The sequence below is a fragment of the Salvelinus sp. IW2-2015 genome, linkage group LG11 (assembly GCF_002910315.2).
Source record: "Salvelinus sp. IW2-2015 linkage group LG11, ASM291031v2, whole genome shotgun sequence".
NCBI classification, from domain to species: domain Eukaryota; kingdom Metazoa; phylum Chordata; class Actinopteri; order Salmoniformes; family Salmonidae; genus Salvelinus; species Salvelinus sp. IW2-2015.
The window spans coordinates 39,711,041-39,833,524 of NC_036851.1; the positions used below are offsets into that span (position 1 = coordinate 39,711,041).

At 43.2% G+C, this 122,484-nt stretch overlaps 8 protein-coding genes across 16 annotated transcripts in view; 6 read left to right on the forward strand and 2 right to left on the reverse strand.

The window, feature by feature from the left end:
* Positions 1-19,769, forward strand: part of LOC111970368 (peroxisome proliferator-activated receptor delta) — a 53,921-nt gene extending 34,152 nt beyond the window's left edge. Inside the window, exons 3-8 of the mRNA XM_023997061.2 lie at positions 4,793-4,944; positions 5,132-5,270; positions 5,406-5,626; positions 13,395-13,601; positions 16,208-16,451; positions 16,678-19,769. Of these exons, the coding sequence (XP_023852829.1) occupies positions 4,793-4,944; positions 5,132-5,270; positions 5,406-5,626; positions 13,395-13,601; positions 16,208-16,451; positions 16,678-16,925 (1,211 nt within the window). The 3' untranslated portion in view covers positions 16,926-19,769. The remainder of the gene's footprint in view (positions 1-4,792; positions 4,945-5,131; positions 5,271-5,405; positions 5,627-13,394; positions 13,602-16,207; positions 16,452-16,677) is intronic.
* Positions 19,770-20,851: 1,082 nt separating this feature from the next.
* LOC111970369 (large ribosomal subunit protein uL1) lies at positions 20,852-23,935 on the forward strand. Its single transcript, XM_023997062.2, has 6 exons — positions 20,852-20,941; positions 21,446-21,517; positions 21,662-21,742; positions 22,822-22,970; positions 23,128-23,300; positions 23,617-23,935. Exons 1-6 carry the CDS (start codon positions 20,937-20,939, stop codon positions 23,785-23,787), a joined length of 651 nt encoding a protein of 216 aa, XP_023852830.1. The 5' UTR covers positions 20,852-20,936; the 3' UTR covers positions 23,788-23,935.
* A 6,385-nt stretch (positions 23,936-30,320) lies between these two features.
* Positions 30,321-34,035, forward strand: LOC111970656 (inositol 1,4,5-triphosphate receptor associated 2-like). Its single transcript, XM_023997455.2, has 10 exons — positions 30,321-30,404; positions 30,531-30,671; positions 30,853-30,975; positions 31,119-31,260; positions 31,520-31,566; positions 31,707-31,757; positions 31,907-32,004; positions 32,370-32,474; positions 32,721-32,906; positions 33,193-34,035. Exons 1-10 carry the CDS (start codon positions 30,384-30,386, stop codon positions 33,341-33,343), a joined length of 1,065 nt encoding a protein of 354 aa, XP_023853223.1. The 5' UTR covers positions 30,321-30,383; the 3' UTR covers positions 33,344-34,035.
* Positions 34,036-45,200: 11,165 nt separating this feature from the next.
* Positions 45,201-64,252, forward strand: LOC111970651 (calcium/calmodulin-dependent protein kinase type 1D-like). 2 transcript variants are annotated; one of them, XM_023997450.2, is made up of 13 exons: positions 45,201-45,289; positions 46,559-46,664; positions 51,101-51,226; positions 51,321-51,395; positions 51,651-51,789; positions 52,189-52,312; positions 52,617-52,692; positions 52,929-53,041; positions 60,821-60,899; positions 61,068-61,155; positions 61,280-61,599; positions 61,716-61,827; positions 61,983-64,252. In XM_023997450.2, the coding sequence occupies exons 2-12, from the start codon at positions 46,579-46,581 to the stop codon at positions 61,786-61,788; spliced, it is 1,299 nt and encodes a 432-aa protein (XP_023853218.1). In that variant the 5' UTR covers positions 45,201-45,289; positions 46,559-46,578; the 3' UTR covers positions 61,789-61,827; positions 61,983-64,252. The 2 variants fall into 2 exon arrangements, with proteins under 2 accessions (XP_023853218.1, XP_070301829.1); XM_070445728.1 differs by lacking the exon at positions 45,201-45,289 and adding an exon at positions 46,157-46,456.
* Positions 64,253-64,459: 207 nt separating this feature from the next.
* Positions 64,460-82,139, reverse strand: lamb3 (laminin subunit beta 3). 2 transcript variants are annotated; one of them, XM_023997064.2, is made up of 22 exons: positions 82,110-82,139; positions 81,765-81,813; positions 81,399-81,553; positions 71,139-71,253; positions 70,960-71,033; positions 70,652-70,843; positions 70,471-70,534; positions 70,068-70,249; positions 69,861-69,981; positions 69,478-69,666; positions 69,148-69,303; positions 68,726-69,016; positions 68,177-68,549; positions 67,831-67,991; positions 67,420-67,631; positions 67,071-67,274; positions 66,774-66,918; positions 66,349-66,556; positions 65,658-65,799; positions 65,335-65,511; positions 65,065-65,227; positions 64,460-64,719 (listed from the first exon to the last, which is right to left on the reverse strand). In XM_023997064.2, exons 2-22 carry the CDS (start codon positions 81,787-81,789, stop codon positions 64,580-64,582), a joined length of 3,489 nt encoding a protein of 1,162 aa, XP_023852832.1. In that variant the 5' UTR covers positions 81,790-81,813; positions 82,110-82,139; the 3' UTR covers positions 64,460-64,579. The 2 variants fall into 2 exon arrangements, with proteins under 2 accessions (XP_023852832.1, XP_023852831.1); XM_023997063.1 differs by lacking the exon at positions 82,110-82,139 and adding an exon at positions 81,999-82,103.
* Positions 82,140-87,032: 4,893 nt separating this feature from the next.
* LOC111970652 (G0/G1 switch protein 2) lies at positions 87,033-88,227 on the forward strand. Its single transcript, XM_023997452.2, has 2 exons — positions 87,033-87,142; positions 87,282-88,227. The coding sequence occupies exon 2, from the start codon at positions 87,311-87,313 to the stop codon at positions 87,659-87,661; it is 351 nt and encodes a 116-aa protein (XP_023853220.1). The 5' UTR covers positions 87,033-87,142; positions 87,282-87,310; the 3' UTR covers positions 87,662-88,227.
* Positions 88,228-90,422: 2,195 nt separating this feature from the next.
* On the reverse strand, positions 90,423-101,693 carry LOC111970373 (low-density lipoprotein receptor class A domain-containing protein 2-like). Of its 4 annotated transcripts, XM_070445730.1 has the most exons (7): positions 101,349-101,693; positions 101,121-101,233; positions 96,376-96,518; positions 95,761-96,091; positions 95,436-95,594; positions 94,902-95,042; positions 90,423-93,639 (listed from the first exon to the last, which is right to left on the reverse strand). In XM_070445730.1, the coding sequence occupies exons 2-7, from the start codon at positions 101,137-101,139 to the stop codon at positions 93,359-93,361; spliced, it is 1,074 nt and encodes a 357-aa protein (XP_070301831.1). In that variant the 5' UTR covers positions 101,140-101,233; positions 101,349-101,693; the 3' UTR covers positions 90,423-93,358. The 4 variants fall into 4 exon arrangements, with proteins under 4 accessions (XP_070301831.1, XP_023852840.1, XP_023852838.1 ...); XM_023997072.3 differs by lacking the exon at positions 101,121-101,233; XM_023997070.2 differs by lacking the exons at positions 101,121-101,233; positions 101,349-101,693 and adding an exon at positions 98,031-98,580 and having other exon boundaries at positions 94,902-95,039.
* A 32-nt stretch (positions 101,694-101,725) lies between these two features.
* On the forward strand, positions 101,726-121,549 carry LOC111970372 (ubiquitin carboxyl-terminal hydrolase 48). Of its 4 annotated transcripts, none has more exons than XM_023997066.2 (27): positions 101,726-101,787; positions 102,370-102,504; positions 102,928-103,048; positions 103,274-103,415; positions 106,315-106,442; positions 106,609-106,733; positions 107,396-107,504; positions 108,816-108,949; positions 109,134-109,216; positions 109,415-109,594; positions 109,929-110,066; positions 110,428-110,577; positions 112,411-112,611; positions 112,694-112,808; positions 112,995-113,155; positions 113,352-113,551; positions 113,701-113,823; positions 117,643-117,704; positions 117,810-117,920; positions 119,095-119,225; positions 119,344-119,450; positions 119,569-119,676; positions 119,869-120,051; positions 120,183-120,308; positions 120,479-120,527; positions 120,651-120,677; positions 120,805-121,549. In XM_023997066.2, the coding sequence occupies exons 1-27, from the start codon at positions 101,774-101,776 to the stop codon at positions 120,825-120,827; spliced, it is 3,186 nt and encodes a 1,061-aa protein (XP_023852834.1). In that variant the 5' UTR covers positions 101,726-101,773; the 3' UTR covers positions 120,828-121,549. The 4 variants fall into 4 exon arrangements, with proteins under 4 accessions (XP_023852834.1, XP_023852833.1, XP_023852836.1 ...); XM_023997065.2 differs by having other exon boundaries at positions 101,727-101,787; positions 109,412-109,594; XM_023997068.2 differs by having other exon boundaries at positions 101,728-101,787; positions 109,412-109,594; positions 112,995-113,137.
* Positions 121,550-122,484: the final 935 nt, after the last annotated feature.

Sequence of the window (122,484 nt, forward strand, 5' to 3'; positions counted from 1 at the left end):
GTGTTGCTTGCCTCGAAGCGAGCATAAAAGGCATTTAGCTCGTCTGGTAGGCTCGCGTCACTGGGCAGGCAGATGCCAGGAAAACGATACCCGCCCCAGTACATAGTGCCAACTAAAAGTTTGTTGGAGGATGAATAATGGCCTGGGGCTGTTTTTCATTGTTCGGGCTAGGCCCCTTAGTTACAGTGAAGGGAAACCTTAACACCTTAACAGCATACAACAACATTCTAGATGATTCTGTACTTCCGACTTTGGGGCAACAGTTTGAGGAAGGCCCTTTCCTATTTCAGCATGACAATGCCCTCGTTCAAAGCGAGGTCCATACAGAAATGGTTTGTTGAGATCAGTGTGGAAGACCTTGACTGTCCTGCTCAGAGCCCTGACCCGCAGCAATGTTCCAACATCTAGTAGAAAGCCTTCCCGCAAGAGTGGAGGCTGTTATAGCAGCAAAGCGGGGACCAACTCCATATTAATAACCGTGATTTTGGAATTAGATGTTCTATGAGCAGGTGTCCACATACAATCGATTGGTCGAACGAACAGAGGACTTTCGGTCGACCAAGATTTCTTTAGTCAGTGACAGCCCTAGTACCTTGTAAACAAATGGTCGGCAATTAGCCTTAACTTAATTTTGCAGGCCTAGATCTCATCCACAAATGGCTTTAGAGAATGGTTAGCCCTGTGTCCTTGAGAGGCCCATTGACTTCTCCTCCAGATACAGACACCCTTTGATATGGAGCACTGCCTCTCTGTTTGTTTGTTCTCACGTCACCCCGCTCCTCCGCTCTCTCCACTGGCTTCCAGTTGAAGCTCGCATCCGCTACAAGACCATGGTGCTTGCCTACGGAGCTGTGAGGGGAACGGCACCTCCGTACCTTCAGGCTCTGATCAGGCCCTACACCCAAACAAGGGCACTGCGTTCATCCACCTCTGGCCTGCTCGCCTCCCTACCTCTGAGGAAGTACAGTTCCCGCTCAGCCCAGTCAAAACTGTTCGCTGCTCTGGCACCCCAATGGTGGAACAAACTCCCTCACGACGCCAGGTCAGCGGAGTCAATCACCACCTTCCGGAGACACCTGAAACCCCACCTCTTTAAGGAATACCTAGGATAGGATAAAGTAATCCTCCTAACCCCCCCCCTCCCCCTTAAAAGAGTTAGATGCACTATTGTAAAGTGGTTGTTCCACTGGATATCATAAGGTGAATGCACCAATTTGTAAGTCGCTCTGGATAAGAGCGTCTGCTAAATGACTTAAATGTAATGTAAATGTTTGTGTTTTACGGACGAGAGATCGTTATCTCCAGTCCACTTAAACACACACATAGTTACACCGCCATTCATGCGTGCATACTCACACACGCATGCACACCCTCACCAACTTACACACACCCTCAGTACATGGAGCAGTTCAATGTGTCTCGGTAAAGCGTTTACACCAACCAGTCAGACCAAACAGCTACTGTACCAAGAGGACACTGCTCTCACGGTTTCCTCCACCAGTGGCTCCTGAGACATCCTCCACCAGTGGCTCCTGAGACATCCTCCATGGTGTTCTATTAAAATCAATAGGAGACATTTTATGAGGTAGTGCAACAGAACTAGGTGGAGGTCTGGGAGTAATGGAATGAGAAACCTTGTTCTCTACAGGGCCATGTAGACATTCTCTCCTTTATTCTCCCGTATAGGACTCTTCTCTATTTCCTACAATCTGGTCGTATTTGGCCTCCTCTCCAAGCTCTGCCAACCTAAATGTTCCAGTCTGGTCAGTCGAGCTGTGTGTGTTTGTCTTGGCAGGTGGGAGATGGCACCTTCTCAAAGGAACTAATGTTGTTAGGATGCGGTCTGTACGACGGTCAGGTCAGTTGAGGTCTCTGAAGTTTTTTTCTTTTTCGTAAAAACATTGAGAATGAGTCAGACTACACTACACTCTATTAGGGTTTCAAGTAAACAGTATCGCTGCAGACAAGCAACATCTAGTGTTTCCCTCGAAACGACTACACTCTTGTCACGCAACTTTGCCACTGAAACGTATTAATAACACCACTCTTCTCAGGCGCTGGACAACAGGCAGTTTAAGTACTGAAGGTAAAAATACTGGAGATGGWAAACATCTCTATCTACTCAGTGTTTGATAGTTTACCCCAAGGAGGCACATTAAGGTGGCAATGAGGTGCTTCATGTTTAAGCAGAGTTTACGTTATACCAATAGAAAAGCAAGTTCACTGAATTCCTCGTCATTAAAACCTAGTGTTGGACTGATACGCGTGCTTCTACACCTGCATTGCTTGCTGTTTGGGGTTTTAGGCTGGGTTTCTGTACAGCACTTTGTGACATCAGCTGAGAAGGGCTTTATAAATAGATTTGATTGATTGATGCACACTATGGCACTTTCTCAATGAATCTTTGCTAACATCTCCTCGCCTCCTTCTCAGCCATATAGGAGAAGACTCAAGGTCTCTCCCCACTGACCCTATTCTCCAATGTTTTTTGAGAAGGAGGCAAGGAAATAAGATGCAAGGAATGGAGGAAAGATTAATTGGGAAATAGTCTCTTAGAGAGAGGAAAGTGGTCATGGATGAGGCATTGAGAACCCCCTCGGTTCTCTGTCAGTCTGTTCTCATTCTGGGGGAGTTACTTCTCCTCAGGCGCCTCGGCTTCCTCCCACACAGCGGAGCTCAGACCCTCTTCCTTCTCGCTCTCTGTGTGGCTCTCCGCTGCCCGGCCTGCCCCTGCTCTGCTGGGTTTCCCATGTTTTCATCCTGGCCTAGCCTAGCAATGTAGCCCTGCCGTCAGGTTAAACCTAGAATTAAATGGATAGATTAGAACACCCGTAACGTGGTCCTAAATTTTCAAGTGGAACATTGCATTGAAGTGGATTGTTCCTTCTACTCCATTCTGTTTCTATGGTGTGTAGCAGAGTGGATAGAACAGAAGGCTCTTGGTTACAAATTCTGAAATGGAATGTTGCCTTATAACGTAATGTCCCTCCTTGCTATTCTAGTTTTAAACAGGGTGTTGGAGAAATCCCCCTAGCAACAGAACGGATAGAACAGAACACATGGTTGGAACATAATGTGTGGAGTGGAACACACATGGTTCTAAGTTCTGGAATGGAATGTCACTTTAATCCGATTGTCCCTCTTAGCCGGTGTTATTCTATGGTGTCTCCTACCCCTGGCATTTCTAGCATAGCTCATGGGCTCCACTGGGAGAACCCTTTGGCAGGCAGTGGCAGAGATTACACCTCAGGAAGGGAGCAGGCTGGAACTCACCAGCACTGGGCAGATCCTTGACACATACACATTTACACAGTGGTGGAAAAAGTACTCAATTGTCATACTTGAGTAAAAGTTAAAATACATTTTCTATTAAGGTGAGTCACCCAGTAAAATACCAGAGTAAAAGTCTAAGTATTTTGTTTTAAATATACTTAAGTATCAAAAGTAGCCAGGGCCACACCAACACTGACATTATTTACAAGCAAAGCATTTGTTTAGTTAGTCCGCCAGATCAGAGGAAGTAGGAATGACCAGGTTTGTTCTCTTGATAAGTGTGTGTGAATTTGACCATTGTGGGTGTCAAGGAAAATGTTTGGAGTAAAAAGTACATTATTTTCTTTAGGAATGTCATGAAATAAAAGTAGTCAAATATAAATGGTAAAGTACTAATACCTCCAAAAACGATTTAAGTAGTACTTTAAAGTAGTTTTACTTAAGCACTTTACACCACTGCATTTACACATATAGAAACATGCACATAAACATGCGTGCAAGTGCACTCACGCCAAACTCCCATTGCACATAACAGTGGTGGGAAAAGTACCCAATTGTCATACTTGAGTAAAAGTAAAGATACCTTAATAGAAAATGACTCTAGTAAAAGTGACTGTCACCCAGTAAAATACTACTTGAGTAAAAGCATAAAAGTATTTGGTTTTAAATACAGTTACGTATCAAAAGTAAATGTAATTGCTGAAATATACTTAACAATCAAAAGTAAAAGTATATAATATTTTTAAATTCATTATATAAAGCTAACAAGACGGCACCATTTTCTTGTTTTTTATTTATTTTTATTTACGGATAGCCAGAGGCATGCGCCAACACTCAGACATAATTTACAAACTAATCATTTGTGTTTAGTGAGTCTGCCAGATCAGAGGCAGTAGGGATGACCAGGGATGTTCTCTTGATAAGTGTGTAAATTAGAAAAAAAATCTGTCCTGCTAAGCATCCAAAATGTAACGAGTACTTTTGGGTGTCAGGGAAAATGTATGGAGTAAAAAGTACATTATTTTAGTGAAGTAAAAATATCAATAGTTAGTACAGATACCCCAAAAAACGACTGAAATAGTACTTTAAGGTATTTTTACTTAAGTACTTTAATCACTGCACATATACATAACATTGTTCAGGTAGTGTTGGTAAATGTACATATAGCCCAGTGATACACGCAAAGCCATAAATATACTGTCCAGACTGGTGCCACCAACATTAACTTTAACATTTTTAGTCTGACTCGTGTCATCCTTATCTCACTTCCATCTCTTTACAGTCACTCCAGTATTACAGAGAAATGCTTTCATATTACACACATTTCCATGTGGATTGCTAACTATATGAGTAATTGAACTGTTCAGTAATCCCAAATATAATACAAGTACATTTATATGACGAGGAGATGTTCCTTGTCTGGTAATGTGATCAGGAGAAACTCCTGTCCCTAGTTAAAGTCAGTCAGGGATTCAGAGCCCTAGAATAACAGAACCTTCCCTTATCTATCTTTCTCTAGATCTGTCCCAGACGTCGTCTCCATCGCTGTCGGACCAACTCCTCCTGGGTCGAGAGGATGGGACGGGGGCCGGGATCAATGTGGAATGTCGTATCTGTGGAGACAAGGCCTCAGGGTTCCACTATGGAGTACACGCCTGTGAGGGTTGCAAGGTGAGGAAGCAGTGATTGAAGGGATGGGAAGATCCCAGGAGGCTCCCAGAATGTGTTACGTAAAATCTATTGGAGCAGCTCTTTGCATAATTTATAAACTGTAAAGTCTACTGCTCTATATATCTAATAAAACCTTTCTCACTGTTTTTGCTTTCTTCCCCCCCTCTACTGACTCGGTTTCTCTCAGGGGTTTTTCCGGCGGACCATCCGTATGAAGCTGGACTATGAGCGCTGTGAGCGCAGCTGTAAGATCCAGAAGAAGAGCAGAAACAAGTGCCAGTACTGCCGCTTCCAGAAGTGCCTGCTGCTGGGCATGTCCCATGACGGTGAGACACAACCACCTTCCTCCTATTCTCACATGTTTACTGGAGAAAGTTGGGGATGTACCCCATCAGTGAGTACTTGTGAGTATCCCCAATTTATGGATGCAGACTAAAATGAGTTTTCCTGCTTGTTCCCAGCGATCCGGTATGGCCGCATGCCGGAGGCAGAGAAGAGGAAGCTGGTGGCGGGCCTCCTGGCGGGAGAGAAAGTCCCGACCACCAACCCTAATGGCTCAGATCTCAAATCCCTGGCCAAGCGAGTCAACAACGCCTATCTGAAGAACCTCAACATGACCAAGAAGAAGGCTCGCAGCATCCTCACCGGAAAGACCAGCTCCAGCCCAGTAGCGTATCCATATGTAAATGAAATATACTGAACAAAAATATAAACGCAACATGCAACAATTTGTAACAGTTTGAATGAGTTACAGTTCATGGAAATCAGTCAATTGAAGTCAATTCATTAGGCCCTAATCTATGGGTTTCACATGAGTGGGCCTGGGAGGGCATAGGCCCAACCACTGGGGAGCCAGGCCCAGCCAATCAGAATAGGTTTTTCCCCACAAAAGGGCAGATACTTTTCAGTTTCATCAGCTGTCTGGGTGGCTGATMCCAGACGAAGAAGCCAGATGTGGAGGTCCTGGGCCATGTGGTAACACATGGTCTGCGGTTGTGAGGCTGGTTGGTCGTACTGCCAAATTCTCTAAAATGACGTTGGAGGTGGCTTATGGTAGTAGAGAAATAAAAATGTAATTATCTGGCAACAGTCCAGGTGGACATTCMTGCAGTCAGCATTGCCGATTGCACTCTCCCTCAAAACTGGAGACATTTGTGGTATTGTGTTGTGTGACAAAACTGCACATTTTAGAGTTGCCTTTTATTGTCCCCAGCACAAGGTGCACAGGTGTAATGATCATTCCATTTAATCAGCTTCTTGATATGCCACATGTGTCAGGTGGCTGGATTATCTTGGAAAAGGAGAAATGCTCATTATTAACAGGGATGTAAACAAATTTGGGCACAAAATTTGAGAGAAATAGGCTTTTAAAATTTTATTTCAGCTCATGAAACATGGGACCAACACTTGCGTCTATATTTTTGTTCACTATACATATAATACTTTAACACCAGCTCCATACTCTTTCCATATGTAAATATTATACATTTGATATTTTAACTTCAGTTCCAGCGTCATACAGTACAGACACATAATACTTTAACACCATCTGTAGCCCAGTACTGTGTATACATAGTCTGCATACTGACTATAAAACATATGTTACCCTTAGACCAGCTCCAATTTTCATCTCTATTGACCTCCAAAGTCAATGTCAGTATGCTGGAATCTAATTAGCATAATTGTAAAAATCACCATCAAAATCTGTCAATTTAAACTAGAGATACATCCAAGATGGCGTAGCAGTCAGACGTCTTTGTCCTGTTGTGTCCCTTGTATATATATTTTTCTTCGCATATCTTTTAAAAATATTTTCCTAAACCTCAACTTCTAAATACTTTCCTGCAACCCGCCTCACCCAATGTGGCGTGGATCTGCTTTTTTCTGAAGTATTTCTATTTACTTCGGATCTGGAATCCCTCAACTGAAGCTAGCCAGCTAACTACCTACCAGCTATCAGTTAGCAAACCATTGCTAGTGGTCATCAGCTAACCTTTAGCTCGGAAAGCTCTCGCCAGTTCGAACAACGGGACTCAAACTAGAGCATAACGGACCTATTTCTCTCCATATCCCCGGATTCCTACCGCAAACTCTGAACATTTTCATCTGGATCTTCGCAACTAGCTAACCGCAATCCCGGGTGACCACTCCTGGCTAGCGTTTCCATCCCGGAGCAAGCACCAATTAGCCTGAAGCTAGCCCGGCCAGGGCTCCTGTGCTACCACCGAAGCCCACTCCTGGGCTACAATATCCGGAACCCTTCTACTGCCGGTACGGGGCACGGAACCCCGCCGATCCTCTACGACTGGAATACCGACATAATCTGCCCTTGGATTCCAACAGGCCCCTCAGGCGCGAAGTCTGCTGAAGGCCCATTCTGCTAACCTGCTAGGCCTGCTAGCTACCTAGAGCTACTTGGAACCCTACTAATTCCATGACTGGTCTATCGACGTCACCGCAAGAAGAGGCAAAAACAGACTTACCCCCATCGCGGCGTCCCCCAAAGGCTAACTTGCTAGCCCCGGTCTGCTAACTGCTAGCTTGCCTGCCCYGGTCTGCTAACTGCTAGCTTGCCTGCCCCGGTCTGCTAACTGCTAGCCCCTGCTAACTGCTTGCTTGCTAACCCGGTCTGCTAACTGCAAGCTTGTCAGCCCCGGTCTGCTAACTGCTAGCTTGTTTAGCCCCGGCCTACTAACTGTTAGCGTGTTAGCATCGGCCTGCTAACTGTCTGAATCGCCATGTCCCCAGTCAGCCCAACCACTCACTGGACCCATATGTTCACTTAGCTACGCATGCCTCTCTCTAATATCAATATGCCTCGTCCATTACTGTCCTGGTTAGTGATTACTGTCTTATTTCACTGTAGATCCTCTAGCCCTGCTCAATATGCCTTAACCAACCATGTTGTTCCACCTCCTACATATGCAATGACATCACCTGGTTTAAACGTTTCTAGAGACTATATCTCTAGTCTCTCTCATCATTACTCAATGCCTAGGTTTACCTCCAATGTACTCAAATCCTACCTTACCTTTGTCTGTACACTATGCCTTGAATCTATGCTATCGTGCCCAGAAACCTGCTCCTTTTACTCTGTTCCGAACGTGCTAGACGGCCAGTTCGTATAGCATTTAGCCGTACCCTTATCCTACTTCTCCTCTGTTCCTCTGGTGATGTAGAGGTTAATCCAGGTCCTGCAGTGCCTAGCTCCACTCCCACTCCCTCTCATTTGTTGACTTCTGTAACCGTAAAAGCCTTGGTTTCATGCATGTTAACATTAGAAGCCTACTCCTTAAGTTTGTTTTACTCACTGCTTTAGCACACTCTGCCAACCCGGATGTCTTAGCCGTGTCTGAATCCTGGCTTAGGAAGACCACCAAAAACCCTGAAATCTCCATCGCTAACTATAACATTTTCTGCCTAGATAGAATTGCCAAAGGGGGCGGTGTTGCAATCTACTGCAAAGATTGCCTGCAGAGTTCTGTATTACTATCCAAGTCTGTACCCAAACAATTCGAGCTTCTACTTCTAAAAATTCACCTTTCCAGAAACAAGTCTCTCACTGTTGCCGCTTGCTATAGACCTCCCTCTGCCCGCAGCTGTGCCCTAGATACCATATGTGAATTGATTGCCCCCCATCTATCTTCTGAGCTCGTGCTACTAGGTGACCTAAACTGGGACATGCTTAACACCCCGGCCATCCTACAATCCAAGCTTGATGCCCTCAATCTCACACAAATGATCAATGAATCTACCAGGTACAACTCCAAATCCGTAAACACGGGCACCCTCATAGATGTCATCCTAACTTACTCGCCCTCCAAATACACCTCTGCTGTTTTCAATCAAGATCTCAGCGATCACTGCCTCATTGCCTGCATCCATAATGGGTCTGCGACCAAACGACCACCCCTCATCACTGTCAAACGCTCCCTAAAAAACTTCTGCGAGCAGGCCTTTCTAATAGACCTGGCCGGGATATCCTGGAATGACATTGACCTCATCCCGTCAGTAGATGATGCCTGGCTATTCTTTAAAAGTGCCTTCCTCACCATCTTAAATAAGCATGCCTCATTCAAAAAATGTAGAACTAGGAATAGATATAGTCCTTGGTTCACTCCAGACCTGTCTGCCCTTGACCAGCACAAAAACATCCTGTGGCGTTCTGCATTAGCATCGAATAGCCCCCGTGATATGCAACTTTTMAGGGAAGTTAGGAAAGCTACAGCTAGCTTTTTCAAACAGAAATGTGCATCCTGTAGTACTAACTCAAAAAAGTTCTGGGAAACTGTAAAGTCCATGGAGAATAAGAGCACCTCCTCCCAGCTGCCCACTGCACTGAGGCTAGGAAACACTGTCACCACCGATAAATCCACTATAACTGAGAATTTCAAAAAGCATTTCTCTACGGCTGGCCATGCTTTCCATCTGGCTACCCCTACCCCGGTCAACTGCCCGGGACCCTCCACAGCAACCCGCCAAAGCCCCCACCATTTCTCCTTCACCCAAATCCAGATAGCTGATGTTCTGAAAGAGCTGCAAAATCTGGACCCCTACAAATCAGCCGGGCTAGACAATCTGGACCCACACTTTCTAAAATTGTTGCAACCCCTATTACTAGCCTGTTCAACCTCTCTTTCGAATCGTCTGAGATTCCCAAAGATTGGAAAGCAGCTGCAGTCATCCCCCTCTTCAAAGGGGGGGGGGACACTTGACCCAAACTGCTACAGACCTATATCTACCCTGCCTTTCTAAGGTCTTCGAAAGCCAAGTCAATAAACAGATTACCGACCATTTCGAATCCCACAGTACCTTCTCCGCTATGCAATCTGGTTTCAGAGCTCGTCATGGGTGCACCTCAGCCACGCTCAAGGTCCTAAATGACATCATAACCGCCATCGATAAGACACATTACTGTGCAGCCGTATTCATCGACCTGGCCAAGGCTTTCGACTCTGTCAATCACCACATTCTTATTGGCAGACTCGACAGCCTTGGTTTACCAACTACTTCTCAGATAGAGTTCAGTGTGTCAAATCTGAGGGCCTGTTGTCCGGACCTCTGGCAGTCTCTATGGGGGTGCCACAGGGTTCAATCCTCGGGCCGACTCTCTTCTCTGTATACATCAATGATGTTGCTCTTGCTGCTGGTGATTCTCTGATACACCTCTATGCAGACGACACCATTCTGTATACTTCTGGCCCCTCTTTGGACACTGTGTTAACTAACCTCCAGACGAGCTTCAATGCCATACAACTCTCCTTCCGTGGCCGCCAACTGCTCTTAAACGCAAGTAAAACTAAATGCATGCTATTCAACCGATCAATGCAGAAGAAGGCTCTGACTTAGAATACGTGGACAACTACAAATACCTAGGTGTCTGGTTAGACTGTAAACTCTCCTTCCAGACTCACATTAAGCATCTCCAATCTGCTGCCAATGACTGGAACGAACTGCAAAACTCTCCAACTCTGAAGCTGGAGACTCATATCTCCCTGACTAGCTTTAAGCACCAGCTGTCAGAGCAGCTCACAGATCACTGCACCTGTACATAGCCCATCTGTAAACAGCCCATCTACCTACCTCATCCCCATACTGTATTTATTTATTTATCTTGCTCCTTTGCACCCCAGTATCTCTACTTGCACATTCATCTTCTGCACATCTACCATTCCAGTGTTTAATTGCTTTATTGTAATTACTTCGCCACCATGGCCTATTTATTGCCTTAACTCCCTTATCTTACCTCATTTGCACTCACTGTATATAGACTTTTTGGTTTCTTTTGTTCTACTGTGTTATTGACTGTATGTTTTGTTTATTCCATGTGTAACTCTGTGTTGTTGTATGTGTCAAATTGAGATGCTTTATCTTGGCCAGGTCGCAGTTGCTAATGAGAACTTGTTCTCAACTAGCCTACCTGGTTAAATAAAGGTGAAATAAAAAAATACAAGATAACTGTTTTTGCATGGGCTGCGTCTCAACCCACTGCATCCGCCTATGTTGCCTTCCGCATCTATGGTGAAAGGTATCAAAGCTAGAGCTGTGTTTGTCAGATCATGAGACTTCCCAAAAATCTGTGTTCTCACAAAAACGTCTGTAGCGTCTGAACGCTCCCATGAACACGATGGTGTTCTCCATTTTGCTTTACGGCCCCCATATGCCTCGCAGGATTGATCTGAAGTTGGTACATCCGATCTGCCAACTTCTGTCTGAATCGTTTGGGCTACACACTAATATGACCCCTCTGTGGAAAGGCAAGTCTCTCCTGAACATGTTGGTTGTTTTGCTCTTGGATGCCTCACAAGACTAGTCTGAATGGAAAGATTCATGGAAGTACAGTGCATTCAGAAAGTATTCAGACCCCTTGGCTTTTTCCACATTTTGTTACGTTACAGCCTTATTCTAAAACGGATTAAGTTGTTTTTTTACCTCATCAATCCACACACAATATCCCATAATGGCAATGCAAAAACAGGTTTTTATAGATTTTTGCAAATKTATATAAAATAAAAAACTGAAATCACATTTACATAAGTATTCAGACCCTTTACTCAGTACTTTGTTGAAGCCCCTTTGACAGTGATTACAGCGTCTTGGGTATGACGCTAAAAGCTTGGCACACCTGTATTTGGGGAGTTTCTCCCATTCTTCTCTGTAGATCCTCTCTTCTCCGTCATGTTGGATGGGGAGCGTCGCTTTTTTCAGGTCTTTTCAGAGATGTTCGATCGGGTTCAAGTTCGGGCTCTGACTGTGCCACTCAAGAACATTCAGAGACTTGTCCTGAAGCCACTCGTATGTTGTCTTGGCTGTGTGCTTAGGGTCGTTGTCCTGTTGGAAGGTGAACCTTTGCCACAGTCTGAGGTCCTGAGTGCTCTGGAGCAGGTTTTCATCAAGAATCTCTGTACTTTGCTAGGTTCATCTTTCCCTCGATTCTGACTAGTCTCTCAGTCACTGCCGCTGAAAAACATCCCCTCCTGGCATTCAGGCCAAAGAGTTCAATCTTGGTTTCATCAGACCAGAGAATCTTGTTTCTCATGGTCTGAGAGTCCTTTAGGTGCTTTTTGGCAAATTCCAAGCGGGCTGTCATGTGCCTATTACTGAGGAGTGGCTTCCGTCTGGCCACTCTACCATAAAGGCCTGATTGGTGGAGTGCTGCAGAGATTGGGTGAACCTTCCAGAAAAACAACATCTCCACAGAGGAACTTTGGAGCTCTGTCAGAGTGACCATTGGGTTCTTGGTCACTTCCCTGACCAAGGCCCTTCTCCCCCGATTGCTCAGTTTGGCCAGCCAGCTCTAGGAAAAGATTTGGTGGTTCCAAACTTCTTCCATTTAAGAATGATGGAAGCCATTGTGTTCTTGTGGACTTTTTAATGCTGCAGATCTGTGCTTCAACACAATCTTGTCTCGGAGCTCTACAGACAATTCCTTCGACCTCATGGCTTGGTTTTTGCTCTGACATGCACTGTCAACTGTGGGACCTTATATAGACAGGTGTGTTCCTTTCCAAATCATGTCCAATCAATTGAATTTACCACAGGTGGACTCCAATCAAGTTGTGGAAACATCTCAAGGATGATCAATGGAAACAGGATGCACCTGAGTCTCATAGCAAAGGGTCTGAATACTTAAGTAAATAAGGTATTTCTAGTATAAATTTGAAATTGTTTTTTGTTTTGTCATTATGGAGTATTATGTGTAGATAGGGGGGGGGGGGRGGGGTGTTAATACATTTTAGAATAAGGCTGTAACGTAACAAAATGTGGAATAAGTCAAAGGGTCTGAATACTTTCTGAATGCACTGTATATATGGAGATAGTTTAGTGCCTAAAATAAGGAGTTATAAAAAAGATCAAGAATATATATTTTTTTATCATATTTTTTGAAGGGACTCTGTTTATTCATAAATTAACCTGTTATTCAATGCATTTCTATGGGCTGATAGCAGTAAGGCCAAATTCACTGTTTCATCAAACAATACTTTTTTCAAAAATTATACCTCAAGTTATTTCCATGCACTTCAATTGTGTCCATGGCCTTTTTGATTCTAATTTCAATCAACACTAATTGAAGCAACAGGGCATGTAGCTTATAMTCTAGAATGGCAGTCTAAGGCACAGGAGCACCAAGGTGCACAGCTGCACTAAAACTTCACTTCTGTTCACACTGCCTAGCTCTCCAGTAGTGTTGGTTGTCTAGCAGCTGTGTATAAGCTTGTGGTAAAAATCCTGGTTGTCTCAAGGCCTTATCACTGTTGTGTCTGAGACGGGAAGGAGAGGGGAACAGGCCAAAATGTCAGTGTCACCGTTGTATGCAAACACTTTCTTCCTATTAGTGTATCTTCCTAAACCAGGCACAGGCAGAATGCAATTTCCAGTGAAAAGTCTGTTACTGTTATTTTACTTCTATTTCTTAACTAAATAACTTATTTTCTCTCCCTCCTCTGCAGCCCTTTGTGATTCACGACATGGACTCCTTGTGCCAGGCTGAGAACGGGCTGGTGTGGAAACAGCTGATCAACGGCACGACCCCCAACAAGGAGATAGGGGTACACGTGTTCTACCGCTGCCAGTGCACCACGGTGGAGACGGTCAGGGAGCTCACTGAGTTCGCCAAGAGTATCCCCGGCTTCGTAGACCTCTTCCTCAACGACCAGGTATATACAGCAACACTACATTCAATCAAATCGTTAATCAATAGTTTTGTTATCCAAGTTGGAAAGTTATTGTACAGCCAGGAATTGTGTATATATAGCAAGCTATGATATATTTCACCAATAAGGCCAGAGGTGGTGTGGTATGTTGGCCATTATAAACTGGGTCATTTGGTTCCTGGAGGCTGATTGGCTGAAACAGCATTTCAGCTGTGTGTCTATGTAAGACAATCAGGGTTTCTGTTAGGAAAATGTGGCGCCGGAGAACGTGAACAAAAATATTTTAATTTACCGGCCATTTAAGAAATATAACGGAACAATATGCCTTGGGTGCATAACCCATTAGGGCGTCCATGGTGCTCAGAATGACAGTCACATTTAGATTATGGTAATGCATCTTAATAGAACATGCAACTTATGTAATGATGCAGCCAATAAAACATTATTTTTAAAGATTTGTTAAAATGCAATTCGGGGGAAAACACCATTCTAAACAGTGCTCCTGATAGTGGTTGCATATGTGACAGACAAATATCTCTGTTAGAAACTTCGGGGGAATCTAAAGATACAACAACTGGTATGGTTTGCTAATATGACTAGGATTGTGACTTTGGCTTCTGGAACTGTCCACATGTTCTTTTCGTCAGCCAACAAGATGAGTAACGAACAGCAAMAGCACTACCTATGTCAATTTATCTATTTGTCAGCTTCTTCTTCTGTGCAATAAATATTCCAAACATACTCTGGGACAGTTGTGGGATGATAGAGCCCAAATTAATACAACCACTGTACATCATTTTTTWAAATGTTTTAAAGCAATGCGGCTAATGCAACAGATCAGAACGTTTAGCTTAAAATGTTGACCAAGTATTAGGCAATTTCTTCACATTATAAACACAGAAATGCGCACACAGCAGTAGGCTATAAGCCCAAGTGTTCCAAAAAGCAATTAGCGGGAAAACACCGTTCTCCAAAGTGCACCGCGAATGTGAGCAGTTTCATATGACAGAGATGAAAATAGCCTTTAGAAATTTAGAGGCAAGATCTAAAGATGCAACAACTAGCATGGGTTGTTCTATGACTAGGATTGCGTCTTTGGCTGCTGGAAAAATAAAGTTGAACATGAGAGAGATATTGGTTTCAATGGCAAATAAGGAAGTGCTTATAAAATAATTGCCTTAACATTCCTGTGGTTGGAACACGGTAAGACATGCCTCATAAAATTACAAAAAAACATCCAGGTTTTAAATAATTATGGTTAAATAGTTTCAGTGTTGACAATCTKCTCAGATTGTAAGGCGGGTGATGTTGCTGTGCACAACAGGCCTTTCTCTGCTATCTGAACGAACAGTGCCTTGAGTATGACAGAATCAAGCCTTTAGACGATAATATTAATTATCTTACATTATATTTGTCAAACATGACTGGCATTTAGCCTATATCTATGTAATTAAAAGACGAATTAAAGTTTGACTACATTTTCAGGCGCCTCCCTCCTGTCAGCATCGGTCTGGACATGACAGGCTATAGTCTATCACCTACACTTTGACATGTAGGCTTATTATGTATGTATTGGGCTCCCAAGTGGCCCAGTGGTCTAAGGCACTGCATCTCAGTGCAGTTCCTGGTTCGAATCCAGGCTGCATCACATCTGGCCGTGATTGGGAGTTCCATAGGGCTGCGCACAATTGGTCGGGTTTGGCCGGGGTAGGCCGTCATTGTAAATAGGAATTTGTTCTTCAAATTTTATTGGTCACATGGTAAGCAGATGTTAATGCGAGTCTAGCGAAATGCTTGTTCCTAAGGATTCGGAAGCGAGGCGACAATCTATGCCGGCGCCACCTTGCTCTTAACTGACTTGCCAAGTTAAATAAAGGTTAAATAAAAAAATATTAACATTAACATACACTTATGTTTTTCTTAACAGAATAGCTAGTGTTTTTTGGTTTTCAGATCAATTTAATTGGCTATTTTGGTTAATGGCCTATGTGCCCTGGCAGACCTTGGCCTTGCCCCAAATGGCCTTGCCACTAAAATCACTTAATTTGATATAAATATATATAATATGTATCTCACACACACACACAGCTAGAATGCTGTTTCAACCAATCAGTGTTCAAGACCCAAACTACTATAATATAACATATAGAACGTGTATACAGTGCATTCCCAAAGTATTGACTTTTTCCACATTCTGTTACCTTACAGCCTTAATCTAAAATGCTTTTCCTCCCATCAATCTTCACCCAATACTGCATGATGACAAAGCAAAAACAGGTTTTCAGATATTTGTTTTGATAATGTATAAAAAAAATAAAAACTATCACAATTACATAAGTATTCAGATCCTTTGTTATGAGACTCGAAAATGTATACATGTTCTATGTTCTAAAACCTGTTTTTCGCTTTGTCATTATGGGGTATTGTGTGTAGATCGATGAGAAATGTTTTATTAAATCCATTTTAGAATAAGGCTCTAATGTAACAGAATGTGGAAAAAGTCAAGGGGTCTAAATACTTTCCAAATGCAGTGTACATACTTGACATAAGCAAAGAGTTGAGATATCAGGTGATGATAATCAGGCTGCTGTTCTCCCTCCCCCCACCAGGTGACGCTGCTGAAGTACGGCGTCCACGAGGCCATCTTCGCCATGCTGCCCTCGCTCATGAACAAGGACGGGTTGCTGGTGGCCAATGGGAAGGGCTTTGTGACCCGAGAGTTCCTGCGCAGCCTGCGGCGCCCCTTCAGCGAGATCATGGAGCCCAAGTTTGAGTTTGCGGTCAAGTTCAACGCCCTGGAGCTGGATGACAGTGACCTGGCCCTGTTCGTGGCCGCCATCATCCTCTGTGGAGGTATGTGCTGATTCTATACTGGTGCTACCGGGAAAACTCATTACTGTATTACCACAATACACTGTCCTAATAACCCTAACCCCTTTACTATCATCACAAGCTGAGGTTAGTGCTAAAATATACGTTTGTTTTCTACCAGTTGACAGATACTTACCTCCCTCTCCCCATTCCTTTTCTCGCCCCTCCTCTCCTCTTCCCATCCTTTCCCTCTCTCTCCTCCTGTCAGACCGTCCGGGGCTGATAAACATCAAGCAGGTGGAGGAGATTCAGGACAACATCCTGCAGGCCCTGGACCAGCACCTGCTGGCCAACCACACTGACTCAAAGTACCTTTTCCCCAAGCTGCTCAACAAGATGGCTGACCTGCGCCAGCTGGTAACTGAGAACGCCATGCTGGTCCAGAAGATCAAGAAGACAGAGTCCGAGACCTCGCTGCACCCGCTGCTGCAGGAGATCTACAAGGACATGTACTGACTGAACTGATTTAGCTTCCGAGTACAGCGGCAGTGTTCACTCACTCCTGGTTTCTGGGATTGGGAGTCACAGGGAGTGCATGTTTTTGTTTCAGCCCATCATTAACACACTATTCACCTCATCAGCCAATCAACCACGACCTTGATCAGTTGAATCATGTGTGTCAGCGTTTATTCTGACGTCTCAATAAAATAATGAGGAAACCGCTGGCTGGTGGGAGTTATAACTACGTATATGTAGCTGCACACTTGTTCAGATGCAATTGATTTATTATAAATCACCGTAGTTTGGGCAGCAAGTTGCCTTCATCAGGGTCTCTTGACTGTACGAATGACATGTACTGACCTGGAATGGAGCAAGAGACTGATGGGAGACATACAGAGTAACATACACCCTACCACATATTAAACGTGTGTGAGTGTTTGGGTGCCCGAAATAGAAGGTGATTTGTGCTGTTTCAAGTGGATGCTGTTGTATAGCAGGCCTTTAACTGTGGTTGGACAGGACTGATGCAGTTGAAGGGCTTGTAGTGTCCTGCTCTGAACGTGGTGAAGGTGCAGTGTAGAGGTATTCATTTCCAGGAGAATACCAAACGGCTCATCAACCAACGCCACAACAAAACCAAGACTCCTCTTTTCCCCCTAAATGTTACAAGGATGATCAGCGTTGCTCTTTTTATACAACAGATTTTTGTAGTCTCCCGATGCGCAGTGTTTTTTACAACGGTCAACACATTCTTAACCCTGCGGTTCAGGGTCATTACCAGACTTTGTTCTGCCATTGTTTGTGTTACAAACTTCCTGAGAAGCCATGATGCTGATATTCAGAAAAATGATGGTTCTGCTTGCCTGTACAAATGAGGGTTGTCAGCAACCATAGGTGTCCCCTGACCGTCCGTCCCTACCATCCCATCCTAAGGCCATAACACTGGGATAAGCTATCACCAAACCCCCCTTAGTTCTCCTTTCCACATATGTATAAATTCACACCCCTCAACCTCCCACTGATCTAATCATAGAACGGTTTGGATTTGTTTGATAACTCACAGTCCCGGGTTCGAAGAACCTCCCTTCTGTGCTAGTGAACAAAATCCATCGTCACACCCCCAGAGAATGTGTGATAGTAGGAGCTGTGATTTTGTGTATGCCTTTTATATATGAATCTCCTCCATTTGAGGTCCACCCCCAGCCCTTCTCCTCCTGTTAGACCAGGAAGCACACCCAGTCCAGTCAGTCTCACTTTTCAATGGACACGTACATTTATAGATTCTTACAACATCCTAACCTCAATACCTTTTATGTTTTCTTTTGTGTACAACTGATGGGTCTAAAACCATGGGATGATGCTGTGTTGTCATACTGTGAAGGAGAACCTGATCACAGTGTCTGTATAAGACGTTTTGAATGCCTGATTTTACTTAAGTTTACTTAATTATGTATAATTGAAGTATGGTATGTATATATATTTTTTCAGCCAGGTGGTGTTCTGTTAACTGCGCACAGTCGACAAGCCAAACTCTAACAGTACTTTTCTCATATTATGAGCTTCCCGCTTTCTTTCTTTTCCTCTCTTCTTATTCTTCCGCTAAGTATGGTGCTATGGATTTGGCCAGCTATCGCTCCCTCGCGCAGTCTAACTTCTGGCAGGGAATGACCCGTTCATAATACTTAAAGAAAAATGGATCCGTCTCCCTTGGTTCCTTCCTATCGCTTTCACTTCTTCACTGATCTCAAAAGGCCTGGTCAAATGAAAGCAATACAGAAAACGCTTCTGTAGTGCTTCCACCATATAGATTGTACCCATCTAGATCATGATCAATTGAAGGGAGTGAGTGAGCATTTGAAGAGTTGAAATACATGGCAACGGTCAAGAAATTACTTCTAGAAAATTACTTCTAGACAAGCCATCAGAATTCAGAGATGCATGGCAGCAGGGGGACCAATCTAAATTGCCATGAGAGGAAAAAGTTTTATCCTCATTCTTTTAGGTCAGCCAATTATGGTAACTGATGAAATACTGCACTTCCTACTGTACATAGCAATTATGTAAATGATATGCAAAACAATGTATGTTTCTGTTTTTATTATTTTCTATATTGTGACATTAAAATTGCAAAAATACGTTTTTATTCTAGCACGAGTAAGAGGAGAACATGATATATGTGAATCCTTGCCTATACAGTAGAGAGGTTACAGATATCTCTTGAATAAGCGCTTTATTTCTGCTCACAGGGAGTTGATAAAGCACAAATGAGTGATCTGATGCTCACCTAACTGCAGAAACCGTTGAGACAATGATAATAATAAAGTGGCAGTGGTGAACCACCTGTTCTGGTTAGAGTGCTGTATCCACTTGGAGTCAGTGTACCCTGGGGCGGATGGGGGGGGTCCTGTCTCTCCCTGTACTCATCTTTCTTTAATTCTCTTACATTCTTCCTTTCTCTCAGTATGAATTTTCCTGCTTTTTTTCTGGTGCCCCTAGAAATGTCATTGTCACGGACCGCCTGTGGTTAGTTATAATTACACATTTGATGTTACTGACTAGAACAAGTTACAATGAAATGTCAGCAAAGTAGTACTACTGCATGAGAAAAAAGCTAAATTGTGTACATTTTTCTTTGAAAATCAATTGTTTTGTCTAATGGTTTTATTTCTGCATACAAATGTATGASCACAACAGCACAGGTCTGAAATATTCTACGGTCTATCACAGCAATACTGTGCATTTCCCCCTATTTAACATCTGTATAAACACCTGGTGTTAACCGTCTGAGGGAAAGTATAGGATTTCTACCTTTGGTATAGAACTTCCTATAAATGATTGATTAAAAAACATTGGTTAATACTTTTGATGTCTTCTGCTTTCTTCTTACTTGTTCGACTACATGTGATGTTCTCATTTTCAATTATTGGATAAAATCTCATATGTTAAATGTTTGACACCTGTTTATATCGTAATGTCAAGGAACATCAACCCAAAAAAGTGTCTCTGGTCAAAAGTAGTGCACTTTATAAGTTTAGTGCATGTGTGAGAGCAAGGTAAATATAACCAATCCTCTACAACGGGATGGGTCAGGTCTGTGTGTATCGACTGTCATGTGTTGGACAGCCTGGCGGGCCCCTGGCTTCCTTCCTGAGACAGCGTTTCCTTTGAGGTGTGTGTGAACCCAGTGAGCGAGGCCATGCGTCTCAACAATCACACCCCAGAGACCTTGCTGACCCTCCAGCCGTTGTTTTTCACGGACAGGCTTGGCTCAGGCTGCGGTATCCAGCCTACATACAGATCAGTTCAATCAAACTTGAACTTGAATGGAGCCCACCGAGGGGGGGTCTGGGTGGACCACTACATACAGTGTCACTCTTCCTGTGAACCCTAACCTGACATCAGACTGTTATAGCCCCCCACTGCATTTGAATGGGAATAGGAATGTGAGACTGTAAAAGTTAGTGCATAAGCACTTAGTTTACAGGCATTGTGACAATTGTGGGGTGTTATGATTGATGATAGACATGGCTTATGTGTTAACACAAGTCTCTCATCAATTCGCTTGTCGCTGTAGCCTAAGGGCATCAGTCTTACCAGTGTAGCGTCCCCTGTTCTCTACTTTGTCTTATAAATGGACATTGGATTTTATAAAATATCACATGGGCAAGGCAAGTCACAGTTCAGTAATAAATATCTCACTGTGCCTCCAATGCCACATTATGACTAAATACTTTATTTGTTATTTTATGTCTTTGAAAGTCTAAGATACTGAACGAAAAAATACTATTTATAGGGCTTATGTATAGTATTTTCACATGCTTTAGCTAGCATATTGTTATTGCAAGTGATATACATGTCTAAATCCATATATTGATTTCATAAAATAGGCTAGACGAGAGAAACTACAAAAATGGCCGTCCCTGGAATCGCAAAATTTACGTCACGGAAATACGTCTATAACTTGCGACGGACTGCCCCTGCTTCCTTCTTTTCAATGCTTTGTCGCGTGAGAGCAGTACCGTCAATATGAGGTGAGAGGAAATCACAAGTAAAAAAAAAAACAAGAAGTCAGACATGTTATATTGTTGTCAGTCATCAGTTTAAGACTTACTAACTCCGCAGTATAACCGTGTTCACTTTGAACCTCATGAGCAGTGTGTGGAGTGTAGTTACAGTAGTTAACTTCTGCCATAGTGCAACTAGCTTGAATGCTAACACTACGGTCAAATCCACATCCATCTGACATGAAATCGTAATCGTTTATGTTCCGAACTGAATTAAGTAGTGTCGTACATAACTGGATTATTGTTAATGTTGTAATAGTTGTGATTTGTACATTTTACTGGCTTTTATAAGTACTCGATTGTCTACCGGTTTGTCGACTACTATCGGGAACCTGCTATGGCGTCAAGTCAGTTCAGTGGAATGGGGGGGCGCAAATATTAATTAATTAGTCATTTGCCAAAACATTTATGTATAATTATGTACACTGACATCGGCTTTCTGACTCAATGACATTTTGTGTTTAATTACAGCAAGGTATCCAGGGATATGCTTTATGAGGTGGTCAAGGAGGTCCAGGCGGGATCTCTTGCCAAGCCACGCAAGTAAGACCCTTTCTCTAGTGTACCATTAGCAACTTTTGCACGTTGGTTTGGCCATTTTAATAAAATAATGCATGTTATGTCACAATCCCTAATTTAGGTAAATCTCAGTGATGATCTTGATTGGTGTGCTTTGTCTTCCTAAAGGTTCACAGAGTCTGTAGAGCTCCAGATCAGCTTGAAGAACTACGATCCCCAGAAGGACAAGCGTTTCTCTGGCACAGTCAGGTTTGGCCTCTTTCCTGTATCACCCATCCTTCTGCCTGTCTGCCCCGTTTAGTCCTGAATGTGAACGGGCCTGGTTCGGCCCCTTGATCTGGACATTAAAATCTCACTGGCTCAAACCCAGTCCTCTTTATGCACACTCAAGATCCACACTTATCTAGTAATGTACAATCTCTGACACACTCACTCATACAGAAACTAAATTCCAATAGCAGGGCTGTTGTGGGACGGATGGTGCAGAAGTGTTCTGGGTAGTCTGACTGAACCTCGCCTTGTGGGAGGGAACCAGCGGACGGACCCCTACCCTGGGTCTTAAAACATGAGGGGAGGCAAGGGGGGGGGTCTTTGTGCCCACACTCGAGCCGACCATTTTAGGTAATGGTGTTGCTGGTGCAGTCCAGAAGAGAAGCTGGTCTGTGGTTCTGGTAAGACTACAGAGTACTCTTCTCTGGTACAAGTCGTCCCTCTGGGTTTGGATCTCATCCATTTTGGGGAGTCAATGGATGGCAATGTTGAAGGGTGGAAGTGACTATTGTCTAGTCAGGAAGTATATAAGCTAGTGGTGTAACGTTAAGGATTTAGGTTTGGGGAAGGATTGGGTAACGTTAGATTTAGCCTTTTATTGCAGTCGACTAAATCAGGGTCAAAGTGATTTTTGGTAGTCTTAAACAAATTACATTAAAAAATGGACATAAAAGTATACACCTCACATATGTTTTATGGGCATAAAAAAACATGTACCATGTAAGATATATTTAATCTATTCAATTTTGATTTTGCATCCCAATATTACACTTTATATACATCACAGAAGACTGAAATATAATAACTGTTTGATGTAGAAACACTGGATTCTTGTCTTTAATGTCTTTATTAATGTTAAAATTAGGAAAAATATTAACATTCCAGCCATGAGGCCAGAGGGCAGTTTTGGTCATTGACTGCAGGAAAGGGCTACGGGTTAGAATCTCTTTAGTTGCGTGTCCATTCTAGCATGGCCATATGGTGAAGCCCCTGCGTTATGTGGTTGAGCTTTACTGGTGTGCCATATGGTTGTCAACTGTACTGAATTGCCCCTATAGACTGAAGACCACCCCCAGGCCCAAGTTCTCTGTGTGCATCCTGGGAGACCAGCAGCATTGTGACGAGGCCAAGGCTGCAGAGCTGCCCCACATGGACATTGAGGCCCTCAAGAAACTCAACAAGAACAAGAAAATGGTCAAGAAACTGGGTGAGTGGTGCTTCAAGTCATTTCCAGATAGTCCATCTTATGATCTGTCTAGGTCTTACTACTGTTTATCCGCATTTAAATGAGTCTTACATTTCCCCTGTCCTGAAGGTCTGGGTCTTGATAGTTCTGTTCTTGACTCTAATCTCTGCCCGAACAGCCAAGAAGTATGATGCCTTCCTGGCCTCGGAATCGCTGATCAAACAGATCCCTCGTATCCTGGGGCCTGGGCTCAACAAGGCTGGCAAATTCCCCTCCCTGCTCACCCACAACGAGAACCTCAACGTCAAGGTTGATGAGGTCAAATCCACCATCAAGTTCCAGATGAAGAAGGTATGAATCGGTCTGGTGCCAGATATGTAGTTTTATTGCAGATGTTACATGATGGATACATGCAGTCTGTAGGATCAATGCATTTATGTATCCGCCTGTTCATTTACATTTTAGCATTTAGCAGACACTCTTAACCTTAATTTCTCCTGTAAGTCACTCTGGATAAGTGCCTTGCTGAAGGGCACATCGACAGATTATTTACCTATTCGTCTCGCGGATTCAAAACAGCGACCTTTCGGTTACTGACCCAATGCTCTTAACCGCTAGGCTACCTGCCAGTGTAACATGACCCAATCTCCTCGCCACTCTATTTAAGGTGCTGTGTCTGGCAGTGGCTGTGGGTCACGTGAAGATGTCCGAGGAGGAGCTGGTCTACAACATCCACTTGGCAGTTAACTTCCTGGTGTCTCTGCTGAAGAAGAACTGGCAGAATGTCCGTGCCCTCTACGTCAAAAGCACCATGGGAAAGCCTCAGCGCCTCTACTAGATGACCAAACTACTTTTACTACCAATAAAAGGACATAAAAAAACATCTCCTCGCTTTGTGGGTATTCTTGTTGTCCCAGACTACGTTGTGTAGTGCTGGTCATCCTCTGAGGGATCAGAGACGTCTGATATTAAAAACAAAATATTTACCAGCCTGTTTTTGGAAGTAGCACAATGTCTACAGATTGCATGCACTTATATTAAATGTCAGACAGATTACRTTTCTAAAGGGGGCAAATTGGCTCAATCGAGACTCAAGGTACAGATTCACAGAAAATCTGCCCCAGTCTCTACGGAAGCTAGTAAGTGAAATTGATGGGAGTGGCCAACATGACAAGCGGTTGGAGGGGGATAGCAATTTTTTGGTCATATGGTCAAATCTAATGCAGACCTAAATTAATTTTCCCTAAAAGTGATATTTGGTTTGAAGTCTGCATGGCTGACAATTTCAATTTGTCAGTTCTTGGTTGCCATTCTGCTTCAGATGGGCTTAGTGGGCCCTMAAAATTAACAGGTGTTGAGGCTGAGCAGGGTAAGGGTCATGAAGAAATGGTCCTTAAAACAGGGTCCATGTAGTCAGAGCAAAAATGTGTACCACTATTAAAATGCATGCACAATCACTTCTAATGTAAGCAAACAGTCCCCTGATGTTCCTGCCTGTTTGCCTCAATAGCAGAGCACAGGAGGTTGCTGTGACAATACGATTATCTTGTCTTCTCTACTCGGTGATACTGGAGAGCATAGAGCTGAGTCACAGGGTAAGAACTGTCCTTCAATGCATACAGTGCATTTGGAAAGTATTTAGACCCCTTCCCTTTATCCACATTTTGTTACATTACAGCCTCACTCTAAAATTGACAAAATAAAAATTGTCCTCAATCTACACACAATACCCCATAATGATGAAGCAAAAACTTTTTAGATTTGTTTTCAAACGTATTCAAAATAAACACCTTAACAAGTATTCAGACCCTTTACTCTAAGACTCAAAATTGAGCTCAGGTGCATCCTGTTTCCATTGATCAGCCTTGATGTTTCTACAATTTGATTGGAGTCCACCTGGGGTAAATTCAATTGATTGAACATGATTTGGAAAGGCACACCTGTCTATATAAGGTCCCACAGTTGACAGTGCATGCCAGAGCAAAAACCAAGCCATGAGGTCGAAGGAATTGTCCGTAGAGCTCCGAGACAGGATTGTGTTGAGGCACAGACCTGGGGATGGGTACCAAACAAATTCTGCAGCATTGAATATCCTCAAGAACACAGTGATCTCCATCATTCTTAAATGGAAGAAGTTTGAACCACCAAGACTCTTACTAGAGCTGGCCGCCCGGCCAAACTGAGCAATCGGGGGAGAAGGGCCTTGGTCAGGGAGGTGACCAAGAACCCGATGGTCACTCTGACAGCGTTCCAGAGTTCCTCTGTGGAGAAGGGAGAATGTTCCAGAAGGATAACCATCATTGCAGCACTTCACCAATTAGGACTTTATGGCAGAGTGGCCAGATGGAAGCCACTCCTCAGTAAAAGGCACATGACAGCCCGCTTGGAGTTTGCCAGAAGGCATCTAAAGGACTCTCAGACCATGAGAAACAAGTTTCTCTGGTCTGATGAAACCAGGATTGAACTCTTTGGCCTGAATGCCAAGCTTTAATTCTGGAGGAAACCAGGCATTGCTTATCACCTGGCCAATACCATCCCTACGGTGAAGCATCATGGTGGCAGCATCATGCTGAGGGGATGTTTTTCAGCGTCAGGGACTGGGAGACTAGTCAGGGCCGAGCGAAAGATGAATGGAGCAATGTACAGAGGGATCCTTGATGAAAACCTGCTCCAGAGGGCTCAGGACCTCAGACTGGGGTGAAGATTCATCTTCCAACAGGACAACGACCCTAAGCACACAGCCAAGACAATGCAGGAGTGGCTTCGGGACAAGTCTCTGAACGTCGCTGAGGGGACCAGCCAGAGCCTGGACTTGAACCCGATCAAAGATCTCTGGAGAGAGCTGAAAATAACTGTGCCTCGACGTTCCCCATCCAACCTGACAGAGCTTGAGAGGATCTGCAGAGAAGAATGGGAGAAACTCCCCAAATACAGGTGTGCCAAGCTTGTAGCGTCATACCCAAGAAGACTCAAGGCTGTAATCGCTGCCAAAGGTGCTTCAACAAAGTACTGAGTAAAGGGACTGAATACATAAATGTGATATTTCAGTTGTTTTATTTTTATACATTTGCCAACATTTCTAAACCTGTTTTTGCTTTGTCATTGATGGGGGGGGGGACTATTAAACAATTTTAGAATAAGGCTGTAACGTAACAACATTTGGAAAAACAATAATGGGCTCTGAATACTTTCTGTATGCACTTTATATTATCATCCTTCTGCCTCTGACTGCTGTCCAATAGCATAACCCCCCTAGGCACTTCATTGAGATCTAAACGGATGTATTAGTTATGTATGGTTAAAGACCAACCAGTATCTCTGAATGGCTTGGTGCAATTTGCCATAATGTTTACACCAATCTAATCCTTTCAGCTCCACTCAAGTAGCTATAGGCATTCAAGTTGATTTGGAGTTGGATGTGTGAAGGGGAGAATGAGTGAGCTCTGACATCGCAACCATGAGCATATTCATTACGCTGATTCTGTTAAACTGAAGCAAACGGAACAAAACGGGAAGGGACCTACCTGAATTTGTCAAATAAAAACTATTGTTTTAACTGGTAAGCAAAGGAGGAAGACTGTTTGGAAGTTTGTTTAGTCTAGCATTCTAGCTTCAGGTGAAGTTCACTCTTGTATGRGTGAGCAAGAGTTCACTCAAACAAGTGTGCATGTGTTTTGGGGTTGAGGGTGTTCCCTAATCTGTCTTTATCACCAGCTCTTGGATGCATACCCTCTAGAAAACCATGACTCCCCCATTGGTGTGAGGGAACAAAGCTGGTGGGAATTCAAACAGCTGTCAGGGGAGCTTTAAAAAGCCAATATAGGGAAAAGTGAATGAGGAGGGAGAGAAGGAGAACAGGGAAGAAGAGCGAGGAAGGAGTGTGGGCTGCATCACTAGACCGGAATGTCACTGTGCTCAGTAGCTCCTGAAAAACAAGACATCCTTGGACACCACGGGCCTCACTACACCGGTAAGATAATAATGGTGTCCCATCATATTCAAAATGGCCGTGCAACTGTTTTTGGCAGTTTAGTAGATTGTATTAAGATATCTAACACTGTTTCAAATTGAACTAGTTGGTTTTTTGAGACTCAAAGTTATTAGTTCTATGTTGGATTATTTTGTGACCACTTTGGTCTGTGTCTTCTGTGTCTAAATAATGGAATGTCTATAGGCCTATACATATTTGGCTGAATCTCTGTCATTTCACAACTACCACAGCCCTCAATAACTAAATATGGATGTTTCCCTTTTGTTTAGACATAAAATGTAGCTCCAAAGTAAATAGAGGGAGAATAAAAGTTGACTTCAGTGTGTAACTATGCTGCTTTTTGGAATTGTTTTAAACTTAGAGAAGAGAACAGTTAAAGAAGAGCATCACCTTCTTAGTGAAACAGTGACTGGTCTATTGAATAAATGTTTTAAAAGGATAAACAATAGTACCAGTCAAAGGTATGGACACACCTACTCATTCAAGGGTTTTTCTTTATTTTTACAATTTTCTACATTGTAGAATAATAGTGAAGCCATCAAAACTATGAAATAACACATATGGAATCATGTAGTAATAAAAAAAGTGTTAAACAAATTCAAATATATTTTAGATTCTTCAAAGTAGCCACCCTTTGCCTAGATGACAGCTTTGCACACTGTTGGCATTCTCTCAACCAGCTTCATAAGGAATGCTTTTCCAACAGTCTTGAAGGAGTTCCCACATATGCTGAGCATTTGTAGGCTGATTTTCCTTCACTCTGCAGTCCAACTCATCCCAAACCCTCTCAATTGGTTTGAGGTCGGGTGATTGTGGAGGCCAGGTCATCTGATGCAGCACTCCATCATTGTACTTCTTGGTCAAATAGCCCTTACACAGCCTGGAGGTGTGTTGGGTCATTGTCCTGTTAAAAAATAAATGATAGTCCCACTAAGCACAAACCAGATGGGGTGGTGTATCGCTGCAGAATCCTGTGGTAGCTATGCTGGTTAAGTGTGCCTTGAATTCTAAATAAATCACTGACAGTGTCACCAGCAAAGCACCCCCACACCATCACACCTCCTCCTCCATGCTTCACGGTGGGAACCACACAGATCATCCGTTCACCTACTCTGCATCTCACAAAGACACGGCGGTTGGAACCAAAAATCAAAAATTTGGACTCATCAGACCAAAGGACATATTTCCACCGGTCTAATGTCCATTGCTCATGTTTCTTGGCCCAAGCAAGTCTCTTCTTATTATTGGGGTCCTTTAGTAGTGGTTTCTTTGCAGCAATTCGACCATGAAGGCCTGATTCATACAGACTCCTCTGAACAGTTGATGTTGAGATGTGTCTTCTTCTTGAACTCTGAAGCATTTATTTGGGCTGCAATTTCTGAGGCTGGTAACTCTAATGAACTTATCCTCTGCAGCAGAGGTAACTCTGGGTCTTCCTTTCCTGTGGCGGTCCTCATGAGAGTCAGTGTCATCATAGAGGTTGATGGTTTTTTGAAGAAACTTTCAAAGTTCTTGAAATGTTCCGTATTGACTGACCTTCATGTCTTAAAGTAATGATGGACTGTCGTTTCTCTTTGCTTATTTGAGCTGTTCTTGCCATAATATGGACTTGGTCTTTTACCAAATAGGGCGGTCTTCTGTATACTACCCTTACCTTATCACAACACAAATGATTGGCTCAAATGCATTAAGAATAAATAAATTCCACAAATTAACTTTTGACAAGGCACACCTGTTAATTGAAATGCATTCCAGGTGACTACCTCATGAAGCTGGTTGAGAGAATAGTTTTGATGTCTTCACTATAATTCTACAATGTAGAAAATAGTTTTAAAAAGTAAGAAAAACCCTTGAATTAGTAGGTGTGTCTAAAGTTTTGACTGTTACTGTATGTCAGAGACATCTTAAGACAGCGTGTTAACCTCAGGTCTTACAGTATGTAACTGCTGTTCTTTCATGTTATGACGTGAATATTGTGACTGTCCACTGTCAAAAGTATGGACTATTAACGCTACTTTAGAATAATAGAAAATAAGTGTTTATAGTGACACTTGTACATGCTTCTGTCTGGAGTTTTTTGGTTATATTGTTAGTATTAGATGTGTGGGTGTTTCCTAAAGCAAGCCAGCTGTTTATCCTCAGGTTAAACTCATGTAGTTAATGATTGTCCTTTTCCTCTCCTCCTTTGTGTTCCGATAGTCCCTACCCCCACTTCTATTTGTTTATAGCTACTGCATATCTTTCTCTCTCTGTTCTCCAGCATGCTGCTCTGTGTCCATGTTTCCCCCGTGGTACTGTGCTCAGACACAGCCTCTATTGAAACTGAGAGCTGCCTGTTAGCTTTCTCTACTCATTCTTAAAGGATGTCACATTATGAATTGAGCGTTAAACTTGTGACCTGGGGGCAGGGTCAGTATCAGTATTCCTGTGAGCGTGTGAATGAAATTGTGGGCCATCTTTCCCTGTTTTCCCTTCCTTTAACAGGGTGTGTGTGTGTGCCATCTTTCAATATACTTGTAGAATGGAAGTGTGAATCTTATTTGTGTGTTCTTTCTTTCTCTCTCTCTCTCAGCAGTGAGGTATTCTTTCTGTAGGGTTGGTAAAAAGTATCAGGGGTGTGGAGAAAGATATAAACAACACTGTACTCACACTCTGTACCACTCTGCCTAACACTGGGACCATGAATGCACAGGTAAAGCAGGAACATTTCTTTCTTAATGAAAACATTCTTAAACCAGGCAAGTCTATTGAGAACTTGTACTCATTTACAATAACAGCCTTGCCACGAGGTTGCTAACTGATTTGTGTGTCGTCCCTCTCCCAACACCCTGCTAAGAAGGCCACTCCCTGTGAGTATGCTGGCATACTGGGGGACAGCTCGGACTCTGACGAAGGTAAGGAATCCGTTTTGCTGCTTGAGCTGCATCGTTGCCAGCAACAGGACGTGGCTGTACTTCCATTTCCTGTCCTCTCTGTTGTTGTATGCTAGCGAAGCTATGAACACTCTGTCCTCTCTTCTCCTCTCCTCTCCTCTGCTCCTCTCCTCAGAGCCCAGTCCAGAGGATCAGCTGGCTATCTCCTGGGAGCACCTTCCTATACTGGAGAGATTGGGCCTCAGCAGGTCAGTTTATACCGGAGAGATTGGGCCTCTGCAAGTCAGTTTATACCAGAGAGATTGGGCCTCTGGAGGTCAGTTTCTACTGGAGAGATTGGGCCTCAGCAGGTCAGTTTATACTAGAGAGATTGGGCCTCAGCAGGTCAGTTTATACTAGAGAGATTGGGCCTCAGCAGGTCAGTTTATACTCGGACACACTTACTTTAACACTAACTTTTTCGATAGTCACAACCTCACTCTTCTCTTACCTCTCCCTCCCCTTTCTTCCCCTTTCCCCTGTCCTGGCTCTCTACCTCACCGTTTCTTTCCTGCCCTCAGTGGTACAGAGATGACTGAAAAGGAGGTTGAGGTGAGAATTTTTTGCGATTAGTACACTTGGACAAAGAGACTAGAGACTACATGCACCCACATGCAGACGCACGCACGCATACACATACACTGCACACTCATCCACACACTGTTCTGTCCCCTATAGAATGCGTTTACCCAGCTTGCACTGGCGTTCCGTTGTGACCAGTACACCCTGACCCAGAGACTGCAGGCTGAGGAACACGACAGAACAGTGGCCCAGGAGAACCTCATCCTTGAACTGGAGCAAACCAGAAACACACTGCAGGTAGGGGTGTGTACATGTGTGTTTGACCTGGCTGCTTCACAGTTAATGGTCTGATAAATGTATGTTTAAAGTTTAAACCGTACCTCTCTCTTCCTCCACACTTCCTTTCTCTTTTTACTATATCTATCCTCCAATCTTCTATTCCCCTCCTCTCTCCCCCCCCCCCCCTCTTCTCACCCAGTATCTGAGAGGTAGATGTGTAGACGCTGAGATGCTGAGTCGTATTGAGGCCAGTCTGGACACAGTGCTGGACGGCGTGAGTGACATCATCGCTGCTGCTGAGATGCTGGGGACCGTGCACCAGGTGAGACTGTCGTGTAATCCTAGGCTTGCTCTTTTGAGGTATAAGTCCATGTTTTGGTTAGTGCTTTGTGAAAAATATATTTGTTTAAAACTGTTATACATGTAGTTTGAATGAAACTTTGATGAATGTTTCTGCTGGGTCAGGAGGCGCGCGTGTGTCATTCTGTGGAGATGATGGGTATCCACGTGGAGTATCTGAAGCGGCGTCACGCTGTGGAGAGATCCGAGCTGCTGGAGACCAGGAAGTTTTTCCACCGCAGCCGGGGCAGGAGACACAGCGATTCAGGTCTGAGTGCTGCCCCTCAATGGATTTTTTGTGGACAAGTGAAAGGAAAATTAATCACAAAGCAGTCTTTTCTGAATATTTTGATTCTTAAAGTACATTTATTCTTAAAAKAATAATTAATTGTAAGTAGGCCTGATGCACTATAGATAAGTGACTGATTTTCATAATAGGAGCACAGTATCCTCTGACTGTACAGTGTAACAAAATTCTCCACATATGGAAAAGCTGTGTTCTGACTGTTGGCTTTTTATCATTACAGAGGATGGAGACGTTAGGCACCTGTTTGCCAGGCGAGACTCCCAACAGGTAACAGACAGTTCACTTCATTGCTTTTCATATCCTTCCTTCAAATATCTCAGTTAAATAAATAGAAAATATCAGTGAGGGCAGCCCAGTGGCTTGAATTATATATATTTTTWAATATTTCACTTCCCCGACTTTCTCAGACCCTCCTTCGGCGAAGAGTCAGCGTCACACTAATCCCAACGGGATCCCAGGTTAGAAACAATAACACTAAGACCTACTCCCATTGTGGTCATGTGATCATGGTATGCATAACTCTAATTCTATGCTGACCTCTCTTTTCTCCCCCCTCTTCAATCGCCTCTTTTCCATCCTCTTTCCCCCCTCTCATTTTCCCTCTCAGCTCAGCGACCTGGAGACCAAGTTCCAGGAGGGTTGCAGGGCCAGTGCTGACACTGACAGCCAGGGGCCAGAAGGGGGCAGTGTGAACCAAGCCAGCAGGTACAGGAAAATCTGCCCTGTCATTAGTGCAGTTAGCGCACTGAGAGTCATCTGCATGGTCAGTTGTCACTAGTCGCTAGATGGCCATGCTAGTCACTAGTCAATGTGGAGGCTTTCATACGCATATGCACCACAGGCTTAGACGCAAGTGCACGGACTACAGTATAAACCTATGATGGATTTAACTGCTGTAGAGAACACATTGTGTGTGCATGGTGTCTGTTGATCTTATGGCTTATCAATGTGCTGTGCCTTGTGTTCATACCATCAGAACTATACAGACCTCTGTAACAGCAGCATTGTTTGTTGTTATAGTATTACCTTGTTTAGTTGGAAGTGTAAATTTAACTGTTTCCTTTTTAAAGGCCCTCTGAGATGTCCCCCCACCACACCCCCCTCCTGTTCAGACAGAGCTCCACACAGAGCTCCCAGAGCCTGGAGGAAGAGAACGAGGTAGCCCCTCACACCAGGTAGGTAGTGCCTCACACCAGGTGGGTAGCCCCTCACACCAGGTAGGTAGCCCCTCACACCAGGTGGGTAGCCCCTCACAACAGGTAGGTAGCCCCTCACATCAGGTGGGTAGCCCCTAACTCATCAACAGGTTCCCCATTTATGACTCATTGACATTTAAATAATGACCAAAGGGTCAGGTGTGACTGATGCAGGGCTTTCCCTTCCTCTAATACTGTGTGTGTGCCCGTGTCTGTGTGTTTCAGTTCCCGGCAGATGACGCTACATCACAGGCGGAGGTCTGCAATAGTGGCGCGTGAGGCTAGTTCAGAGGAGGCCGAAGCCAAGGAGTCAAGAGCGGGGTCTGGAGTAGGAGCGGGGTCTGGAGCAGGCACATCCGAGACCTGTGAGCTCAGTACCTGTATTGCTGAATCAGTCTGCACCACAGAACCGTGAGTGTTAAGATGACTTAACATTATTAAGCTGCTATTAAGTGATATTAAAATGTATTAAGATAACACCATATTATTCAACTGATATAGCAGACAGTTGTCATTATCTGGCCAGGCTAGAAAGTATGTACATTGAAGGCAATAGTGACACACAGCCTGGGATTCCCTGTAAACAAACATGCAACTTTTGGATAATGATGATGTAGACATAAATCTGGCCATAGCATGAATACTGGACATTTGCTGAGATCATGATTTTAATCTGTATACCTCCGTTTCCCTCCAGGCTAGTGGTGCTGTCAGAGCAGCGCCCCCTAGCTACGTGGCTGTCTTACTGGATGTGGATGGTGCTGCTCCTCCCTGCTCTCTACTTCTTCCTGCTGCTGGGGTTCCTCCTCTGGGGTCTGAAAGTTCCACACCACAGCTCTAGCTTCTGACATCTCAGCTCTACACCACAGAGTTCTGGGATCCACGTTCTGAGATATGACTTAATATTATTTATGCAATTTAGCTGACGCTTTTATCCAAAGCAACTTACAGTCATGCATGCCGTGCATATTTTTACTTCTGTACCACTGAGGTCTAAGAACTGAATTCTGAGCTATGCACCACCACCAACTGAGGTAAACTGGGCCTGGCTCTGTGAACGCAAGAGTTCCCATAGTGTGGTCTGCAGTTGGGCTCTGCTCAACTACCGGAGTCTCTCGCTGTGTAGTGAGTTTAAGAGGGGTGAGAGTAACGGAGTTAAGAATGTGCAGTAAACTCATTCCACAGCTAGCTTGAAATGTCACCAATGGATAGCAAACTGGATCCTTTTCTATAGCTCAATTGGTTGGTACAGTACGTTGTTGTCACGCCTACTCCCTCCCTCAGGCGCTCGATGTTGCCGGTCTACTAACCACTGGTCCTTGCAACCCACATTGCGTGCACCTGGCAACCATCATTACGCACAGCTGCTCCCCATCATTAAGCACACCTGGACTTCATCACCACCCTGATTACTCTCCCTTCATATAGCTCTCACCAACCTCAGTCATCAGGCAGTATTGGTTCTGTTTTCATGTCTAGACGCTGCGCTTGTTTTGTAACACGCTATATTCATTATTATTAAACTCACCATCTGCAACTGCGTCCGTACTCCCTGCGTCGTCGTTGTCAAGGAGGGCGGTCACGTGTGTTTGCGATCAGAGGATCACTGGTTTGAGCCCGTTATGGGGACAGGGACCGTGGAAGAAGCTATATTGTTAGCAGCACACTGAAATCTGTTTTACTGGTGCTGTGACCCAGATCTGCAGTTGGGCTCAGCTCAACGACTGGAGTCTCTCGCTGTGTAGTGAGTTTTAAGAGGGGTGAGTGTAACAAAGTTAAGAGCGTGCCGTAAGCTCACTCCACAGCTAGCTTGAAATGTCACCAATGGCAGCACACTAACATAGGTTTCATATATAACCATCTTTTATCATAATAAACAGATTGGTCAGTGAAGAGAAGATGGGAAACTAGGAAGAATATTATTTATTTAAAAATATATATATTTCACCTTTATTTAACCAGGTAGGCAAGTTGAGAACAAGTTCTCATTTACAATTGCAACCTGGCCAAGATAAAGCAAAGCAGTTCGACACATACAACAACACAGAGTTACACATGGAGTAAAACAAACATACAGTAGAAAAAAATAAGTATATACAATGTGAGCAAATGAGGTGAGAAGGGAGGTAAAGGAAAAAAAAGGCCATGGTGGCGAAGTAAATACAATATAGCAAGTAAAACACTGGAATGGTAGATTTGCAGTGGAAGAATGTGCAAAGTAAAGATAGAAATAATGGGGTGCAAAGGAGCAAAATAAATAAATACAGTAGGGGGAGCGGTAGTTGTTTGGGCAAAATTATAGATGGGCTATGTACAGGTGCAGTGATCTGTGAGCTGCTCTGACAGCTGGTGCTTAAAGCTAGTGAGGGAGATAAGTGTTTCCAGTTTCAGAGATTTTTGTAGTTCATTCCAGTCATTGGCAGCAGAGAACTGGAAGGAAAGATGACCAAAGGAAGAATTGGTTTTGGGGGTGACCAGAGAGATATACCTGCCTGGAGTTGGCGTGCTACAGGGTGGGTGGCTGCTATGGTGAACCAGCGAGCTGGATAAGGGGGGACTTTACCTAGCAGGGTCTGTAGATGACCTGGAGCCAGTGGGTTTTTGGCGACGAGTTAATGACAGCGAGGGCCAGCCAACGAGAGCGTATAGGTCGCGTGGTGGGTAGTATATGGGGTTGGTGACAAAAAGGATGGCACTGGTGATAGACTCTGCTCCAATTTATTGAGTAGGGTATTGGAGGCTATTTTGTAAATGACATCGCGCGAAGTCGAGGAATCGTAGGCATGGTCAGTTTTACAAGGGTATGTTTTGCAGCATAAAGGGAAGGATGCTTTGTTGCAAAATAGGAGAGCCAATTCTAGATGTAACTTATTGGGATTGGAGATGTTTGATGTGAGTCTCTTGGAAGGAGAGGTTTTCAGGCAAGTCTGAATATCCCAGACTAACTAGGTATTTTGTTAGTTGTCCCCCACAATATTCTATCAGTCAGAAGCCCGTTCCCAGAGTAGGTGATTGTGGACGGGTCCGGGCAGGTTGCAGGCAGCTATGAGTCGGCGTGGCGTTTATGAAGAGCATGCAGATTTGGTTTTTTACTTGTATTTTTAACGAGAATTGGAGCTCACACGGGCAAGGAGAATGTGTATTGGCCATGAAGCTCGTCTGGACGGGTTTGTTGACTTCGCGTTAACGGGTTTGCATCTGCTCACCAGCGTGTCGGGATCGATTATGAGCACAGGCAGCAGTGGAGAAGTGAGTCCTCTAGGAGCCAAACTTAACACTAACAAGATTTCTCAGTTAAGTATTAATAATTCCGTCAAACAGTGACCAGTGTCTCTTATAAAATGTTATAAACGGTAGTTCTGTTAATTACTATCGACGTGTCCGATTTCAACATATGCCTTTTCAAGCCGCGAGCCTCCTAACAAACGATTATGTTGAGTCACCACCGCAAACCACCCATATAAGCCACCGCCAACAAGATAGAATTTCAACAAAGACAGAAATAGTAGATGATCGCTAATATGTATCCACGAAAACACGTTCGTTATCTTTGGTTTGGGCAATAGTACTCACTCACATAGACGTATGCTCGGCACAATACTGTATTGCATGTTTGATACTTCATAGTTTTTATAATATGTAATATTATAGACAAAAGTCTGGTTTACATTGCGTGTTACATTCAGTAGTTCCAAAAACAATCAAGTGATTTTTGCATAGCCACATCGTTTCAAACAGAAATACTCATCATAAATGTAGAGTGATAAATCAAGTTATGCAACATGGAATTATAGACTATACCTCTCTCCTTAATGCAACCGGTTGTCAGATTTCAAAATATTTACGGGAAAAGGCAATATCATAGTCAATAATCTGAGACGGAGCCCAGAACAATAGCCAAATTAGCCGCCATGTTGGGTGTAACAGAAAACCAGAAAAATATGATACATGTTTCCTTACCTTTGATGAGACTTAATGACAGAAGCGAGCTCCTAAGGACAACTTCGTTAACGTCCTCCCACGTTGTCCACGCTGTCCTGTACACCTAGCCCAGCACTCGCCTCACTTACTTCCGAGTTTATTTTCCACTTCTGTTACTCATCTTTCGGACTCCCTTCTATTTTCATTGTCTGTTATATTATGTGTCCAATATAGCTATCTTTGGTTTGCGTCCAAGGTCGCCCGCGCATTCGGTACCTCACTCTTTTCCTAATCCTTCACCTCCGTCTCCACTGGCTACAATAAATTCTCCTAACCTCGGATGACCCTACCATTTCCTTCTTCGACCACAGCGGAGGTTAACCCGTAGAAGAAAGAATTGAAACCTTTTAATTTTTTTTCTTCTTTCTTCTATTATTTTATTCCAGGGGTTTAGGTAACAAAATATCTAGCGGGTAGGCATCCACTATAAGACGCTATGGACCAATGTCCCAAAAAGTTTTCCATTAAGGGTTGTGGCGTAGAAGACATGTCACAGAGCTGGAGACGGTTATGATGACTTGAATGTCAATCTTTAGAATGTTTGTTTGAACGGGGCACTCATCATCTTACTCTTGGAATAACATGTCCAATTCGGGTTCAGGCGAATTGAGAAATTGAAGAACTCGCTAGTACAGAGTTAGCGGCAGGGGAGTTACGGGATGGTCTCCTTGACCCTCATTTGTGATACGTTGCGCAACGTTAGTTTTCCAAATGTAAGGGCGTAAAGAGTCCACCATCATGGCAGTGATTACTAATTTCCTGTCTCCTTCGGCCCCCCTTCACATTAGAGTCATCAAAGTTCTATTGACTGTTGACATCTAGTGGAAGCCGTAGGAAGTGAAAACTCATCAATATCTCGCTGTAATTTCAATGAGAGCTTGGTTGAAAATCTGCCACCTCAGAAACAATTCAAACAGGAAAGTGGAACTTCTCAGCTGTTTTGCCTGCCCATAGTTTTTTAGGTTCTGTTATTCTACAACATAATTCAACACAGTTTTAAACTTCAGAGATTTTATATCCAATACGAATAATAATATGCATATATTAGCAACTAGGACTGAGGAGCGGCAGTGTTTACTATGGGCACCTCTGTGCACCTTTTCTCCAAGCTACTCAATACTACCCCTGCAGCCATAAGAAATTAAACACATTGTTCCAAGAAGGGCCAGAAGTATACCGAATGGTGTCGTCTGCGTAGAGGTGGATCAGAGACTCACCAAGCAGCAGAGCGACATCATTGATGTATACAGAGAAGAGAGTCGGTCCAAAGAAATTGAACCCTGTGGCACCCCCATAGAGACTTGCCAGAGGCCCGACAACAGCCCTCCGATTTGACACACTGAACTCTATCAGAGAAGTAGTTGTTGAACCAGGCGATGGCAATAATTTGAGAAACCAAGGCTATCGAGTCTGCCGATGAGGGATGTGGTGATTGACAGAGTCGAAAGCCTTGGCCAGGTCAATGAATACGGCTGCACAGTATTGTTTTCTTATTGAGTGCGGTTAGGATATCGTTTAGGACTTGAGCGTGGCTGAGGTGCACCCATGACCAGCTCTGAAACAGATTGCATAGCGGAGAAGGTACGGTGGGATTCGAAATGGTCGGTAAATCTGTTTATTTGACTGGCTTTCGAAGACCTTAAGAAAGGCAGGTAGGATAGATATAGGTCTGTAGCAGTTTTGGTCAAGAGTGTCCCCCCCCCCTTTGAAGAGGGGAGTATGACTGCAGCTGCTTTTCCAATCTTTGGGATCTTCAGCACGACCACGAGAGGTTGAACAGGCTAGTAATAGGGGTTGCAACAATTTCGGCAGATAATTTTAGAAAGGGTCCAGATTGTCTAGCCCGGCTGATTTGTAGGGGTCCAGATTTTGCAGCTCTTTCAGAACATCAGCTGACTGGATTTGGGAGAAGGAGAAATGGGGATGGCTTGGGGGAGTTGCTATGGGGGGTGCAGTGCTGTTGACTGGGGTAGGAGTAGCCAGGTGGAAAGCTTGGCCAGCCGTAGAAAAATGCTTATTGAATTTTTCAATTATAGTGGATTTATCGGTGGTGACAGTGTTTCCTGTCCTCAGTGCAGTGGGCAGCTGGGAGGAGGTGTTCTTATTCTCCATGGACTTTACAGTGTCCCAGAACCTTTTTGAGTTTGTGTTGCAGGAAGCAAATTTCTGCTTGAAAAAGCTAGCCTTGGCTTTTCTAACTGCCTGTGTATATTGGTTTCTAGCTTCCCTGAAAAGTTGCATATCACGGGGGCTGTTCGATGCTAATGCAGAACGCCATAGGATGTTTTTGTGTTGTTTAAGGGCAGTCAGGTCTGTAGAGAACCAAGGGCTATATATGTTCCTGGTTCTAAATTTCTTGAATGGGGCATGCTTTTTTAAGATGGTGAGGAAGGCATTTAAAAAAAATAACCAGGCATCCTCTACTGACGGGATGAGATCAATATCCTTCCAGGATACCCCGGCCAGGTCGATTAGAAAGGCCTGCTCGCTGAAGTGTTTCAGGGAGCGTTTGACAGTGATGAGTGGAGGTCGTTTGAACGCTGACCCATTACGGATGCAGGCAATGAGGCAGGCAAACAGCAGAGGTGTATTTAGAGGGCAAGTTGGTTAGGATGATATCTATGAGGGTGCCCGTGTTTACGGCTTTGGGGTGGTACCTGGTAGGTTCATTGATAATTTGTGTGAGATTGAGGGCATCAAKCTTAGATTGTAGGATGCTGGGGTGTTAAGCATGTTCCAGTTTAGGTCGCCTAGCAGCACGAGCTCTGAAGATAGATGGGGGGCAATCAGTTCACATATGGTGTCCAGAGCACAGCTGGGTGCAGAGGGTGGTCTATAGCAGGCGGCAACGGTGAGAGACTTGTTTTTAGAGAGGTGGATTTTTAAAAGTAGAAGTTCAAATTGCTTGGGTACAGACCTGGATAGTAGGACAGAACTCTGCAGGCTATCTTTGCAGTAGATTGCAACACCGCCCCCTTTGGCCATTCTATCTTGTCTGAAAATGTTGTAGTTAGGAAAGGAGATYTCAGAATTTTTGGTGGTCTTCCTAAGCCAGGATTCAGACACGGCTAGAACATCCGGGTTGGCAGTGTGTGCTAAAGCAGTGAATAAAACAAACTTAGGGAGGAGGCTTCTAATGTTAACATGCATGAAACCAAGGCTATTACGGTTACAGAAGTTATCAAAAGAGAGCGCCTGGGGAATAGGAGTGGAGCTAGGCACTGCAGGGCCTGGATTCACCTCTACATCACCAGAGGAACAGAGGAGGAGTGGGATAAGGGTACGGCTAAAAGCTATGAGAATTGATCGTCTAGAACGTCCGGAACAGAAAGTAAAAGGAGGTTTCTGGGGGCGATAAAATAGCTTCAAGGTATAATGTACAGACAAAGGTATGGTAGGATGTGAATACAGTGGAGGTAAACCTGGGTATTGAGTGATGATGAGAGAGATATTGTCTCTAGAAACATAATTGAAACCAGGTGATGTCATCACATGTGTGGGTGGTGGAACTGAAAGATTGGATAAGGTATAATGAGCAGGGCTAGAGGCTCTACAGTGAAATAAGCCAATAAACACTAACAGCAATGGACAAGGCATATTGACATTAAGGAGAGGCATGCTTAGTCGAGTGATCATAAGGGTCCAGTGAGTAGTGAGGTTGGTTGGGGTAACGGCGATTCAGACAGCTAGCTGAGCCATTGGTAGCAAGCTAGCATAGGATGGAAGTCTGATTTTAGCCACCTCGTGCGTTTCCGACGGTAGATTAGTGGGGTTCCGTGTGGTAGAGGGGATCAATCCAATTGGCAAAATAGATATAGTTATAGTGACCCAAGAAAATTTGTCCGATAGATAGACCTATTCAGATAGAAGCCGATAAGACAGCTAACAATTAGCGGGCCGCAGATGGGCGTTCAGGTAACATCGCGAAGGAGGGGCCAGTTGGATAACTCCCTCGGGCAGATAACGTCGGTAGTCCAGTCGTGAAGGCCCGGTGGGGCTCCGCATCGGCAGTAAAACGGGTACGGATWGGTGATTGTAGCCCAGGAGTGGCTGATGGAACTCTTCAGCTGGCTAGCTCTGGAATAATTGATGTTTGCTCCGGGATCGACGTAAGCCAATAGTCACACGGATAGCAGCTAGCTAGCTGCGAGATCCAGGTGTAAATGTCCAGAGCTTGCAGTTGAAATCCGGGGATATGGAGAGACAAATAGGTCCGGTATGTTCTGGTCTGAGTCGCGTTGTACAAAASTGSYKATAGMTTTTCRAGCWAAAGGATAGCTGATGACCACAAACCGTGGTTAGCTGAATACTAACGTTAGCCAGTAAACTGGCTAGCTTCTGGCTAGCTTCTATTGTGGATTTCAGATTTGAGGTAAATAATACTTTTTTTAAATATTTGGTGAGGCGGGTTGCAGGAGAGTTTTGAAGTTGAGTTTTTGGAAAAGAAAATATATAAAAGGTATGCGAAGAAAGATGTAAATATATACAGTATATACACGGGACACGACAAGACGAGGGCAAAGGACGTCTGACTGCTATGCCATCTAGAATGCGAGTCAGAAGTACAGTGGGCTGGCTTAGAACTGACTGACTGGTATATGTGTGCTGGGGTCAACAGCACCAACCACTAGACCACACAGGCCACAAGATGACACTTCTTGTCACCACACAAACCAAACCTCTTTGTCTTCATCTAGGCACCCAACCACCACTGCTGCTGCAATGAGGCTAAATTAAGTCAGAGGGCACCTAAGACTAACCACTGCCGCCTTTCTGAAAGAGCAGGGACATTCTGAGGCTGCTGAAATTAACAGTATACTTTGCTGGCTTCTAACTTTACATTGACCCTTCGTGCCTAACTGTATCCTCTCTTGCCCTAAAAAGTCTGGGTTGGGATGACGTTGATAGCTTCAGTGCCTAATGGTAGTGCACACATTGGCAATGTTCCCTCATTTTTTTCGGCACAGCAAATTTCAAGTCTGCTGAGCTCAAACTTGAATGTTGTGAAAATTCTGTGCAACTTCCAGCGAGCGTTTACTGTTAACACTGAGGCTGTACCCTCAGTTTTAACAGTGGCCAAGTACGCTATTTGATAATGTAGGCCTACCAGAGTGACCTACCATCAAAAACAATGGAGAAAATGCTTCCCATAACATTTTAACATGGAATTAGCTGTTCTATCATTCAGCCAATGTGTGGTGTTCAGTGTACCTACATTCCAGGAGACATTTGGGGGAAAAAACATGCAGGGCTTGACATTAAAAACCTCTTAAGGATCGGACCCTTTTTTTCAATTCTAACTGCCTGTAGCTCACGACCAGAATGCAAGGATGCATATTCTTGATATCGTTTGAAAGGAAACACTTTGAAGTTTGTGGAAATGTGAAATTAATGTAGGAGAATATGTAGCATAGTTTTGTGGGATCAGAAACAGCAGGGGTTCAAACTTTAGTACCCAGTCCCTACATTTTGAATCTAAAAATAGATTTTATCAAACAAAACTGTTACATTTTTATCTCTAGGACCCTCCGGATGACAAATCAGAGCAAGATTACTGAATGTATCAAACCAAGTGCTGTGATAAAAGTTTTTTGTTGTGCACTCTCAAACAATAGCATGATATATTTGTACTGTAATAGCTACTGTAAATTGGACAGTGCAGTTAGATTAACAAGAATTTAAGCTTTCTACACATATAAGACATGTCTATGTCCTGGAAAGTTGGATGTTACTTACGTCATTCTAGTCACATTAGCGGCAGTTAGCAACAACCGTCCCGGTATAGGGACACTGATCTCGTAGAGGTTGACATTAACCTTGTCCTTCAGACAAGGAGGTGACTGAAAATGTTGTTGTGGTGTTTGATGCAAGAAACCACTTTACAAAATAATATGCATTATTATTCCCATACCATTATTACAGAGAATCAGACAAATTATTCTACCCTCTGCATGTTGGCTACTTAGCTTATTCAAGCCTGTCTCAAAATACATCACTGCCCCTTTTAAGGTAAAACAAAATATGTATTTACCTGAATCCCTTTTCAAAGATGTCTAGAAATGTACACATTTTGTGCTCTTGAAGGAAACAATCACTCCCCTATTGCTGACTACAAATTATAAGTGGGCTAAAAGCTCACTAACTAGCAAAGGTTATGAATAAAATGTGCACACATGGCTACATGCAGCTCTTGCTTTGATCTCAAAACACTCACAACCACAGCTGAAAACACAGCCCAGTTCTAAGTAAATGGCACAGATCCATATATGGCAATGGTCTATTTATATACTGTATAGGCCTACTGCAGCTCTGATTGGTTATGCTGCACCGGCCTAGGTAGCATATGGGCTGAGTCATGTGCAATAGAATCCTACTCTGATGGTATTTTGGTATTTTAAACGCAAGTGGGAGTGCCCAGCAGGCCAGCCATTTCCATATTTGAACCCTGAACCTAGTGTAGATTTATGTGATATTGACTCCCCATTTTAGGGAATACAGCAGACTGTATGCAGTTTTAGTCACATGTTCAGCTCACCAGTTCATGTTTTGGTTCTTCAAGAATATGCTTTTCAAGAACTCCTAACCTGATAGTCCTAGGGCTTGATCTGACCCCTCAGTCCAGAGGGACACTGCAGCCATAACTGACCAACTGTATGTAGGTACAAAACTACAACAGCAGTGGATGATGAGGTAATAGAGAAAGCGCTAGCACCCTCTTAATCTGTTACAGGGCTTCTCTACTCCCTAAAATCTTCTTTATCCAGCTTTAGTTTAGGGTGTCCAGTGTTGTGCCTTATAAAACGTGTTCTATGGCAGAGCGAGGGGACTATCAAAATCATAGAATCAGACATGATGAATGTTGTCATGCATTTATATTTTAATAGGTGGCCAGAGTGAGGCCATAGGTCTCCAAACACTGTCACGCACACACACACACACACACACTATTGTCAATGCTACGGCAGAGAGAATGCTTGCAGCTTGGTGTGAACCAGGACAGCTTTCATATCAGAGGGAGGAGACAGGTTGGGACTTACACATTATGATATTCAGCAGGCGCCTAATTGTGTGTGGTATTGGGGTGATGGCGTCATATTTAGGCTGTAGATTATATACCCAGCCAAACAATGTGCACCTGCAGTTGGGTACGCTGAAATATAATGAAACAGTTTGATGATTGTGTAAGATAGTATTATTATTTTGTTAAACTAAACTCAGTTATTTTCCATGGATTTCTGAAATGTGTGGAATAGAGAGCAATGGTAATGTCATTTTTGTAGGCACCAAATCCACCATGGTTCATAGAACATAGCCTATGGGAAAATGTATGTATTTTTTGGAAGGTGTTTGGATACACGCCAGGCAATCTTATAGGTTTTGTTCTATGAGATAATCTTCATCAGCTAAAGTCACTTTTTGTGAATTTTGAAGCATTTCTGTAATAAACCCCCCCACATAATACACATAAAGAATTCATAATGTCACGCCCTGACCGTAGAGAGCTTTTTATGTCTCTATTTTGGTTTGGTCAGGGTGTGATTTGGGTGGGCATTCTATGTTCCTTTTTCTATGATTTGTATTTCTGTGTGTTTGGCCGGGTGTGGTTCTCAGAGGCAGCTGTCTATCTTTGTCTCTGATTGAGAACCAGACTTAGGTAGCCTTATCCCACCTGTATTTGTGGGTAGTTGTCTATGTGTAGTTGCATGTCAGCACTCGGTTTAAATAGCTTCACGTTCGTTTTGTTTGTTAAGTGTTCTTTGTTTAATAAAGAAGAATGTATTCAAATCACGCTGCGCCTTGGTCTCATCGTTATGACGAACGTGACACATAATTCATAAAGGTCATGTTAACTGACTGATATAAATCTCAAATAACAAAACGTATAAAAGCTCATAAGCCTGTGTTAACCGCAGACCTTATTTTTGGCGTTTATTCGAAAACCCTATTCTTTCCCCAATAAGTTTAACCATAGGAATGGCTGAACGAACGAGAGGTAAATCATACTGAGGTATGCTCAAATCTAGCGAGATTTATTTGTGATTTACCCAGTAACTAATCATATGTTTTCTGATTGGCCAAGGCATGAATGAAGTTGTAATAGCTTTATTGAGGCTGGAAGGGACAGTTTTGAATTGTGGTTGATGGTGTTCAATGTGGTTTAACGGTTGAAGCTATTAAATAGTTATTATAGTTATTCGTCTCCGTACCATCCAGTCCTTGCTCCTACAGAAAGTAATCCATCCACCTGTACTCGGACCCTCAATGTACACATGGAAAGATACGAAAAGCCTACAGGGCAGGTATAATGCATTACAATACGTGGCAAGAATTGGCATAAGCACTTATTACACCCATATAACAATGTAAGATGTTACATAAAGATAGATATTATCAACAACTTACTCATAATTTATAATACTGCAAATGCAAATGCGTGATACTATGACATAATACAATATTGAAAGCACTCGTATAGTTATTTAAAGTAATGTATGCACCCCCGGAATGCAATTACGTAGTTGAATAGTCTTGCCATAGGTTCACAATGAGGCCATCTAAAGCAAAATATGCCAATCTGGCAGGTTACGGGTTGTTTTCCTATACAGTAAACTAGGACGTTATCCACTGACACTATACTGCATTGTCGCCAATAAACCGCGCAGGATGTGTTGGCGGACTGCAGAGCAAGTGATGAGGAGGGCAAAACACGCCCCCTAGACGCTCGGCTGAAGTGTCCGTGTCTGCAGGGAAGAGGCAGGTAGGTCTATCGAGATACCTCAAAAAGTGTCCGCTCGCTCCTCTCTGTAGCTAAGGTAAGAACAAATGGCCATTTGACTTTTCCATTCAATTATTTAGATCTAAAGACTTTGTTGTTGTGTCATTGTTTTCTGTCTTTAGGCTACATTATTAGAGAAAATAAAGTTGTTTGTAAAAAAAAATATAAAAAAATAGAGCATGTTATATAATTGAAATGAAGTGCTATCTCTGGCTTCAAGTAATGAGCCATTTACTGTAGTTTCATATGGGCATAGTTTTCGACATCCACCGGATTTATCCATGTGTAAAAGGAATATGAACATTTTATGCACTGTTCTGAGGATCTATTGGATGGATGCTATCAGATGATCACCCGGATTCTTCCCACAGCGCTACTGGATATTATGAATGATCTGGAAAATACGTTGTTTTTTGGATTCATTTTAAACTGGACAAAGCTTACAAAAAGAAATCTGCATGGAATGGACACACGGCAAACTCCATTTATGGATTCTCCCAAAATGGAATTCTACCATGGTCTACCTACACTTTCTATGTTGCCTGATATATCTACTGATGGTAGCCTATGTTTTTCAGATAGTAGGACTTTTCATCATCGTTATATTCTATGGCATTTAGAGAACTCAAGGGGGCTTAGGATACTTTTTCATTCAGATGCTGATTTAAAAATAAACAACCCGCTTGGTGAGAGTTTGAGGCACAACAACTGCCTCATGTGAAGGTCAGGATAATAAGTTGACCAAGTTTTGGGGGTTTGTCAGGGAATCAGCAGTAATCTGTTTCCTGAATTGGCAGAGAAAGGAGGGGGAGGTTAGAAAAGTAACCATTACTAGGCATTACAGCTCTAATCCTGCACCCCTTTGGGCCTTCTGTAAGTAATAGGTACAAACAAGCTTAGCCCAATCATGACTGACCTCATACTGAACATGCAAGCTTTATGTAAGGAAAACAGGGTTGTATACAAAATGAAGGTACCTAACAGAGATATCCACCAAAGCCATGGTCCCCAAACATTTTTTGTTTTGTGATCTACTTGAAGCCTTTCAAACTTTCTTGTGCCCAAACGATGTGTCTTGCCATATTAGTCCTAAGACGTGACCCAAGAGGAACTGGCTGTGACCTACCAGTTGGTCGGTCCCCAGTACCCACCCGCCATTTGTGAAACACTGGCCCAAAGTGTTTGGTCATGTTCTTTATGTGTGGTGAGGGTTGTCGTTACAAAAATTGATGTATATACATCTAAGACAGCCCAGTCTTAACGAGACAGAAGAGTAAACCTGCCTGTCTGTATGTTGTTGTTCCAGGAGCCTGCAGTGACGACAACATGGGTCGCAAAGAAATAACTTGCAGTTGGAAGAAAGTCACCAACAACATCAGAGATGTGTTCGAATTCAAACAAGTGCTGGGATCGTAAGTACTTTGTCTGATATGATTAGAGCCTGGAGGGTTTTCCTAGCCAGGTCAGTGTTTAAAACCACCACTTAATCATTCTAAGGGGACACTGTAGGCAAACCTTGGTGTCTAGGTTTTAATATACATTTTAACTCTGTCTGTGCCTCAAGCCATTTAATGTGTTTTACGTTTTTAACTCAAAGCACTTTTACTTCTGGGCAGGGCCCTCACGCACCCCAAAAATCTGAGGGGGCATAAAGTATGGCTGGGCGGTGGTCTGGAGGGGGCTAGGACCCCGTTGGGAAGTTGGAGAATTTAGCACTTTTCATACACCTGAAGCAGCTTTTTCCTACAATCTAGAGCCATAATCATTATGATGAATTCTATTCTATTTTCTTTATATCTAAGCATACCTCTTGAGCTGTCTGTATCCTCCTGACTGGTGTTTTCTTTTTAAATAAACTAAATAGGCTTCTCTGCATCTCTGCTAAAATCTGGGTAAAAGTTTAAAAGGAATGTGAATCTTATTCAGTACATTTAATAATTGCTTGCCAGCAAGCATGACAGCTAAAATAGTTAGACAAGCTAGCTATTCTAACTTGATTGATAGCCTGAAATGGCTTCTTGGTACTGTAGCTAGTTAGGTTCCCGATATCCCAACATCATATCTGGCCAACAACAAAAACATTTAATTAATAAATAAATACACAGTACCAGTCAAAAGTTTGGACACACCTACTCATTCCAGGGTTTTTCTTTATTTTTACTATTTTCTACATTGTATAATAATAGTGGAGACATCAAAACTATGAAATGACACAAATGGAATCATGTAGTAACCAAAAAAGTATTAAACAAATCTTCAAAGTAGCCACCCTTTGCCTTGAAGACAGCTTTGCATACTCTTGGCATTCTCTCAACCAGCTTCATAAGGTAGTCACCTGGAATGCATTTCAATTAACATGTGTGCCTTGTTAATTTGTGGAATTTCTTTCCTTCTTAATGCGTTTGAGCCAATCAGTTGTTGTGACCAGGTATGGTCACAGAAGAAAGCCCTATTTGGTAAAAGACCAAGTCCATATTATGGAAAGAACAGCTCAAATAAGCAAAGAAAATGACAGTCCATCATTCCTTTAAGACATGAAGGTCTGTCAATCAGGAATATTTCAATAACTTTGAAAGTTTCTTCAAGTGAAGTCGCAAAAACCATCAAGCACTGTGATGAAACTGGCTCTCATGAGGACCGCCACAGGAAAGAAAGACCCAGAGTTACTTCTGTTGCAGAGGATACGTTCATTAGAGTTACCAGCCTCAGAAATTGCAGCACAAAAAAAATGCTTTACAGACACATCTCAACATCAACTGTTCAGAGATTGCGTGAATCAGGCCTTCATGGTCGAATTGCTGCAAAGAAAACACTACTAAAGGACCCCAATAAGAAGAGACTTGCTTGGGCCAAACAACACGAGCAATGGACATTAGACTGGTGGAAGTCTGTCCTTTAGTGTGATGAGTTAAACATGTTGATTTTTGTTTCCAACCCCCGTGTCTTTGTGAGATGCAGAGTAAGTGAACGAAGATCTCCGCATGTGTGGTTCCCACCGTGAAGCATGGAGGAGGAGGTGTGGGGGTGCTCTGCTTGTGACACTGTCTGTGATTTATTTAGAATTTAAGGCAAACGTAACCAACATGGCTACCACAACATTCTGCAGCGATACMCCATCCCATCTGGTTTGTACTTAGTTGGACTATCATTTGTTTTTCAACAGGACAATAACCCAACACACCTCCAGGCTGTGTAAGGGCTATTTGACCAAGAAGTAGAGTGATGAAGTGCTGCATCAGATGACCTGGCCTCCACAATCACCCGCCCTCAACCCAATTGAGAGGGTTCGGAATGAGTTGACCACAGAGTGAAGGAAAAGCAGCCAACAAGTGCTCAACATATGTGGGAACTCCTTCAAGACTGTTGGAAAAGCATTCCAGGTGAAGCTGGTTGAGAGAATGCCAACAGTGTGCAAAGCTGTCATCAAGGCAATGAGTGGCTACTTTGAAAAATCTAAAATATATTTTGATTTGTTTAACACTTTTTTGGATACTACATGATTCCATGTGTTATTTCATAATTTTGATGTCTTCACTATTGTTTTGCTTTTGGGATAATTTACATCATTTAATATGTAGAACCTACCTGGGTGACGCACGGCAGACATTTTTTGCTTGGTCGTTTTCAGTGGACCTTTGTTGCTGGGTAGCGACTCTTGTCAGCTTCTTAACTCAGACAAAAGGGCCATTATTACATGATTTAGGGGATCTCCAGGAGACCTACTTTACCGGTTTCCAGAGAAGGATCCTAGTTTGGCACTATAATCCTGGACGGGCCTGAACATTCCACCCAGATTATCAGATTATCATGACCCAGGTCAGGGCAGGTCTTCTTTATCAACTGAAGTGGAATACTTGGCGCTCACACAATACAGCCTCTCTCTCTTTAGATACGGTTCAACTAGGACCCAAGTACAGACAATTCTTTAGAGATTTTKGAGATGAGATTGCAAAAGTAACCAAAAGAGGACAGTACATTGCAAAATGTTGTAAAAATTGTTAACCAATATCTGCCCAGTGTGTGAGCGTACATGTTTAGTTGTGTGTTTGTGCCTGAGTGTGTGCTTGTCTGTGTGTGTGTGCGGCCGTGTGTTCATGTAAGCTTGTGGGCGTGTGCATGTGTTGGTATTTGTTTTTGCAATGTTTCCCCTAGGATTTTTTTCAGCATATAGGGAAAACACTGGTGTGTTTATACATTAAGCCCATGTGTTTGAATGTACAGTATGTGTGGGGTATAAGAGGACTTTATGACTGTTTCAGAGTTTGTTGTGCTTTGCGAAATCAAATAGAAGAAACGGCGTTGTCCACACAATGCTGATATCTGCAGAGTGAGAGTGGTATGTCTGCTGGCCCCTGTTTATCTGAGCCTCCTGCTCAAGCAGCTTATACTCCAGAACATCCCTGGCTGTGAATGAGAGGCTGACGTTGAGAGAGAGGTGTGAGCCAGGCAGGTGAGCAATGACGTCCTTACAGCTCAGGAACATCCTAACTCTGTTATAGGATTAGGGGCCTGGGATTGTGTGTCTGTGTGTTTACTGTGTGAGGGAATGTGTGTGCCTGCATGTCTGCGTGTGTGAGTTTGACTGTGAATTTAAGTATCTGTATGTGTGTGTTCATCAGACCTGGGTTCAATTAGTATAATTTTCTTTCAAATACGTTAAGCGTCTGATGGAGCCTTTTAGGAGTATCAGATTAGAGGAATTTGCACTTTTGGAACTAGTATATTGGTCCCATTTTGCCAGGAAGTGAAGTGGCAAGCTCAATCAAAGTGTTTGAAATAAACAAATAGTGCAGTATTTGAACCCAGGCCTAGTTGTGTCTGTCTGTATGTCTGTCTCTCCSAGACAGTGATGTCTTTGGGCACAAACACACTCATTGCATCAGTATCACAGGTGTCGGAATGTGACGGTCAGGCCCAGAGTGTCTGCTAAACAGAGGATTACCCTCACCTTGGTCTCCTTCAAACAGGGAAATCAGCAGATGGAGGGTAGATCCATTTTGAGTCTTAGGATCCTTTTGGCTCCCTCCCAGGCATTAACACTAACTTCTCTCCTGATGTCATGTTATGGCTGGGGTGTTTGTTTGGTCTGACGAAGAAACAACCCACCCACAGCCTGCTCAGGGTTCATCCAGGGTTGACTGTGCTAGGTCAGACAGAGACAAATGGACACAATGAACAAATTAAGACCACAATGGAAATAAGTCTCCAGGCTTTATTGTGTTTTTAACGGCATTCATTTTTTATGTATGTTATGTTGTCTCCCGCTTGAGCAGACTACTACTTTTAATGATCTAATCAGTTCAATCAATCAATCAGTTCAGGGGTCCCTGTCCTGAGCTTCAGGCTGGGTTATGTAAAGTGCTTGAGCACTAGTCCTGCCCTGCTGCTATTCACAGGCCTCAGGAGCAGAGGCCTCAGGAGCAGAGGCCTCAGGAGCAGAGGCCTCAGGAGCAGAGGCCTCAGGAGCAGAGGCCTCAGGAGCAGAGGCCTCAGGAGCAGAGGCCTCAGGAGCAGAGGCCTCAGGAGCACAGGCCTCAGGTGCACTGGCCATACCTGAGCCTCTATCTGGGACACCCTCGTCTCGTTCCTAGCTGTGTGTCAGCTATGAGCCTGGCTAGTGAGGCTGGGTGGTGGTGACTCCACCTACAGTACATGGCGTTAGGTAGCCTAGCTGTTAGAGTGTTGGGCCAGTAACCGAAAGGTCGCTGGTTCGAGAACCAGAGCCGATAACTTGAAAAATCTATCGATGTACCCTTGAGCAAGGGACTTAACCCTAATTTTCTCCAGGGCGCCTTACTACTACTACTACTACTAACCTTTTTCTCTGTCTGTCTGTGTGGGAATGTAGGGGTTCGTTCTCCGAGGTGTATTTGGTGCGAGAGAAGAAGACAGGAAACCTGTACGCCCTGAAGTGTCTGAAGAAAAAACACCTCAGCTGTAGCAACCTGGAGAACGAGATCACTGTGCTGAAGAAGTGAGTACACGCACGCACACACACACGCTCATACTCTTACACACTCTCACAGCTGAACAAGTTAACATCACATATCTCTCAATCTTCCTCTCAGGATAAGGCATGACAATGTGATTGGACTGGAAGATTTCTATGAGACTCAGACACACTATTACCTCGTCATGCAGCTGTGAGTGCAAACCATTATCACTACATAAGCTAAATACATGTATAAATGTTACTATTTTAGAGAACTCGCTGTATTAGTCAGGTGTTTAATAAGGGTTGTAAATGCTGGTGATGAGAATGGTGATGATGATTATGCTGATGATGGTGATGCCGATGATGATGATGTTTATGGTGATGACGAGGATGTTTAAGGTGATGATGCGAATGATGATGGTGAATATGGTGGGGAGATTCTGATGTGTGTGTTCTTTCCTAGGGTGTCTGGTGGAGAGCTGTTTGACCGTATCATAGATCGGGGGGTGTACACAGAGAAGGACGCCAGCCAGCTGGTCCGCCAAGTACTGCAAGCTGTCAACTACCTTCACGAGAACAGCATAGTGCACAGGGACCTCAAGGTATGTTACACACACACAGTCAACATACCTGGTAGAGTGAGGGTCAAAGTACATTTTAATGTAGGTAAAAAGTAAATAAATAATATACAATTTGCCACTCCAAACATATCTCATACACGTTACTATATCATCAGTGGTGTATTGGAGGGTAAACACACATATAAGCCCCAGTCAAACATATCTCATACACGTTACTATATCATCAGTGGTGTATTGGAGGGTAAACACACATATAAGCGTTTACCCACTTTTTACTAGAAAATGCATTGAAAGTATAGGGAGCGTTACTTTACTCACAGCGAACCTCGAACCCATCTATTTTTTGTATACCATGTTGAGAGAACAGTTCCTCTGCTGCTTGTTGACCCTCCCCCTCTCTCTCCCTGTGTGTGAGAGCAGCCAGAGAACCTGCTATACTTCGACTCAGACGAGAACTCCAAGATCATGATCAGTGACTTCGGCCTGTCCAAGATGTCCGACCATGGAGTGATGTCCACAGCCTGCGGCACGCCAGGATATGTTGGTGAGAGTGTGTGTGTGTCAAATCAAATCAAATTTGTCACATGCGCCAAACAGGTGTAGACTTTACTGTGAGATGCTTGCTTACGAGCCTTTCCCAATGATTCAGAGGGCTCGTAAGCAAGCATTTCATGGTAAAGTCTACACTGTTGTATTCAACGCACGTGACAAATGCGATTTGATTTAATGCAGATGTGCAGCAAGTGTGTGTTAGATGGTTGGTCATTAAAATAGAGAGTAAAGCTTCATTGCACAGCTAGAGAGTATTAGCATGGTATCTAACCCTGTTTATATTTGATCCTCTACAGCCCCTGAAGTTCTGGCTCAGAAACCCTACAGCAAGGCAGTGGACTGCTGGTCCATAGGAGTCATCACATACATCCTGTGAGTGCCTATCTAGGACTTCTAGATCTATATTTGCCAGCACCTCTTCTCAACCATTTCATAGTATCAGGATGACTGCATTGTGAGATGGTATTTCTATATCACTTTTGGGAAAAGTTATTGTAATTCTATGATGAATTCTGTGTTAACTCTTTAAAAACTACTGGATGTTCCCTCTCTCTCTGTGTTAACTCTGTAAAATGACTGTATGTTCCCTCTCTTTCTCTGTGTGACAGGCTGTGTGGCTACCCTCCGTTCTTCGAGGACAACGAGACACGTCTGTTCGCTAAGATCATGAGGGCCGACTATGCTTTCCACTCGCCCTTTTGGGATGATATCTCTGAGTCAGGTAAGACAAAACCACCACATCAACAACAACAACAACAACAAGGGTATTTCAAGTGGAACTGACAGCATTTTAGCAACATGAAATCTTATTAAAATCTGTTCATATACACCTCACAGAAGAATATGACACCTTTTTTTTACATTTTCAGACAAGCGAGCACTTAGATATGGTCGTTTTCATAAATTCATAGAATGTTTGGAAATGACGTTGTAATGAGTACGATGGGAGACAGAGTGCTGGTTTCAAGTGTAGGGCGCAGCAGGTGTTTATTAGTAAAGGACCACAGGAGGAGGCAGGTAGCTGGGTCCAGGGGCAGGCAGAAGGTCATACACAGGGACTCCAAAAAGGTAACAGTACAGGCAGGGAAAAAGCTAGTAACGTGGTCCGGGAGATCAGGCAAGAGGGAGATGTCAGGAAATCTGATAGGCAAAAGTACAGGCAGGGAGGTGTCGTTAGTGAGGATGGCCAAAAACTACGATACACGGGAGGACTAATACGGAACTAAACAGAGCTTCGAATAGAATGTGTACCAAAACAAACAATACCTAACAATGATGGGGTGCAAAGAACTGAACTAAATAGTGTGTGTAAATGACATACAGGTGTGTGAACAGGTGATTAGAATTCAGGTGATTGGGATCTGGAGAGTGAGCTGCGTTCAGGGGGTTTATGTGTTTGAGAGAGTGGGCTGGAAAGTGAGCTGCGTTCAGGGGATCTACGTGTTTGAGAGTGTGAGCTGGAAAGTGGGCTGGAAAGTGAGCTGTGTTCAGGGGATCTACGTGTTTGAGAGTGTGAGCTGGAAAGTGAGCTGCATTCAGGGGATCTACGTGTTTGAGAGTGTGAGCTGGAAAGTGAGCTGCATTCAGGGGATCTATGTGTTTGAGAGTGTGAGCTGGAAAGTGGGCTGGAAAGTGAGCTGTGTTTAGGGGATCTACGTGTTTGAGAGTGTGAGTTGGAAGCAGACATTACAGACGTAGAGTAAGGCATTTGTGAAAATTCTAAAGCAATATAGAGTGTGAAAGCGTCCGTGCGTTTGGACACTAATAGACACTGCAGGATATAAAACTGAATAAAAACATCTGTCCTGTCCAGAGTCTACGCAGACCGGATTCTACGCAGACGGGTGTGCCATAGCCAATCAGAGCTACAGTAGGCCTATATGCAAAAAAGCCATTTGCCACACGGGTCTGCCATCATTCACTTTGAGCTGGATTGTGTGTTTACAGGCAATAGCAACAGTGTGACTTTAGATCATTAGAACCCACAAAATACACCCGAATGGATTTCTGCAAATATGTAAATACCACGGGAGTCCTACATTTGAGAACTTCACAATACTAGTGATCAAACAACCATGAAAAGGTAGTCTATCTCTCCCTCAGTTCCCTATGTTTATTTATTTCACCTTTATTTAACCAGGTAGGCTAGTTGAGAACAAGTTCTCATTTACAACTGCGACCTGGCCAAGATAAAGCAAAGCAGTTCGACACATATAACAACACAGAGTTACACATGGAGTAAAACAAACATACAGTAGAAAAATAAGTCTATATACAATGTGAGCAAATGAGGTGAGATAAGGGAGGTAAAGGCAATAAATAGGCCATGGTGGCGAAGTAAATACAATATATAATACAATACAATACAATATAGCAATTAAAACACTGGAATGGTAGATTTGACAGTAGATGAGTGTGCAAAGTAGAAATACTGGGGTGCAAAGGAGCTAAATAAATACAGTAGGGGAAGACGTAGTTGTTTGGGCTATTTATAGATGGGCTATGTACAGGTGCAGTGATCTGTGAGCTGCTCTGACAGCTGGTGCTTAAAGCTAGTGAGGTAGATAAGTGTTTCCAGTTTCAGAGATTTTTGTAGTTCATTCCAGTCAATGGCAGCAGAGAACTGGAAGGAGAGGCGGCCAAAGGAGGAATTGGCTTTGGGGGTGACAAGTGAGATATACCTGCTGGAACGCGTGCTACGGGTGGGTGCTGCTATGGTGACCAGCGAGCTGAGATAAGGGGGGACTTTACCTAGCAGGGTCTTGTAGATGACCTGGAGCCAGTGGGTTTGGCGACGAGTATGAAGCGAGGGCCAGCCAACGAGAGCGTACAGGTCGCAGTGGTGGGTAGTATATGGGGCTTTGGTGACAAAACGGATGGCACTGTGATAGACTGCATCCAATTTGTTGAGTAGGGTGTTGGAGGATATTTTGTAAATGACATCGCCGATGTTGAGGATCGGTAAGATGGTCAGTTTTACGAGGGCATGTTTGGCAGCATGGGTGAAGGATGCTTTGTTGCAAAATAGGAAGCCAATTCTAGATTTAACTTTGGATTGGAGATGTTTKATGTGAGTCTGGAAGGAGAGTTTACAGTCTAACCAGACACCTAGGTATTTGTAGTTGTCCACATATTCTAAGTCAGAWCCGTCCAGAGTAGTGATGCTGGACGGGCGGGGAGGTGCAGGCAGCGATCGGTTGAAGAGCATGCATTTASTTTTACTTGTATTTAAGAGCAGTTGGAGGCCACGGAAGGAGAGTTGTATGGCATTGAAGCTCGTCTGGAGGGTTGTTAACACAATGTCCAAAGAAGGGCCAGAAGTATACAGAATGGTGTCGTCTGCGTAGAGGTGGATCAGAGACTTACCAGCAGCAAGAGCGACATCATTGATGTATACAGAGAAGAGAGTCGGCCCAAGAATTGAACCCTGTGGCACCCCCATAGAGACAACAGGCCCTCAGATTTGACTATGTACATCAACAAGATCAGCAATTAATGCTAGCTAGGGCAAGATGAGCTAAAATCTATTGAGGGAACATTAGATAAACCCTCTCAAACATTTTCAGCTAGTTGTCTGTCAAAATTGCACTGATAAATGATGGGGAATAGTAGCCTGCTCGTCCTTCTGCAACTTGCCTGCCAATGCATGCTTGTCCAAACCCACTTTTTGACAACTGAATGAGAACTTGCCTGCCTGCCCATTTGATCGATGCCAAATACATTTGATTGACAACTAAGAGGTATGCTAGTCGTTCAAGTTCAGCATACTGTAGCTAGCTAGCTAGCAAAGCGATTCACATTTATCGCTAGTTAACCAAATGACACCTGCAGCAGCTCTAGCTGTAGCCAACAAAAAACGATATGAGGGGGAAAAGTCGGCACTCACCCACTCCTCCAATGACATGACATCCTCCCAGCAGCTAGCTAGCTAGCTAACGTTAGACTCCGTGTTTTTATATTGCTAAATAAATAGCTTGCTACATAAAAAGATAGCCCAGGGGTGTCAAACTCAATCAGCGCACAGACCATATAAAAAACAGCAACTTTGCAGGCTAGACATTTACAAAAAAAAATCCAACCGCAACCCAAACTGCCCATTGTTTAATTAGAAAAAAGATGTCCCTTTTATAATATCTACTTATGTACATAGTAGGGCTACCTGACTAAAAAACATCTTGTTAGACCGAAAGTCATCTGTTCTTTCGACCAATCGATTACACAAACGTGTATTTTTCCATATATAGACACACCCTATGTGTTTTAATAAAATCAACTATATGCATTGAGCTTGTCTGATGCTTAAGCTTACGGTTTGATGCCTCAAGAGGGCGCCAGAGATCTAGATAACCAGAAGAAAACTGACCCAACTATTCTCCTCCCGCTCCTGCTGACTTGTGCTAATTCTCCTGAAGTTGTCGGGTTATAGCCTACACGAGGAGTCTGCAACCTTTCTCATGTGGAATGCCATTTTATCTTACCATTTCTACCGTTCTGCGTGCCAGTTATGGTGTTCATGTGCATATTTTTGTGAAACTGTTTAATTTAATTTATAATAAGGTCATATCTCAAAATCATTGTCATGTGGTTAATCAAAATTCTATCCAAATCTAAATGAAAATAATACAAACATAAAAAGTAACTTCTATTGGCATTGCCAACCATGTAAAAATAGCCTCCATAAAGCCGACAAATAAAAACATTGCAGCCTGCAGGTAGAAAATATCCTGATAAAAATAAATATCCTATAAATCGCATTGGCTACACCTGGCCTATCTGCAACGAAATTTGAAACATTGTGTCAACTATTAACTTGGGTCCGGCCCGAAGCTTGCGCAACATTGTATAAAATATTCTGGGCCCTCAGAGTTTCCCATGCCAGTAAGCTCAGGACAGACACAGCTGTAGGCTATTTGCGCAAGAGATAAGAAGCAGTGCTTGACTTGGGAAGAAGCTCACCGGAGCTGGGTACTGGCACCTCAAATGTTCTACTGCTTGAGCTCCTCTTTCTCTTATAGAATATTAGCTCAAAAGTATTGTGGAGCTCCTGCACCTAAATATAAACAGTACCAGCACCCAAAATTAGTACCTGAACCTATTTCAGTCCAAGTCAAGCACTGATAAGCCTTTTTTATTGACGTTTCCACAGGATCAGAGCATGACATTTTCCCCTTTCACGCTGAGTGGTTATCAAAAGGGAGAGAGCTGGAAAGATTTTTCAAATACATTGAGGAACTATTGTAATTCTCAATGGATGTAAGAACAGACATAGTTTGCTTGCTGTTTGAGGTGAAGAAAACTATGTCTGTTTTTGGGATCATCATGTAGAAACCAAAAAAGTGTTAAACAAATCAAAATCTATTTTATATTTGAGATTGTTCAAAGGAGCCACCCTTTGCCTTGATGACAGCTTTGTACATTCTTGGCATTCTCTCAACCAGCTGGGATGGGGTATCGCTGCAGAATGCTGTGGTAGCCATGCTGGTTAAGTGTGCCTTGAATTCTAAATAAATCACAGACAGTGTCACCAGAAAAGCACCCCCACACCAACACACCTCCTCCTCCATGCTTCACGGAGGGAACTAGATGTCGACCGATTATGATTTTTCAACGCCGATACCAAAACCGATTATTGGAGGACCAAAAACAGCCGATACCGATGGATCGGCTGATTTTTTATATATATATATTTGTAATAATGACAATTACAACAATACTGAATGAACACTTTTATTTTAACTTAATATAATACATAAATAAAAATCTATTTAGTCCCAAATAAATAATGAAACATGTTCAATTTGGTTTAAATAATGCAAAAACACAGTGTTGGAGAAGAAAGTAAAAGTGCAATATGTGCCATGTAAAAAAGCTAACGTTTAAGTTCCTTGCTCAGAACATGAGAACATATGAAAGCTGGTGGTTCCTTTTAACATGAGTCTTCAATGTTCCCAGTTAAGAAGTTTTTAGGTTCTAGTTATTATTGGAATTATAAGACTATTTATCTCCATACCATTTGTATTTCATATACCTTTGACTATTGGATGTTCTTATAGGCACTATAGTATTGCCAGCCTAATCTCGGGAGTTGATAGGCTTGAAGTCATAAACAGAGCTGTGCTTCAAGCATTGCGAAGAGCTGCTGGCAAACGCGGGAAAGTGCTGTTTGAATGAATGCTTACGAGCATGCTGCTGCCTACCACCACTCAGTCAGACTGCTCTATCAAATATAAAATCATAGACTTAATTATAATATAATAAATACACAGAAATACAAGCCTTAGATCATTATTTTGGTCAAATCCGGAAACTATCATTTAGAAAACAAAACGTTTATTCTTTCAGTGAAATACAGAACCGTTCCGTATTTTATCGAACGGGTGGCATCCATAAGTCTAAATATTGCTGTTACATTGCACAAGCTTCAATGTTATGTCATAGTTATGTACAATTCTGGAAAATGAACTAAGGTCTCTGTTAGGAAGAAATGGTCTTCACACAGTTTGCAACGAGCCAGGCGTCCCAAACTGCTGCATATACCCTGACTCTGCTTGCACAGAACGCAAGAGAAGTGACACAATTTCCCTAGTTAATATTGCCTGCTAACATGAATTTATTTTAACGAAATATGCAGATTAAAAAATATGTACTTATGTATTGATTTTAAGAAAGGCATTGATGTTTATGGTTAGGTACTTTGGTGCAACGACAGTGCTTTTTCGCGAATGCGCTTGTTAAATCATCCCCCGTTTGGCGAAGTAGGCTGTGAGTCGATGATAAATTAACAGGCACCGCATTGATTATTTGCAACGTTTGATAGCTAGTTAAGCTAGTAATATCATCAACCATGTGTAGTTAACTAGTGATTATGTTAAGATTTAATATTTTTTATAAGATAAGTTTAATGCTAGATAGCAACTTACCTTGGCTCCTTGCTGCACTCGCGTAACAGGTGGTCAGCCTGCCATGCAGTCTCCTCGTGGAGTGCAATGTAATCGGCCATAATCGGCGTCCTAAAATGCTGATTACCGATTGTTATGAAAACTTGAAATCGGACGTAATTAATCGGCCAGCCTCTAGTGGGAACCACACATGCGGAGATCATCCGTACACCTACTCTGCGTCTCACAAAGACACGGCAGTTGGAACCAAAACTCTCAGATTTGGACTCATCAGACCAAAGGACAGATTTCCACCGGTCTAATGTCCATTGCTTGCGTTTCTTGGCCCAAGCATGTCTCTTCTTATTATTGGTGTCCTTTAGTAGTGGTTTCTTTGAAGCAATTTGACCATGAAGGCCTGATTCACGCAGTCTCCTCTGAACAGTTGATGTTGCGAAGTGTCTGTTACTTGAACTTTGTGAAGCATTTATTTGGGCTGCAATTTCTGAGGCTGGTAACTCTAATGAACTTATCCTCTGCAGCAGAAGTAACTGGGTCTTCCTTTCATGTGGCGGTCCTCATGAGACCCAGTGTCATCATAGAGCTTGATGGTTTTTGCGACTTCACTTGAAGAAACTTTCAAAGTTCTTGATATTGTCAGGGGGTGGGTGTAGCTGGTGCATGAAGTCAGGCGCAGGAGAGCAGAGATGAGTGAACAACGCACATTACTTGCGAAAATAGCACAAAGTAACAAAATCATTGTGCGAACAATAATGGTTACTGTACAACACGGGTGAACACAGCACCCGGACCAAACCAGCCGGAAACGTACCGACCTTAACAATAAACAATCACACACAAAGACATGGGGGAAACAGAGGGTTAAATACATGACCAGTAATTGGGAAATGAAAACCAGGTGTGTGGGGAAAAACGAGACAAAACAAAAATGGAAAATGAAAAATGGATCGGCGATGGCTAGAAGACCGGCGACGTCGACCACCGAACACCGCCCGAACAAGGAGAGGCATCGACTTCGGCAGAAGTCGTGAAAGATATGTTCCGTATTGACTGACCTTCATGTCTTAAAGTAATGATGGACTGTCGTTTCTCTTTGCTTATTTGAGCTGTTCTTGCCATAATATGGACTTGGGCTATCTCTGTATACTACCCCTACCTTGTCATAACTGATTGGCTCAAACGTGTTAAGAAGGAAAGAAATTCCACAAATTAACTTTTAACAAGGCACACCTGTTAATTGAAATGCATTCCAGGTGACTACCTCATGAAGCTGGTTGAGAGAATGCCAAGAGTGTGCAAAGCTGTCATCAAAGCAAAGGGTGGCTACTTTGAAGAATCGCAAATATAAAATATATTTTGATTTGTTTAACACTTTCTTGTTTACTATATGATACTATATGATTCCATATGTGTTATTTCATAGTTTGTCTTCACTATTATTCTACAATGTGGAAAATAGTAAAAAATAAAGAAAAACCATTGAATGAGTAGGTGTGTCCAAACTTTTGACTGGTACTGTATATATTAAAGATATTCATAATTTTTAGAAGGCTGAAAGTTCCATGTCAGTTGTTGACGTTTGTCTGTCTCCGTTTCCATAGCGAAGGACTTCATCCGGAACATGATGCAGAAGCACCCTAACAAACGGTTCACCACAGAACAGGCCCTCAGACACCCCTGGTGAGTCACACACACAGATCCAGGATCAGCCTATCCTCTGCTCATCTTAACTATGGCCATCAGAGGAGGAAAATAGAAAACTGACCTCCGATCAGTGTCTAGGTAGCTCACTCTTTCCTGTTTATTACTTGTTCCTGGTGACCCTATCAATGTCATTTCCTGTTGCAGGATCATTGGAAAGACAGCGAGGGATCAGGACATCTATGAATCAGTCAGCATGCAGATCCAGAGGAACTTTGCCAAGTCCAAATGGAGGGTGAGCAACATATGAGGCGACATACAGTATGCTAGCATACATACATTTATTATATTATTATTATTATTATTAACAAAACCCAATTATGAATGCTAATATTCCTGTGTGTTTGTGTGTGTTACAGCAAGCCTTCAACGCCACAGCAGCCATCAAACATATGAAGAAGCTGCAGTTGGCCCACGCCGACCCCGACGCCCCTCTCCCTCCCATCCCTGCCATAGCCATCAACCCTTGCAACTCCCAGAATCCCCTGCGGGGTGTCAACAACATCACCACAGAGGACGTTGACGCCACCGGCAACCTCCCGATCCCAGTGTGTCACATGACCCCTCCAGAGGCACAGTACCGGGGCCTGAGAGCCAGTCACAGCGAGCCCATGCACGCGCCGGTCGTCATGGAGACATATAACGCAGAGAATTGCTCCTCATTCACGGCAGCTAAGAGGTGAGTCCAAGTGGACTGAGTGGAGGTTGAATGTAGCTGTCGGGGGGGTTCAGATATGTCCACTAAGCGTAGAATCTGTGGTTCTGAAGGCTCTGCTTTTTAATGTCGTGTTTCAGCTGTGACGCCATGAACAGGGTGACCAATAGGAATGGCCAGACGATGCAGACTGGGGTGTGTTCTGTCATGTGATTGGTTGATTGGCCTGAGGATCAATTCAACTACGTCAAGGTAAATTGGTCTCATATACACAATGCATGTTCATTTGAATACACTCATGCACACAATAAACAAAATACAGAGAGATAAGTTGATAGGAAAACACCCAACTTTCTCACATTAATTATATGGATCTTCATGTGGAACCCCCCTTTCTCTCTCTCCAGTGTTTCTGCAGTGTTGCAGTCAAGAAGTTTGAGCCACTCCTTGCTGCTCGACAGGTGTCTGTCTGCTACCTCCTGCTGATTCATTTCTGTAGTGCTCTTCTGAGATTTTCAGGGGCCCATAGCAAGGACCCGGGGCCCGAACCTTCTCCAGAGGAGAACACAGGAAGACCTGGGGTTCATACCCAATTACAGTGCAGTACATTTACACTCACGCACAAATGTATGCACTCACACACACAAATGCAAACTTTAATTTCTTTGACCCAAGCTACTGTCGATGAAGCTTTAGAAGTGTACATTCTGTCCTTCTATCTCAACAGAAACATATATATATATTTGAATATTTGAAGTATTAAAAAATATGCAGTACCAGTCAAAAGTTTGGACACGTACTCATTCAAGGGTTTTTCTTTATTTTTACTGTTTTCTACATTGTAGAATAATAGTGAAGATGTCAAAACTATGAAATAACACATGTAACCAAAAAAGTGTTAAACAAATCAAAACATATTTTGCACACTCTTGACATTCTCTCAACCAGCTTTACCTGGAATGCTTTTCCAACAGTCTTGAAGGAGTACCCACATATGCTGAGCACTTGTTGGCTGCTTTTCCTTCACTCTGCGGTCCAAATCATCCCAAACCATCTCATTTTGGTTGAGGTCAGGGGATTGTGGAGGCCAGGTCATCTGATGCAGCACTCCATCACTCTCCTTCTTGGTCAAGTAGCCCTGTCACAGCCTGGAGGTGTGTTTTGGGTCATTGTCCTGTTGAAAACAAATTATAGTCCCACTAAGTGCAAACCAGATGGGATGGCGTATCGCTGCAGAATGCTGTGGTATCCATGCTGGTTAAGTTTGCCTTGAATTCTAAATAAATCACAGACAGTGTCACCAGCAAAGCACCATCACACCTCCTCCTCCATTCTTCACAGTGGGAACCACACATGCAGAGATCATCTGTTCACCGACTCTGCGTCTCACAAAGACACGGAGGTTGGAACCAAAAATCTCAAATTTGGACTCATCAGACCAAAGGACAGATTTCCATCAGTCTAATGTCCATTGCTCATGTTTCTTGGCCCAAGCATGTCTCTTCTTATTATTGGTGTTCTTTAGTAGTGGTTTCTTTGCAGAAATTTGACCATGAAGGCCTGATTCACACAGTCTCCTCTGAACAGTTGATGTTGAGATGTGTCTGTTACTCGAACTCTGTGAAGAATTTATTTGGGCTGCAATTTCTGAGGCTGGTAACTCTAATGAACTTATCCTCTGCAGTAGAGGTAACGCTGGGTCCTCATGAGAGCCAGTTTCATCAACTGTCAATGTAAATGCATTCCAGGTGACTACCTCATGAAGCTGGGTGAGCGAATGAAAAGAGTGTGCAAAGCCGTCATCAAGGCAAAGGGTGGCTACTTTGAAGAATCTAAAATATATTTTTATTTGTTTAACACTTTTTTGGTTATTACATGATTCCGTATGTGTTATTTCATAGTTTTGATGTCTTCACTATTATTCTACAATGTAGAAAATAGTCAAAAGAAAGAAAATCCCTTGAATGAGTAGGTGTGTTCAAACTTTTGACTGGTACTGTATTTGCAATGTATAATTGTCTATGACTAATGCTTATTGACCTATGGAAAACAAATGTACTTTTATTTATATATATATACTTTTTTTGCTGATATGATAGCTGTGACAGCTAGATTCCAACTCATTAATTCTTTGGCTACTTTATGTTGTTGTCTGAACTGAATCAAGCTTTGTTGTTCTTTCACTCACATCTGAAACTAATAATGGATCTGGAGAAAAATGGAAACCTGGTAAAATAATGGTTTCATCGAAAAGTTTATGAATACTTTACAACATCTCAGTATTCAAGGAGAAGGGTTTCGAGATGTCATTGTTGAAGTGTTATGTATTTTTATATTGACTGAATTCTTTTTTATCTTCTATAATCCTAAATGTAAGGCTTTTGACTGTTATGAAGCTTGCATTGACAGGTCTCACTATTTGAATCCTGACACCCATGTCATAACACACTGACTTTAGGGCGAGAAGGGTTTGGAGGGCTGTCGTTTCTCTGTGTAAGAGAAGATGGTTACACCACTTAAAGTGGTCCTGTGCACTAACACCACTTTACATACAGGGTTAAATGATATGTGCCACTTTTATGCCATAAGCTGCTATAGACTTCCTCTTGTATTGACGATGCCATTGTGACTGTATGACTGGAGATGCTCATATCTTATAACCACCGGCACTATACTTTGCGTCTTTGTTTTGTTTCTTCATAAAACAAATTATATAAACTTCCTCTTCTGTGCTTTCACCTTACACAATCACAGATCCCACCCCTCTCTCCTCGACAGCTATCCGATTGGTGGAAGGTTTGAGAGACAATGTTGGGCCAATCAGGATGTACCATAGTAATAAAAACCTGCCACGCATTTAGGAAAACTCCCAGACCACACAACATCAATAATAAAGCTCTTTATTGGGACATTCATTCTACAAAAGTGGAACAAAATAAATATGTAACATCGCTCCTCTATCCCAAAGAACAGACTATGTGAGGATGATCTCTGCACTTTGACCTCAGCCCTGGCAGGTGGAGAAGATCGTGACCTTCTGTCTCATGTCAGCCACAAGGTCCAGCAGTTTGGCTTCCAGGCCAGTCAGCCTCTGGGACTTCAGTAGGACCTCATCCTGTAGACTATGCAGAGAGTCTGCTTTACCTGGACAGAAAAGGGGGGGGGGGGCAGAAGAAGAGAAGGAAGGAGAGCAGGAGAAGGGAAAGAGGGAGAGAGAAGGAGAGCAGAAAAAGGGACATGAGGGAGAGAGGGAGAGAAGGAGAAGGGATAGAGGAAGAGAGCAGGAGAAGGGACAGAGGGAGAGAGAAGGAGAGGAGAGCAGGAGAAGGGACAGAGGGAGAGAGGGGAATGTTTGATTCATTAATACTCATCACATAATTTCAGATTTCACCTCAGCATTCAGTGTCTTTTTCAATGTGCCACAAATGCGCGCGCATATATATATATGTTAGCAGATGTACATGTCTCCTTGCCATTCCCTATCCGTACCTGCTAGTGCCTTTATCATGTCTCCAGTGTCCTGGGCCAGAGAACCAGCCTCCTCCTGCAGCTTCTGGAGACGCGCCCCTGCTGTCCCCGTCCCATCGCCACGCCCACTGGTCCTCTCTGCAGCACGCAGCTGCTCCAGCTGCTTCTCCAGGGATGCCAGCTCCTACAAACACATAGGCAAAGAGACAGGCCATGAGTTGAGCACAAACTCATATACAGAGACGGACATACACAAGCAAACACACGTACACATACACAAACTAAACTCACCTTGGCCGCAGCGTCTGCCTCCCTCTTAGCTTTATCGGCCTCTTCTGTTGCATTCTGGGCCAGCATATCTCCAGAGCGCACCAGAGCCCTGAGCCCCTCCAGCTGAGGCTTCATCCCCTCAGCCAGGGCAGACACCTCCCCTAGCGCCTTCACCGCTGGAGACAACTGGGCCTTGGTCTGGAGGGAGTCAAAATAAGGATGTTATTGGGGGGATGGAGAGAGGAGGGATCAAAATGAGAGGAATAATACAGTAAGAAGCTGTTTAATCAATGTAGGTGTCAGACTAGTTTGGAAGCATATTTGTATTAATCTCCGTCTCTCACCTGTGTGAGGTTGCTGCTGATGTCATCCACTATGTCCAGGCTCTCCTGCACTTTTTCCTCCAGGCCAGAGAGGGAGCCCTCCACTGTAGTGAAGCCCTCCAACAGCCCGTCAACATCAGCCTTCACACCCAGCGCTGCGTCCCTGTCACACAACAACATAATAGCAATGTTACAGCAACCTTACTACAATGTTCACAGCAGTCACAACAATGTTAAAGTGACCTCAGAAACCACACAGAATTGTCATTAATTACAACAACTAGTCATACTCTACTTAAATTCATAGAAGATACTTAAAGACTTAAAGATACGTTACTTAAATGAATGGAAGATGTTTGGTGGTGAGGGTGCTGGGGGGTGCCCGCGCTTCAGACGGCTATATTGGCTCACTAATACAGGACTAGTAAAAGCCCAGTGCACTAGTTTGTGTGTATGTATTGATATGGAGGCTATGTGTGCCTGTTTTAAATTGATGTAGTTCTGTTCTTGTCTATTAATGTTCTGTATTATGTCATGTTTCATGTTTTGTGTGGCCCCCAGGCAGAGTAGCTGCTGCTTTCGCTAATAAAATACCAAATACCACAATTTCTTGTAGCACCCTCAGCACCCCTACTTCCTGCGGCTGATCTTAAATGTCTACAGTACATAAACCTGTCTTAAGACTGACAAAAGAGGTCATAAGGTGTTATACCTGGCGTCCCGAGCCTCCTGTAGCAGGCGCCGGGCGGTGTCGAGCTGTGGTCCAGCCTGGTCCAGGACTGCAGTGCTGTCTGGGAGTCCTGCCGCCAGGTCTCTGATCTCCTGGAGCTTCCTCTTCAGAGTAGCCAGACTGACAGGCAGCTTGGCATTCAGGATCCACTCACTCACTGTGCTGATGTGTGTCGGGTCTGATGATGGGTCTGGAGAGAGAGAGAGAGAGGAGGGAGGGAGGATATAGAGGGGAATATGGAGGATGAGAGAGAATGGAAGATAGGTGGGGGAGAGGGAGGGAGAGGAGGGGAATGTCATTAAACTAGAGACTCCCAAAAATTCTATACTACTACTTGAATACTTTTACGAAGAGTAAATAAGTAAGTGGTCATTGAAGGTACTGGAACATAACTGTCAATGTCTCACCTGACAGGAAGTCCTTCAGCTCTTTAACAAAGTCTCTCGTCTCCTGCAGATCTGCATCCAGGTCATCCCTGGCCCGCCTCATCTGATTGTCCAGATCGTCTGTGGACTGTCTGACCTTATTGGCTGTGTCCTGTGTTTCCTGGATCTGTGAATTGAATGGAGAAAAGAACAAAGCATTGAACGCCACATGATGAAACAAACCACTTGAATAACTAGTCATCTCCTTCATGTAAGTATTAAAACACTGTAATAAACGGTTAGAAACATACAGTAAACAAACAAAGTGTTAGCTCCTACCTGTGCAGCGGCCTGTGTGATCTTCCCATTGAGCTGCTTCAGTCTGTCTTTCACCTCCTCAGCATCATTCACAGCCCGGGTCCCCAGAGGCAGAGCCCCGACGCAACGCTCCCCACGGCCACAGGGTGGCGCCTCCTCTGCAGGACACAGCTCACCATCACACTGAGCAGGGGTACAGGGGGCAAAGCGCATGCTGCCACACACCTGAGAGACAGGGAATAACAATACACATTCACATTTAGGTGGAGGTAGGGTTAGGGCTAGAGTTAGGGCTATGGTTCGGGTTAGGACTAGGGCTAGGGTTTTGGGTTAGGGTTAAGGCTGGGACTAGGACTAGGGCTAGGTTTACCTGCTTGGCAGTGGGTGTGAGGTCAGGTTTGGTGTTCAGCTGGTGACTGAGTTTCTCCAGGTCTCTGGTGTTGGCTGGTTGGACCTGGTTCTGGAGGTCAAAGGCGTCTTTTCTGACTGCTTTTGACTGGTCTACAGTCTTCCCACTAGCATCAACACTTTTGGCAGAGTCAGTTGACTCGTCATAGGCATCCTTTATGGAAGAAAAGGCCCCTGAGAGAGAACCAACCAAGAGGACAGAAACAGGTGTGATAGCAGCCATAATTTAGCTCAAACCAAAACAGACTGGCATCAAGGCTTTGGTTCTGATTTTGATTGTGGATTCTAAATTCCACACTCTAAATTCTGAACCTTGTTTTTGCCACTCGACACATAGATGGTGCTCCTAGCTCTGTGGCAGCGTCTCCCTTACCTGCATTGTTGGAGTTGACAGAGTTCCTGAGAGCATCTCTCTTGGTGTTGTACACCAGACCCAGGCCGTCCAGTAGAGCCTGGAGTTCGTCCAGCTGTGTGCCTAGCTCAGGGGCTCGGCCTTGGGGTGACAAATCTCCATCCACCTGATCCAACTGGTCCCTGGAGGATTACAATGGATATGAGGGACAGTGAGCTGGGTAATGAAGGACTGTAGTCTACAGGAATAGAGGTGTTTAAATATATACACTGAAATTTTGAAAAGCAAAGTTTCGCAGTTTATGGAATCTGATGCCCACTTCTATTTAGACATTCTAAGTTTGCCGGGACATCTGAACATCCCCCACCTTAGCCTGCGGAGCTGAGAGAGGGCGTCGTTGACTTGTCTGGCAGAGGGAGGTGGCAGTGGGAGAGAGTCTCGTATCTGGGTGAGAGTGGCCTCCAGGGTTCTGATGCGGGGACCCAGACTGGTAGGTAATGAGCCCCCAGGAAGAGAGGGAATCCTGGAGGAGAGTTTCTCCAGGCCCAGGGTGAGGTTCTGGATGTTCGAGTCCAGAGAGAAAAAGCAGGAGGGGCAGACCTCACAGTCAGGGAAGGAGTCACAGTGGCCACGGGTACAGGCATCGCAACGGGCACCTGTGACACCCAGCCGGCACCGGCAGGCCCCCGTACGCTTATCACAGCCTCCTGGCTCTGTGCCCCCAGCAGCACACTGACACGCTACGGAGAAAGGGAGAGGGAGGAGATGGAGAGAGAGAGGGAAGAGAACAGGGTCATGAGGAGAGAAAATTATTGTTACTTAGTCTGCCCATTGGATTGAATTGTCAAAAGCATTGAACAAAGCATGTTTAAGAGCCTTTGAAGGTTTCTGTGACAGAACACGACAGGGCACTTACATCTGCAGCCAATGAGTGGGTCTCCGTAGGTGTTGTCAGGGCATTCTGTACAGGTACGACCTCCGAACCCTGACCTGCACTGACACTGACCGGTACTCTGGTCACAGGTGTCACCATGGGAGTTGGTGGGGTCACAGTGACAGGGCTCACAACCACGGGGAGAGGATGGATTCCAGTAACCATGGGAACACAGCTCACAGGTCAGCCCCTGGAGATGAGGTCGGCAAGGACACTGACCACTCACAGGGTCACACACACTGGACAGGGATCCGTCTTTACTGCACAGGCACTCTGGAGAGAGATAGACACAGAGTCAGATGGGGATAGACCAACACCACAGTATGGTGAATACAGCTGTAAGTAATCATGACATGAGAGTTTATGAATTGCCTATTCAGGGTCAAGAGTGAAAGATGACGCACTGTTGCAGCCCAGAGGGTTGGAGGCGGTCAGACCGTAGTATCCCATCTTGCAGCGGTCACATTGCGATCCATCAACATTGGCCTTACAGCGACAGGACCCTGTGACGTCATCACACTGATCCCCATTCTCCACCCCCTCAGCACTGCAATGACAGCCTGTACAAAACACAGGAAACAAAACAGAAACACAACAATAATCAAACACAGCAAAGATATTGCAACACTGCGACCTAATGTGGTGGTGATTAAACCTATAGTAGGAGAGAAAGAGGATTAAAGGCAGCAGTATTTTATTAATATATATTAAACTACGATTTTAAGATCACTCACGTATGCAGGCATCAGGCCGGTCCATGCTGCTCCGGTGGTTGGGTTGGTATCCAGGGGCACAGCGGTCACACTTGGGTCCAGTCGTGTGGTGCAGACAGCTCTCACACACCCCCCCACTCCTCCGTCCGCTCGACTCATACACATCTGGGTCAAAACGGCACCGCTGGGCATGGTTGTTACACTCACAACCTATAGGGGGCAGCACCATGGGAAATAATCAACACATCTGTGACTGTATATGTTCAGTCAACTCACACATCAGTCTTCACTGAGTTATATCTTAGAGTTGCTGCTTGTGCGATACATTAGCAAAGTCATCCTATTTCTTCACACTTGTACCAAAAAGATGTAGTCAGTGTATTAAGACATTAGTGGTTGCGTACGTTTGCAGGTATGTGTGTCCCCCTCCTCTGCAGGTCTCCAGGGCAGGTCGTTGTAAAGATCTGCACAGCGCTCACAGTTTATACCTGCTGTGTTGTGTTGGCATTCACACTGAGCACTGACCTGCAACACATACACAGAGTTATAAACCCACTAAAGAGCCATTCACTTGTACTGTAACTGTAACCTGCGTGTTTAACAATATGTACCTGTGTGTGAGGTAGCTGGTTAGTATCCGGCAGACACCGGTTGGCATGGCCGTGGCAGAGGCAGGTGCCCATCACTCTCATCTCTCTGAGGGCGTAGAACAGAGAGGGAGCGCGGCCCGGCAGGCGGGGCACAGCACCCAGATTAGTCAGCCTCACTCGCAGGCCTGACAATCCTGATACCTCTGTGGACAGAGAGAGCTGTCAGTCACTGGGCAAAGAACCTCATTGGATCAGGATTGTGTCAATCAAGAAAGGTGTAAGTGTTTCTGGAGGAGAGCACGTGCTAAATGGCTTAAATGTCATGTGTAAAGATTGGAATATACTGTAAGTACTCTTATTGGACATGTAGTTATATTGTCCATAGCAACCGTGGGGGGACGTTATGGATGGGTAAGCATCTTACCTTGAATCTTCTGCCCATTGGGGACGCTGATGGTAGAGAACTGACGCAAGGGGCTGAATTGAATCTGTTTAATACAATGAGCAAAATCAAAAAGAGTACAGAAAACAACTTATTCATGGTACAGAGACAAAATATCATGGGAATTTTCTCCAGTTTTCAACATTGTGTCCCCCTCCCTTACCGTCTGGTCCTGGTAGGGGTTAGTGGTGGCGGGGGGCAGAGTGTAACAATACGTCTGGTCCAGGGAACGTGGCGTAGTCATGGCAATGCCAGGGAAGGCCGATCTGCAGTCTGAGGCCATGTAGAGAGCAGGTTGCCATGTTTTACCGTTATCCAGCGTCCTCTCCACCACCAGCGCACTGGGACGAGGACCCTGTGTAGAGGCAACAGGAAAATCAGTCCATCAGATTCTACTGTACTTAAAAAGACTAATTGGCCCTTGCACATTGGAAAAGCCCTGTCCATGCTGGTCTGGGGGCTGGATCTTACCTTGAATGTCAGAACGAGGGTGTCCAGCTGAAACAGGTTCTGTAGGTCCAACTGTACGGTGACTGGACTCACATCTAAAAAAACATAGGTTTGGTTTATTTTCTGGATCACAACAGGACATAGTTTTAGGATGGATCTCAGCACTAAGATATGTGTTCTTTAGCTTTGTATCCCCTCACCTTTCCTGGCCTGCCACCACCTGTTGGGTCCAGCAGTGGATAGAACATCCTGGATGGTGTGAGCCAACTGACTGGATGGGTTCCTGGAGTCACAGGGACAACACTTCATCTTCGACTGATGGGGAGAGGAGAGAGAGAGAGTGGGAGAGAGAGAAAGAGAGGGAGAGAGAGGTAGGGAGCAAGAGAAGGCGGGAGGGAGAGTGAGGTAGGGAGAGAGAGAGAGAGAGAAAGAGAGGTAGAGAGAGATAGAGAGAGATAATTTTAATACTACTTAGCATTATATTCTTCATTTGGCAACCTTTGTCTTGCATGTGCATGTCCCCTGACCTCTTTTTGTGATGATGAGTCATTGGTCAGCACACATTCAAACAGCACGTGAGTCGTGGGAGGTTTCATTGCCCTTACTTTGACAGGAAATGCTAGTTTACCAGACCAATATGGACTAAGGGAACGTATAGCAATCACACAGCAACAACACAGATCAGGGTATCAGTTCCTCCTCCAACACAATGGAATCTCTCACAACGACCAATGTGCAACTAAATGTTAATGTAGATTTTCCCACAGACACCATAGATAACATTGAGCTAAAGCCTTCAATGTTTTTTCTCTCTCTCGCTTTCTCAATTAAATTTCAATTTAAGGGGCTTTATTGGCATGGGAAACATATATTTACATTGCCAAAGCAAGTGAAATAGATAATAAACAAAAGTGAAATAAACAAAAAATGTACTGTCACTTTCTCTCTCTCTCTCACGCTCTCTTCACACTCTCTCTCTCTTTACCCTGACCAACAACTCCCCTCTCCCTGAATGGGGTGTCCAATCACAACCAGGACCCTGTGACATCATCACACTGATCCATCAAGTCATTGTCAATAATATAATGCTTTTAGCAAAAATGTACAATCTCTAGAAACTATGTAAATAGAAAGGTACAGAACTTTTGTGAAACATCACAGCACAGTTGAAAAATATATGGCAAATAGAAATAAAAAATGGATGGTCTTCAGAGATGGATGGGAGGGGTTGATGTTAGCTGAAGGATCGGATTAAAAATAAAAGATAACTTGTGTAAAATACATTGTGTCCATAAAATATATATAGTATGTACACACTGGAAGTAGAAGCCTAAGTGTTGTTGTCTATTAGTTTACTCCAATTAGGGGAGGGGTGGTGGGATAAAAAAAGAAAAGGAAAATAAAGCGCCACATCATTCAGCTGGTCAGGATTTGTGTCACCGTGGTAGTGCTATTGGTAGTGGTAGTGGTAGTGGTAGTAGCAGTCTACTTCATCAATAGAACACCAATGGGAAGGCTCTTGTGTAACACTAGTGGAGTTTTCCAGCCCTGGGTTTGCGACGTGTATTATGTGACCCAAGATCACTTGGTCCATACACACATGCACACACACACACAAACACATACATACATACACACATCCTTCACTAACCTTAAATTCTCCACATCACTGTTCTTACTGCTCTCACTACCTCCAAACCCTGTTCCATTGATCAATCAATTACATTTGATTTGTTCAGCACTTTCTACAAAATTCTTCAAAAAATTCCACTCAGCTCCACCTAGCCATGCTTGGAGTTGGAGCTTGACCACTCCCCTCACCTCCAACCGGGCTGTGTTCACTTACATTTACATTTTTTTTTTTACATTTTAGTCATTTAGCAGACGCTCTTATCCAGAGCGACTKACAGTAGAGTGCATACATTTTATTACATGTTTTTATTTTTTCATTTTTTTTTTTTCAACCTCTTACCACCCCTTGCAATAAATTTTTACAAATATAGAACAGCAACTCCTCCCCCTCTCCACTACAACCATAACCTACAACCCTACTACATATATAGTGTATTCTGAAAGTATTCAGACCCCTTGACTTTTTCGAAATTTTGTTATGTTACAGGCTTATTCTAAAATGTATAAAATCGTTTTTTCCCCTCATCAACTAACACACAATACCCCATAATGACAAAGCAAAAACAGGTTTCTAGAAATGTTTGCAAWTTTTTTTTAAATAAAAAACTGAAATATTACATTTTCATAAGTATTCAGACCCTTTACTCAGTACTTTGTTAAAACTTCTCTGGGATATGTGGGATGCTAACGTCCCACTTGACCAAAAGCCAGTAAAACTGCAGAGCGCCAAATTCAAATAAATTACTATAAAAATCAAACGTTCATGGAATCACACATGCAATACACCAAATTAAAGCTACACTTGTTGTGAATCCAGCCAACATGTCAGATTTCAAATAGGCTTTTCGGCGAAAGCAAACAATGCTATTATCTGAGGATAGCACCATAGTAAACAAAGAGAGAGAAGCATATTTCAACCCTGCAGGCGCGACACAAAACGCAGAAATAAAAATATAATTAATGCCTTATAAAAATATAATTAATGCCTTGACGAGCTTCTGTTGTTGGCACTCCAATATGTCCCATAAACATCACAAATGGTCCTTTTGTTCGATTAATTCCGTCGATATATATCCAAAATGTCAATTTATTTGGCGYGTTTGATCCAGAAAAACACCGGTTCCAACTTGTGCAACGTGACTACAAAATATCTCAAAAGTTACCTGTAAACTTTGTCAAAACATTTCAAACTACTTTTGTAATACAACTTTAGGTATTTTTTAACGTAAATAATCGATAAAATTGAAGACGGGATGATCTGTGTTCAATACGGGAGGAAAACAAACTGTAGCTAGCTTTCTGGTCACGCGCCTCTATCTAACAGTACACTTCAAGTTACCCTCGTTCTGGATGGCCGTACTTCTTCATTACACAAGGAAAAAACCTCAACCAATTTCTAAAGACTATTGACATCCAGTGGAAGCGGTAGGAACTGCAAGAAGATCAAGTAGAAATCTGGATTCCCAATGAAAACCCATTGAAAAGAGAGTGACCTAACAAAATCTGAATGGTTTGTCCTCTGGGTTTCGCCTGCTAAATAAGTTATGTTATACTCACAGAGATGATTAAAACAGTTTTAGAAACTTCAGAGTGTTTTCTATCCAAATCTATTAATAATATGCATATCTTATCTTCTGGGGATGAGTAGCTGGCAGTTGAATTTGGGTATGCTTTTCATCCAAACGTGAAAATGCTGCCCCCTATCCTAGAGAAGCACTTTTGGCAGCGATTACAACCTCAAGTCTTCTTGGGTATGACGCTACAAGCTTGGCACACCTGTACTTAGACAGTTTCTCCAATTCTTCTCTGTAAATCCTTTCAAGCTCTGTCAGGTTGGATGGGGAGCGTTGCTGCATAGCTATTTTCAGGTCTCTCCAGAGATGTTACATTGGGTTCAAGTCTGGGCTCTGGCTGGGCCACTCAGGGACATTCAGAGACTTGTCCTGAAACCACTCCGTGTTATTTTGGCTGTGTGCTTAGGGTCATTGTCCTGTTGGAAGGTGAACTTTCACCCCAGTCTGAGGTCCTGAGCACTCTGGAACAAGTTTTCATCAAGAATCTCTCTGTACTTTGCTCAGTTAATCTTTGCCTCGATCCTGATTAGTCTCCAAGCGCGCTGTCATGTGCCTTTTACTGAGGAGTGGATTCCGTCTGGCCACTCTACCATAAAGGCCTGATTGGTGGAGTGCTGCAGAAATGGTTGTCCTTCTGGAAGGTTCTCCCATCTCCACAGAGGAACTCTAGAGCTCTGTCAGAGTGACCATCGGGTTCTTGGTCACCAACCTGACCACGGCAGAGTTGGTGGTGAAGAGTCTTGGTGGTTTCAAACTTATCCCATTTAAGAATGATGGAGACCACTGTGTTCTTGGGGACCTTCAATGCTGTAGAACATTTTTGGTACCCTCCCCAGATCTGTGCCTCGATACAATCCTGTCTCGAAGCTCTACGGACAATTCCTTCAATCTCATGGCTTGGTTTTTGCTCTGACATGCATTGTCAACTGTGGGACCTTATATAGACAAATTCCAAATCATGTCCAATCAATTGAATTTACCACAGGTAGACTCAAAACAAGTTGTAGAAACATCTCAAGGATGATCAATGGAAACAGGATGCACCTGAGCTCAATTTCGAGTCTCATAGCAAAAGGTCTGAATACCTAAGTAAATAAGGTATATCCAAAGCATGATAAATGTGCAACAATTTCTAAAAACCTATTTTCACTTTGTCATTATGGGGTATTGTGAGTAGATTGCTGAGGATTTGTTTTGTAATGCGTTTTAGAATAAGGCTATAACGTAGCAAAATGTGGAAAAAGTAAAGGGGTCTGAATACTTTCAGAAGGCACTGTACCTCCAACCCCCTTGTGTCCACTCCCCTTCACCTCAGCTTGCCCTGGCAGGAGTGGTTTGAGGCTGTGGCAGAGAGTTAGCCTGAATTGTGAGAGATCCCATTAAGGTCATGGCCTTGTTCCACACTGGGGGAAAGGTCTCTCTGCACTGGATGTTTCAACACCAGCTGCAGCTACTGTCCAACTGCCCAGCTTGCGCTCTCTCGCTCTCTCGCTCTCTCGCTCTCTCGCTCTCTCTCTCTCTATATATATATATTGCTTCCTGACTCTCGTTTGCTTGCTTACTCTCTTTCTCCTTCAGCCAATCCCCCCTCTTCCTCCATACAACGATTTCAAAAGTTAACAGGCAAGTTGCCAATCCGATTTCGTCAAACAATCTCAAATCTGCACAGTGCACACACATATGCACACACATGTCTTCACACATGCACCCACACACACGAATGCAAACATTTACTGTGGATTCAGTGTATTAATACATTGTTAATACAATGTTATATAAAGACTGAATTATGTCCACTAATTTGTGAACTATTGCCAGTGTTGTATAACAACTTTATATTGTAATGTCATTGGGTGATAATGATGTAATAATATTATTCATGTATTTTGGTGAAGTCAATGTGAATTGTACCATAACCAATGGTGTGGTAAAGAAGGATATGTATAGTCTACTGTATTGTATGGAGAGATGAATGCATGCAGTGTCCATCAACCCTGATTCAATGTATACCCATGGCAAGGCTCAAAATATGTATCCCATGCAAAAACTACATCCGCAATCAAACCAACAACTTTGACTGTCAGAACCACAGTGATATCTAAATACATATGCTGTGGCATCAGCCTTGACCCTGGTCTGTCTGTGTGTCTATTTCTGGACCAGTGGTCAGGACTCACTGGGTGATTGACCCCGAGACATATATGCTGACGGGACAACACTGTTCACTGTCTTGGCTTTATAGCTATCTGTATGACACAGTGTTTCAGTTAAGTATAGTCTGCATCAGACCCTGCCTGGCTCTGGCTAGTGTCCAGACAGTCAGTGCCCTTGGGCTGCGGGCTGCTAAGGACAATATGGAGAAACTCTTCCAGACCACTGGAATCTGACCAGAAGAGCTTAGTGTGCCAATGTAACAGTCTGTATCAAAGTGTGTGTGTATGTCCAGCTGGCCGGCTCTCTGGACCAGAGGACAGACACTCACGCCAAAGATGCATGGACCATGATACTGCTTGGAGATATTCCTGGGCCCTTATCCACAAAGCATCTCAGAAAATGCCCTAGGAATCCTGTTCAAACCTGTTTTAAGACCAAAAAAACTCCCAGCTCAGAGTATGTTTCAGGATGATGTTAAGACACTGCCCAGACAAACTCTGAGCCAGGAGTAAAATAAACTCATAAAGTTTATCTCAGCTGGTAATCACGACAGTTTGAGCTACCACAAAGAAAAGATAGTGATGAGGCTCGGTAACATTGTTGCAAATTATGGGCGATAATCAATCACGATGAGGCGTGACCAGCCGTGAACTCTATAGCAGGCTTCAGACAACCACGGTGAATGTGACTGTACATCAAATGTTGCAATGGTAAACGATTGATATAATTTTCACGATCACTTTGCCTACTTSTAATTATTGTCTAATATGTTGGCATGCACAATCCTTTTAAATAGATAAATCCTGATATTTTGAACAATGTGATATGTATATTGTACTGGTTGTAAAAAGAAGAATTTTGATCATATTAACATTATATCAACACACACATCACTCCCATTCAAGAACTCTAAATCGCTTTTGGCATAGTAGGCATCAAGTCACTTGCCAATAATGTTGCATAAAATGTTTGTAAGGTCTATCATTAATCACCAAACACATATACCCTAGATGCTGTCAATTGCCCAACTCATAGGCATGCCCAATTTCTACATATTTCTTAACAACATCATATTGCGCTCCAAAGGGATAACTTGAAATAACATGATTTAGGTTAATCAAATAATCAAAAGAAAAATATATGATCATTTCCTACCCACTGGACAAAAACTGGTCGAATCAACATTGTTTCCACATAAATTCAACCAAAAAAATATATGTGATGATGTTGAATAAACGTGGAACACTGATAGGATTTGCAAAAAGTCATACATTTAAGAACATTTCGTCTTTTTTTCACCCAACTTTGAACCTAAATCCAATGACATGGTGACATTTTCTATTGATTTCAGGTTGAATTTACATTAGTTGACAACTCAACCAAATGTAAATCAAAAGTAGATGTTGAACTGATGTCTGTGGCCAGTGGGGACGGGTTATAAATATTTAGCCAGATATATGAATTAGGCCTCATGTGAAATCATTGTCAAAATTGCAAGAGATACTGTTGCATGTAGGTATAGATTCTTTATGGGTTGATCATATARGAATATCAAAATATTCTTTCAACTCCAAAACAATTACTGGTCTATGGTGCAGGAACCACTGACGCTTTTTCTATAATCAAGACACCTGCTGGTAATTCTTAAAGTAACTTTACAGTAATTCCCGATTTCTATGAAATATGACCTATAATTAATTGCAATATGAGTGAAATACTTTTCTTTCCACATCTTTTAATTAAGTAAGTTAAAAAGCAGATTTTGTGTGTTGGAATCGTGTGGGGATACCCCAACAACAGAATGGTGTGGGCGTATATCGGTCATTAAAAATATTAATGCGAGTAGATCACTGATTGGCCGAGCCAATGAGCCAGCATTTTTTAAACAGTCTGTTTGAGAGACAAGGTGGGGTTTAAATTATTATTWTTTTTTTTATGTATGCTTTGGCCACAAATAAGACCAGTCAACAAGATTATTTGGGAATGAGGTAGCTCTTTCCTTCAGTCAAATTACCTTAATGGGTGGAATAATATTCATATTTTTCAGAATTTCATAGTCAATAAACAAAAAAATCCACAAAAAATCTGATGTTTCTACATCAAACGGTTTTGTTATTTTTCAGTCATCTGTGATGTATATAAAGTGTAATATTKGGATGCAAACTCAAAATTGAATAGATTTCTATATCTGACATGGTACATGTGTAGTCTTTCTTGTATTCTGCCTTGTTAATGGGCAGAAGGACAGATTTTTACCTTGTCAGCTCGGGATTCAATCTTGCAACCTTTTGGTTACTAGTCCAACGCTCTAACCACTAGGCTACCTGCCGCCCCTTATAAACTGCACGGTTTCCAAGCGGTAGTGGGAGGACTACACACCATATCGTCGCATGACTCCAAGTCCATCGATATGATGGTTATTATAGCAGAATTTGAGAATAAAGGCATTTCCACCGGATTTCTCGCATAATTAATTTTACAGACATAAAAAGATCCCACCATATCAAACAAACAAATTATCTGTCTGCATTTATAAAATTGTACTGAAATATTCTGTTTCCATCACAGATGTCATGATTTGTTTTTATATGGTATGACTGGCATAAAAACTGGATGGAAACGTTGTTAATATCTCTCAAATATTAGTATCTTTCCACATTTCTACACAGGGAACAATGGATAATTCTATAAAGAAAGGAAAAAACTTAACCACATAAATATACCGAATGAGTATAAACCATGGAATGAAATTAGGTCACAGTGTGAAACCTGATATGGTTAGTAGGCTCGACCTGGTCTCAGAGCCAGCTATTGGCTAAGATCCCCTCCATCCCTGAGTAAAAGGGGAWCAGCCTTTCTTATCTCATCTCTGATTGGTTCATACCAAACCCTGATGGAAAATCGCTTTGAACCATGTTGGCTTGTTGCTATCTGCAACTCTCTGGCAACTGCCAGTACCAAGGTCAGGTCAAGGGTAGAGATGAGTGTTGGACAAGAGAGAGAAGTTAGGCCCGTCTGGTTATTCAAACTTAGCCGTAACACTGTGCCAAACTAAATCCAACCATACCCTTCAGAATAGATCTGTCAACACTGGATAGGAAAGCCAAGGCTCCTATCCTCTTTCTCTATCTCTCCTATCCCTCTCTTTCGCCGTCTTTCAAAATCCTCTGCAGGGGCATGCCGGGCACCCTGCCCAGCCATTAACAGGTCATGCATGCCATTGCCTGGACACTGAGTGATAAAGCCCTGGCACACTGTACTGCTCATCTATCCTTCTGGCTGACTCAGCAGATATGGCAATCTCATCCATTTCTGCTGGGAAATCAACAAAGTATTTCATTCTAATCGACCATTAGATGGTTTAGCACAGCATGTCTTCCATCATCAAATGCAGTCAGTCCACCAAAGAGTYCGATACTGTACAAAGAGTAGTGATTGCCTTGCCGCAGGCCACGCAGGTGGCTACAGTAAACACACACACCTGACAGAGATTGCATAAAACAAGCAAAGATTAATACACAGGGACTACGGACAAACAAACAAAAATCCACTCTGGGACAATAAAGTTGATCTAATCTACTCATTTTATTTTATGTCACATTGTAGTACTATTACCTATTGAACTATCCAGCCTGCACACCAGGCGGTACAGTTACAGCATGTTTTACCACCTGTTCATTTCAACTCCAAGCATGAACCTGTAAACTCTGAGGACATGCAAGATGGCACTAGGACAGAAGGAGAGGAATCCAACACCACAGYGTCCTTCCTTATCCTTACTAACAACTTAGTAATAACTCTGTGGCCTTGAGAGGAATGCCAGTTAAAATGCAACTCTTTAGTCAAAACATTTCATAATGTCTAGGTAACTCTTTTCAGATCACATCTTGCTAGTGTCCACAATGTCTCAACTGTACTGAGTGATAAAGAGTGTGTCAGAGAGATATACGATCCACACCCACAGCCTTAACACATGACTCAACACACACAGTCAATCAGCTGTACTACATCAACACTCCGGTCTAGACCAGTTTCTATGGCCTGGGGCACCTTTCTCCCACACGCCCAACATTAAAAACATATGTCATGTTTGTGTTGTGTGATCAACACATGCATCCAGTGAAACACAATCACTTCAAGTAAATATTCAAATACAAAAGTGCTGGAGTTTCAAAAACTCAAACCAGAACCACCAAAAATATCTACAGTCTGGTGTGTGTGTTTGTATGTGTGTTTGTGTGGTGTGTGCACGTGTGTGTGCCTGCACAGACAGAGACAGCCTGGTATTTGTGAGAGCAGAACTTGCCTTGCCCAGCAACACCAGATGAAGGGTGTGGCTCAGATGAAAGACTTGACTATCGATCAAACACGCAGCACCACAAATTAAATCAGAAAGATTTTTCCTCTGTTCTCCTTTCACCTGGTTTCAGCCCCTCGTTTGGCTTAAACACTGATGTTTGAAATTTAATCAATCCCCTCAAAACAGTATATTTGATTGTTCTCTTGTTCCTTTGAAGTCAAATAAATCATTCTCTATCCAATGTTTTTCCAAAGACTGTAGTTGCAACATCTGGCACTGTGTGACTCTGGCACCAGATCCAGACGTTTTCACAAATTACATCAACTAGTTCTCCCCTGACCCTCCATATACCCTCTCCCTCTCTCCATCCCACCCCTTCACCCCCTCCCTGGTCTCCTACTGTGCATGGTGAGACAGAGAGCAGCATGCACAACCAAGCAGTCTGTCTGTATGTCTTCTGTCTTTATACATGCATGTCTGTCTGGCTCACTGACATGCCTAAAGATATAGCTACTCTTCAAACCTGAAATGTTGTAACACATTAAACAACCTTGGTGAACAACTCATAATAATTAAGAGCTACAACACCTCCTAATTGCCCTACTGTCCCCCATCTCTTACAGTGCCGATGCACTAGTGTTAAAAACACCCTGGGTAGAGAAACAGCCCATGCCTTCACTTGAAAGTTTACACACTTTTATGTATACACTCTCAAAACTAGCAATGTCAATGAGATCCACTTGTCTTTGTAATATATGAGGTTCTTTGTGTCTTTCAGAATAGTAAGAGTAGGGTCGTACCTGTCCGAAGGGGGTGCAAAAGACCTCCGAGCCGGTGAGGCCGCAGGTGGAGGAGGCGTGGAGCTGACGGTCCCTACCCAGGAGCAGGTCTCCCATAGGGGGGTAACAGGCCCCCTGAGAACAGTCCCTCTGTGTCGCAGCCACTGCAGTCAGGGCTGGGGGAGGGGATCAATTCATCAATCAATGAATCAGTATCATCCCAGTTAGAAGTATGAACACAATTACATATTTCCTCATATCCTACACAAAACTATCACAACAATCTAGATGTTAATACTAAAACGAACTACAAATCTAAATAAATTAAAATGTATATAACTGTAACAACTCATCGATCATTTTCAATTAGAAATCAATGAAACATACCTGCTAACTGGAATAAAATCCACATCCTTGTTTCCTGCTATGAGAAATTCTTTAAAAGACAAAAAGACAATAAACAATAAAGGCAACACAACAATTTAAGAAATAATTGGTTGACTAAATAATTGGAAGAAATGTACAACACAGGAAATGTATGAAGGCAAAATAAGTTGAGCTACATTGAAAAGAAAAGGTCCAATCTCCAGTGAAAGTGAATCAATCCAGCTCAGTACTCACCAGTTGTAGGTGTATGTATGTAGACACGCGCGTGTCTGTGTGCTGTTCAGAATCTGTCTGTCTAAATGTGTGTGTGGGTTCTTGGATGTGTCCTTATAAACACTGTCTCACCTGGGCTACAGAGTGTGTCAGAAGGTAGCTGGCAGACACACCCTTCCCCTTTGCAACCACACCCTGCTGGATGAATACACACACACACACACACACACACACACACAACACACACACACACACACACACACACACACACCACAACACACACACACACACACACACACACAACACACACACACACACACACACACACACAACACCACACACACACACACACACACACCACACACACAGTACATATACACACACGTACCAGATGGAATTTCACATGGTACATCTAACAAATCAAATCACATTTTATTTGTCACATACACATGTTTGGAGATGTTATTGCGGGTGTAGCGAAACAACACATATTCTTGAAAAGGGTGGACCTTCCAAAATGAACTACAGAGAATAACATTATAAACAGTTCTCTGTAGCGATTGGTAAAACATAGCTGTGGATCAGTGGTTGGGTTAGCAGCTTGTCTCAACAAGGAGAGTAGTCTAAGTATGCAGTGATTGTTTATGATACATTGCGCAACAACATTTGTAAATTAACCCATTTTGCTGAATTATTCTCTTCGTCATTCCCATCTAAATCAGTCTCCAAACACATACTAACACAAAACACACACAGAAACACACACACATCTAAATGTTTATCCTGCTGGCAGTAAAATGGCTTGGCACCACTGTGTTGTAACTCTGGCATTCTTTGTGTTGGTGTGTGGCGGTGTGGATCATCACCTGTGTGTAATAAAACCTAGCCTCGGGCTACTGAATGCACACTGTTTTTCTCCATAGCCACTGACTAACAGTCAGGACCAGGGTGTGTTCTCTGACTCACCTCCATCTCACACACACACACACACACTGCCAGACGCTGTAGGCACACCTTATAGCTTCCGCTTACCCTAAGGTAGAATAAGGACTGGTAAGGTATCCGTGGCAACAACAGGGAACACTTTGGTATAATATTTTGGGAGAGGGAGGCTCTAATGACCAAACAAAAACTACTAGTACTCATCTCAAATGACTATGGCCTTCATGTACGGTACCAAATGCCTGTCACGTTCCTGACCTTATTTTCCTTTGTTTAGCTTGTTTTAGTTTGGTCAGGACGTGAGCTGGGTGGGCAGTCTATGTTATTTGTTTCTTGTTTAGGTTCATTGTTAATTAGCCTTATATGGTTCTCAATCAGGGGCAGGTGTTTGACGTTTCCTCTGATTGAGAACCATATTAAGGTAGGCTGTTCACACCGTTTGTTGGTGGGTGATTGTCTTCCGTGTCTGTGTATGTACCACACGGGACTGTTTCGTTTGTTTAGTCTGTTCCTGTTCGTGCGTTCTTCGTGTTATGTAAGTTCTCATGTCCAGGTCGGTCTACGTCGTTTTTGTTATTTTGTAATTTATTCAAGTGTGCTTCGTGTTCGTCTTGTTTGAATAAATTCATTATGTACTCCACAAAAGCTGTGTTTTGGTCCGATCCCTGCTCCTCCTCAGGCGAGGAGGAGAACAATCGTTACAGAATCACCCACCAACAAAGGACCAAGCAGCGTGGGAAAAAGCAGCAGCAGCGATCGCAGATTTCTGGACATGGAGGAAATACTGGACAGTAAAGGACCATGGCACAACCTGGAGAATATCGCCGCCCTCGTGAAGAGCTGGAGGCAGCTAAAGCCGAGAGGCGGCGGTATGAGGAGGCAGCACGGAAGCAGGAGCAAAATCTGGACTACACTACGTGGGAGGAGATCGACAGGTGGGCGATCGACCCAGGGAGAAGGCCGGAGCCCGCCTGGATTCTCTGGCGCAGTGTGAGGAGGATACCGGCGAATGGAGGCAGCACGACGACGCGGTAGGAAGCCTGTAAGTCAAGCCCAAAAATGTATTGGGGGGGGGGGGGGGGCTAAAGGGTAGTGTGGCGAAGTCAGGTAGGAGACCTGCGCCAACTTCCCGATCTTACCGTGGAGAGCGAGAGTACGGGCAGACACGTGTTATGCGGTAGAGCGCACGGTGTCTCCTGTACGTGTGCATAGCACGGTGCGGGTTATTCCACCTCCCCGCACTGGTAGGGCTAGATTGGGCATTGAGCCAGGTGCCATGAAGCCGGCTCAACGCGTCTGGTCTCCAGTGCGTCTCCTCGGGCCGGCATACATGGCACCAGCCTTAGCATGGTGTCCCCGGTTCGCCAACACAGCCCAGTGCGGGTTATTCCACCCTCCCGCACATGGTCGGGCTACGGGGAGCATACAATCAGGTAAGGTTGGGCAGGCTCGGTGCTCAAGGGAGCCAGTACGCCTGCACGGTCCGGTATATCCGGCGCCACCTCCCCGCCCCAGCCCAGTACCACCAGTGCCAACACCACGCACCAGGCTTCCTGTGTGTCTCCAGAGCACTGTTCCTCCTCCACGCACTAGCCCTATGGTGCGTGTCTCCAGCCCGGTACCACCAGTTCCGGCACCACGCACCAAGCCTCCTGTGCGTCTCCAGAGCCCTGTTCCTCCTCCACGCATTCCCTATGGTGCGTGTCCTTAGCCCGGTTCCTCCAGTTCCGGCACCACGCACCAGGCCTACAGTGCACCTCAGCCGGCCAGAGTCTGCCGTCTGCCCAGCGGCGCCTGAACTGCCCGTCTGCCCAACGCCGTCTGAGCTGTCCGTCTGCCAAGCGCCGCCTGCGCTGCCCGTCTGTCCTGAGCCTTCAAAGCCGCCCGTCAGTCAGGAGCCGCCAGAGCCGTCCGCCAGACAGGAGCCGCCGGAGCCGTCCGCCAGACAGGAGCCGCCGGAGCCGTCCGCCAGACAGGAGCCGCCGGAGCCGTCCGCCAGACAGGAGCCGCCGGAGCCGTCCGCCAGACAGGAGCCGCCGGAGCCGTCCGCCAGACAGGAGCCGCCGGAGCCTTCCGCCAGCAGAGCAGCCGGAGCCTTCCGCCAGCCAGGAGCACCGGAGCCTTCCGCCAGCCAGAGCAGCCGGAGCCTTCCGCCAGCCAGGAGCAGCCGGAGCCTTCCGCCAGCCAGGAGCAGCCGGAGCCTTCCGCCAGCCATGACCAGCCGAGCCTTCCGCCAGCCATGAGCAGCCGGAGCCTTCCGCCAGCCATGAGCAGCCGGAGCCTTCCGCCAGCCATGACCAGCCGGAGCCTTCCGTCAGCCATGACCAGCCGGAGCCTTCCGCCAGCCATGACCAGCCGGAGCCTTCCGCCAGCCATGAGCAGCCGGAGCCTTCCGCCAGCCATGAGCAGCCGGAGCCTTCCGCCAGCCATGACCAGCCGGAGCCTTCCGCCAGCCATGAGCAGCCGGAGCCGTCAGCCAGCCAGACCAGCCAGAGTCGTTAGACAGCCAGGACCAGCCAGAGTCGTTAGACAGTCCGGAGCTGCCCCTCAGTCCGGAGCTGCCCCTCAGTCGGAGCTGCCCCTCAGTCCGGTGCTACCCCTCATCCCGGTGTTGCCCCTTAGTCCGGTGCTGTCCCTTAGTCCGGTGCTGTCCCTTAATCCAGGTGGGTTAATTTGGAGGGTGGCCATTGGAGGGAGGCTACGGAAGCGGGGATTGACTATGGGGGGTGGACAACGTCCAGAGCCAGAGCCGCCACCATGGACAGATGCCCACCCAGACCCTCCCCTATAGGTTCAGTTTTGCGGCCGGAGTCCGCATTTGGGGGGGGGGGGGGGGGGGGGTACTGTCACGTTCCTGACCTTATTTTCCTTTGTTTAGCTTTGTTTAGTTGGTCAGGACGTGAGCTGGGTGGGCAATCTGTGTTATTTGTTTCTTGTTTAGGTTCATTGTTAATTAGCCTTATATGGTTCTCAATCAGGGGCAGGTGTTTGACGTTTCCTCTGATTGAGAACCATATTAAGGTAGGCTGTTCACACCGTTTGTTGGTGGGTGATTGTCTTCCGTGTCTGTGTATGTACCACACGGGACTGTTTCGTTTGTTTAGTCTGTTCCTGTTCGTGCGTTCTTCGTGTTATGTAAGTTCTCATGTCCAGGTCGGTCTACGTCGTTTTTGTTATTTTGTAATTTATTCAAGTGTGCTTCGTGTTCGTCTTGTTTGAATAAATTCATTATGTACTCCACAAAAGCTGCGTTTTGGTCCGATCCCTGCTCCTCCTCAGACGAGGAGGAGAACAATCGTTACAATGCCTCATCAGTGTGGGTGTGTATTACTGTGTATGTGAGCAAGGTTGAGGGGTCAGGTGAGGGAGTACACTGTCAAATTGGGTCCATTATCTACTCATCTGAAACAGCTGTGTGTACCCGCTAATTCCAAAATGACGAGTGTAAATGGCCACTAATACAAGGCCTTCATTAAACYTTCGACAAACTCCTTTTGTCTGTAAACAGTGGTGAAGTGAGAAAAAACCCTTCACTCTCACAAGCTTATTAACACTGGCCAAGAGTCCTCGTATTTTTCACATCTCTGATTTCCAATTCTCACATCATCTGTCTCAAATTCATATGGAATTATGTATGACTGGTCCAGTCAAATTCATGCAATAATAAGATCATCAAATTAGTCACAGTTTGCTCAGGAAGAGTTTGCATGTGTGTGTGTGTGTGTGTGTCAGTACAGACAGAGTTCACAGTATCTGCAAATATAATGATCATGACAGGACGGTGACTGGGTTTATACGGCCTTTGACTTAATTCAGACTGTCTGATCTCAGCATCTTGAATGCTGGCTATGGCCAACAGGTGTCGTCAAGCCTAACAATTCTATACAGAATAACAATTTATAATTTTCACATGTACAATATTTTGTTGAATTATGTTGTATATATTTTAATTCTGCTCTATATAGATTTGGTAAGCCTTTATTTTACAGTAGATAAACGACAAGGTAGCCTATTGAAGATGGCAATTGCACAATAATAATAACCTATGCTCCATGCTCCTTCAGTGAGCTTGTGCTCACTGAATATTCATAAAGCGTCACTGAGTGGGCGTGGATGAAAATAACCAAGTCTTTATAAATGAGAAGCTCCGAAAGTGTGCTCAAGCGACACAGAACAAATTCATCGAATATCCAGAAAAGGACAAGATAAATTACTTTAATACAGTAAGTAGCCTACCATTGCACGTGATTGTAATGCTTTTTCTCACATTGTTGTGACATGAAAAGTGCTTAGGCCTATTTGTTACAATTTACAACTGCACGCATAAAAGGTGATTGTAAAACGCTTCCCTTCTCTCCCCAGTCAAATTCAGACCACATAATCCAACAGAAATGGAGACCATGCACGAAATCATCCCTTTCGCCAAGGAGATGCTGGCGCAAAAGCCTAGCCGCCGTATGCTGAAGGTGTACCTTGTGGGCACCGTGGTGGCCTTCTTGGGCATGGTTCTGGGCCTGGTGGAAACCGTCTGCCAGTCCTTCTCCTCCGAAGAGCCGCTGGACGCAGAGCTCGTTCAGTTGATGGCTCGGGAGCAGAGGGCACTCGAGACGGAGGAGAGAAGGAGACAGGAGGAGGTGGCAACAGTTTCGGCCCCAGAGCAGATCACCATACCCAGGAAGCTACAGCAGGCCACGGGAGCGCATAGAAGCGCAGGTGCAGCCAACCGACTGCACGCCTCGTAAAAACCGGGCCAGCGCCAAAACGCTGTTAGCCTACACAATTATTAAGGAACTGTATAGTCCTTGCCACGCCAAATACGGTGCGCTACATACGCACTCGAAAAAGCTTCACAAGAGGAATCGCACTGGGCACAGACGTCAATTCAACGTCTATTCCACGACATGGAAACAACGTTGATTGTAATGCTTTTTCTCACATTGTTTCTCACAATGTGTGCCCAGTGGGATGATTGGCAACCTCAAACAGTCAACAGAAAAACGAGTTGACTCTGTTGAGCTGCGCTTTGCTGCGCTGCTTTGGGTAGCCTAAATTGACGCGTCAGTTGGAAGCTCCAAGCTGAAATTTGAGTCCCGGGTCGAAATAGCCGGCGAAAGAGCAGCTGTCCGACTCTCACTATCAGATAATGAGAGATAGGGCGTTGACTGCACAGCCGCAGCCCTGCTATCTCATTCTCCACTACATCCATGGTGCCAATTGTGTTACATTTAGATTTTGTTGTGTGCTATGTCAATGCTGTAAATATATTAGATGTTTTTCCTACTCAATAAATTCATATTTTTATTTACAATGTCTATAGATGGTCTTTTCTGAGAGAGATATACTGGATATATTATTTATAAGCACCCAAACATAAACACATTCACGACCAGCATTGTAAAACCAAAATGAGTAGACCTATCATAGGTTTAGTAGCCTACAGTGGTTACCTTTCTTTTGAATATTCTTGCATCATGTCAGGATCCACTAGAGGGCGCCTTCATACTGGGTAAGCAAAGGGGCCCGAATGTAGCCTATAATAAAGATTCCAATTGGGATTCTTCCTTCCTGCTACCTCCACCCCTTGAGCAATCATTGAACTAGACGTGATTGGATAAGTGAAAGAAATGTAACAATCCTATTTATTTTTTAAATCTCGCCTTTGTCAAATCTCTAAGAAGCTGCTTCAAGAGAGTRGTAGTGAATGAAGCATGCATTCCCAAAGGGGTCTTACAGGTGTAGCTATGGAAGGGGAACAGGCAAGGAGGGGGTTGTATCAGCGACCCCTGCATTTGCAGAGTAAGTCTCTACCTATTGTACAGATGTAGGATCTTAATTTGATCACCCTGTTGCAATGCAGTAAATGTAAAACTTGTAGTGTGTGTTTAAAAAGGCTTCTGAAATGTGTAATTTCCACTTAGAAATTTCAGACTTGTTTTTCCCTTTCCAAAATTATATCAACCCTTACAAAAATGTCCATTAATTATAATCCACATTTCCTGTTGCTTCAGGATTATTTTTCTGCTGTAGCACGTAAACTGGCTCAAATTAAGATCTTGCCATAAAGGCACAGAAGCCTTGGCAGAGGACAGTGCACAGGAAAGTCTATACAGGGAGGCTATGGGTAACATTTGATTTGTCTTTGTGAGTAAGACGGTAACTTCTGGTGTTGTATGGTTTCTATTAAGACTTGAATGAGCTAAACATGTGCAACATGGCATCCAGTTAAAATCTAGATATCCAGGATTCAATGGATTTCATTCCATTTGCCGCATGAGACAGAAAACAATTTTTGTGAAGCAACTAAATCTCACAATATCCTTATACTATGTCTGCCGGCCATCATCCTGGTTGGTTCTACACATTAGTCTTGGATGAGGTCACCCCTGCCTTACCCTTACAGTGTAAAGCGCATTGAGACCTTGTGTAAAGTGCTTTATAAATGCAAATCCATTATTATTTCCATTGTATGCAGACAATCATCACTCTTATGAGGGGCTCGACTGAAAAGTCTAGTCTTCCCTGCAACACGAAGATACAGTATTATGCCATTGGGTTCAGTGTGTTTACCTTTCCCCACTAAAACCAGAGACCATTTATGCCTGGCCTAGTTTAATAGGGTCACAGCGCTGTGGGGGTGAATCATAGATGACACTTCCTGTGGCTTGGACGACTGAGATACCGAACAAACAATGTGACACCTTTAGCTCAAAGATAATCACATAAACGTGATTGAGACCAAAAACCAGACCGAGCTGAACAGAGAGAAATATGGGTTCCTCCTCCTATGTAAATGTCTCTAATAATAATGTTTGGCTATCACTAGGACAGACATGACACATTAATAGCTGGAGGTGCCCTGAATCAGGAGAGGTATTGTAGAATTGTCCCTGAGCTGCAAAACAGGCTTGTTTTACTCAGAACTAAAAAGCCTGATGGAGCTGGGATTAATGTGGGACCAAGAACTATGATTTTTCTAGACTCTGAGTCCCTAGCACAAATTGGCTTGGGAACACTCAAACAATTAATAATCATTTTGAAAAAAACATCTAATCGAGAAGTCATGTTTCACCAAGAGAACAATAAACCCAGAATCAAAGTCAGGCTGTAGAGTATAGAGAGGTAGGGATTAAACACCATTCAAACAGAGGATTCTCTTTGTAGAAGGGGAGGGATTTGCTCTGAAAGGTTGCCAGTAGTAACAGAGGCAACAGACACAGTTTGACGCWTGTGAGACCTTGCCAAGCTCTTCCCATTGTCAACAAGGCTCTCAGAGGATGAACAACCAACCAGGCAGCAATTATATTCTGCTCCAGATGAATACCCTACCTATACTCGTTTTATAACAGAAACAGAGAGGGAGAAAGGAGGAAAGATAAAGTGACCAGTCAAAGTTAATGCATTGTCTTATTGTGTCATATTCTGCCAAATATCAAAGTATTTGTACATTTTATAAAAAAAATAATATTTGTCTACAGTATATAATGTGACAATGTCGAATCCATCTTCATTGTTCTATGTTTAATATTGTCAAACATATATTTACATACACTAAGTGTACAAAACATTAAGAACACCTTCCTAATATTGAGTTGCACCACCGCCCTCCTCCTTTGCCTTCAGAACAGCCTCAATTCTTTGGGGCTGGACTCTACAAGGTGTTGAAAGCGTTCCACAGGGATGCTGGCCCATGTTGACTCCAATGCTTCCCACAGTTGTGTCAAGTTAGCTGGATGTCCTTTGGTGGTGGATCATTCTTGATACACAAGTGAAACTGTTGAGCATGAAAAACCCAGCAGCGTTGCAGTTCTTGACACAAACCGGTGCACCTGGCACCTATTACCATACCCTGTTCAAAGGCACTTAAATCTTTTGTCTTGCCCATTCACCTGCTGAATGGCACACACCCAATCCATGTCTCAATTGTTTCAAGGCTTAAACATCCTTCTTTAAACTGTCTCCTTCCCTTCATCTACACTGATGGAAGTGGATTTAACAAGTAACTGTCACACCTTGATCTGTGTCACCTGTCCTCGTTATTGTCTCCACCCCTCCAGGTGTCGCTTATTTTCCCCAGTGTATTTATCCCTGTGTTTCCTGTCTCTCTGTGCTAGTTCGTCTTGTATGTTTTGAAGTCAACCAGCAGTTTTCCCGTTCTCCTGCTTTTTGCATTCTCATTTTTCTAGTCCTCCCGGTTTTGACCCTTACCTGTTTCTGGACTTTGTACCCGCCTGCCTGACCATTCTGCCTGCCTTGACCACGAGCCTGTCTGCCACTCTGTACCTTCTGGATTCTGATCTGGTTTTGATCTTTTTGCCTGTCCACGACCATTCTCTTGCCTACCCCATTGGATTAATAAACGTTGTAAGACTCCAACCATCTGCCTCCTGTGTCTGCATTTGGGTCTCGCCTTGATAAGTGACATCAATAAGGGAGCATAGGATTCACCTGGTCAATCTGTGACATGGAAAAAGCAATTGTTCCTAATGTTTTATACACTCAGTGTATATCAGGCAGTGGTGATTACATGAACAATTTCTTAGTTGTCTGTGGAAATATCATGAGAAATAAAGTATAAACTTAAACAAAAGTGTGAAAAATAGATAATGACATTTCAGACAAACATACGACTGACTATAAGCAAACACACTTTGCTTTTGAATATGGAGGTTGTCAATAATACAAAGGTAGTGGTAGAAATCACTTTAGCATTCTGAATACATAGAAACATTTGAAACATCTATGGGAAAGAATGTATTTACAAAGTAGTTCTAGGGACACAAATCATTTTGGCTGTGTGACACAATCAAACGCCTATGTCCTCTTGTTTGTGGTGTTGAGAACACGTCTTTTATGGTATCATATCTGAAAGTTAGGGAAACGCCCTAGTGTATAAAATTATACTAATGCACCTGTTGTTCATTGTCATCTCTTCCAGCTTAGTTCATGACCTCGTGAATAAAGTGTCAGGCATATCCGTGTATCTTAAGTCTCTAAGAAAGAGAGGGAGAGCGAGAGAGAGTTTGAGWGGTTGACGGGACCATAGCTTCAATTGTCACTTGGCAACTCAGAAGAGAAAAACTCAGCATTTAGTCAAGCATGTGTCATCCTTAAGAAGCCTCGAGAGCACCTCTCCAAATCACTCAAAAGACAAAGGTGGGGGCACTGTGTAATCTAGTTACACAACAAGCAAAGCGSGAAACCCAAGAAAGGTTATGTGTCTACTCAATCTAGGCAGGATGAGTTTACATGGCAGACATGAGTGTGACATACAGTATGTATGGTTGCCCGCAGCAAAACAATGTATTTTTCAGCAGATGGAGTGAGTCCCTGCTGAGTAACGGGCTTACACRTGTGGGAAGATAACATTTCAGTGGGAGCAGGTTGAGGGGAGTGGAATTTCTCATGCTTTTGTAACTAGGAGTCTTATGCCAAACTTGATAGAATTGAATAGGTGAACCTGGGTTACGCTACATTCAGAAAATAACCTCCTACGTTGGTCGACTAGCACATTTAAATACAAAATAGTCCGAAGAAGAAACCTGGACTCTGTAAAACCTGTAAATTAAAATCCAGGACACTCAATTTAGTATGATATGTTCCGTTTGGTATTCATTTGTGGTTGTCCATCATCCATTTCGTGTCATATTTTACAAATTACAACTTGTATGATATGTTACGAATTGCAATTCATACAATATGTTACAAATGTTAAATACGTATGATATGTTAAGATTTACAAGTTGTTTTGGCTAACGTTAGCTAGGTGGCTAACGTTAGCTAGGCTAGGGATTAGGGTTAGGGGTTAAGGCTAGGAGTTAGTTTAAAGAGTTAAGGTTAGGGGAAGGGTTAGCTAACATACTAAGTAGTTGCAATGTAACTACAAAGTAGACAGAAGTTGAAAAGTGGCTAATTAGCTTAAATGTTAAAGTTGTCCATGATGAGATTCAAACACGTAATCTTTGGGTTGCTGACGTTTACGTTATACGCTTACCCATCCACCCGACAAACCATCGTCCTTATGTTACGTTTGGTATGGTTACTCAAGACAGAAGATTACTTAAGGCAAAAACAAATCATACTAATTTGAGTGTAGCGGATTTAGCGCCAGTCATTTATTTTTTAAAGCAACAACAAAAAAGGATCATACAGTGAGTGAAACATTCAAAAGTGAAGCCTCTCCCCATTTTAAGAACTGTCCAAATGTGGGGAGAAGATAATGACACTGTCTCATTTCCACTGAAAATGCAAACGTACACCCTGCAGTACCCCTTCTTCCATGACATTCTTGTAAACTAGCAAAAAGATGAGTCTCATCTCAGTCCATCAGTCTAGAACATGAAATCTGGGTCATCATGTCCATGAGTCCATCTGTCTCACTGTTAGCCATCATGGTGGTTACCCTACATAGCGATAACAGTCCTACGCTATATAGCGACCCCCTACACAGCGACACTAGTGGCGCTAGCCGTGGCTGTGGTGTTGGTTGTGACCTGTCCTTGTGGTGAAACCTTAGCCAGTCGGTGCTCCTTGTTCTGAGAACAGCTTCGGGCACAGAGCTTGCAGAAGGCACAGGCTGAGTTACAGCAGGGTAGGAAGTGGCAGACAATGATCCTCCAGAGGAACCAGCCTGGAGACCAGCAGCACCAACACAGCAGGACCAAACCAGCTATCACACCCAGGGTGATGAAGAGCGCCAGCAGGGACAGGTAGGGTGGAGAGTCTGGGGGAGTGTGGAGGGGTGAGAGTAGAGTACAGTTAGCAATGGGGTCTGCGTGCAATTTTTGGCCAATCTCCAACCTTCCATTCTTAAGCAAAATTCTGGAGAAATGTGTTTTCAAACAGCAAAATTATATTTTAAGTGCCAACTGTATTTGAGAAAAAATCTAATCTGGTTTTCAGGCCCACTACAGTACAGAGACAGCCTTAGTTAAAGTGGTAAATTATCTAAGAGCCAACACAGATGCCAAACAGCTCTCTGTACTCTTAGATTTAAGTGCAGCATTCAACACTGTTGACCATGATGTCCTTCTGGACAGATTGGAGAGGTGGGTTGGCCTCTCTGGTCCAGTTCTAAATTGGTTTAGGACCTATTTATCCGGTCAAGAGTTTTTTTGTCACCCTTGGTGAACATACTGTAACTCAGAGAAAGGGGGGTGGGGTGCAGCGATCTAAGGCACTGCATTGCAGTGCTGAGGCGCCATTACAGCCTTGGGTTCGATCCCAAAGATAGTAAAAGGATAGTAAGTTTGAATAGTAAAAACATCAGAATGCTTTGTTGCCAAATCACAGAAAATACTTTTACTTGTATTCAATGATGATTCAATCATCCCTTAATTTAGGCAGAAAAAAAACCACACACACATGTCCTGTTAACACGACTGGCAAATTCCACAGACATTTTTCTCCCCTTAGACAGTTGAATTGGATATCTGGTGGTTTGCCACTGAGAAGCCATCACACTTTATTGGTTTACAACCGTTAAAGTTTAAATAAATACCTATTGGCAGCCCAATTAGTTTTATGCCCCCTATCATAGATATGCTTTGCATTTGAATTAGGTTCCCAAATAGAGTTTACAGACACATACTGTACAATACCCCTACACTGATCTATGCTCCCAAAAAGTATCTTACCCAGCAGTTAAGAAATAAGGGATCTTTTAGAAAAGCCACTGTGAAATATACTACATGTAAAACACTGAGTTTTGGTTGAGATTGTTATTCTATTAACCTTTACTTAACCGGTTAAATCTTTGGGAACTAACCTAATGTAGCAGGCAAAGAAAGACACCTGAACAGAGTCCCCACTTCCGTTTTTCAGGGGAAACGGAAGTTAGGTTGAAAACCAGAACCAGAACCAGAAACAACCGCTTTCTTCCAATGCCGCTAAGGGTGTTGGGAACGGATCCTTTTATAAAAACAACCTCCTAGATGGTCAAGAGGAAAACAATAACCTACATCACCTGTAACAGTTGTCACTCACCTGTCACTGAGTCGTGATTGGGTACGCCGTCTGGAGTGCCACAGTTCCTATAGGTGGACATGGGAAAAGTTGGCGGATTTAAGACAGGAGGGGTTGGGGTCACTGCTGGGGGAGTGGCTTGGCCTGGAGCCAGCTGACCTGCTGAGGAGAGGACACAGGTGTTATTTACCTTCCCTTTAGTAAGTAAGGTGACTGAGAACACATTCCAATTTACAGTAACAATATGGAAAAGAGTTGTACAGGATATAAGAGCAGTAGAATAATACAATTGGGTGGCCTAGGGTGGTCTAGCAATCTAAGCCGCTGCCTCTGGTGCACATATACCGCTGCAGCATGGGTTCGAACCCGGTTACTGCTATTTCAGCACACTCCTCTATCTTTCCTCTCTACTGCTGCCCTAACCAATAAACCAAAATATAATGTATAAACTGTGGAATAGTGTAACATTAGTGAGACTGAGTCTGAAAAGTGTTTGGGGGCCACATAGAACACCTTTAAAGGCTTGTTGAACAGGTAACTGCACAGGTGTCTTACCTAAGTGAACTTTGCACCCTGAGGGCAGGTGATCCTCTAGGTCGCTCCCGTCCCCACAGTTATCAATGCCCTTGTCGTCACACACCAGACTCATGGGGATACACTTCCCATTGCGACACGGGAAATAAGGTTCGCCGCTGCACGCGGATTGGTTAAAACCTGAAAACGGATAGAGCAAGGTGGTACATTTGATTGGTTACAAACTGCACAAACTACAGCTTATGAGTTGGCTAGGATTGTAATGATGAGTTAGACTTCAACACCGACGTCAGACGACTATAAAACTACAACTAATGAATATGTGGCAAACATCCACGTGTCTCACCCAGTCTGAAGGAGGTAAAGTCCCCCACAAAGTCCACTCTTGGCTGGGTACCGCGGGTTACCAGACGCAGGGTCAAGTGATTCCCTGTGGACAGCACCGGACGGGGTGGGCTCTTCCCACACAGCGGTGGCCCAATTGGAGGCGAGTTCTTGTCCCGCCCATCATAGAACTGAATGTATGACCCCGCATGACACGGGTCCCTTGGCTCCACCACTGGATTCGAAGGCTCTAATCGGAGGTCCCGGGGGGACTCAGGGAACAAGGAGGTGGGACTTTGGGGTGCTAAACGAAGCAGGCTGTAGACCAGGAAGAAGCGGAAGTGGAACTGTACCTTCACGGGAAGAGAAGGAAGGGGGGCATGTTTAGGTGACGGACATTGCAAGGAAGATAATGTGTAAAATATTGGGATTATCACTCAATGACCCCTTGCCCCTAACCCTTGGATCTGAAAGGACTTGATAGGTGTGGGAAGTCAAGGTTGAAATATTATCTTATTGCATATACTTATCCAATCCTCTAAGATCTAGGGCTAGGAGTCGATTTGGGATATTGGGCATACATGTGTAGGGAGCACAAAAAGGGAGGTGGGGGCTGGGTGCGGTTAGGGGTGGGCACCTTGTCCTTGGGGGAGGCAGCCTGCATAGTGAAGTGGCAGTCTGTTCCCATGGTGACAAAGTAGTACTTCTTGGACTCCTGGTGTGAGTTGACAATCATCCCGTTGCCCCGGATGTTCTGGCCACAGAAGTCCACCACGTTGACTGGAGGACAACAAACAGATGTAGAAGTACCATGAAGGAACAAACTACTTGTTTGTGAGGATGTGATGTTTAAATAATTTACTTTCTCTGTTTCTCCAAAGTGCCATTGAGTCACTGACCTTTATCAAATTATGAGATTAATAATAAAAACTAAGATAAAATAAAACACAACTGAGTAGGCTACAGCTGATCGTTGCAGGTGATTAGGTGGAACAAATAGCCAGAACCGGACCTGAACTGCTGCTTCAGATACCCACTCTGGGCAGTGAGACATATAATGGGAAGATTTACAACCCCTTCCTGGTTTTATTAGCTCTGTTTCCCCAGGCAACCCCTGGATCCTTCTGCGCTGACCTCCTGGAATGTTCCAAGGGCGGGAAACAATCCGTCCCACAATACCTCCCAGGTAAACACGATGCCCGCAAGAGAAGCACTGTCCAAAACATGGACAACAGCAGAACAGTGAGTCCCCAATAAAAGATTTTACAGTTGAAAAATAAACAGCTCTGGTACTACTGTAGTCCAGTAGGGAAAAGACAAGTAAGAAGGCATGGGGCAACTCCTGATGACACACTCCCATGCACGCTCACACACAGTAGTGAGCAATACCTCTGAAAACGGCAGCTGCCCCAACGTTACATCCATGTGTTATCCTAATGTCAATGACTGAAAGCTAACATGTATTTATTTGAGCGTTGAACGAAGCTGGACCTAAAGGATTATATGTAATTTATCTTAAATAATTTGGTGAAKGGTTAGGGACAATATTAAAGTAACTGAATCAATTACTGAAATTCAAATTCTGCATTTGTGAAGGTATAACCACGGAATTAAATAGAACTTTACCAGTTATAACGATAGTTCTGTTATTCCCCCCAAAATCAAGTCCATAGAGAATGAGCTGAAATTGCACGTCTTAAGAAAATTATTTTTATAATGATTATTTTCTGTTCACTCAATAAATCAATAATAAAATAATGTTTCTTTCCCAATTATCCGGTTTGATAATGATAAAAGCATAGAAACATGTCAAAAGTCTGTAGACTATGTCTGTGGAATACAACATAAGTGAACAAAATATTTTAGGGTGGTTGTCAAAAAAGCCAGAAATATTCCATGAATTAAAGATAATTCAAACCCATGTGTAAACTGTTATTTCACAAATTAAGAAATTCACAAATGACCGTTCAGCTGCGGCCCTAACCCCTGGCGCCATGGGCATCCCCTGTATGCATTATTCTCTTATCCATCGGTATGCGCCTGTTTCAATGGCAATTTATTTTAGAAAGCAGAGTTCAAATCAACAGGTATTTGGTAAAGAATATAATATATATTACAGTGACGCAAAAAAGACACACCCTATTCAGTGACAAAAGCCCAGTGGCGCAATGAGAAAGCCAGGAGCAACAAATAGGCAAAATTATGCGCACCAGGCAGTGCGTCACCGTAATGGAAACAAGTGGTTGAAATGGCGACGGAATACATCTTACAATTGAGCTTCCATCTCCTTACCCGTCTCGATGGCATTGGTCTTGAGTGTCATTATGCTGAGCAGAACAAACCCTTTTGACAGGCTCTGAAGTTTATTCCCCTTGTTGACCATCTTGGTAGCCTACTCCCAAGCGCAAAGGATGGTGTTCCACTCTGATGCGCACTTTCCGTGTCACTCAGGCCTGCATAGCTCAAGCCGCAAAACTGTGTTGCATGTGTGTCTGATTCGGTTTAAAATGATGTTCTTCACAGAAAGCAACCATATTGCAAAATGCACTTTGTGGAGATTAGGTTATCGGTGTGCCAAGAGAAGCGCGGTCTTCATTTGAGGGATATACAAGGGACATTCGCTTTTAATGTTTCTGACACCTTTGGAARTAGTATCATACTGGCTTTTGTTCCTTTGAAGCCCCCTTCTTTGTCAAATCCATCTACACGTCCTTTGATTTCCATGACAACGCCCCCAAAGCGATGTTTCCAAAGGACGAGCGGTGAGGTCTCTGACTTGATGCATCCCAGAGAGGTCTAGTAGCCTATCCTCACTGAACTGTAGCCTCCCATTGGGCAAAAACTGTTTGAATCAACGTTGTTTCCACATCATTTCAATCAAAAAATAAATGTGATGATGTTGAATCAACGTGGAGAACTCATTGGATGTGCAAAATGTAATCAATGGAAAGGAATTTCCTTTTTTTCACCCTACTTTTAACCTAAATCCAATGATATGGTAACATTTTTGGTTGATTTCACACTGAATTCACGTTAGTTGACCAATCAACCAAATGTAAATCAAAAGTAGATGTTGAACTGACATCTGTGCCCAGTGCACTATCACTCCTTTTAGCCTACAACTGCTGCATGCTTTTGCAATTACTGAAACAGTGGAGTCGGGACGGATTAAGAAATCATAGGCCCCGGGGCTTGACTAAATGAGGGATAAATATTATATGTTATGGTGTGCATGTTTCTGGCATGGTTTAGGTCCACTTGTAGAAGCTATGCCAAGGCGCATTGAAGCTGTACTGGCAGCTCGTGGTGGCCCAACACCCTTTTAAGACACTTTATGTTGGTGTTTCCTTTATTTTGGCAGAAACACTACATGACCAAAAGTATGTGGACAACTGCTCGTCGAACATCTCATTSCAAAATCATGGGCATTAATATGGATTGGTCCCCCTTTTGCTGCTATAACAGCCTCCTCTCTTCTGAGAAGGCTTTCCACTAGATATTGGAACTTGCTTCCATTAGGTCGGGAACTGATGTTGGGCGATTAGGCCTGGCTCACAGTCACCGTTCCAATACATCCCAAAGGAGTTCGATGGGGTTGAGGTCAGGGCTCTGTGCAGGCCAGTTCTTCCACACCGATCTCAACAAACCATTTCTGTATGGACCTTGCTCTGTGCATGGGGGCATTGTCATGCCGAAACAGGAAAGGGCCTTCCCCAAACTGTTGCCACAAAGTTGGAAGCACAGAATCATCTAGAATGTAATTGTCTGCTGTAGCGTTAATATTTCCCTTCACTGGAACTAAGGGGCCTAGCCCGAACCATGAAAAACAGCCCCAGACCATTATTCCTCCTCCACCAAACTTTACAGTTGGCAGTATGCATTCGGGCTGGTAGCGTTCTCCTGGCATCTGCCAAAACCAGATTTGTCCGTCGGACTGCCAGATGGTGAAGTGTGACTCATCACTCCAGAGAACTAGTTTCCACTGCTCCAGAGTCCAATAGCGGCGAGCTTTATACCACTCCAGCCGACGCTTGGCATTGTGCATGGTGATCTTAGGCTTGTGTGTGGCTGCTTGGCCATGGAAACCCATTTCATGAAGTTTCCGACAAACAGTTATTGTGCTGATGTTGCTTCCAGAAGCAGTTTGGAACTCAGTAGTGAGTGTTGCAACCGAGGACAGACAATTTTTTATGCGCCACGCGCTTCAGCACTCATCGGTCCAGTTCTGTGAGCTTGTGTAGTCTACCACTTCGTGGCTGAGCCATTGAGCCATTGTTGCTCCTAGACGTTTCCACTTCAAAATAACAGCACTTACAGTTGATTGGGGCAGCTCTAGCAGGGCAGAAGTTTTACGAACTGACTTGTTGGAAAGGTGGCATCCTATGACAGTGCCACATTGAAAGTCACTGAGTTCTTCAGTAAGGCCATTCTACTGCCAATGTTTGTTTATTGAGATTGCATGGCTGTGTTCTTGATTTAATACACCACATACAAGTACACTATATATACAAAAGTATGTGCTTGTGATAAAACTTCATCCACAGTTTTTTTTATAAACTATTGATCATCTTGGCTAAATGATGCTCTCTTGTGTATTTTGAACATAGAGAACGGGCTCCTGTGGTTGGATTAAAAATATTTAAAAAATAACGTATTTAAAAATGTTGGCCTCTTGGGCCCAGCCCCTGACTCACACTCACACACCATTCACATTTATTTATTTATTATGCAACTAATTTAAAATCATATATTAATCAGTTAACCACATGGGCCCACTACCTCCTCTCCTTCCCCCATCTGATGATTAGCAGAGCAGCAGCAGGCTGTCTACACTCATTGAAAGCAGGCTCCTGAGACCTCCTGTGGTTGGCAGTTGTTGTTGTTTTGCTTCCTCTTGGGCCTGGGCACAGGGGCTTCAGCCTCGGTAAACCTATTAAGGATCAAAACCTTTTTTCCCATTTTAGCCTAAAATGACCTACCTAAATCTAACTAGCTATAGACCTGAAGCAAGGATATGCATATTCTTGATACCATTTGAAAGGAAACACTTTGAAGTTTGTGGAAATGTGAAATTAATGTAGGAGAAYAACACATTAGATCTGGTAAAAGATAATACAAACAAAAAAACATATGTTTTCATTTTTTATCTTTGAAATGCAAGAGAAAGGCCATAATATAATATTGCAGTTTAGGCGTAATTTAGATTCTGGCCACTAGATGGCAGCAGTGTGCGCGCAAAGTTTCAGATAGATCAAGTGAAGCACTGCAATACTGTAATAAGTCTGCCCAAATGTGCCAAATTGGTCAATTGATACATTTAAGTACATAACTATAGATTACATACACACATGATATGGTAATACAAAATGTAAGTTTACATACTTCCAGGAATGCCATACATGATGGCTCATTAGCTTATACACTGACTTTCACACATCTAGATGGCTGGGTGTGGAGCCAGAGACAGCAGGGGTTCAAACTGTAGAACCCAGTTCCTACATTTGAATATAAAACATTTTTTTATCAAACACAACTATGGTACATTTTATCTCTGGAAACTTCAGGATGACAAATCAGAGCAAGTTTACTGAATGTAAGTACATTATTTACCTTCAGAGGTGAATGTATCAAACCAGTTGCCGTGATAAACCACCAGCTGCCGCCAAAAGACTCGGAACTAGATGGCACACACTCTTTTAACGCCACTTCGATATAAAGTGATTATCTTAGCATGTTAGGAGAGCATTTTCGCTAACCCTAGCCCTAACCATAGGACGTCATGTAAATAAGAATAAGAATGGGTTCTTAACTGACTTGCCTAGTTAAATAAAGGTTACACACAATCATTTTGCTAACCTGCTAGGTTAATTATCCTAACCTGCTGCGTAAGATATCCTAACCCTCTACGAAAATGTCACTTCGATATTGAAGTGGCGTGAAAAGAGTTTCCCATTACTAGATACAGACCGGATGATCACAGGATTTGCTCCACCAACCGCCTGTTCTTTGAAAGGGACGTAGCTACGTAGACAACAATGGCACGTCATGCGTAAGTACTTGCGCCTTTCACAAGTTTGAAACTGAAGGATGAAATATTTATTTAAAAACTGACGCAAGGGCGCTAAATCTAAAACAAACTGTGAATAAAATATGAAAATATATGCAGCTGCAAAATCAGAAGTTTGTGATACACGCACGAAAGGTTCGAATGTACATTTAATCCTAAAGACAATCTGCTAACGTTAGCAAGACCTGATGATGGGTAGCTAGTTAGCTACGCAGTTCTTTGCAGTGGGAAATATCTGACAAGCTAGCTAGTAGCTAGCACGATGGTTGGTAGCTAGCTAGCTACGAGCATCAGCTGATTTGATTATAGTGTTATGTTAGGACGTTTAGTTGATGTAATTCAACTATTTCATTTGAACTGGTTGCTTGCTGTGCTTAACATTGTATTATTTTGGGGGCGTTTTTCTACAGCCGACTACTATAGCTAGCTATATTTAGCCAGCTGGCTAACTAACGACGTTGAGTGACTAAGTTAGCTGTGCTAACAGGGCAAGTTAAACTAGGCCGGAGCATCCTCGGCACCTCTTTGTCAGGGTACCCATGGTAAGCTCTGTTTTTCTTACAGAATGGCGCCTCGCGTACAGCTTGAGAAAGCAGCCTGGCGCTGGGTCGAGTCGGTGAGACCGGAGGACATACACCGGGAACATATTGAGATAGCTTACCGAATCTGTGTACCGCGGTGCAAGAGGGGAGCATGCAGGTAAATGGGCACACATAGTTAACAATTTCTAATTTCTTCAATTCCCATACTTAACTTGTCGTTTATGTCATATTCACTGTTATAATGTTGCCAGATCGCTAAGAGTGAGTTGTGTTGCATAACTATCTTATTTTGTCTGCAATTTGATTATCATGTAGCTAGCTAGTCACTCAGCTAAATGTCATGTGCAGTCACCAATATGAGATATCAGCTATGGAAAGATGGGTGAAACACTTTTCATGACTCATTTTCTATCTTCTAGTATTTTGATATTCACATTACAGAACGGCATCTGCTTCCTAATGCTTGATGTTATTCTCAAGTTTCAATGCCTGAAGCAACTGTCTCTATTTGCTTAAAAAATGTGTGAAAGAGATTGTTGTCAGGATATTGACATCTCTCCCCCTGACTTTGCTTATAAAGGAGAAATTGTAAAGGGAACCCAAATTGTCTTGTCGGTATTGGAGAACATGCCTGGTTGGGAGAGATCAACGAAAACAGCTTCCACAACATTGATGATCCAAATTCAGAGCGCCGGGACAAGGTAGGCCTACATCCACAACATTCATCATGAACACAGATTTACACCTGGACGTGCTCCTGCCTGTTTTTAAATCCACATGACTTGGGTCCACTTCAAGTTAAATTGTCTGCCTTTCATCTGCACTGATTTGAAAACACTGGATGAACTTGTCCATCTCTCTCACTCCCACTCCCCCCCTCCCGCCTTTCTCTATCCCCTCTCTTTCTCACCCTCCCCCTCTCTCAGAACACGTTTGTGGGTCTGACGAACCTGGGCGCCACGTGTTACGTCAACACCTTCCTGCAGGTGTGGTTCCACAACCTGGAGCTGCGCAGGACCCTGTACCTGTGTCAGAATGCCCGGGCAGAGGAGCACAACATGGACTCAGGTGTGCTAGCCCTTGGAGATGGGCCCAGATTGTAGGGATGTAACAATTTACCGATACGCATCGGTCCACGGTTCATATGTTTAAAATATAAGTGCATCGGCCCTTGGGAGCCCAAACGGATTACTTTCTCTCAACCTTAAAAAAAAAACAATCTTTTGTGACAACTACAGCCTGTCCTTCAGTGTCTAACTAAGCATGTAATTGGCGGCAGGTAGCCTCAAGATTAGATTGTTGGCCCAGTAACTAAAAGGTTGCTGGTTCAAATACCKGAGTCGACAAGGTAAACTGTCACTGTGCCCTTGAGCAAGGCTAAGGGAGTTGGCACATGTTAAAAAATAAAWTAAAAAAAAACACATTGGCATTACACACTTGTGTGTCACAGGAGAAATATAAGCACCCCCCAAATAATGACTATTGGGTTGACAGTCATTGATTTAATATTGCATACCGAACAACCCCAGGCAATATCAGTAGCCTAGTGAAACTGCGGTGTGCGCAGCTTCTCGCGCTGACCAACGAGAAGTAGGTCAATTCCTGATCTGGCACATCTATGTGTGCCATTTTGTCAAATGTGCTGAAAATGGTGTTTTACCTGAATAAAAGTAGCCTAAGCTACTGCCGGAGACACAACTCATCTGGTTATACATGCTGATCGGTTGTTCAGGTTCACCATCAGCAATGGTTTTGGTAGTTTTACTTGAAACAATAAATATATATATATACATACACACACTACCGTTTAAAAGTTTGAGGTCACTTAGGAATGTCCTTGTTTTTGAAAGAACAGCATATATTTTTTTGTCCATTTTAAAATAACATCAAATTGATCAGAAATACAGTGTAGACATTGTGAATGTTGTAAATGACTATTGTAGTTGGAAACGGCTTTATAATTATTTTTATTTAAAAAAAGAAGGAATATCTACATAAGCTTACAGAGGCCCATTATCAGCAACCATCACTCCTGTGTTCCAATGGCACGTTGTGTTAGCTAATCCAAGTTTATAATTTTAAAAGGCTATTGATCATTAGAAAACCCTTTTGCAATTATGTTAGCAGAGCAGAAAACTGTTGTTCTGATTTAAAGAAGCAATAAAACTGGCCTTCTTTAGACTAGTTGAGTATCTGGAGCATCAGCATTTGTGGGTTTGGTTACAGGCTCAAAATGGCCAGAAACAAAGAACTTTCTTCTGAAACTCGTCATTCTTGTTCCGAGAAATGGAAGGTGAGAAATTGACAAGAAACTGAAGATCTCGTACAACGCTGTGTACTACTCCCTTCACAGAACAGYGCAAACTGGCTCTAGACAGAATATAAAGAGGAGTGGGAGGCCACAGTGCACGACTGAGCAAGAGGACAAGTACATTAGAGTGTCTAGTTTGAGAAACAGCTGCCTCATAAGTCCTCAACTGGCAGCTGTATTAAATGGTACCCGCAAGACACCAGTCTCAACGTCAACAGTGAAGAGGCGACTCCGGGATGCTGGTCTTTAGGCAGAGTTGCAAAGAAAACGCCATATCTCAGACTGACCAATAAAATATTAAGATGGGCAAAAGAACACAGACACTGGATAGAGGAAGATTGGGGGRAAAAGTGTTATGGACAGACGCATCTAAGTTTGAGGTATTCGGATCACAAAGAAGAACATTGCTGGAGGAGTGCTTGACGCCATCTGTCAAGCACGGTGGAGGCAATGTGATGATCTGGGGGTGCTTTGGTGGTGGTAAAGTGGGAGATTTGTACAGGGTAAAAGGGATCTTGAAGAAGGAAGGCTATCACTCCATTTTGCAAAGCCATGCCATACCCTGTGGATGGAGCTTAATTGGAGCCAATTTCCTCGTACAACAGGACAATGACCCAAAGCACAGCTCCAAACTATGCAAGAACTATTTAGGGAAGAAGCAATCAGCTGGTATTCTGTCTATAATGGAGTGGCCAGCACAGTCACCGGATCTCAACCCTATTGAGCGGTTGTGGGAGCAGCTTGACCGTATGGTACGTAAGAAGTGCCCATCAAGCCAATCCAACTTGTGGGAGGTGCTTCAGGAAGCATGGGGTGAAATCTCTTCAGATCACCTCAACAAATTGACAACTAGAATGCCAAAGGTCTGCAAGGCTGTAATTGCTGCAAATGGAGGATTCTTTGACAAAAACAAAGTTTGAAGGACACTATTATTTCAATTAAAAATCATTATTTATAACCTTGTCAACGTCTTGACTATATTTCCTATTCATTTTGCAACTCACTTCATGTATGTTTTCATGGAAAACAAGGACATTTCTAAGTGACCCCAAACATTTGAACGTGTGTGTGTTATATATCAAATATGAGAGAGTAATTTGATATACAGGGTGAAGTTGATAATTTCTTATTTTCATTGGCTGAGCCATAGCAATTTTTTTACAGGTAGATATTGATACATTACTAGCGCTAACACAGAAATGACAAGGGGGGGGACAAAAAGCAAACATTGCCCCCCCAACTGATAGTGGGGTGGCTGAATTTGTAGGGRCGGCAGGTAGCCTAGTGGTTAGAGCGTTGGGCCAGTAATCGAAAGGTTTCCCAGTTTCCCTTATGGCTCAGCTCAGGTGCCTACATCCACCATATACATAATTTACACACACACACCAAAGTCAGCTCACAGATGCTGCTCAGAGAGGCCCAGTTCATCAGCAACAGATTTTTATTTAGAATGGAAAATGAATGTGTTTATGCAACAAATGTTAGTGCATCGAACCAAATCACATCAATTTGTTCCTCTAATCAAACTGGATCGTACAGAATTGTTTCAAACTAAAACGTATTGTTCCTGTATTGTATCGGCGCCCATGTATCTAATGAATCATCTTGAAAAGGTAAACCCAAATTGAAGTCCTCACACCATTTTCCCTTTCTCAGACTACGAGCCTCGCAGCATATGTGAACACCTGCAGTACCTGTTTGCACTGCTTCAGAACAGCAACAGAAGGTACATTGACCCCTCGGGGCTGGTCAAGGCGCTAGGGCTGGACACAGGACAACAGCAGGTAGTCATCTTTTTACATGCTCAGGAAAGTCTGAAGAGTTAATAATGTTTTGGAGAAGCTTAGTTATTTTTTATAGTGGGTATAGGAAGAAAAATAAGAATACAATTAAAATGTAAACTTTTAATTTTACTCATCTCTATTTCTCTCTCTTGCCTTTCACATTCAGGACGCTCAAGAGTTCTCCAAGCTCTTCCTTTCGCTATTGGAGGACACATTATCCAAACAGAAGAACCCAAACCTGCAGAATGTCATTCAGCTGCAATTCTGTGGACAGATGTCTTACGTCACTGTGTAAGCCAGCACTACATTCACCCATCAACTTTAATCAGACTTAAGTAACATTGGGCTCCCGAGTGATGCAGCGGTCTAAGGCACTGCGTCTCAGTGCTAGTCCGGGTTTGGCCAGTGTAGGCCGTCTTTGTAAATAAGAATCTGTTCTTAACTGACTTGCCTAGTTAAATAAATAAAAAATATAATTTTTCTAACAACCCAGTGGTAGTTTTATTCGATAGAATTTAGAATCTTCAGGTTGCCATGAGAAATGTCATTTTTTGCTTTATGGTTTGGTTTTATAAAGTCAAGCGTTTTGACTATTTTGTGCTTTGACATCAGTGGTGGTGCCAGTCAGAAATGCAACAGGATTTTTAGTCTTTTATTAACATCATAAAGACAGATGGAACTGGGCTGTTAACTGGACTGTTCATGTCAGGTTGGACACTAGGGACTTTTACTAGAGGTTTGGCTTTGTGGCTGCAAAGGTTATGCTTTTATCCGGGCCACGCTTTTGCCATTTATGATTTTGGATCAGGATCAAAAACGTGTCTTCAACTAGTACCTAGGTTTTAGTCACCTTAACTCAACCCAGACTTCTACACAACACCTTTTCAAACCTCCTTAGAAACGGCAATAACAGATGCAGACTCTGAGTGTCTTAGTCTTTGGGTTTATGACAGGTGTAACCAGTGTGGCCGCGCTTCTCCCCTGCCGTCCCGATACTACGAACTGGAGCTCAACATCCAGGGCCACAAGAACCTTACAGAATGTGTCACAGAGTTTCTCAAGGTAACCTTGCATTCTGACATCACATTAGTCATAAAGATGATGATGCATCACGTTAGTTCTTTAAGGCGATTATACATTATGACAGCATATAGTTCATTAGTTTAACTAATGCATTTTGACGACACATCAAGTTCAAAAGGTAATCATGCGTTATGACATCGGTTCCCCAAGGTATTAATGCATTATGACATCGGTTCCCAAAGTATTAATGCAGTCTATGACATTGGTTTCCCCAAGTATTAATGCATTATGAATTGGTTTCCCAAGGTTTAATGCATTATGACATTGGTTCCCAAGGTATTAATGCATTATGACATCGGTTTCCAAGGTATTAATGCATTATGACATGTTTCCAAGGTATTATGCATTATGACATCGTTCCCCAGTATAATGATTATGCATCGGTTCCAAGGTATTAATGCATTATGAACATTGGTTTCCAAGGTATTAATGCATTATGCATTGGTTTCCCAAGGTTATTAATGCATTATGACATTGGTTTCCCAAGGTATTAATGCATTATGACATTGGTTTCCAAGGTATTAATGCATTATGAACATCGGTTTCCCAAGGTATTAATGCATTATGACACATTGGTTTCCCCAAGGTATTAATGCATTATGACATTGGTTTCCAAGGTTTAATGCATTATGACATTGGTTTCCCAAGGTATTAATGCATTATGACATTGGTTCCCAAGGTATTAATGCATTATGACATTGGTTCCCAAGGTATAATGCATTATGACTTGGTTCCCAAGGTATTAATGCATTATGACATTGGTTCCCAAAGGTATTATATCATTATGACATTGGTTTCCCAAGGTATTAATGCATTATGACATGGTTCCCAAGGTATTAAGCATTATGACATCGGTTCCCCAAGGTATTAATGCATTATGACATTGGTTTCCCCAAGGTATTAATGCATTATGACATTGGTTTCCAAGGTATTAATGCATTATGACATTGGTTCCCCAAGGTATTAATGCATTATGACATTGGTTCCCCAAGGTATTAATGCATTATGACATTGGTTCCCCAAGGTATTAATTCATTATGAACATTGGTTTCCCCAAGGTATTAAATCCATTATGACATTGGTTCCCCAAGGTATTAATGCATTATGACATCGGTTCCCCAAGGTATTAATGCAGTATGACATCAGGGTTATTTCCCCTAAGTAATTAATTGTGATGTAACAGACTGACTGAGTTTTAAAATAACATTTGTGAGTAGTTGGGTTGAACAGTTTAGAGTAAAAACATAATAATGTTTGACCTAGTGTTGACCCTGTGATCGCTCCCTGCAGGAGGAGAAGCTGGACGGTGACAACCGCTACTTCTGTGAGAGCTGCCAGAGCAAACAGAACGCCACTCGACGCATCAAACTGCACAGCCTCCCACGCGTACTAAACCTGCAGCTCATGCGTTTTGTCTTCGACAGGTCAGTTTGATTATTTCATTCAGTCTATCGTTTTGTAGAAGGGTCTCTAGTCTACCATCCCTCAGCCCACAACTAAAAACGTACATACCTTCACTAGTAGTGGCCATATGCAGTATCACTAAGGGTCGATGCAACACTCTAACTCAGTACTGTTGCTGAATGTTGTCTGTCTTCTGATTCCCAGACAAACGGGTCACAAGAAGAAGCTCAACACCTTCATCAGTTTTCCAGAGCAGCTGGACATGGGCCCATTTCTGGAGGGAAAAGGTATCGCCAGCCTTGCAATGGCTCAATACACTGTCCTCATTCTATACATGTGGCCGAATATTTAATGATAAAGATACATGACCGAAGTTCTGTGACAATGGTATGATAAAAGCTGCCCCTTTACTATGCATTATGACATACAGATACACATAATCCATGCTGTTTGTTTTGGGTCTCTTTGGGTGGCGTCCCCAGAAGATGAGACGTGTGTGTACGAGCTGAGTGCGGTCCTGATCCACCGCGGGGTCAGCGCTTACTCTGGTCACTACATTGCACACGTGCGAGACGCCCGCACCAGCGACTGGTACAAGTTCAACGACGAGGAGATTGAGAAGATGGAGGGCAAGAAGCTACAACTGGGCATCGAGGAGGACATCGGTGAGCCTCCCTGCTCCTTTCTGCATTAGTTCACTTGTGCCCCCTTAACCTCTTCTCCCCTCTCCTCCCCTTCACTTCCCTGAATTGTAGCTGTATTGTTTTGTAATACAGCTTGGTTAAAAACTGACTGTTGTTTGGTGGTAAAATTCTCACACCCACTCCCTTAATAAATCTATATTTATTTAAAGTGCATCTAAAATCGTAATACTTTACAGTAAAACAACAAATGTAGGAGATAAAATTAAAACCATACAGGAAGAATAAAGGAACTTACCACTCTTCAACATGGCTTCTCTTATACCTGTTCTCTGCTACTGTTCTGATCTTTCTCCAGCCGAGACGGTGAAGTCCCAGACCCGTAAGCCCAAGTGCAGTAAAGGATACCACTGCTCCAGGAACGCCTACATGCTGGTGTACAAGTGCCATAGAGAGGAGGACACTGACCCCATGGAGACCAACGTTGACGTGCCAGGTGAGGATCTAACTAATGGACTGCACCTGGTGATGACTGTAGTTCAATACATTATGTACAAGGTAAGAACTGAGCTAGCTGGATAGCTCCAGTGTGTACAGCCCTTTGACATACTTTATTAAAATGATCAACCAAAGTTACCACCCCAGGGAAAAATAGGTAAGAAGAAATGTGTAGGCGGTTAAAGCTATTCCCCCGTAAGACTTGTATAGTTGTATATTCCCTGCAACTAAAGTCAGCTAGATATGCGTGGTACACTACCCGTTGCTGCAGAGGTGACGTGGTTAGAATGTTGTTTGTATGACCTTTGAACCCAGCAACGGTAGCTGTAATATCAGTGGGAGCCCTCTATCTGTGCCAGGCTTTCTGCAGAGGCTGGTGGACCGAGACAACAGGAAGTTTGAGGAGTGGTGCCTGGAGATGGCCGACATGCGCAAGCAGAGCGTCGACAAGGGCAAGGCCAAGCACGAAGAGGTGAAGGAACTCTACGAGCTTTTACCTGCGGAAGACGGTCGGTAAAAACATCCCCTTACCCCAGCTATCACAATATTGCAATATGAAAGTAGTTATTTGTTCATGATGTTGTATAATGCATTATAACTAGGGCTGTTAAACGATTAAAATAATTAATCGAGTTGATTGCAATAGTTATTGCAGTTTTTGAATGTGCTCAAATTTGGCCCTAAATGATTTTTCCATTTTAAAAAGCAGTGCATTGAGTTACAAGCATACTATGTTTTGATTTGTAAGGGACGGAAACACAAAATGATCTACATCCGAATGTTTTAATAGCATTTTCCCCTTAAACACAAGTCACTGTAACATACAGCTATTTATGCTCCATATGTTTAAGTAGGCCTAGTCTCATCAATGTTCTTGAAGTTTAACACTTATGCACAACACAAAGCTTTAAGTACTGTTACTGCTGCAGGCATTCTAAATGAGTGACTACAGGAAAAATCTGGCTCTATGGATACAAAGAGCTTTTAAATTTGTCCAACAATCTTATGAAAACACTGTAACCATCTGTACTGTTCAGGGCCCTGTTTCCCAAAAGCATCTTAAGGCTAATAAGTTCATTGTTAGAACCTTCATAGGAGCCTTGTTAAATCTCCCAGTTGTTTCCCTAAACACTCGTTATTAACGTTGCACTTGAAAACGCTCGTAATTTAACGCCTGCCTCAGATCACTCGTAGAACAGCTAAGTGCGTCGTTAGATGCTTTTTGCCCTCCCGCGTCACTTTATACACAGAAAGTATACTAGAAACATAGAATCCCGTGGTTTAACTGTCTCTCTGTGACTGCCGATAACTTCAGAACATAGTGCGAACAACATGCGACGTATAAAAATATGCGGCAAATGAAAACCGAGATGACGCATTAAAATATAAACAGTAGACTATAGGCCTATTTCATTCATATTAAAATAAATGTAATGTTCAATCTATCGAGTTATATTTTGCTACTTGTAGGCAACTGTCTAATTTATTTCATTATATATCATGATGTATTGCCAAAGGTGCGCAATTTTGTACCAAATCTGTGATTTTTTTGTGTGCATTTTTATTAGGTAGCCTAAGTAATTTGAATAAGCCACCTCAATATTTGCAGCCTCAGTTGGTAATATCTCCCAAGGAGCTGATCATATTAGCTGATCCGAGAGCAACACTCCTTTTCTATCCTGTCAATATCGACACATGCTCCAACGACGCACTTAGCGACTTCTCAGTGCATGGTGTTTTGGGTAACACATATTAGAACTTCGGCCATTGTAGGAAAGATGCATCATTAAAACACTCCTAAGCCTAAGTTGCATCACTATCGGGGAAACTGGGCCCAGATAATTTTAAGTAGCCTATTCCTTCTCAGTTCTTCCTGTGCCATCCAATTTTGTGGTCAAGTTATCAGGTTGCTAGCTAGAGGCACACGGCCTTCAGTGACGTAAAGGCACAAGTATTGGCTGTAGTTGTGTTCTGCGCTTTAAAAGGGTCAGTACGGAAACACCTGCGCTTCAAAGGTTCCGCCCGGTAAAGAAATGGAGTCGTGATTAACGGCGTCAGAAATAATTTGCGGAGATAATTTTGACAGCCCTAATTATACCACATCCCTGGTATACTATGCAGGTGCATTAACAGTAGCTTTGCTTACTTTGTAAAGAAACAAAGGCACACAAGAATATAGCTCTGATGTATTTACAATAAATGTTGTACGAGTGCAATATACAGTGTGTTGCCCCTTTTCTTTATCCAGAGTTATTTTGCCCATTACTGAAGTTCAACTAAGATGTCCATCTTACAAGGTTGAGGTCCGGGTCGAGTGTTTCATGTTTGTGTGTTTGTTCCAGGCCAGCAGTATGAGTTTGTGCCTCTGGAGTGGTTGAAGAAATGGCTGGACGACTCGACGGTCACTAAAGAAATCGACAACGGCAACTTCCTGTGTTCTCACGGTAAACTTCACCCAGACAAGGTGGGGGAGGCCAAGAGGATCTCTGTTAAAGCAGCAGAGCTTCTCTTTGACAGATACGGCGGAGGACCCAGACTAGATGGTAAGAGACATTGCTGATATGCATGGATAGTCTCAGCTCCTCTCTGTGACCTCTGACCTTGTGTGTGTGACCCTGTGTCCAGGGTCAACTCTCTGTGAGGAATGTGTGGGCCAGAGATGCAGGGTGCTGCGGCTAAAGAACCAGCTGGCCGAGAACTACAAAGAAGTCACCAACCTTGTCAAGGGCCCGCCCAAAAGGTAACCACTCACTCACACAGATTAATGGCAACGTTTTGTGTTCGTAAAACAGTCCTCGCAGTGCAGAAAGTTAGACAAAATAACAGTATCTTTTATTGATCCAGACATGTTTGTAGTACTACTGCAGCTAGCGATTGCAGTTTGCGCAATGTGTGTATGTTCTAATATCTCACCCCTATCTGACAGTGATGGGGGGTACTGGGTGGGCAAGACGTCTCTTCGGAGCTGGAGACAGCTGGCCTTGGAGCAGCTGGATGAGGACGAGGAGGAGACCAAACACATCGACGGCAAAACCAACGGAGAGGGACCAGAGATCACTGATACTAAAGGTACACAAACCAGCAGAGGTCAGAGTACAATTTGGAAAACTACTTCTCACAATGACATGTAGAGTAGGTAACTACAATATTATTAGAATCATGTCAGAAATAACATATATTCACCTCCTTTGTGCGGAGATCATGATTGATTAGATTGGTTATTGCTGTCTGGTTCTTTATCAGTGTGGCCCAGTATTGTTTGACTATTGCTGTCTGATTCCAGAGTACGGCCCAGAGAACCAGGATGAAGACGAGGAGGAGATGAAGACCTTCAACGAGGACATCCTCTGTCGGCATGGTGGTCTGAATATCCTTGAGAGCGAGAGGCGGCTGGTGACGGAGGAGGTGTGGTCCAAACTGAGGGTGTATTTCCCCAGAGCCCCCCAGTTCACCCAGCTACAGGAGCCCTGTCAGCAGTGCCTGGTAAGAAGGAATGGACCGAGGTGGTGGGAGGGATAGAGATACTGTTGTCTCTCTCTCCCTACTCCTCTCTAGCCTTGTAAATGGAAAAACCAAATTGAGCTGATCACATTCCTATTAGCTGTGTGGTATCCCTGTGGGTTTTCCTGTAGAGGCTGGAGCGTGAGGGGAAGGAGAATGAGGCTCTGAACAGGATGATGGCATCAGAACAGAAGAGCTCCCTCCTCAACCTGTTCCAGGAGAAGAACAGACCCACACTAACCAAGTGGCCACAGGTAATAACTGTTAGTGCACAGGTAATAACAATACAGACTGTAATTTTTGGTGAGTGGACATTTACAAGCGAATATGAACGAGACATTGTGCAAATTATCAAAGTTTTGACGCATGCTTGTCTGAAGGAAGAACAGTCCTGGCTCTGGAGCAGCATGTGACAACGCTGTGTCTGTGGAGTCGCTAGGGTAACTGGTCTGCCTGCTCTGCTCAGAGAATGGGTGGGGGAGCAGATGGGCCGAGAATGGAGAGGAGAAAAAACCGCAAGGAAATCAAGATGGTTTGGCAGCGGTACAGATTTCTCAAACACAGCAGAAAGCTAACGATGTGCTGTCCGTCTCATTCATTCACCCACTTAGTGGCAAGAAAAAGTATGTGAACCCTGGAAATACCTGGATTTCTGCATAAACTGGTCATACAATTTGATCTGATCTTCATCTAGGTCACAACAATAGACAGTCTGCTTAAACTAATAACACACAAACAATTATACGTGTTCCTGTCTTTATTGTACACACCGTGTAAACATTCACAGTGCAGGGTGGAAAAGTATGTGAACCCTTGGATTTAATAACTGGTTGACCCTCCTTTGGCAGCAATAACCTCAACCAAAAGTTTTCTGGAGTTGTGGATCAGACCTACACAGCGGTAGGTTTTTGGACCATTCCTCTTTACAAAACTGTTTCAGTTCAGTAATATTCTTGGGATGTCTGGTGTGAACTGATCTCTTGAGGTCATGCCACAGAATCTCAATCGGGTTGAGGTCAGGACTCTGACTGGGCCACTCCAGAAGGCGTATTTTCAAGCCATTCTGTTGATGATTTACTTCTTCTATTATTTGGGTCGTTGTCCTTTGCATCACCCAACTTCTGTTGAGCTTCAATTGGCGGACAGATAGTGTCATCTGTCCACAGAATATTTTGCCAGTATCGCAGAACATCCAGGTGCACTTTTGCAAACTTCAGACGTACAGACATGTTTTTTTGGGACAGCAGAGGCTTCTTCCGTGGTGTCCTCCCATGAACACCAATCTTGTTTAGTGTTTTACGTATCATAGACTCGTCAACAGAGATGTTATCATGTTCCAGAGATTTCTGTAAGTCTTTAGCTGACATTCTAGGATTCTTAACCTCATTGAGCATTTTGCGCTGTGCTCTTGCAGTCATCTTTGCAGGACGGCCATTCCTAAGGAGAGTAGCAACATTGCTGAACTTTGTCTATAAATGGAGAATTTCTTAACACGGACTGATGAACATCAAGGCTTTTAGAGATACTTTTGTAACCCTTTCCAGCTTTATGCAATGCAACAATTCTTAATGGTTCACATCAGGCAATGCTTCTTGTGAATAGAAAACTCACATTTTGTGAGGTTTTTTTATAGGGCAAGGCAGCTCTAACCAACATCTCAATGATTGGACTCCAGGTTATCTGACTCCAATTAGCTTTTGGAGAAGTCATTAGCCTAGGCGTTCACATACTTTTTCCAACCTAAGCTGTGAATGTTTAAATTATGTATTCAATATACAGACCTGCCAACATGCACGCATTTTGCCCAACTACGCAATTCTCTGTCCATGTACGAAGGTATGAGATCCGAGTTAAAAGTACGCAGTTTGGTGACTGTCAGCTGTACGTAAACACATGGACAAATCCCTTTTCGACTCCGTGTGTTGTGGAAAGGTAAACACTAATTGTTTCAAGATAACGTTAGCGAACATAAGATGGACATTCAGTGGGCTCTAAAGTGCCAGCAGTTCACTCGCATTTGCTAGTGAAATAAATTAAATGCAAATACGAAAAATAACTGGTCGCATTTGTGCGAGTGTGATACACATTTAATTCTGCGTCCCATTGGTTGTATTTTCCACGTAACATTACGAGGATCACGCAACCTGATATACTGTAACTAATTATGATCCACGTCACAAAAAGCATTACAAAAGTATAATCAAAAATAAATATAAACATATTGGCATTAAATGGAGTCGGGAGTTTAGAAGACTGTGCTATGTAGAATGAATGAGTGTCCGGTATTGGCTATAGAGGCAATGCTTCTAAAATGCCTTTGCAGTAGATTTGAGATGTTATCAATTTCGAAAATCTGAAATGATGTATTCGCTGCAAAGAAATACAATAGGCAATTTAGGCTGAAACACCGGACTCTAGCGAACTGCGTTCAGATTCCCTTTGCGGTAGCCTACTTAAGCTTTGTGTTGCCAGTTTGCGGTCTGTGTCAATGCGATCATTTGTTTTTATGTTTTCAAAGTGGTTTTGCTTTTTGTGATAATTAGGAACCGTGCTAAAAAGCAAACAGACTCAAAGAGAACCCCAAATCGGTGGGTGCTACGAGCGCGAGTTGAATCTCCAATTTGCTGAGCGCATCTGGTACTCTAAAAAGTTGGGACAGGTTTGGCAATAATTTGTGTGTTATTAGTTTAAGCACACTGCTATTGTTGTGGCTTAGATGAAGATCAGTTCAAATTTGATGACCAATTTATGCAGAAATCCAGGAAATTACAAAGGGTTCACATACTTTTTCTTGCCACTGTAGAAAACTAGCAAGTTGAATTTAGGAGTTGCTTTAATGCAGAATTCTGAGTTTTTCACACAGAGAAAAATTATGAAACTCATAAGAAATATAATGCATCTTATTGAAATGCAGCTTATTGTAATTTCTGCTCGACACAGACAAATGTTGTGTTTCAGTTGCACTTCTCCACTGGATGAGAATTCACAAACCAATAGCACTCTGTGTAGCTACCTTTCTCCGGTACTTTTCAGTGTAGCGGAATGTTGCACTAATGTATTTTCTGTGAAGGAAAACTGTAGTTGCACTCCCCGGATAACTCTGTTGAAGCATAAACACACTGACTTTCAATAAACACGACCCCTGTCAATACACAGCTGGACTCACCTGCTCCCACTTTCTCCTGTTGTGCTATTTACAAAGAAACACATGACTGGCTCATTTGTTCTGGGGAACTGTTTTATAATGTAAAATAATTTGAGCTGTGAAATGAACGCAATCTGCTTTAACTCCTAACATATTGCACAAGTTGACTGCAGGTGTTTACTTAAAAAGTAGCTACAATTGGGTGGTGCAGGGTCTAAGGTACTGCATTGCAGTGCCACTAGAGATTCTGGGTTCGAGTCCAGAATGTCGGAAGACCCATGGGGCACAATTGGCCCAGCATCGTCCAGGTTAGGGGAAGGTTTGGCCGGCAGGGATGTCCTTGTCCTATCGCGCACTAGCGACTCCTGTTGCGGGCCGGGTGCAGTGCATGCTGACACGGTTGCCAGGTGTACAGTGTTTCCTCCAACACATTGGTGCGGAAGGCTTCCGGCTTAAGTGGGCAGTTTGTCAAGAAGCAGTGCGGTTGGCTTATGTTTCTGAGGACGCACGGCTCTTGACCTTGAGCTGCAGCGATGAGACAAGACTGTAACTACCAATTGGAAACCACGAAATTGGGGAGAAAAAGGGGTAAAAAAAATAAAAAATAAAAGGKAGCTACAATTATTAAAATGTATGAAAAAACTTCAAAAAAATTGTTACATTATTGACCATCCTGTGGCTTTTTCGAAATACACCGGTATACTGCCCAAGCCTACTAGACAAGTAATAAGTTAGTACACGTGTAATAACACAAGTTATTACATGAGTAATTACAGTAAGTACACTGGTAATAACACAGGTAATAATGGTTATTGCACAGGTAATAAGAGGTATTAACAGTTTGTACACTTGATAGATATCTTATTGGCTGAACTGAATATTTGTTGATGACATGTTGACATACTGATGAATCCAATCTTTGTTTTAGGAGACGGACATTCTTTACATAGTTCCTCTGTTTTTTGTGGACGAGTGGAGAAAGTTCATCAGGTAAGTCCAGTCCGAATCCTACTGTTGTTTTTTGAGTGCTTCACCATTCAAACAGCCAAAGAAGACATGAATGACTTCTCTCATCTCCTCCCTCCCTCTCTGTAGGAGGCCCACTAAGACCACCCCAGTGTCTAGCGTGGGGAACAGTTTGCTCCTTTGTCCCCATGGAGGCTTCATGTTCACCCATGACTCCATGTTGATGGGAGACGCCCAACAGTGAGTGACTTCACTGACCTCTGTCTGACCCCTCTCGACCCATGTTGTATTCATGTTTTATACAGCACTGTTCTGGTCTTTATCATCCATCCCTCCTGGTCTCATGTTGTGTTTTATACAGCACTGCTCTGGTCTTTATCATCCATCCCTCCTGGTCTCATGTTGTGTTTTATACAGCCACTGCTCTGGTCTTTATCATCCATCCTCCTGGTCTCATGTTGTGTTTTATACAGCACTGCTCTGGTCTTTATCATCCATCCCTCCTGGTCTCATGTTGTGTTTTATACAGCACTGCTCTGGTCTTTATCATCCATCCCTCCTGGTTTCATGTTGTTTTTTATACAGCACTGCTCTGGTCTTTATCATCCATCCCTCCTGGTCTCATGTTGTGTTTTATACAGCAACTGCTCTGGCTTTTATCATCCATCCCTCCTGGTCTCATGTTGTGTTTTATACAGCACTGCTCTGGTCTTTATCATCCATCCTCTCTGGTCTCATGTTGTGTTTTATACAGCACTGCTCTGGTCTTTATCATCCATCCCTCCTGGTCTCATGTTGTGTTTTATACAGCACTGCTCTGGTCTTTATCATCCATCCTCCTGGTTTCATGTTGTGTTTTATACAGCACTGCTCTGGTCTTTATCATCCATCCCTCCTGGTTTCATGTTTGTTTTATACACCTCTGGTCTTTATCATCCATCCCTCCTGGTTTCATGTTGTGTTTTATACAGCACTGCTCTGGTCTTTATCATCCATCCCTCCTGGTTTCATGTTGTGTTTTATACAGCACTGCTCTGTCTTTATCATCCATCCTCCTGGTCTCATGTTGTGTTTTATACAGCACTGCTCTGGTTCTTATCATCCATCCCTCCTGGTTTCATGTTGTGTTTTATACACTCTGGTCTTTATCATCCATCCCTCCTGGTTTCATGTTGTGTTTTATACAGCACTGCTCTGGTCTTTATCATCAATTCCCTCTGGTTCATGTTGTGTTTTATACACCTCTGGTCTTTATCATCCATCCCTCCTGGTTTCATGTTGTGTTTTATACAGCACTGCTCTGGTCTTTATCATCTATCCCTCCTGGTCTCATGTTGTGTTTTATACAGCACTGCTCTGGTCTTTATCATCCATCCCTCCTGGTCTCATGTTGTGTGCTGTTCCCTTTGCACAGTATAGCTCTTCTCTGGCCCGGTGAATGGGAGGTGATCAGCAGACAATTCCTGGTTGATCAGCCAATCTCCATCTGCCGGATCAGTCAGGCCACACCCAACGGCTCCAGTGTGGAGTACACCACCCATCCTGGTGAGATTCAAGTCCTTATGATTTCCCTCGACTGTGTGACTTAATGCTGTTATTCTGTTATGATTCTTTGAGAACTGTGCAGAGGGACTGTTTGACTGTGTTTGTGTTCTGTGTCCAGAGCTTTGTAGGGACTGCAGAGAAGGCTTCATCTTCCAGCAACAGAGGGACATGAGAGAGTACGCACAAGCCACAGTCTACGTCCGCAAGGTCATAGACGACAAGAGGGTGAGTGTCTTTCTCTCCCCTTCCCCTCTTTCTCTCTTTAGTAAATATGTCTGTCACAGAGTGTAATATGCAAATAGTATGAATCTCCAGAGAAGAATACAACTGCCTTCCTATTTAGATAATGGAGGCAGCTCCTGAGGTGAATGTGAGTGGGTCAGAGGCAGAGGATGAGAGGGAGGAGCCTGTTACTAAGGTGGACGGAGAGCGAGACCCTGACTTTAGCCAGGTAGGACACAAACCCCTCACCTCAGTTTCACTTTTTATTGCTTATAAGTCTCTAAGAATTGAATGTTTGAGTAAAGGTTTTGTGTACTAAGCCATTTACCATTAATGTAGAAGTTAGAAGTGCTGAGAGGATAATTGACATGGATATTGCCCGATGTTTCCCTTGCTTCCTGGTCACATGATGTCTGTCCAGATAGAGGACGGGGCGAAGCGTCAGAGGCTGAGTGACGGCACCATCGGTGCTGCCGCAAGTCCGTCCCCCATGGCCAGTGGCGGCAAATCAGGTATCAGGAGGAGCACAAGGCACAGGAAGCTCCGGGGAGAGAAAGCACTCATCGTCTCAGCCAATCAGACGCTCAAGGAGCTCAAAATACAAGTGAGGGGTCACCAGTGTTGCCATCGATGGAGGCTTGAATAACCATAATGCATCATCCTTGCTTTTGCTCAACACTGAATCTCAGGATTCCTGATCCCTAACTCTGGTGTGTGTTAATGGTTCTCCCTCAGATCATGCATGCCTTCTCTGTGGCCCCGTTTGATCAGAACCTGTCGATCGACGGCCGGTGTCTAACGGACGACTCTGCCACCCTCGGCAGCCTAGGAGTCATCCCAGAGAGCGTCATCTGTCTGAAGGTATGTACCGCATTTATATTAGATTCGATTATAAACTTGAAATGAAAATAAAATTGAATGGGGTAAAGACTAGTATCTAATATGAAAGTGAACACGTCAATACTGGAGACGAACAGCGAATGGTTTGAAGTTGCTTATTCCTGAATATGCGTTTTGTCTTTTTCTTTCAGGCTGATGAACCCATAGCAGATTATGCAGCATTGGATGATGTTTATCAGGGTATGTTTCTTCTCTCATTTTTCTATTTTTTTCTCTTCTTTCTTTTGTATACCCTGAATCTTTTGTACACTATGAATTGAAAGATTCCATTTGCTAACAATAGTTTCTGTGTTCTTTTTTCAGTCTGTATGCCTGAAGAAGGATTTAAAGGTAAGGATATGTTCTGATCGCAATCATGTTTGCATTAATTCGTTTTTTAACCCTGATCTGCAGTATGTGCAACTGTTATCTTTGACATACAACAAATCAATAAAAAATACTGTATGGATCCATTCAGGCACTGGGCTTCTCGGTCACTGAAGAAGACATGACAGTCTCTGCCCTCGAGGCGGACTGAAGCTGGACAACAAGAATCAAATGCTTGTAGTGTCCATAAATTGGAAAAAAGTGCTTTAATTTTGTTTTCTCTTATGTCGTTTTCTAAAGATTTTGTTTTTGTATTTTAAGCTGTGACTGTTGCAAATCCTTTGGTTATTTCTCTGTTAAAAATTATCTGCTGGCTTTTTAATATTTAAAGACGTTTATGCATTCTCTGGGACTTTTTGTGGTCACACTCTCTTCACCTGGGCTGTGAGTAGAAACGGGTCATGAGAATCGAGTGGCATCTTCCAATGTGGAACCCAAACTTCTCTTCTGTCTGCTTCCGTAGACTTCTGAGAGGATAGACCCAATTGAATTTTACAAGATACATTTTTTTTTGTTCAAAGGAAAATTGTGGTCTCACAGCAAAATTTATTCAAACATTTAAAGAATGCATGAGCAACTCTTAAATATTGAACATTGTAACTGTTTGGTGGTTTAACATTACGTACCTCAACCACAATGTTAACAAAATACTCCCTTGCATTTAGAATAATAAAATATATGTATATTTCTTAAATTAATAAAAAACATTGCACATTTAGATTAGGTTTGTGCTGCAGTCAGAAACCGATGCAGGCCTTGATGTGAACTGTTATTTCCTCTGTTATTTCATATGGGCAATAAAGTAGTTTTTTCTTCTACAGATTTTCTCACACACACATTGTTTTGGATCTATTTGTGCACTGTGTGAAGAAGAAAACAACTATGGGGAGGTTTCCCCAATACAGATCAAGCCTAATCCTGTGTCCGGGAAACCGTCTCTCTGACCCCTTCTTTCATACCACTATGTTATTGATAAAGTATCGACTCTCGTTCTCTAATACACATAGTAAACCAAGTTTGGATGTGTAGTGCATCTACAAGAGAGCATGGTTGGTGTTTTTAGATTCAAAGTTTATTGGTCATGTACACAGATTTGCAGATGTTATCGCAGGTGCAGCGAAATGCTTATGTTTTTAGCTCTGACAGGAGTAGTATTTAGCAATACAATAACCAAAAAGTATCGGAACAAGCAGTCAGAATCTGGAAAATATGTGTGTATGTATATATATATATATATGTATGTGTATATATATATATATGTATATATACACATACATATATATATATACACATACATATATATATATACACATACATATATGTATATATATGTATGTATATATATGTATATATATACACATACATATATACATATCATACATATATATACAATACATATTTATATACATATATACATATATTATATAATACATATATAATACATACATATAGTATACATACTATATATACATACTATAATTATACATACTATATATATACATACATAATATACTATATATATACATATATACTATACATATATAATATATATAATACATATTATATACATACATATATATACATATATATACATATATATACATCATATATATACATACATATATATATACATAATATATCATACATATATACATACATATATATCATAATATATATAATACTATATATATACATATATATATAACATAATATATATATATCATAGATATAATACATATATATACTATATATATAAAAACTATATAATTAC

Excerpts from the sequence above, each read along its gene's own strand:
- LOC111970369 (XM_023997062.2), top strand. Across the intron at positions 21,518-21,661 it reads TCTCTTGCCAAGCCACGCAA|GTTCACAGAGTCTGTAGAGC; the intron begins GTAAGACCCTTT and ends GTCTTCCTAAAG. Across the intron at positions 21,743-22,821 it reads CGTTTCTCTGGCACAGTCAG|ACTGAAGACCACCCCCAGGC; the intron begins GTTTGGCCTCTT and ends TTGCCCCTATAG.
- LOC111970656 (XM_023997455.2), top strand. The coding sequence starts at position 30,384 with ATGACTGAAAAGGAGGTTGAG. Across the intron at positions 31,567-31,706 it reads CCAGGCGAGACTCCCAACAG|ACCCTCCTTCGGCGAAGAGT; the intron begins GTAACAGACAGT and ends CGACTTTCTCAG. Across the intron at positions 32,005-32,369 it reads AGTGTGAACCAAGCCAGCAG|GCCCTCTGAGATGTCCCCCC; the intron begins GTACAGGAAAAT and ends TCCTTTTTAAAG.
- LOC111970651 (XM_070445728.1), top strand. Across the intron at positions 53,042-60,820 it reads GGATGATATCTCTGAGTCAG|CGAAGGACTTCATCCGGAAC; the intron begins GTAAGACAAAAC and ends CCGTTTCCATAG. Across the intron at positions 60,900-61,067 it reads CAGGCCCTCAGACACCCCTG|GATCATTGGAAAGACAGCGA; the intron begins GTGAGTCACACA and ends TTCCTGTTGCAG.
- lamb3 (XM_023997064.2), bottom strand. The coding sequence starts at position 81,789 with ATGTGGATTTTATTCCAGTTAGCAG. Across the intron at positions 67,275-67,419 it reads TCACACCCACTGCCAAGCAG|GTGTGTGGCAGCATGCGCTT; the intron begins GTAAACCTAGCC and ends CCTGTCTCTCAG. Across the intron at positions 65,800-66,348 it reads CAGGAGGCTCGGGACGCCAG|GGACGCAGCGCTGGGTGTGA; the intron begins GTATAACACCTT and ends GTTGTGTGACAG.
- LOC111970652 (XM_023997452.2), top strand. The coding sequence starts at position 87,311 with ATGGAGACCATGCACGAAATCATCCCTTTCGCCAAGGAGATGCTGGCG.
- LOC111970373 (XM_023997069.2), bottom strand. The coding sequence starts at position 98,121 with ATGGTCAACAAGGGGAATAAACTTCAGAGCCTGTCAAAAGGGTTTGTT. Across the intron at positions 96,519-98,030 it reads GACCAATGCCATCGAGACGG|TCAACGTGGTGGACTTCTGT; the intron begins GTAAGGAGATGG and ends GTTGTCCTCCAG. Across the intron at positions 96,092-96,375 it reads CTGCCTCCCCCAAGGACAAG|GTACAGTTCCACTTCCGCTT; the intron begins GTGCCCACCCCT and ends CTTCCCGTGAAG.
- LOC111970372 (XM_023997065.2), top strand. Across the intron at positions 109,595-109,928 it reads GGGCATCGAGGAGGACATCG|CCGAGACGGTGAAGTCCCAG; the intron begins GTGAGCCTCCCT and ends ATCTTTCTCCAG. Across the intron at positions 112,809-112,994 it reads GTCAAGGGCCCGCCCAAAAG|TGATGGGGGGTACTGGGTGG; the intron begins GTAACCACTCAC and ends CCTATCTGACAG.